General features: G+C 41.8%; 1 protein-coding gene across 1 annotated transcript; it reads right to left on the reverse strand.

Moving 5' to 3' along the window:
• Positions 1-668: 668 nt before the first annotated feature.
• DIPK1C (divergent protein kinase domain 1C) lies at positions 669-76,835 on the reverse strand. The gene is made up of 4 exons (XM_075828382.1): positions 76,580-76,835; positions 44,809-45,480; positions 8,972-9,136; positions 669-2,660 (listed from the first exon to the last, which is right to left on the reverse strand). The coding sequence occupies exons 1-4, from the start codon at positions 76,754-76,756 to the stop codon at positions 2,466-2,468; spliced, it is 1,209 nt and encodes a 402-aa protein (XP_075684497.1). The 5' UTR covers positions 76,757-76,835; the 3' UTR covers positions 669-2,465.
• Positions 76,836-126,292: the final 49,457 nt, after the last annotated feature.

The raw sequence follows: 126,292 nt of genomic DNA on the forward strand, positions 1-126,292 counted from the left end.
AGAGACAGTGGAGGGACACTCACTAGTGTTTTTTAGGAGAGCAGGAGAAATGTCCTGGGAGGAAATATATAATTGGGTCATCAGGATAAAGGTTCTACTGGAAATCTGTTGATCACACTGCCCAACTGAGATTGTGTAAAGGGAAAACAGGAGAGGGCCCAACACTGACCCTCGAGGAACCCCAACAGATAGAGGAAGTAAAGAGGAAGTAGAGCCAACCAAATGCACACTAAAAAGGCAGTCAAAAAGATAAGAGGAGAACCAGAACAGTATCCTTGTTCGCATGTGTGAATGGCCCCATTGAAATGAATGTGTCCGTGTCCGTGTGCTGTGAGTGATTTCCACGCACAGCACATGGGCAAGTTTTACGCTCGTCTGAATAAGCCCTTAGCCTAAGGAGCAATAAATGCCAATGTCTGTACAAAAGGGCAAGACAAGCTCTCTTGGTGCCTAAGGCAGTGGTTTCATAGTGCACCCGACATGGTGCATGATAGCTGTTAGATGGACATTTATACATTTAATTGCCCCTTGTCCCTACCAATCACTAATGTTCTTATGTATAATACATACCCCACATTTCCCTCCACCCCCCTCTCCAAACTTGTATAGTAGGGTCTGCCGACTCTTGTAGCTCCTCTATGGACTTTATTGCTTACCTACTTTATATATAATGGGTTGTAGAAATAAATGTAAGGGCAGATAATTGTTTTATTATTCTCTAATCCATAAATTCTTCTCCCCTCCTATGGTGCCCTAGATGGCAGCCTACTCCACTGCCCACACCTTGTCCAGGTCCTATCTGTACAAGATAATAATGGGGCTGATATCAAAAGGGTAAGCTGCAGTGGTTTCCAGCCAGGCTCCAAGGTCAACATGGGGATTCTAATTTTCCCCATAGCTAGTTTTCTATGGCATCAGATCGATATTGATTCTGCTTGGTAACGTATATTAGGGAATTGCAAATAAGGAAATTACCAACATAAATGTGCTTTATTTATCTGATAATGCAACACAGACAACTCATCATTGTAGAGGAAGATGAGCGTTAAATGATAAACATTCACAAATGTTTAATTAAGTTCATTTTTGTTAATTTTTAATTAAGTTAAATATTTATTTCCCAAGAACCAGTAACATTATCGATTTGATAAATTCATTATGCAGAATTTCCTATCAACTCCAAAATGGTAAATGACTGAATCAATGGAGCCTACTTAAATGCTTTGTGGATCACTTAATTTTTAATGCCAAAGCACATTGTGAACCATCATAAGGCACTCTTAATTACAGTGTAAGTGCAATCCATTCACTCAACTGAAGAAATCGATGACACTGATATGTTAAAAGCGCTAAATGGAATTGACTGACAATTTAACTTTTGGGGGCTGTTGGATTTCTTCTAGCTCTTGCCTTTTATGCGAGTTCAGTAAAGATTACAGACATGTTTTTTTTTATCATTCGGTATCTAGGAGCAGCAGCATGATACAGTATTTCTATTATAAATGACTTAGAAATCACAATAATGTATTGCATGGTATCTAGATGTAAAGGGATAATTATATACACACATGATGTGTATGTAAGAACATAGGGCCTTAGGGCTTATTCACACGACAGGGATAATCGGCCGTGTGATGGACGGTTTTTTAACAGTTGTCACATGGCGGCATTAAAATCAATGCATGGCTATGTGGCTATTCACACAGCCTAAATAGGACATGTCCTTTTTACCGGATCCCTCAATAGACTCAAGACTATGAGTGATCTGTGAAATCTTGTCCCACACAGGTTCAAATCAGCCGTGAAAAACGTCAGGTTTTCAGGGCCATTTTGACACCCGTTCGTGTGAATACGGCCTTAGGCTTAATGTGCATTGAGGTAAAGACTCAACATGGCTGGCTGCAGTCAAGCTTTGCTGTGTTCAATCAGCTAAATCTAGTTAATCGTTACATTTGGTGTTTGGTTTTGGCAGGGTATGTAAGTTTTCATATAGGTGCTACATAACTTTAGGGTACGGTTCCATCTATCGCCGGCCGAAGCATAGCTCACTTGCAGAGGCCAATGTCCGCATGATTTTGCAAAGTATTAGCATCATAATTGTGCGCCCATTGGCCACCAAATACCGGCGTAGTTTCTGCCACATGCACCTCTACGTGGGACTGTAGCCTAAATAGATTCAGTAAATAGATGCAATAATAAAATATGGGACTGTAAAGGACAAATCAACATATACTATAAATGGATAACAACTTATAATCTGAATGGGCGCTATAGGCCGTCTGATCATTATGTAATATTTCACATATTTTCCACTTATCTGATTTAAATATTTAATGGTCTTCTTAAATAAGTAATAACTGTAAATGCAGTATAAGACATAGTTTTCTCCTTTAAATGAAACAGTTTTATTTTAATGTCTTGTGCCCTTAACATCGTATGGCCATTCACTGGTCATTCAGAACTGTTCATATATTTCCTCTGTGAAGATGCTTTTGACTTGCTTGTAATAATGAATATAAGTCCGAAAAAAGTATTTCCATATTTGTAGACTCAGCACATTGCTGTACAGCTTTATGTAGTTCAGCTTGAAGAGGAAAGGGATGGATAGACCCCATAATACTGAGAGTAAACCAGCGTCGGAATATCTTGTCACAGATGACCTAGAAGAAGGAAAATATCATACATTATAGTCTGAAATAATGATGTCAAACATGAGCAATCGCTTATTTTCATAGTCCCCCCCCCCCCCCCCCCAGAACTGGGCAATCTCAAATACACCCTATTACAGAGATCACGCCGCATGGTAACCTTTGTTGTTGATTTTCTCATTGTACGAAATCCTTGTTATTTTGAACAGACAGTAGGTTTCTATCGGTATTCTCTTTGATCAAGACCAGATACACTTTGTAAGTTCCTAAATGAACTAAAAGGGGAAATTTACCAATAATATATCATGTGTGACTCGGTTAAGGAGAAACTCCATTGTGATATTTTTATTAAAACATTTTTCTGCCACCCTAAATAAAGTAGATACACATGAATAATGTATGTTCAGGCAGCTGCCTAGCAACAAAGGATGCGGCCCATGGGTGACAACGCCAGATCTGACACCCTTGTGGAGATCTGGCTTTACTCACATTAAATAGAAGTGTTTGGTGTCAGTGAATGGTAACATTCCTATTCTTATTCAGAGGCTGAAAACCTGTACAGATCTGCTCTCAGTTCAAATGTAGATTAAATAGTATCCAGCGTAGGCAATGCTCTGAGCTACATAGATTGGACTGTAGAATGATACAGATGTAGCCAAGTTTATCTCGATTCTGATAACTTGCTGCAGCGTGGTATCACACAACAAAAGCCATTGAAAAAGTCAAGTTATGCTTCTTGACACTGTATTTAATGTGTTAGAAGTCAAGATAAAGATGGCTACATCTGTACATTGTAGCAAACTATCAGAGCGATTTGTGCATCTGCTGACATATTTCGCTCACAGGACATTACCTGGACTGGACACATTTGTTTCCATATTTCAGCTGAGAGCAGGACTAAGTAAAGTTTAAAAAATTTTAACGGACACAATAGCGTAGTCGACTATGCTATTGTTTCCGTGAATAAAACTGGAAACTTTACGGAACGGAAACTAACGCACTGGAAGCATTACCATTGATATCAATGGTAATTCAAACGGAAGCAATAGTTTCCGTTTGGCTTTCCGTCCATCTGTTTCTCTGATGGAATGGATGAACGGAAACCTCAAGTAGGACCCGATGGTGATGTGAATAGGCCCTTACTCTTTCTCTTTTTGTAATTCATTGTTTTAAAAGCTTTTATTTTAAAATTTTTCAAAGTAAATAATTACCCTTCATGGGAACACACCTAAAACAAGTATTTTTGTAATTTTTAAACATGCAACTTTTTTTACTCTTATCCTTCACCTCTATCCCTCATTGATTAAAATACTATCAATTAAAACTACATGTTTAAGTAAAAACACTACCCGCCCTAATGGGACGTGTCGATCGATGATGAGCCTCTGCATAAAAGCAGAAATTAACCTCCAGCTGTTAATAAAATGTATAACAAAGTACTACTATCTGTAAAATATAAAAAAAAACATGACATGTTCCTTATGTGTCGGACACAAAAGCAAAAAAAAATCAGGGATATAAAATCAGGATTTTTGCTTTTTGCAATAAAAAAAGAATAATGGAACACTTTTTGGGGAGCTTGAAGGAAAACTTAAAAGGGGTTCTCTGATTTAAAAAAATATTTCTCAGGTAACCAATTAGGGCATTCTGAATTAATAGAGGGGAATCCCACATTTATAAGCACCATCAATTACCCTGAGTGAAAAGCAGCTACAAAGAGCGACTGTTTTTGGATGACCCAGAATGTTAACATGTTACACAGACAGCATGTAATCCGATTATTTCCCATAAAGTGGTGCTGCAGGGGAAATAAATACCTGATGCCAGGTTCCCCCACACTTATTTCTGTTGTACCCTTAGAACAAAAGCTGTTTGCACTTTCCCTTTGGTAGGACCAATCCATGGCTGAGATATCAATAACTACAGATGAAGAAGTCTTTATAACAGAATTAAGCAAACCTGCCAGTATTCGACAGCCAGGAAATAGTTTGATATTCTTTAATGGGTTTTATCTGAGACCTGTGTATTGTCATGTGCATGTATTAAGTATTAAGAGGCAAACATGCGCCCCTGTGATTTACGTTCTGCTGCTGTGTATTATTACATTAATATATACAAGCGCAGGACATTCTACTTATGTGATATACTGCAGGACATTGCCTGAACAAGAACCCATTAATATGAGATTTCTAAAGTAAGGTTTTTACCACTAACTTCCCCATGTGTTACCTTTAGATATATTATTAAACCACAAATAATTGAGATTGGATTGTTTTTGTTGCTTTACGTATCCATTTTCAAATTATAGCCCGCAGAGTAGTAATGACTAAGGATGTTTTATTTTCAGCTAAATATTAAGTGCCTTGTATGAAATATCACCGCAGGCAGCTAATGGTGGCTAATAGCGGAGCCATTTCTATACATCTGGGCTGATTTCCAAATAATTTCAGAAGTCTTTGGAGAAAAACTGATTTTAATATGATATTAAACAGAGCCTGGAGGCCAAAAGTGCAGTCACTGTGTGCTGAGGAAATCTTAAAATAATCTATAAACAGTGTGGATTGAATAGAAGTGTTGAGTGGGCAGCGTATCGACCTGTTCCCCAGTTTCTCCACAAGTGGCCAAGATGCAGTAATATGTAGCTTTGTGATACAGTTATATACAGTACAGTGTATATTGTATGTTGTGTTGTGCGTGTGTATGTGTATATATAGATATATACACACATACGCATACAGTATATAGTAAAAAAAATAAAAAATTTGAGTTATATATATGAAATCTAGGGCTAAATACCCTCTTTGTAGTCTATGGATATAGCTAAATCTTAAGGCGGCAGTTAAAATGAACCATACTGTTAATAATGATTTATTGACATAGCAACTACTCGCTATTTAATGCTCTCAGCAACAAAGTTGTATGCATTTTATATAATGTCATTCAGAGAACACAAGGGGTATTTGAGAAGACACTTGTAGAGCGCTGACATCATGGGCTTCATGTTATCTCGGCTTTAGTAGCTTGTGTAGAATGGAGAGTGCCTATCTTGAAGATTCTGGGGATGGATTTGTCGTAGCTTTTGACTATGAGAACATAGATCACATACAGTAGATACTTCAGGTCTTATGAATTTACATTTTCTGCTCACTTCTTTACTATCAGTCCTTGTACTATGTAAAGAGTATAGGCCCTGGTGTCGTAGGGGGACCAAATGCCCCTCTACCACCTAAGAAGACACCAGTATTATATTTGGTACCATGTAGGTGGGGGCCCAAAGTTACACCTCTGAAAACTATTATAACCTTTCTGGATTGTGCTATTACCTATCTCAATTAGAGTCCATCTATGGGCTTTAGGGTTGAGTTCACACAAGGACATTTAGCGCAGCTGAGTAATCAACCAACTAACCCAACCAAAAATAACCTCACTGACCCAACAATTATACTGTACAATCTACATATAGTTTTTAGTAGGATTGTGGTAGTATTTCTCTAAACACTGAAAATGTTTCCAGAACTCTCTTTCCTATTGAACAGTGCAAGCAGTACTTAACGTAAAAATACGTATCCACTCTTTAATGCTCTTCTGGTTGAGAGCAGAGGATGGGTGTTGCAGCCGTGAGATGATGCCAATGGTTCTTGTTATGAGCAAGGGCTAAGGCATCATTGTCTTTTAGAGATTTTATTGCAGCCACCTCATACTGTAACTCAGTGGTAGGCAAACTTGGTAAGTCAGAGATCTACTGTAATAATGTAATAATACAGAAGGTTCTGAAGATCTCTTGTGATATAAATGTATTTTTTCCCCATAGAAAAGAAGCGATCCTGTTTAGGTCATATACTGTACAAAGTGTGGTTTTCACATGATGATTCAGATTTTTTACAAACATACATGTTCCAATCACATTGTACGTCTGCATATGTTTACTAAAAAATGGAACAGAAACGCAGCATATTTTCGCAAAAGTACTAGTTTGTTTACATAGAGGAGGGAGAAATGTGTCAGTCATTATTGTAAGAACCAAAATATGAGGTTTCCTGTGGACTATAGTGATAAGTATTGATGCTTTAGTCTAAAACTTGTGGACTGAAGTGCCATCATTGTTGAACTTATACCGGCCAATTATCGGGCAAACGAGTGCTCACAGAAAACAGGGCAACGATCAGCCGAAAAAAGAGCAAATGCTTGTCCATTGGCTGATTGTATTGTTTTAAATGCAGAAAATATTATCGTTGTCGGCAGCACATCTCCCATGTATGGGGACGAGTGAACAGAGTAACGAGCGCTCATCCCCATACTAGCTCCTTGTGAAAGGAGAAAACGAACGCCGAGCAACGAGCTGTCTCCTTGATCGGCGCTCGTTTACACGGCCCCACGTCAGGCCGTGTAATACCACCTTAAGGCATCAGTGATCTTTCAGTACCTGTCAAAGATCTACCAGTAGATCTTGATCTACCGATTGCCTACCTAGGCTGTTTCTGAATGCAAATTTATTGGCAGCACAGTCTTCCCTTTATTTCAGAATATTATTATTTTTTTTTAAATATGCATGTAGCAAATGACAGTACACTGAACGTACACAGGCAACAATGTTATCTCCTATGGGGCAACATTTCAATATGACAATTGTTGCCCAGCGAACATAATAATAAGGGTATGTGCACACGATGAGAGGCTTTTACGTCTGAAAAGACAGACTGTTTTCAGGAGAAAACAGCTGCGTCGTTTCAGACGTAAATGCTGCTCCTCGTATTATGCGAGGCGTCTTTGATGCCTGTAATCTTGAGCTGCTCTTCATTGACTTCAATGAAGAACGGCTCAAATTACGTCTGAAAGAAGTGTCCTGCACTTCTTTGCCGAGGCAGTCAATTTACGCATCGTAGTTTGACAGCTGTCAAACGACGACGCCTAAATTACAGGTCGTCTGCACAGTACGTCGGCAAACCCATTCAAATGAATGGGCAGATGTTTGCCGACGTATTGTAGCCCTATTTTCAGATGTAAAACGAGGCATAATACGCCTCGTTTACGTCTGAAAATAGGTCGTGTGAACCCAGCCTTACAGTGGGGGCACTTCATAGGACAGTATCATAAGTGAACAAATTTACTCCAATACTGTATCAAAGTAAAAGTATGCTCGTCTTTAATGACACTGCTGATAGGCACAGTACTAACTCCAGTTTATAGGGTGTAGCATGACTAAGGGATTGTTAATAAGGGTATGTGCACATGCTAGCTGGCTTTTACGGCTGAAATGACAGACTGTTTTCAGGAGAAAACAGCTGCCTCGTTTCAGCCGTAAAAGCTCCTCCTCGTATTATGCGAGGCGTCTGAGACGCTCGTAAATCTTGAGCTGCTCTTCATTGAGTTCAATGAAGAACGGCTCAAATTACGTTGCAAAGAAGTGCCCTGCACTTTTTTGCCGAGGCAGTCAATTTACGCGTCGTCGTTTGACAGCTGTCAAACGACGACGCGTAAATTACAGGTCGTCTGCACAGTACGTCGGCAAACCCATTCAAATGAATGGGCAGATGTTTGACGACGTATTGTAGCCCTATTTTCAGGCATAAATCGAGGCATAATACGCCTAGTTTACGCCTGAAAATAGGTCGTGTGAACCCAGCCTAAATGCCATGGCTCACAATTACTGAACCAAAGTACCGTGTACAGTACATCAATGAGACATTTGTTTTTGAGCTGCAACAAATAAGCTATACTTGACTGGAGAACCTCTTCAAAAGAAAATTCAATGTGAAGAAAAATAAACCAGCAACACTGACAACGATATGCTCCTATTCCGTCCAATATTGCAATCAAAAGTGTGAAAAAAAACATGACTTCTGTATGTGTAAGAGGAGATATGCATTTTTCTCTCTTTGCTTCTCACATACCTCTTGTGGGAGACAGCTGGCTGTAGCAGGAACCTTCCCTCACTGTTCTATCTGCAATAGGAGAACAGGTAAACTATTCACCACCCCTTTAACTAAGTCCCATCCCCTCTGCTGATCCCCAAGTAATTTAAAGAGGGTAATAGGAGGTAGCCCTTTGTTTTCTATCTAAGAACTTTTGTTTCAAGAGCGTGCCAAAAGATTTGCTGACTGAGATATTTTAGTTGTAATTTTTTTTTATCATTCAATTGTACATTTAGAGTCCCTTTGAGTACTAAGAAATAAGCATTAGCCTCTTTTTAATGGGCTGCACATTTTAACCAAATGACAACTTCAATGAAAACTACGCTTAAATCTATAGTGAGTCATTATTGTGAAAGTGTGCAGTGTCAAATAACACAAAACACATCTGTACTTTGCTTGTGAGCCACTTACTTGTAGATTACTATTCTCTCTTTGTGCTCCACACATGAAAGTCTTTAAATCACAAGTTGAAAAACAGTCAAAGAAATTGCAGTCCTTATCAGATGTGCATTTTTGCTCCAGTATGTTCCGCATTTTGGGTTCAAAAAATGCCATATCCATATCAATAGCCACCACCTGCAACCAATAACATATAATATAAATGAAAGCCCTAGTCATTTTTATTCCTCATGACAACCTTTACACGTCACATTCCTTCCACAAGCTCTAGGCACATGTTTCTACAGGAATGCTTCTAGTTTATGATCTGAAAGAATTATTGATTTTGAGCTTACAAGATGAGGTGAATATAATGTCTATTTTTGTACATTTTCAAGTGCACTATGAGGTCAAAGTATAATTATTTACAATACAGGGAATGTTACAAAAAAGTCCCATTTATTAGATTCAATGTGACATGCAGTAAATTATAACCATTTCCAGATAGTAAGAACACTTTCATGTCTAGAGGGTCACTCTACATGAAGACCTCACTTCCAGATGACACAAGAATGTCCAAAATAATTGGACCCTCCCAATAGATCACATCATATGATGTTCACTGATCGTCTGTCCGCCACCGACATGACTGGATTCTGCTCAGTGGCTGTTTTTAAATAACAATATGGAACAATTTATAGCAGAATAAGTATTCATTATTATATCACAACCATTTGCAAGGGAGATGTCGCCCTGTATCTGACTGTCATGACACCATTCTCTGTTGTGCTCATAGCAAGCAGAAATCACAGTGTGATGAGTACCTGCTGAAGCCCCATTCCATATACAGTAAAACCGAATACAGATGACCACTCAAAATTGCAAAATGTTCTTCTAAAAGGCTGGTCCTCTAAAAGCAAATGGACCATTTGCGTAGTATATGATAGAGAAGAAAATCTGTTGCTGGAAATCTGGTCTGAAAAAAGGGGTGGTCTTCTCAAGGAGGAACTATTTTGGAGAGGTTACACTGTATAATAAATTTATCCTTACCTTATTAATACATTAAAAAAAAATTAATTTCTTGTATACTTGTATTCTTACATACACAGCACCTAATAAAGCCCATTAAAGGATTAGTTTTGTGTATTATAATCTTCATCAGTCTTTCAACATTTATATTTTTTTGTCTTTAATGGTTTTAGCTAGCAAGTCGCGTGGTGGTTTCTGGTTATCACCAGTAGCGGGCGGCACCTGGGTCCTGGGTTTATATCTAACCAGGACAACATCTACATGGGGCTAGTGATTTCTGCCTTTGGTTTCTACTTTGGTTTCCAATACCACACATATGCGTTAATTGGATGAAAATTGCCCGATGGTGTGTAAATTTAGGAGCTTGAGGTGGAGATTTGAGTATGAGTCCAGACAATAAAGGGACTGATTCAAGTGCATTTCTTGTAAATAGATAAATAAATAATGAGATCTAGAGTAGAACACTACCAAAAATATTGACTAAAAGATTATAACTAGACATACATCGTGAGTTTTCTCCTCTTTTTACTCTTCAAGTAGTCTTCGCACCTAAGTATGTGATGGCATATAACTAGGCTACGCCATCGGCAGGAGAACATTTGTGACAAATTAGACCATGCCCCCAAACTCAAAAAGCAGACAAAAAGAAAACATAAAAAAAAAAAATGGTAGAAAGTGGTCAGACGCTTTAGAAATATGGAGCATGTATATGATTGCACCATTTTTGACTCAATATCTACTCTAAGTAGCTATCTGCAATAGTTTTTCCCAAAGTATAAAAAATGTACAAAGCTCTAAGAGGAACAAAGGTCTTGGAAAAGAATGTGTCAAAGAAACAAAGAGAAAAGATTTGGAATTGAAGAGGAATTCAGTGATGTCACACAATTAAAAGAAGCCAAGCAGAATAAACCTGTTACTAGTGGCCAGTTAAATATCAAGGCCAAGTGGTGAGACCTTACTGAAATTCGGCCCAGGCCATTAGATGAATAGTTTGAAGGAAAATTGAGTTCATGTTATCAAGTGTTTTTTTTTTGTAACAACATTGTAACTACTGTAATGTAGTCTGTATGTAAACTGATGTTATGTGCAGCTTGGGGTCACAAACTCGGCCAAGTTACACTTTCCAAGATGAGCAGCTGAAATTCCAGAATGATGACAGAATCCCAAGTGAGAAGATTTTCCTCATTATGCAAGCTACATTCAGCTTTATCTACGGGGTATGTGTACACAATGATTCCAATATTTGTATGTGTCTCTGACATGACCCTGTATGTAACTTTTTCCACTATTCAGCAGATGAACGCTTTGTTTATAAAGCGCATGCAATGTTTTCTACTTCAACTGTTAAGCAACTAATGACAAATCAGACTTGGCACACATTATAGATAAAGGATGAAATGTCACACATTGACATTGTAAAAAGTGATGTTTCATTTATTTTGAGACATTCTGGTTATTATACACCAAATAAATATCTACTAGTTGTATTACGCTCCCAAGGTCCCAGGTATGATCAGCTTAAATGAGCTCTTCATCTGCCTTCTCCATGTTGGTAATCAGGTAGAGATCTCATATAAACTGAGAATCCTGCTCAATCATAGGGAGAACTGTGCAACTGTCATATGCAGTCTAGGCCACAATCTAAATTATTTATTAACCCCCTAGACCAGCAGGGTATTGCTTATTGGCCCAAATGGTTAAAGGAGATATTAAAAGTATTTTCCAGGATATAACATTGATATCCTATATTTGGGATAGGCCATAATTGTGTGATCTGTGTTGTTCCGACCCCTGGGATCCTCACCAATTAGCAAAACATTGAGGCCGGGACGCATGCTAGAGTGCCAAAACACATTCTTTTTGCGGATTGGTTGAGATTCCAAGACTCCTTTTAAAGAGGTTGTTCAGGGAAAAATAGCCATTGACACTGGGATTTAGACCCATCTACTGTTAGCTTCTGCTAATCTACTACTGTTACTGGCTTTATTACTGGCAAACTCATTAAACTTGCCAGGAAAATACACTGAAAGCCTTCCTCTTGCCTCTACCAACTTCCCATGCCAAGCTACATCCTTCTCCACATGGTTATGAAAGCTGCACTGTACCTTCATTGCCACGGCTACCCGCCACAGAGACAAAGGCTTAAGAGATGCATCTTTTCTGCCTATTGCGTCCTCCCAAGGTTGGATTGCTGACTCAACAGACAGAAATCTGCTATTTTCAAAACACCAGACCGGCTGGATGTGCACCACCTTAAGGGCACCTGCCTACCAACTGCCTTTAGAACCTCCTTTTAAGCCCAGAGATGTCCTGCCAGTGTGCTACTCTGCCTAATCTCTTTCCTCCACCCGATGACCTGGGGAGACCTACTGTACTGTGCTTCAACATCCCAGTGTGACCACACTGCTCATGGAGAGTGGCACCTATTCCTGAGATTTGGTCGCCTTCAATCTGGGGCTAAAATAACTGCTGGATTACCATCGCTCTGGACCGCTGACACCTAAACAATCCCTGTGATATAAGTGGTACATAGACATCTTGTGACAGAGTATCACAAAATCATGTTTTCTTTTAAAGCTGGTCATCTTGCGCCACACATCTCATGATATGTTGAGATAATGCAGTTAAGGCAGGACACATCTGTATATCACTCAGTTTATGTGCTGTGCTGAGGCCTGTCAGCTAACTCCCCTACAAAGCCAATCCCTTCTGCCTCCTCCAAGCGTAAGGTTAAATATAGTTGGCTTGCCATTGCAGACTTTAAAGTGCTACTTTCTAACTCAAGGATCTGTATATATATGTTATTATGCACTTAAGTAGACTTCAACACAAGTATCCATAGTCTGGTCCACTAGCACCTTCCTACCATCCCACCCAGTGGTGGATCATCATAGAGGCGTTTAGGATGGCCACGCATGTATATCACTGGCAGGCACTGCATATATTCTGCCACATAACCTACAAACCACTGTAACTTGAACCAGATCAGCATGTCCTGTATCTCAAACCATGACGGGAAAAGGGGATTGAAAGCCCCACGTGTATCGCCACAAAGTGTCTTCCTCATTGCAGTTTTGTCTAGTTTTTTGCCACGAATCGCAGCAAAAACAATGACATGACTGCATTGTGTATGTCCTGCAAAAGGACCTGTACTCATAAGGTCAGATGACCTTATGTTTGCATAACTGTTCTTGTTACTGTTAACCCCTTCGCGCTCAGGTCAGTACTATTACGTCGCGCTAAGTACATCGTTCGCGCTCAGGTCAGTAATAGTACTGACCTGAGTAAACACGGCGCCATTTAATCCTGGCGCGTGCTTGAGCTGTGATAACTGCTGTTTCTGACAGCACGCTATCACAGCTCAATACTCCGGGACCAATTGAAGTGGTCCCGCCCCGGCGATCGCTGCTATTGGTTAGTCAGTGACTACTAACCAATAGCGGCGATCGCATACATCATTTCCTGCCCCAGACTCCACATCCTGCCACACCCGCCCTGAACTTCTCTGTTGGCGTAGGAGAGTTGTTCAGAGCGGTTGCGTAGGAGAATTGTGCTGAGAAAATATCAAAAAAAGTTTCAAAAACTTACTTTTTTGTACTTCCCACTTGCTCCGTCCACTTCCCACACCTGTCCTCCTCCTCCTCCTTGTGTTCCCCTTGTCACCCCCGTTTTTTTGGTCAGTGATCAATAACTGACCATTGCTTAGTCTTCAGGGCCACATTTTTTGGTCCCTGTGGATTTTTTTTTTTTCTTCTTTATAAAATACAAAAAGCAAAAAAAAAAATATAAAAATTTATTACAATTTTAAATTTTTTTTTAGAAAGTTATCATCTAGCTAGTTTAGTATTAGGGTTAGTTAGTGTCAGGGAACAGTCAAAAAGTGTAGTGAGGTTTAGTGTCAGGGAATTTAGCGTCAGGAATCCGTCACCGTAGTTTTTTTTAGCGTTAGGGATCTATCACTGTAGTTAGCTTTAGTGTCAGGGAAGCTCAGAATACTCTAGTTTAGGTTTAGTGTCAGGAACCCGTCACCGTAGTTAGGCTTAGTGTCAGGGAATTTCGGAATTATCTAGTTAGCTTTAGTGTCAGGGAATCGTCGCCGTAGATAGGTTTAGCGTTAGGGAAGTTAAAAAAAATCTAGTTAGCTTTAGTGTTAGGAACCTTCGCCCTAGTTAGCTTTAGTGTTAGGGAAGGCCACTTGTTCTCTAAAAAAAACAAAAAATACAAAAAAAAAAGTAGCATCTTATTGCTTTGAGTTAAGGATTTATTTATTTTTTTCCTGTATACGTAATACACGTGTCTAATCACACAAATTACACGTGTCGCACAAATAATAAAAAAAGATGTCCCAAAGGTCATTTTCTGCCGAAGAGGCCTATGCATTCCTTGCCTCCGACACAGACTCGTCGGATGGTGAGACTCTTTTTTATTTGTCAACCTCCTCATCTAGTGATGAAGAGGAGGGACCACCTAGGAGACGTCCCAGGACCTCCACCACACTTGAAACCCCCGAGAGAAGTGACCCCGTCGCAGTTGAAGCCCCAGAGCGAAGTGACCCCATATGGACCCCCACACCAGAAAATTATGAGCCCCAAATCCCCGAGTATACGGGCAGTCCGGGGATCAAATTTAACACGGCAGGGCTCAGTGAGATGGACTTTTTCAAGAAGTTCTTCACTGATGAATTTATAGAACTAATGGTCTCCCAGACAAATTTATATGCCCAACAATATATTAGTAAGAACCCCACATCATTTTATGCCCAATCCAACAGGTGGACCCCTGTAGATGCAGCAGAGTTGGGCAAGTTCTGGGGACTTCACCTGAACATGGGGCTTCTGAAAAAGCCGTCCATTAGGACCTACTCGAGCACGGACATCTTGTACCACACCCCGATGTACCGTATGGCCATGTCCAGGATGCGTTATGAGGCAATACTTCGCTTCTTGCATTATGCTGATAATGAGCAGTGCCCACCCCGAGATGACCCCAGTTTTGACCGTTTATATAAACTGAGACCCCTATTAGACCATTTCAGTGCCCGGTTTGCCCAAGCATACACCCCCGAGAAGTGTATTTCCATTGATGAGTCCTTGGTACATTTTAAAGGGAGGCTTCAATTCCGCCAGTACCTGCCAAGTAAGAGGGCAAGGTATGGCGTGAAGATCTATAAGCTGTGCGAGAGTGCATCAGGGTATACCTACAAGTTTAGGATATATGAAGGGAAGGACAGCAGTATTCAGCCCCCAGGCTGCCCCCCCTTACTGGGAATTAATGCAAAAATTGTGTGGGATTTGGTGTACCCACTGCTGGACCAGGGTTACCACCTCTACCTGGATAATTTTTAAACTAGCATCCCACTCTTCAAGTGCCTTGCTTCCAGAAGTACTGCGGCATGTGGCACTGCTAGAAGAAATATAAGAGGCCTCCCTAAGACTCTGCTTGGGCAAACACTCAGAAGGGGTGAGAGCAGGGCACATTCTAGCACCAACATATTGTGTGTCAAGTACAAGGACAAGAGAGATGTCCTTGTATTGACAACAATACATGGCCACACCAGTACCCATGTACCTGTACGAGGTACCAGTACAGAGACCCTCAAACCAGACTGCATCCTGGACTACAATAGGTACATGGGAGGGGTGGACTTGGCAGATCAAGTCCTGAAACCCTACAGCGCCATGCGGAAATGGAGGGTGTGGTATAAGAAGCTGGCCGTGCACATCATACAGATGGCATTGTACAATGCGTATGTGCTACATCGATGTGCAGGCCAGAGGGGAACTTTCCTGGAATATCAAGAGGTGGTTATCAAAAACCTAATATTTAGGGACCAGGAAGGGGGGGCACCCAGTACTTCTGGAGGCGAGGCCACACGCATCGTACCAGGGCAACACTTTCCAGGAGAAGTTCCCCAAACTGCCAAGAAGGGAAAGAATCAAAAGAGGTGCAGAGTCTGCTCTAAGAGGGGGATAAGGAAGGACACAACATACCAATGTGACACGTGTCCTGAAAAACCAGGGCTCTGTATGAAAGATTGTTTTAGAATTTATCATACATCCCCTGATTTTTAATTTACACCAGTTTTATTACCCTGATGCACTCCGCACAGCTTATCCCCCTCATCTTTCCCTTCTGAGCCCTGCCATGTGCCCAGGCAGCTGATAACAGCCACATGTAGGGTATTGCCGTACCCAGGAGAACCCACATTACAATTTAAGGGGTGTATATCTCCGGTGGCGCATGCTGGGCACAATATATTGGACACTGAAATGGCATATATATGTATAAAATTGCAAATCTCACTCTGCACCATCTGCTGCACATTATCTTTTACACAGTACCTGTGGGGTCAAAATGCTCACTACACCTCTAGATGAATGTCTAAGGGGTGTAGTTTTTAAAATGGGGTCACTTCTCGGGGGTTTCAACTGTACTGGTACCTCAGGGGCTTCTGCATACATGACTTAGCACCAGAAAAGCTCCAGTAGGCCAAATGGTGGTCCTTCCCTTCTAAGCCCTGCCGTGTGCCCAGGAAGCTGATAACAGCCACATGTAGGGTATTGCCGTACCCAGGAGAACCCACATTACAATTTAAGGGGTGTATATCTCCGGTGGCGCATGCTGGGCACAATATATTGGACACTTAAATGGCATATATATATATAAAATTGCAAATCTCACTCTGCACCATCTGCTGCACATTATCTTTTACACAGTACCTGTGGGGTCAAAATGCTCACTACACCTCTAGATGAATGTCTAAGGGGTGTAGTTTTTAAAATGGCGTCCCTTCTCGGGGGTTTCAACTGTACTGGTACCTCAGGGGCTTCTGCATACATGACTTAGCACCAGAAAAGCTCCAGTAGGCCAAATGGTGGTCCTTCCCTTCTAAGCCCTGCCGTGTGCCCAGGCAGCTGATAACAGCCACATGTAGGGTATTGCCGTACCCAGGAGAACCCACATTACAATTTAAGGGGTGTATATCTCCGGTGGCGCATGCTGGGCACAATATATTGGACACTGAAATGGCATATATATATATAAAATTGCAAATCTCACTCTGCACCATCTGCTGCACATTATCTTTTACACAGTACCTGTGGGGTCAAAATGCTCACTACACCTCTAGATGAATGTCTAAGGGGTGTAGTTTTTAAAATGGGGTCACTTCTCGGGGGTTTCAACTGTACTGGTACCTCAGGGGCTTCTGCATACATGACTTAGCACCAGAAAAGCTCCAGTAGGCCAAATGGTGGTCCTTCCCTTCTAAGCCCTGCCGTGTGCCCAGGAAGCTGATAACAGCCACATGTAGGGTATTGCCGTACCCAGGAGAACCCACATTACAATTTAAGGGGTGTATATCTCCGGTGGCGCATGCTGGGCACAATATATTGGACACTGAAATGGCATATATATATATAAAATTGCAAATCTCACTCTGCACCATCTGCTGCACATTATCTTTTACACAGTACCTGTGGGGTCAAAATGCTCACTACACCTCTAGATGAATGTCTAAGGGGTGTCGTTTTTAAAATGGGGTCCCTTCTCGGGGGTTTCAACTGTACTGGTACCTCAGGGGCTTCTGCATACATGACTTAGCACCAGAAAAGCTCCAGTAGGCCAAATGGTGGTCCTTCCCTTCTAAGCCCTGCCGTGTGCCCAGGCAGCTGATAACAGCCACATGTAGGGTATTGCCGTACCCAGGAGAACCCACATTACAATTTAAGGGGTGTATATCTCCGGTGGCGCATGCTGGGCACAATATATTGGACACTGAAATGGCATATATATATATAAAATTGCAAATCTCACTCTGCACCATCTGCTGCACATTATCTTTTACACAGTACCTGTGGGGTCAAAATGCTCACTACACCTATAGATGAATGTCTAAGGGGTGTAGTTTTTAAAATGGGGTCCCTTCTCGGGGGTTTCAACTGTACTGGTACCTCAGGGGCTTCTGCATACATGACTTAGCACCAGAAAAGCTCCAGTAGGCCAAATGGTGGTCCTTCCCTTCTAAGCCCTGCCGTGTGCCCAGGCAGCTGATAACAGCCACATGTAGGGTATTGCCGTACCCAGGAGAACCCACATTACAATTTAAGGGGTGTATATCTCCGGTGGCGCATGCTGGGCACAATATATTGGACACTGAAATGGCATATATATATATAAAATTGCAAATCTCACTCTGCACCATCTGCTGCACATTATCTTTTACACAGTACCTGTGGGGTCAAAATGCTCACTACACCTCTAGATGAATGTCTAAGGGGTGTAGTTTTTAAAATGGGGTCACTTCTCGGGGGTTTCAACTGTACTGGTACCTCAGGGGCTTCTGCATACATGACTTAGCACCAGAAAAGCTCCAGTAGGCCAAATGGTGGTCCTTTCCTTCTGAGCCCTCCCATGGGCCCAAACGGCAGTTTATCACCACAAATGGGGTATTGCCTCACTCAGGACAAATTAGGCAACAAAATTGGGTATGTTGTTCCCTGTGAAAATAAGAAATTGTGATCAAAAATGACATCTTATTGGAAAAAATATCATTTTTTTCATTTCACAGCCCAATTCAAATAGGTGCTGTGAAAAAACTGTGCGGTCAAAATAACAAAAACCATAAATGAATTCCTTGAGGTGTGTAGTTTCCAAAATGGGGTCACTTCTGGTGGGTTTCCATTGTTTTGATACCTCTGGGGCTCTGCAAATGCGACATGGCAACCGAAAACCAATCCAGCAAAATCTGGACTCCAACAAACACATAGCACTCCTTTCCTTCTGAGCCCTCCCATGGGCCCAAACGGCAGTTTATCACCACAAATGGGGTATTGCCGCACTCAGGACAAATTGGGCAACAAAATGGGGTATGTTGTTCCCTGTGAAAATAAGAAATTGTGATCAAAAATGACATCTTATTGGAAAAAATATCATTTTTTTCATTTCACAGCCCAATTCAAATAGGTGCTGTGAAAAAACTGTGCGGTCAACATGATAACAAAAACCATAAATGAATTCCTTGAGGGGTGTAGTTTACAAAATGGGGTCAATTCTGGTGGGTTTGCATTGCTTTGATACCTCTGGAGCTCTGCAAATGCGACATGGCAACCGAAAACCAATCCAGCAAAATCTGGACTCCAACAAACACATAGCACTCCTTTCCTTCTGAGCCCTCCCATGGACCCAAACGGCAGTTTATCACCACAAATGGGGTATTGCCGCACTCAGGACAAATTGGGCAACAAAATGGGGTATGTTGTTCCCTGTGAAAATAAGAAATTGTGATAAAAAATGACATCTTATTGGAAAAAATATCATTTTTTTCATTTCACAGCCCAATTCAAATAGGTGCTGTGAAAAAACTGTGCGGTCAAAATGATAACAAAAACCATAAATGAATTCCTTGAGGGGTGTAGTTTCCAAAATGGGGTCACTTCTGGTGGGTTTCCATTGCTTTGATACCTCAACACCTCTTCAAACCTGGCATGCTGCCTAAAATATATTCTAATAAAAAAAGAGGCCTCAAAATGCACTAGGTGCTTCTTTGCTTCTGGGTCTTGTGTTTTAGTCCACGAGCGCACTAGAGACACATGTGGGACATTTCTAAAAACTGCAGAATCTGGACAATACATATTTAGTAGTGTTTCTCTGGTAAAACCTCGGTTACAGAAAAAAAATTCAGCAGAAAAAATGAAATTTGCAAATTTCACCTCCACGTTGCTTTAATTCCTGTGAAATGCCTGAAGGGTTAAAAAACTTTCTATATGCTGTTTTGAATACTTTGAGGGGTCTAGTTTTTAAAATGGGGTGTTTTATGGGGGTTTCTAATACATAGGCCCCTCAAATCCACTTCAGAACTGAAGAGGTACCTTAAAAAAAAGGCTTTTGAAATTTTCTTAAAAATATGAGAAATTGCTGTTTATGTTCTAAGCCTTGTAACGTCCAAGAAAAATAAAATAATGTTCAAAAAACTATGCCAATCTAAAGTAGACATATGGGAAATGTGAACTAGTAACTATTTTGGGTGGTATAACCGTCTGTTTTTCAAGCAGATGCATTTAAATTCTGAAAAATGCTATTTTTTGTAAATTTTCTCTAAATTTTGCAATTTTTCACAAATAAAGACTGAATATATCGACCAAATTTTACCACGAACATGAAGCCCAAAGTGTCACGAGAAAACAGTCTCAGAATCGCTTGGATAGGTTTAAGTATTCCGACGTTATTACCACATAAAGTGAAATATGTCAGATTTGAAAAATGGGCTCTGAGCCTTAAGGCCCAAACTAGGCTGCGTCCTTAAGGGGTTAAGAGACCTGCAGGTCACATAATCATGTAGGCAGGTCCTAGTACAGCAGCAAGACTCCATAGAGAAGACTGTCAGCTGCTATGTAAGTATAAGGGGGATGGATTCGTTTAAGGTGTCTGTATTTAGGGGGTCTGTATTAGATAAGAAGTTTTTTATTTACGGGGTCTGGGGTCTGTATTAGCTTAGTGGGTCTGGGGTCTATATTTAGGGGTCTGTATTAGTTTAGGGAGTCAGGTCTGGGGTCATAATTAGTTTAGGGTGTCAGGTCAGAGAGTCTATATTTAGGGGTCTGGTCCAGGGTATGTATTTTTGCGCGTTTCTATAGAGGCTGGAAATGGCTGAAAGTGCGAGGGGCAAAGATGTCTCTTCAGGAAACTCTGCAGTCATCAGGAGAAGTTGCCATAACAATCTGTATCAGATGGAGAAGAAAAGAAAAGAGAACGACTCCCATCACATAAGATATCACCTGTGAGTTACTGGATTTATAAAGGATCTGTCCCCTCTTCTGACATCTCTGTTATAGGAAATCATTGTATTCCACAGAAAGTCTCTGTGCAGTCCAGGACTAATAGACAAATGGGTGGTACCAATTTCCAATGTCAGGAGGATGTGTCCCTACAAAGTGTGATACTGTCAGCGATGGTTGGAGACTGACAATATGTAGGGACACAGCCTTTTGACAAGGGGAAACGTAACACCCATTTGTCAATGCTCGCACCGAAAGGTTGTATTCACTATAGACAGGGCACAATAGAGCAGTGGTGGAGAAGAGGGGCCCAAGTTTGGGGAATAGCCCAGGGCTTATGGTCTACGTAATCCGCCGCTGATCCCACCATCCCTCTTTATCAATGGCCTTGCTATTAGATCTCCTTAGATGCTGGCTCATTTTCAATTCTTTGTGTCCTCAGACTTATCTATATTGTATTGCTTTCTTTTGTTATACTCGTAATGCACTGCCACTTCTTACTGTATATTCTGTATTCGTATATCTGTTTTTCTACGATGGCTTATTCTAACCAGATATATCTTTTGACTTCTTGTATGTTCTCTTCTGTACCAGATAAAACTCAATTAAAATAGAATTTAAAAAAAGTTTAGTACTGTAGATCCTAGTCTATCATCACAGTAAGCAACTGTGTGTCTCTGGTATATAGCCGTCCTGTAATGACGGGGTAGGGAGACAGACAAGTGAGCCCTAATCTACCCGCCACTCAGTCCCTGCCTACTTGCACGGCCCGTCCTAGGCGACGGTGTACAACTGGGCGACGGTCCCTACGCTCAATAACTGCACGACAGACCAACAGACAAGGGTACACAGAAGCCAAGGGAAATGGGGCAGTTGCCCACGGCAACACCGTGAGCAACAAGAGTAGTGAACGAGCCGAGTAAAACCAGGAGTGTACGAGGTACCAAACGCAGAGCAGGAGAGTAGTCAGTAAAGTCAGGGTCAATTAGAAGCAGAGGTCCATAATATTAGCAGGAGCAGCACAGCCAGGAAACCAGACAGAATCACAGGCAAAGGAGTAGCAGAAAATGAAGGTATAAATAGACAGAGGGCGGGAGCTAGCTCCGTCTGGCCAGGCTGTGATAGGTTCTCCAACTCCTCAGCCTCCCAGCCTGAGTGGTAGCAGATCGAGTCACTCTAACAGACCTAGGCATAGATGCAGGCTGATTAACCACGGGCGTCGACAAAGAAGCTGTGTCAGGCAAATCCATTACACGTCCCATGCAGATGCATCTGGTCTACATCTGTAGTAATACAGAAGTGTCAGTGTGTTGCCTATACAGGACATACCTGCATAGGATGTATATCCAGTGGCAGATTAAGTAGACCAAAGGCCCTGGGCTGTTACCCAAACTTGGGCCCCCCTTCACCGCCCCCCTGCTACAAAGTAACTATTGTTAACACTACCTCTTTGTTGAAGCATTAACAAATGGTTGTTACGATTCCCCTTGACAAAGGGCTATGTTCCTACATACTGACAGTATCACACTGTGCAGGGAGACATCCTCCTCACAAGGAGAATGGTAACACTCATTTGTCTCTCAGTCCTGGACTGCACAAAGACTTTTTGTGAAATACAAGGATTTCCTATAATAAACATGTCAGGAGAGGTGACAGATTCTCATAAATCCAGTAACTCACAGGTGACTTCTCAGATTCTAGTAGTTTTTTTCCTCTTTTCTTCTCCATCCGGTCCAGAATTTTTGAAGATTTCTCCCGGCCATGACCCATTTTTGCAGAATTTGCCACTCAGATGTCTTCGGCTCCTCACTTTTCCAACATTTTCACACCTATAAACAAAGATAAAATAATGCCACACACTGTGCCCCTAAATATTATAGCACCATACACTGCGCCCCTAAATAAAATAGTACCTAACACTGTGCCCCTGAATATAATTGTGTCAAACACTGTAAAGTAAAGCACCACATACACAGTACCCCTGTAGTTAGTGCCACACACAGCCCCTGTAGATAGCATCGCACACACCCCCTATAGATAGCACCACACCCCTATGTAGATAGCGCCACACACACCAACCTGTAGATAGCATCACACACAGCCTCCACATGACAGCGCGATGACATCATCGCACCACTTGTATAAAAAAAATAGGCTGAATGGCGGGAAAGGGAACCGACGGTTCCCTTTGCCTTGCCAGCGATGTCAATTGTATCCGCATCCTTTGGACGCGGATACAATTAATTACAGGGGCCTTTGGTTTTGATGCAGTTTTTGTCACGAATCGCGGCAAAAAAGTAACAGAATTGCAATGTGGTCTTTGGGCGGCCATGCTCCCCCCAGGAGCCTCAGGCCCCGGGCAGTCGCCCATAACGGACCCATGAGGATTTGCCACTGGGAGTATCTAACACTGGGGCGTAGCTTAATAAAACATAGCTTTTAATCGTATGCAAATACATAGATAACAATACACAAAATTATACTGATAAATCAAAAACGGGTCAAAATGAGTCCTGGATACCCAATGTGATGCCCTTGGGTATCCAGGACTCATTTGGCCCTGTTTTTCATTTATCGCTATAATTTTGTGTATTGTTGGCTTTTTATTTGCATACTATTAAAAGCTATATATTATTAAGATACGCCCAGTGATCCACAGTTTTGTTTACGTAGCATGCCGTTTTTTCCAGACTTGAGACTAAGTTTGTAGCTCAGTGACTTATATGGAGTACAGGTATAATTTGAAACTTTATTTTTATAATGCAATATGTGAATATGTGAAACTGTTTTATAGCTCACAAGAGCTTAATGACCTTTACGCACCGATCTCTACACTCCGGGGGATTTGGCTCAATCATGTATTGGATCTCAATGGTTGCTATGTAATACAATATTTTCCCTAAGATCTCTGATCTCAATATTATTGTCCATGCTTAGATCGTAAAAAGAGAATGGACCCAATTAAAAAAAAGAATACAAAAATATCCTTGATGAATTTGATTGAAAAACTATAACCAAGTCTTGTGAAAAGAATGGAAGCTCTCTCAAAAGGAATTTATCCTGAGTTACAGCCACTATTACAGTTTAGAGATGCATTCACAATTCTGATAGTTGTTATTGGAAACCTGTCAAAAAAATTGTCGATAGACACATTCCTGACAGCTCAGGTGATTTCTTATAATGCAGTGTAAATGTTAATTTCTCCTACATCAGATTACAGTACATGCAAGTAATCAGAGCATGTTCTATTCAAGCTTTGAGCCAGCAAGCAATAGTAGGAGATGTATGCTCTGAAGCCAGCAGAATTGTGAATGCAGCTTTGATCTATAATGTCTGCTGTAACTCAGGATCAGTACAAGATAAGAAATACAATGTAGTTAGAAAGTTACTTACCCATTTATGTATTTGATAAAATAAATAATTGTGTTTAACTCTTTCCCGCCGCAGCCATTTTTCGGATTTTCACTTTCGTTTTTTTCTGTCCACCTTCCAAAAGTTATAACTTTTTTATTTTTACATCAATATTACCATATGAGGGCTTGTTTTTTGCGGGTCGAGTTGTAGATTGTCATGGCACCATTTATTGTACCATATAATGTAGTGGTCAACATGGTAAAAAAAAAATATTCTGGGATGGAATAGGGAAAAAAAACAGCAATTCCTCAATATTTGGGGGGGGTTTTGTTTTTACGGAATTCACAATGCGGTAAAAACGGCATGTTAACTTTATTCTATGGGTCAATACGATTATGGCAATACCAAATTTTTTTTATGTTTTACTACTTTTACAGTGAAAAAACCTTGTAACTTTTTATTTTTTCGTTGATTGAGCGGTATGAAGGCTTATTTTTTGCAGGCCAAGCTGTAGTTTCTATCGGTACCATCTTGGGGTACCTGAGGTTTTTGAATCACTTTTTATTCAATTTTTTGTGGTAGATGAAGTGACCAAAAAACAGTTTCTGGCATTTTTAACGTAAATTTTTTTACATCGTTCACCGTGCGGACTACATAATGATATATTGTAATAGTCCAGACTTGTACGGACAAGTCAATACCAGTTATGTTAATTTTTCTTTTTTTTTTTATATTGTGCTTGAGAGAAAATGGGAAAAGTTTTTTTTTAACTTTTAATATTTTTTTTTATTTTTTTTATTTATTAAAAAACTTTATTTTATTTGTCCCCCTAGGGGACTTGAACCAGCGATCGTTGGATTGCTTGCTTGATATACTGCAATACTAATGTATTGCAGTATATAATGATACAGACACTCTCTTACGAAGCCCTGCCTGAAGCAGGGCCTCATAGGAGTACAAAGATGGTAGACCTGGGGGCCCCCAGGCTGCCATGTCAACCAGCGGCACCCCCGCGATCGTGTCGCAGGGGGCCCTTGCAACGTTAGAGGGGGCCACCCCCCTATTTCTAGCCATTAAAATGCCACGGTTGCTATTGACCGCAGCATTTAACGGGTTAAACTAGCGGGATCGCGCTCGAGCTTGACCCCGCTCGTTACACTGAAGTGTCGGATGTAAGATACAGCCTACACGCTCGTTCTATGGAGCGGGCTCGGCCTGTGAGCTCGCTCCATACTCCCCCATCCGACGTGCGCCGTATGAACACACCCTTAAATACCTACACAGTTTGTCATTGTTTGTCTCCAGTGCATCTCGTATCTGAAACAATATACTGTTTTTCTGACAATGAGAATTAATTTTGGCATATGCCAGATGAGCAGGAATTCCAGAAGATTGCATTCATGATTAAAAGAGTTTTGGTACAACCCAGTTTCTTGACTTCTCAAAAAACAGAAGAAACGTAAGAAATTTATGTATTGGAGAAGCCTTTTTAATTTATGATCTCTGTATTTATTAGCTGTGATAGATGGAGAGTGAATAACATGTCCTTGTTTTCTTTCATACACTGAAATAATGGTTCTATAAAGTAGATGGGCTTAGGGAAGTACATACTTTTAGTCGCAAAGGAACCATTCTGCATATCAAGCTTTTTACAGCTGGTTATAAAAAACAAGTTAAAACTTGGACTAAACCCAAACCAAACATCTGATCTGCAGCTGGAATTGCTTAGTCTTATGGTAGTTTCATCACATAAAATTAAGTTCAGAGTGATCTACACATTTTACAGGTTTTAACAGGCTGTTATCAGGACTAAACATCTTTGTAAAGTCTTTACCCCACTTGCCATCTGAACTAAACTATAGTTTATTGTATTATAATGATTTTGAGGGATTAGAGCCTCTGTAAAAAGCACATAAAAACAATGAGGATAATAACCTTACACCAGAACAGTAAAAGAGTGAATATTACCTACTGAGCCTTGTCAGACAGCGAAAGAACAGAAATATATAGCGCATTCTAAAACCACCATTTTGTCAACCAATGGAGATTGTCCTGCCCCTGCTTTAAAGAGACACTTCAGTGTTTTTTTTTTTATTGTGGCCCCCATTTGTAAAGTACACCCAGTAAAAGGTAGGGCAGGTCATCTTCTTACCGGGCACTTTGTTGCCAAACTATCTTGGCTGCAATTATGTCACATTGCTGCACTGTGACCGGCTGCTTCCTACAGCGTCTGCTGTGTGGACCGGAAGTCACTTTCACTATGCATTGCGGCCGGAATAGTTCCGCATCAAAGTGCCCGGTAAGAAGATGACTTGCCCTACCTTTTACCGGGTGTACTTTGCAAACGGGGACCACAATAAAAAGAAAAATCACTGGAGTGTCTCTAAAGCCATATCAATTGTTTATATCTTTAGGGTATGTTCACAAGTGGCAGATTTGTTGCAGAAATCTCTGCAATTGTTTCATACATCTAAATGGGGTTTGTAAAAAAATCTATGCACATGCTGCAGAAAACAAAACAATTGTATGGAAAGATGAATGAATTTTCAGTTGCAAAACGTTTTGCAACAAATCTGCCACATGTGAACATACCCTTAAATGGAAACTAACTTTTCCAACAACTTATGCTAATCTAATAGTATACCTGATATACATCAGCTTTTTCATTTACTTACTGCTAAAATGTAGTTGTTTTATTCATGCAAATTCTGTGTAAAGTTGCTGCTACTAGGTGTCTCCCTTCCTGTAATCTGCTGTCCATCCCTTTTTGTCAAGCAAAATCCGTCCCTAGTTATAGAGCAGAGGAGATGGACTGCAGGAAGTGGGGATGTGTCTTTTCACAGTCTGCCAATAGAAGACTATGGCGAGGGGAGGGGGAGCAGGAGGATTGAGCAAGGAGAGATGGATACAGGCACGCTGCCAATAGAAGTCTATGGAGAGGAGAGGGGGGACCAGAGTGAGAAAGACACCCCAGAGACGCGCTGAAACTGCTGGTAAGAGTTATATGTCATCCCAGTGCTGGATTCTCAGTTACACTCCTCAGGACTAATGCATAATCTCCTCTATGTTGCTGCTCTTTCTCTCTCTCTCTCTCTCTCTCTCTCTCTCTCTCTCTCTCTCTCTCTCTCTAGGGTCTGCCCACTAGCTCAGAGAAAACTGGGAATTAGAAAGAGTGCCTGCAGAGTGGAAAAACTGCAAAAAAAATGCAGAATACAAGTCATGTAATGGACAGAAATAGTGTTATTCCTCATGCACACACATATGACAGCCTATTCTGAAAAGTCACCTGAAAAGTTAGGTACGCATTAAAGCGTACCTCCTGTGATCCAGTGAAAAAAAAAACATCAGGATATGAACCTCATTGTGTTCATTAAAGTTTCTAATATAGAATTATAAAATTAATGCTTTATTCATTTTCAGACTGCACAGTCCATTCATTTTGGTATTGGGCAGGGTAGGAGACTTGAATTATTGCAGCCCTTTATTTCCCCCTTGCAGAGAAAGAGATACCCAAACAGGGAATTACAAGCTGTCTGTGTGTCCTTATGTCCTGCGTTTACAGCAGCATCAGCCCTTTTGCAAGCTTGATGTTTCTATCTGCAGTATGAGAGGGAATGGTAGAGGAGTGGCAAGTGTAATATAAACCACCAGATCTGTAGAAAAAGTGACTGGTGACTGGACTGCAGCTTCACTGTAACTGAAACATGGCAGACAATGATAACAACTTCCTGTAAGTGAATTAGGAAAAAGGGGGAGGTCCTCAGCATAAACAGCAGAGCTTTGAAGGCAAAGGATCCACAAAAATTCTGTAAATGAGGATCTAAATGCACTGTGAAGTTTTATTTTTTACTGGAGGTATGCTTTAATTTACTTTTTCACTCAATGTGGTGGTTCAACACCATCTATTGTATTTGAAAGTGCCTTGCAACCTACAAAAGGCTGCCATCAGAAATATCTGGACCCCTTATGAGCAAATGGCCAGGACCCCTGAACTCTATATTATTATTTTTATATCCATCAGGTTCTGTCTTGTACCTTATAGAAAGGCTGTTTCTCAGTTACCCACTGATGTGGAAAGGAAAGGGAATAATATGATCATATGTAGTGGGTCCATGGGGGAAGAGAATAATAGTTGAGGCCTGTGCTTTTATGAAATGAACGTCACCATGTTGGGAACTGAAACTGCGGCGGCTGGACACAAGACGGGTGGACTAGGCTGCACTTATATCAATCCCAGAACTACAGAGGAACAAATTGTGCACCAACTGGACTGTTAAAAAGAAGGGATTTATTGAGCATATATCACAATACTGACATCCAACAGAGATACAGGGATGGAACAAGATCATGATGATGTCAGATGGGAAGAAACAGATGATGGGTGACGATATCAGTCATATGATGGAAACCAAATAAATCATGGTAGATGATAACAGGCTAACCCTAACTAGCTCTCACAATATGTATCCCTGGATCTGTTCCTAAGAACTGATCCTAACACCACATCACTAACCCTCATGGTCCCAAACACTCTACCCTAATGGAGTCCCTTATCTGTCTCTAACACAGCCTCAGAAAAACTCTAAGAACTAGAAGCAATAAATACAACACAATTTGATTAAAAACTCAGAAAAACCAGGCAAGCAGAAGAGAAAACAATAAAACAGGATGAAACTAACAGGACTAATCTAACTAATAAAACAGGTCTAACTAACTGGACTAAATACAGAAGCAAACACATAATCAGTGGCGTAGCTATAGGGGTCGCAGCGGTCGCAGTTGCGACCGGGCCCCTAAGCCTGGGGGCCCACGGGCCCCCGTTGCTATACAGCATGCTTGTTAAATAAATTTTCTGTGCCGTGAAGCTGGCACTTCCTGGTTACGGTCACATGGTGCACTTAGTGTACCAGGTGACCGTGTTGTCACGTGACACATCTTCCAGCCAGTGCAGTGGAAAAGTCGGTGCGGAGGACTCCAGGTGAGCTGCAGAGTATGTATTCAAATGTATTGTGTTGTGCTGTATTTTGTTGTCTTGTAATGTAATGTATTGTGTTGCCTTGTAATGTATTGTGTTGTATTGTCTTGTAATGTGTTGTATTGTGCTGTTTGCGGTGGAGGGGGGGGGCGTTAAATTACAGCCCCCCTCCTCTCTACACTGCAAACTGCACAATACAACACAATACATTACAAACTGTGGGTCGCGTCCCCCTGGGGGGTCGTGTCTAGACCACCGGGGGGGTCGCGAGTGCCTCACCAAGGTCCCGGATCCATTCAATCCTGGAGCAAGGAGCTGATGTCTCCTTGCTCCAGCATTCACTGTGCCCTGAGCAGCTCGATGCAGGCAGGTGGGATGTAGCAACATCATCGCGACTGTCTGCTCTGAGTCACTCATAGCACACACCGGAGGAGGTGAAGCAACGGGGATAGGTAATTATGCTATTTTTCTATTATGCACATAAGGGGGCATTATACTGTATGGGGGGCTGATATGGGGGGCATTATATTGCATGGGAAGCTCATATGGGGGCATTATACTGCATGGGAAGCTCATATGGGGGGCATTATATTGTATGAGAAGCTCATATGGGGCATTATACTTTATGGGGGGCATTTTATTGTATGGGGGCAGCTATGTGGAGCATTATACTGTGGGGGCTGATATGGGGAGCATTATACATTATGATGCTGTTATGGGGAGCATTGTACTGTATGGGGCATTATATTGTGTGGGGGCAGCTATGGGAGCATTATACTGTGTGGGGGCATTATACTATGGGGGCTGTTGGGCAAGGCATCTGGGCATAGGCGTGTGCAGGGCTCTGATGATGGTGGTGTTGGGGAGGGGTAGGGGGGCCCAAGCTGAATTCTTGCACCCTGGCCCATGAGCCTTTAGCTACGCCCCTGCACATACTGACTAAATACTAAAAACACAATACTAGAGAGGTACACACGATCAAACTAGCACATAGCAAACACACATAGCAAGTACTATAATCGACACTTACAATCTGAGGCCAGGGATTCTTAAGGAGATGGAGACCAATCAGGTCGCTCTAAATGAGACTCAGTGGCTCACATCAGTGTGGTCTTCTGACCTACACTGATGAGGCAACTGTGCAGCAGTTTCCCCAGCTACAGCTCAATTTCTGGGAGATGCTGAGTGTGCAGGAATAGATCAGGGTCCGTGATTACGGGCACGACCGGCCGCGGACAGCCACCAGCATTTGCGGGCTGTGCTCCTATTATATATTATGGGAGCACGGTCCGTAAAAAGCAAAAAATAGGACATGTCCTATCTTTTGCGGAGCCTTTCTATGGCACGGACACTGTCCTGTAAATATACGGGAAGGTGTCCGTCGGGCATAGAAATGAATGGGTCCGTAATTACGGACCGTAATTACGGACGAATTCTATGTTCGTGTGCATGGGGCCTTATGCCCCATGCACATGACCGTAGATTTTGTCCGTAATTACAGACCGTAATTATGGACCCATTCATTTCTATGCCCAACGTACACATCCCGTTTATATACGTGACGGTGTCAGTGCCGTATAAACCTTTTAAGGACTGTGCTCCCATACTTTATAATGGAGCACGGCCCGCAAATGCCGTGCCCGTAATTACAGACCGTGATTATGGGCACGGTCGTGTGAATGGAGCCTTAGACTATTGTAGCAAAGATTTTGGGTCACATGTCTGATTATGGAGAGAAACTTAATCCTTGTTTCCAGGACCATAAGACATAAAGACATCAAAGTCTTTGAAAGTTGAGACTACTTGATCTTGACAGAATGACACAACTCAAGGACTTATGTTTACAGGAAAAAATGGTCTGTAATTTGGATTGCTGCAGATAGAGTTCTTAAGAGCAGTTTCCTACACAGGATCATTTGGACTTTGGATTTAAAAAGTGAAGTAGGGTCAACCGCTTATATGACTTTAGACCACAACAGATGAGAGCAGCATCCAATTACAGACAGCAATCTAGATAATGCGCTACGCAACATTTTACTTCCAATCTGTTTATGAAGGAGGAAAGCTTCCACTAGAATTAATCTGTCGCGTTATAACTTATTCTAATATTTGCAGCAGTATTTCCCTGACACGTATAGAATCTAGTACAGCTGCCTGTGTGTAAGGTTGAAACCCAGCTGACTAAAGAAATAAAGCCATTTATCTCTGCCAAAAGTTACAGAGCAAGCTATTTAGTTTGGAGGTTGCATTGCAAAGAATGTATTTTTTTTCACCAGAGTACAGTATGATGTATGAATAATATGCATTCATCTCAAATAAGGATGAATAAGACAAAACACTTCCCCAGGCACAGAGGTCATTTAGTCTTCACTGCAGGAGAATTTCTGTCTACAGATGGTGGTTATTAAATACAATGTTTCATTGTGCCCACGACAGGGTAAATCTTTTACTCTGCAGTTGAGCACATATTTAAGGAGCCTAAAAAGTGGGTTGTTGCTGCCTTAACTTGGAGGAAATGTGCTCTATTGTTCCTCCAAGTTTCCATGTTTTTGAGTTGATCCAAAAATAAGGCAACTTTTAAACGTGTATTTGTAAATCTATATGAGGGTTTGTATTCCTACTGGAATGAGGAAGCACAAAACTTTCCTTTTCAAAACATGTTCCTTTTTTCTTCTACTGGAAATACAAGCTTTAGAAACATCTGTGTGAACAAGCTCTTAATCTACTGGTCTTCGAGTCAAATGTAAAATCTGACAAGACAAGTCAACGACTGGATCTTACAAATGACCAGATAAAAATAAACATTTAGGCCACTTAGGCTACATTGGAGAGAATGATGGTGATCCACCAGATGAATTCAGCAGATATCAATTAATGGCAGCACATACAATTATAGTTTTGACCACGTGAGCAATTTCTTTCCCGGCTTTGAACAATCTCTAGAGGGGTCCCCTGACAATAAGCTGATCAGAAAGCGTCCCCCTGAAAAAAAGGATAAAGAGGGCTTGGTTTACGGCGGAGCTGAACGCACGCGCTTGGCATGAACTCCGACTCACCAACTCCAGTCCGGAGCCATCCTTCCCTCCACACCGCCATCTGGGAGGTTTGAGGTCTATACCCAGCATCAGCACAACCCCCTGAGCATTTTGAGCCATATATTGGCTCTCTACGCCATTTTTTAATTTGCGGCCTACTACCCGGCCTGAAGCTCCCGGGAGCTCCTGAGACTGCAGGCCTGCTGGCTGGAGCCCGAGCCTGCCCTACTACTGCCCCCTGACACACCAATCTTCAGGCAGCCACCCATATATGCGCAAACATGGCACCCTCGGCAACGGCCACCATTTTGGACTCTGGAGCTAGGCTACCAACCTACTGTACATTCTGCAGGCCCTCCTTATTTGTCGGTGTGTGGAGCAGCGCTTGCTCACCTTGGCTGTGAGAAGAGGGAGGATTCCGGCGGACGCCTTCTTGCCTGCAAGTATAATCTCCCTGTTACGGCCACAGCACAGCAGGTGATCCTGCTGGGAGACGGAGGTTAGTTAAACAGGACTAAATCCCACATAATACCCCATAGGGAAGCTCCCTGTCCTCCTCACAACCTCCATCCTTATCCCAGTGGCCACTACCAGCAAAGATTGCACCTGGCATCTTCATGAACTCTCATTGAGCACACGATATTCCACACTCTTTACAATTTGCGCCTAGAATTGCTGGGATATGTCAAACCATATTTTGTAAGAACTGACAACTTGGGGGTTACGTGGACGCAAATTGACACGGCTCCTCCACACCCGGACACATCAGCAGCTACTAGCGATCTTTCACATGTGTAACTTCCCTCCCTTCCTTCCTCATTCCCTCCTGCAACCCCAGGGAACACAATGGTGAAGAAACCACCCCAGCCAAAACGGGATTCTTGACTTGTAACTGCGTCAAGCCAGGATGAGGTAGAGGCTGCGCAACCCGCAATGTCTCCTGATAGCAACAGCCTCTTCAACTCCCTTGAACAACTCGAGGAGTTACACGATAGCGGGCCCCCACACACTCTTAACAGGCAACTGATTTTGTTACCACGAGTGACACCACTCTCTTCCAGAAATTGAAAGCACTTCTCCAACAGGAATTGAATGCCACTGCTTAGCGACTCACCACAGACGTAACACGAGAGATCAGAGAACTTGGTAATCACACAAGCAACCTTGAAGAAAAGATGGATAATGCAGTGGAGGTCCTGACTTTGCATGACGACGAGATTGACCACCTCAGATTGGACCTTGACGCTGCCCTTCTGCACATTGAGGATTTGGAGAACAGAGCCAGACGGGTTAATCTCTGTATCAGTTGAGGACCTGAAATCCTCCATAATGGCATTGTTCCAGTAACTTGTCCCGGCCATTCCCATTGATCGCTTGGAAATGGGTAGAGTCCACCGCTCGCTGGGCCCTAAACGCTCTGATGGCAAACCCAGAGACAATTTTCTCAAGCTACCCTACTTTGCGACTATGGAAGTGATCATGCAGAAGGCTGGGATGAAATCCTCCTTATCCTTCCAGGGTCATTCATATCAAGTTTTTGCTGATCTCTCTCCTACCACTATACAAAAGAGGAGAGCCATGAAAACTTACCTAGAAACTTTACAGTCCCAGAACATAAAATATTGCTGGGGATATCCTTTCAAGCTACATTTCTCCCATGATGGCAAGGCTCATGCTGTTTCGACGCCTGATGACTTCACGTCCACCTTGTGCTCCTTTGGCCTGCTACAGTCTGCCTCTCAGCATGATTTACCGACATCGAAACCACGTCGGAAAAAAACCACCATGCAGCCGGGATGGACCTAAGTAAATAGACGGTCCTCACTTCCCAGTTTTTTATAAAGCCTGTGCACTTGACAAACGCAGGGGGGGTGGTCGTGGCATTCAGAAGAAACCTTCCATTTATATGCTCCAAAGAAATTGCAGACCATACTGGCAGATATATTTTGCTGTGTGGCACTCTTTTTGATGTGGAGGTCACTATTGTCCCATATTATGCACCTAATGTATATCAAAATCGCTTTTTCTCACATCTATTTAAGGAGGCTCTGTCACCAGATTATCAAATCCCTATCTCCTATTGAATGTGATCGGCGCTGCAATGTAGATAACAGCAAACTTTTTGTTTTTTTTTGCCCAAGTTATGAGCAATTTTATATTTATGCAAATGAGCTTTTCAATGGACAACTGGGCGTGATTTCCCGTTTTACCAACTGGGCGTGTATTGTTTTTTTTACCAACTGGGCATTGTGAATAGAAGTGTATGACGCTGACAGATCAGCATCATACACTTCTCATCGTTCCCACCCAGCTTCTTTCACTGCAGACACACAGCGTGACAGGTCCTTCAACCTTGTCGTCGGACAAAGAAGATACATCGGCTCCAGGCGTCCAAAAGGTTAATATGCTCGTCTCTAGGGAGTTTGCTATGCTTACCTGCACATGGTGATGATGCTGCAGATTCAACTGTACCCTCTGTCGCCTGGAGCTGATGTGTCTTCTCTCTTCCGATGCCAAGGTTGAAGGACCTGTGGGTGACGTCACGCTGTGTGTCTGCAGTGAAAGAAGCTGGGTGGGAACGATGAGAAGTGTATGATGCTGATTTGTCAGCGTCATACACTTCTATTCACAATGCCCAGTTGGTAAAAATACAATACACGCCCAGTTGGTAAAACGAGAAAACACGCCCAGTTGTCCATTGAAAAGCTAATTTGCATAAATATAAAATTGCTCACAACTTGGGCAAAAATTATCGTTTTAAAAAAAAATATAATAATTTGCTGTTATCTACATTGCAGCGCCGATCACATTCAATAGGAGATAGGGATTTGATAATCTGGTGACAGAGCCTCTTTAAGGTGATTGCTACTCATAAACAGGTCCTCCTCCTGATTATGGGAGACTCTAATCTTGTGACAGACCTGACCATGGACCGCTCTCCATCTCAAACCATACTCCAATCCCCCCTCTCCAAACCTTTTCTAGATTTGCTGAATTTCCATGGCTTAATTGACATATGGAGAGAATTCAATCCCACAGTAGATTATACCTTTTACTCAAACCCCCATTCTTCCTTCTGTCGTATTCACCATTTTTTTTGCAACCAATCCACGCTCCCTATGGTCTTCTCTGCCACCATACTTAGTGTTCCCCGGTCTGACCACTGCCTGCTTTCCATTTCACTGTCCTCCTTGGTCCCTCGTGGGGCCTCCTTTTCCTGGCGCCTAAATGACTCCCTACTCACGGTTAAAACCTAATTTGCAAAGATTAAAACCACGGTGGAGGACTACTTCCAGCGAAACACGGAGTCGGTCACAACTCCTGTTTCCCTTTGGGAGGCACGCAAGGCTACTCTGAGAGGTAGTCTCATCTCGCTTGCTTCCTTCATTAAGAGGGAACGATCTAAAAAGATTACCGAACTGACCAATCAGCTTGCTAATGCTGAAGCAGCCTGGAAGTCTTCCCCCTCTACCACCACTAAAGCCTCAACCTAGTGACTTTAATATTGCAAAGGCGAATCAGCTTTTCGATGGTCTATCGTTTCCATCCGTGACTGATACACATCTCTCTATCCTAGAGGAAGACATATCCCCAATAGAGGTCGGTCTAGCAATTAAGAAACTAAAATCTTCAAAAGCACCGGGCCCAGACAGTTTTACCCCCCTGTATTACAAGAAATTTTCTGATATCCTTAGTCCTCACCTAGCGAGTCTCTTTAACTCTCTGACCAAAGGGTTTTCCCTCCATCCCTCCTCCCTACAAGCTAAGATTGTCATGATCCCGAAACCTGATAAGGACTCCTTGCTGGCTACGAACTATCGCCCTATCTCACTCCTGAACATCGACACTAAACTCCTAGCGAACATATTGGCCTCCCGCATGAATAATTTCTTGTGAAAATTAATCCATAGAGACCAAACAGGCTTTTCTCCCAGAAGACAGACTAGCGATAATATCTGCAGAATAGTGCATTTAGCCCATCTTGCTCGCTCCAGGAATCTTAGCAGTATGTTCCTCTCTCTTGACATACAAAAAACATTTGACTATGTCTCCTGGGAATACATGTCTTACATACTGAATAAATGGTGCTTCAGACCTAACATCCTTTCCTGGATTTCGGCCCTCTACAACTCTCCCTCAGCCTCAGCCCGTAATGCGGGCTATGAATTTAACTCATTCCCCGTTAGATGTGGTACTCGGCAGGGCTGTCCTCTTTCCCTAATCCTCTTTATTCTATGTATAGAACCCTTAGCAATGCTTACTCGGTCTAACGGCAAGATTAAAGGAATTTAAGTGGCAGGCGCAAGTGAAGCTTTTGCGGATGACGTTTTACTTACTTTGACCCAGCCTCTCACTACCCTTCCCAATTTGCTCAAGACCTTGGTCGAATTTGCCGCTTTCTCAGGGTTGTCCATAAATAGATCCAAATCCCTTGCCCTCAACATCTCACTACCAGATTAATCTATTTCTCAATTACACTCACAATTTCCCTTTCTCTGGTCCAATTCCCATACACCATATCTTGGAGTTAAAATCACCACTACATGGTGTCACTCTTTACCGCTAATTACCCCCACTTATTAGGTCCCTATCTGAACTCCTGGAGAAGTGGCGCACCATATCACTCTCCTGGTTCAGTCGGATAAACACTATAAAGATGACCATTCTAGCTAAAATTTTGTACTTCTTTAGAACACTACCAGTATCCATTCCACCTCACATATTACGCAATTTTCAATACAAATTACATTAGTTTGTCTGGCTGGATAAGAGCCCTCGAGTTTCCCGTTTCACACTTCATGGCCTCAGATGTGATGGTGGTTTGGGTGCTCCCAACTTATTTAAATATTATTAGGCGGCCACCATTGCCCAATTGTCCCCACTACATAATGTTACAGTTCCACCAATGTGGCACTTTTTGGAGCTCCCACGCCTTTATCCCATACCTGCAGCCTCGTACCTCTAGATTCCCCCACACTTCCGACCCCCATCACCCAGTCCATTAATGAGAGATTCATTGGCAATATGGGATTCAGTGAAGTTCTCTAGTGGCCTCGCTTCCTCACACTTACCACTTATGAATCTTTGGCATAACCCCCTGTTTCCTCCTGGGGTCTCGCACTTGTCTACATTCAAGTGGTGGAGAGAGAGGCGCTTCCTCCAAGTCCATAACTTACTTTCACTCTCGGGGGTGTACACTTTCACGACCCTAGGAGATAAATATGACATCCCCCTCTGAGAAGTTCCATTCTTTACAACTCTCGCATTGGGTTTCTCCGCTAATCCAGTGGGACTCCTCGTTTATCAAATATACGCAATTTGAACAAATCTGTGTTAAATCACCCCATTATTCAGGTCTAGTCTCATTTTGATATAAAAAATTAGCAAAATGCTTAACCCCGTCTAGGCATTCATATGTTGCTAACTGAGAGAGAGACCTCCAACGAAAATGTGAATCAGCTGATTGGTCCTCTTCCTGGGGCGTGATCTCTCATTGCTCCACCAATATCACGACCTTGGAATTGGCCTTCAATGTCCTCTCTCGCTGGTACCGTGTCCCCGGTCGGATTGCACAGACTGTTCCGGGGTACCCTGCTTCTTGCTTTTGTGGTTGCCCAGATAGGGGTGACATGCTACATACCTGGTGAACCTGCCCCAGGACCGTCCGCTTTTGGGCCAGAATCTTCAACCTTGCCCGCTCCCTCTTGTATACATCGATAGATCGGGACCCCTGGACAACGTTGTTGCATTTCCGACCACCGGGTCTTACAGGTCTACAATTTAAACTCTTCACTTTTCTCCACTTAGTGGCGAAGCAGACCATAATTCAGGTATGGGAATCCCTTACTCTACCATTCTCCTCTGTCAAGTCAAGACTAGACAACTGCATTGTGAATGAATACCTTTCTAGTGTCCTGAATGACACGACCACCCGCTTTGAAAAAACATGGCTTCCCTGGATTTCCTATGCCCATCCAACAAAGACTCTGTTTTCCATGAGCCATCTCTAATATTTGGGTTCCCCATGCATGTTGCAGAGAGATGACATTCCGGGTTGTATCCTTCACCCCTACCCTCCCCTTTCCTCTGACTTCCCCTATCACTAGGGTGAAGAATTTTCCTACTTTTTCTTTCTTCCTTCTTCTCTCTTAATGCTTTGATCTTCGGTTATGTTACAACCATGTTCTGTAATTGTGACCTGTTGTTCTGCAATGTACATCGTACATTACCTCTGGGGCCCCTTGATGTCCTTCTGCACTGTTTGGGCATTGTTATCTTGATCTATTTTACTTGTACCTTATGGCAACACCTGTTATATTTGCTATTTCTATTTCTGTAAAACAATAACAATTTTGGAAAAGAAAGTATCCCCATGCTGGGTTCCCCAGCAATCAACTGTAATCTGTGGAGAAACCTGACAGTAAGTGTTCAGTTCTCCTGCAGCGCCACAACAGGGAAAATTAGGAATTACACAGTGCCCATTCAAATTAATGGGTTACCTGTGTAATGCAGAGCAGGACAGGTCCCCCAGAGGGAGAGATGCTCTTTGTAACTGCTCTCCACTCTGGTCAGGAGATTAGGATGCTGAGCAGAGGAACCCCCTCTATTAACACAGAATTCCTTAATATGGTATATACAAATGGGGTTTCTAAACTTTACAACCCCTTTCAACATTAAAAATATCAATGTGGAGTTTATTTTCTCCAAGCTAAGGCAAATGAGTGAGATGGGGAATGATTTATGGGGGCAGTATTCTACAAGGTTAGTTAACAGTATGAACACCTCTGCCTTCCAACTGTCCCCTACTTCTTGGTAACAGAAATTTGATACTGTAAGTTAGCATGAAGTATGGAAAGGAAGTATGACTGTAGGATCAGACTATACAGGGTTTGTTTGCAGTCTGCCACCATGAAGGCACATAAGTCTGCATAGGAACTGTAGACACCTCAAAGGAAATTTGCTATTTGAAAAGTTGCATGTTTTTTATTTATTTTAGATGCATTGAATAAAAAAAATTGCAAAGGTGTACATAGCTTTGAAAAGTTTTTCACTGGTTCATAAAGAATAAGATGGCTTTCCCAATACATGTTTTGAAAAATATGCCCACACTCCATTCCTATGGTGTCCACTGACCTGAGTGCTGCTGTATATAAACAGTGCAGCAAAACTTAAATACATAATTGGCCCCCCTTCTCTCATTACTCATTGCCTGTGCAATATACATGGCACCCGTACATTGCACAGAGAGTGTATACCCACTGTGGCAGTGTCAGGTACTGTCAGTATGTGACACAGCTGCAGTGGGGACACCCTTTCGGTAGAATGTACTGGTAACGTGCAGTTTACCATGGCTTTCTGTTCTCTGGGACTTGTATACACAAGTCACATTACCTAAACTGTGATGTATAATAGTTTTCTTGATACACGGGAGCATAAAGCGTACCTAGCAAGAAGGGAGCAGTGATAACAGCATTGTTCAGGGGATTATCATTTGTCAAGTCATTTCCGCCAATATGTACATAAACAATGTTCTGCAATAATTAAACTTTGCCGCTTCAATAAAAATATTAAGCTGAGCAAACAGATCCCATCTAAATACAAGAAAGATGTATAAACTTATACTTCTTGACTAGAGTTGAAGATTTTGCCAGTATTCACTGACAATCCTTTCTTCTCCTTTATGGCAATGGAACAAAAACATACTTTGAGGATGATTCTTAAGATTAGCAATGCAAACACAGTCACTTTTTCCAACAAAACACTGCAGAAATCCAATTGAAGGGTGTGGATCAAGAACCAAGAAATAGAGTGATAGATTTTTGAATCCTACATAGCCATGAGAGTAAAAGCCAACAAGAATATAGCATTGGCACATCTACTGCAGAGTTCATTTTGGCTATTAAATTGGTTCAACTACAGTAACAAGCATATATTTCATTCATTTTAGTACTGAGTGGAATGGTCTAACTTCAGTCAATAATCCAAAGTTTTATAAATCCTAAAAGGGATATACAAGGATGGTTCTCTAACTGCAAGGAACATTTTTCACTGGTAATACACAATACACCAATATTATTGTGTGTCATTTTGTAATGCCCATGGCCGCGGGCCGCCAGCTTTGCTTACCTTCTGACGGCCGCAGCCATGGATCAGTAAGCGCTGGTCCCCATCTCCTCCTCAGGAGATGCCAGCGCTCACTTCCGCTTCGCTCTGCTGTGTCCCATAGGGTGCGCGCGCGCGCTCGTGCCCGCTCTTAAAGGGCCAGCACGCACACTTGAATTAAAGACCAAATTAGCCCATGCGCACCCTGGACTATTAGAGGGGCCCAGCCTCTTCCTGGATTGCCTGAGCGTTGTTGTCGTTACCCTAGTTTGACTCTGCAAATGGTCTCCTAAGTGTCTTCCAATTCCCAGTGTTTCCCATTCCTGCTACCTGTATCCTGTGCTATCCTGGACCAAGTGCCGTATTGAGATGGAGTCGTGCTGTGCTGTGTACCATGCCTGTCCTGCTACACCATGCCTGGTGCCTGCCTGGTGCCTAGTCCCTTCCGAGCCTGTCTTGCTACTGTCTGAAGCTACCACAGGTACACCTATACGAACTATAGACTTTGCCCTTTGTCCTGTTGGCCTGCTGCCATACCATTAAGGCAGTACGGTCCATTAGGTCCACGCACCCTACGTGACACATTTATTTTTTGGGATTTGTCTGTACTTGTCTGATGCTATGATCAACTACATGTGACAACTGCTGAAATGTGTGTTGGACTTGCTTACTATTTATAGATAGTTTAAGAGACAAAGAAAAATGGAAACGACTTTGAAATGAGCATTCAAAATAGCTGTGAAAAATGTTCTGCTACAGGGCAGATCCACTTAAATTAGAGGGCCAATACACATACGTAGGATTTAAGGGAATTGAAAATTTGTTGTGGTCTTCTCAGAGAGACTATCTTTAGCAGGGGCAGGACAAGCTCTGTTGGTGCTGAAGGTAATTGTTTCAGACCATGCCCCACCACGCTTGGTCCCTCAAATTCAGCATGATAGTTGCCGGATGGACAATCATTTGTTAAATTTTCCTTATTGAACCATTTCCCCATCCCCGTAATGACATTCTAGATGACTGCCTACTCTGCCTATCCCTTGTCTTACCCTAGTCTTTTTGAGAGGTTTCACTGCATAGGAAAAAGCCTAAATATATGTCAAATTAGTAATCTCACCATATATTATCCCTTTAATGGTGAAGAGTTTAAAATTTACCATAATTATAATTTTTTGACCGAGCACATGCAGCCACATTAATACGAGAGATAAAATGTACTATACCTTGTCAAAGAAGTAGTTTTTAACTAAACACTAAATAAAGCTTTAGTTTGTAATATACTATATTCGGGGAGACCACATGAGGTTCTCAGACTCTTTTATACAGCTCCTGACTACCAAACCTCATAACAAATTAGTGTCTGGGATTCAGTAAGACAGTCCTGGATTCCTGGCACTGTTGTGAAATGCAAACATCTGCAACCCTTCTGCCTTCTCCATTGCTGATCTCTGACAGGTTGGAGCAGCCGGAGATTGCTATATTTAAGGCGACTCAAAATGAGAGAACCATGGTGGAAATTTATATGTTGGGTGGTGCTGACCTTATATTAACTCCGGAAACAGAACACAGATGTATAGAAGCAGCAACATGCTTTATCTAAACAGCACTGTGAGCCTGATTCTAGACTTATAAGTCAGGGCCTCAAACCTAATGGGAAGCTTGAGACTAGAGTGTGCCCATGTAGAACACTAGCCAACACTATCATTGGCGTAAATAGGGGATATAGGTGTAGGTCTTTATAAATGCTTAACCAAAACCTTGGGCAAAATAAAAATATATTCTTAGTGTTAGTATCTGAAAAAGGCCACTCCAGTAGGCATATCTAAAAATTAACTGTGGCACATGCTTTTATACTACCAGGAATTGTGGAAGATGAATGTAAATAACTATTCCTCCAGCCATAATCCCCAATATTCAAACCTTGGCACTTGGGCCCGAGTTGGCATTTAGAACCTTAGAGAACAATTAGACAAGATATTATTTAAAAAACTATAGAATTTTTTTTACGTGAAAAATAAACTAAAAAGCATCTTAGAAACTGCTTTGTTGCTGTATAAAGAAATCAACACTTGTTTGGTTACTCTGACTAATCTTTTCTTTCATTAATTCAGATTTTAAAGGGCAATGAATATTTGTCGTGTTAAATAATATTTGCCAATAGTTGCTCTTTTCTCCTTGTCAGACTCTTCAAACTGAAAGAAATACATCAATTCATCTTTCCATGTGAAATATTCAATAATTATATAATAGGCTTTTCTAAGCCAGAAAGTAAGTGTTTTCCCCTGTTAATTTGCTTGGCTATAACTGCAAATATATTACTCAATATTGCTGAGACCATAAGATCTGAACACTGTATACATTCTTAAAATACTGCAGTTAGGAGGGAATTATTTATTTTTCCAATCTTCAGTGGAACTTCCTTGTCTCTCTCTATTGTCTATATACAGTTGGAAAGCAGATTACTTTATGGCATCTATCTAAAGGAATAGCTACCTATTGTGAGTTGCATTTCAATTGCATACACTTTTACTGAGTGGAGACAGTAAAGGTGCCCTTAGACATTAGACAAAGCTTAGTCGAACCCAACAATTTCAACTGGATAGGATGACGATCTAATGCGTATGGAAGTCACCCGACACACCACGGACAATCCCTTCCCCCAAGTTTCAACATGCCCAGTCCTTTGTTCCCACAGGAGATAAGCGACTGCCAGATGTGTCTGGCAATGGCTAATGCCCCTCTCCCTATTGAAATAAACATGCTGGCCCAGCTGAGTCAGGGGAAACAGGAGAAATAACTAGCATGTAGGCACCTTAACACAGCAATGAAGATTTTAAAAGGCTGTCTAGCCGGGACCCACGACATCTTCTATGATTCTCAGAGGAACGGAAATAGTGGACCAAATTAGCAAAATCTATCTTCTCTTAAAATATGGATAAAACAGAAGGGACACTTCAATATACCAATATAGAACAATAATTCACACCACATTTGATGAATACATCCAGTGCCTGTAACAGGAAAATCTCCTGATGTATATACAGGGTGGGCCATTTATATGGATACACCTAAATAAAATGGGAATGGTTGGTGATATTAACTTCCTGTTTGTGGCACATTAGTATATGGGAGGGGGGAAACTTTTCAAGCTGTGTGTTGACCATGGCGGCCATTTTGAAGTCGGACATTTTGTATCCAACTTTAGTTTTTTCAATGGGAAGAGGGTCATGTGACACATCAAACGTATCGAGAATTTCACAAGAAAAACAATGGTGTGCTTGGTTTTAACGTTACTTTATTCTTTCATGAGTTAGTTACAAGTTTCTGACCACTTATAAAATGTGTTCAAAGCGCTGCCCATTGTGTTGGATTGTCAATGCAACCCTCTTCTCCCACTCTTCACACACTGATAGCAACACCGCAGAAGAAATGCTAGCACAGGCTTCCAGTATCCGTAGTTTCAGTTGCTGCACATCTCGTATCTTCACAGCATAGACAATTGCCTTCAGATGACCCCAAAGATAAAAGTCTAAGGGGGTCAGATCAGGAGGCATTTCTTCTGCGATGTTGCTATCAGTGTGTGAAGAGTGGGAGAAGAGGGTTGCATTGGCAATCCAACACAATGGGCAGCACTTTGAACACATTTTATAAGTGGTCAGAAACGTGTAAATAACTTATGAAAGACTAAAGTAACGTTAAAACCAAGCACACCATTGTTTTTCTTGTGAAAGTCTCAATAAGTTTGATGTGTCACATGACCCTCTTCCCATTGAAAAAACTAAAGTTGGATACAAAATGGCCGACTTCAAAATGGCCGCCATGGTCAACACCCAGCTTGAAAAGTTTCCCCCCTCCCATATACTAATGTGCCACAAACAGGAAGTTAATATCACCAACCATTCCCATTTTATTTAAGTGTATCCATATAAATGGCCCACCCTGTACAAGACTTATATTATAGCCTTGATGTATGCAACTATATACCATGGTAGTGAATAAGTCTGCCATTGCCGCTCATTGTAATAAAATGTATACCTTATATGCAGATAACCTCGTATTGTAAAGTGTAGCTGACTACGCTTTCCAAAGCAGTTGAAAAAAAAATTATGCCAACACATATTCGCCAAACGTATGCCAAAAGGAAACTCTATTTGCATACATCTGGTCCATAAAATTCGAAGGATATGTTCAGCGTATATTTCGGAAGATTTTCAGAGGATATACCCTGGCAGTACAAACCAATTGTAGTGTGAATATAGCCTTATTCTCAATAGGGTAACATTCTTCCTGTTCTTAATTTTGCTTTAACCTATTATGGCAGTATTGTATAGCATCTTTTATCACATTAACAGCCTTAAGATTTAATTATTTTTAAAATATAACTCTATTTAAAATAATATACGATATAAGATGTTTTGCTGAGCTACCAGCGGAGTGAGAAACCATGCCAAAAAATTGCCCATAATTCAGTTTCCTGGACCTATGTGAGTGTGACAAGAGCAAGATGACTGGGATTTGCAGGTTTGCAGAACAAGACTTTAACACAGCAAGCATTCTCTTATTCATTACTTTATAGTAGGGGGAGATCTGTTATAAACTTACAGTGAGGTCGCTTCTAATAGCAAAGTTCTCCGGTTTGACATCACAAAGGTGCAGCCGATGAGAGAACTCGTTGTCAAACTGATGGACCATATCTAAGAAACTGATGGCAATATCAAGGAGAGCGTTCATCCTTTCCTCACCTGTTTTGCACTGACCAACAACTTCTTCCAAGGAAAATATATTTTGTTTCCAAGAGTGTCCAGCACTGAGAAACTCTACTGCATAGAAGTGTCCACAGGTTCCGACTACACGTAAGACATGTCTACTAAAGTCTTGGAGTAAATTAAAGAGTAGATATTCTTCTTGTTGGTATAAAGACCACATACTTGCAAGCTCCACTTTCCAGTTCTGACCTTGTCTCCTTTCAGGCCACATAGGTAGTAAAGTAGTGTTCGGTAAGTCTAAACCCAGAGTATTTTTAATTTCCACAGCTACCATCACAAGAAGTTCTGTGTCTGATAGAGCATCAGACTCATCTAAGAAGATAGGTGCTTGAAATTTGGAAAATGCATCATTTTTTGACTTCAGGATGACTGACGTTCCTTGCCAGTCAGCTTGTAGAACTTTCTTACCCTGCTGGTAGTAAAGACAGTGCTTATACATCAGCTTTTCAGCGACACACAGATCTTCACATAGGTCTCCGGTCACAGCTCTGTTGTTGTAATCATAACACTACACATAGGAGATGGAATATTAAAATAATTAGAAAATATGATTATTAAACATATTTATTAATGTTAAAAATATGTACTGTCAATTTAGAGAAATAATTTGTTAGCAAACACAAAGCAACCCAAAAATTTTTGAAGTGCACCTCGCAAGCACAGGAAGAACACTTAAAGGGGTATTTCCATGCTAATCATTTATGGCATAGCCACAATATATGACATAAATGCCTGACAGGTGCGGGTCTCACCTATGGAATTCTCACCTACTGGGATGACCCTGTTTGTCGATTCCAGGCCACCACATGCTCCACTGAGTTCAATGGATTGCTGGCTGTGCTTACACATCCCTCTCCATTGAAGTCTATGGGAGTTACAGAAAGAGCTGAGCAAGTCGTTGGACCCCCATTCTGCTTATAGGTAAGGTGATAAACCATAAATTATTAACATGGGAATACACTTTGAAACTGCAAGTTTACTCATGAAACTCCACAATTACCAGAATGAAGGGGCTAAGGCAATTGGTAAAGCAGCAGACTCAAATGGGATATTGTCATAATGTCGACAAGTAATGTAGGCCACATTGATTCCAGTTGAACATTAAAAAAATTAAAAAAAAGCCGCAATGAGCGGGCTGAAACCCTGCTGCATAGGTGAATAAATGTTCATTTGCTTCACAAATTTGAAGTGCTGCCAATTTTACTTTTTATATACTGTGGATGGGATCTTTAATCATGGTTTATGTGGCTGGCATCTGCTTATGGACATACTGTACACAGTTCTGCTTTGTTACACTTTATTCTCTTTATGAAAAAGTGCTGTTTCAGCTTTCCTAAAGGGTATGTCCACCTTTGCGAACAATATTTTTTTTTTATTGCACCAATACACCTAAAATAAAAAAGAAAACAACTTTTTAAATATTCTTGATTAAAAATCTCCCACCTAGATATCCATGTCTCTATTGTTACAGACTACAAGCAAACCCTGGCTAGCAAGAAGTGGATAGATGTACGGATGTATCCATCGCTATCTTGACTCTGTAAGAGACTATGATTGTAGGCTCAGACTTTACAAAGGTTGTAGTCTTTAACAATGCAGACACATAAGTAAGCATAACAGCTGCAGCCCAAAAACGGTAGAATATTTTTAATCAAGACTATTGGCAAAGTTGCTTGATTTTTTTATTTATAAAATTGTTGATGCATTGGGACAATAAAGAAAATGAATGCAAATGTGGACATGGGCGTAAGCTATTTTGTGCTGATGTGTTGGCTGTTTAGTCTGCCATACAACAGTTTGACCAAATAATTCTTACGAGAAGTTGGCAGGACACAAGAAAAACTGATTTCCTTAAAGAGGATCTGTCACATACTTATGCTGGCCTGTCTGAGGACACAATGATTTCAGCGTGCTATCACTTATAAGTTAATGTTCCGTAGTTTAGGAATATTTACTACTGATACTTGTGGAGCGCGTCCGGTGCTGCAAGCTTGAGGACAAGTATACTCATATATTCATGCTGCCCCCGCCCTTGAGCCACTGGTTGACACTTTGCTCCCTATGTACAGTAATAGGAAGAAAAGTGTCAATCAGCAGCTAAAGGGTGGTGGAGAGCATGAATATTTGAATGCATTTGGACTCAGGGTTGCAGCACCGGACGCGCGCCGCAACTATAAGTATTACATACTCCTAAACTTTAGAACATTAAAAGGGGTTATCCGGGGACCAAAAATTGCATTCCAATAATATATGTGAAACAAAGTAACTTACTAATATACTATAATTTAAAATTCTGTACTAAATGGTGCAGTACAAAGCTCGTGAATTGTACCCGGAAGTGCTGGAGCTTTTCTAATAATGATGACGCTCCGACACAGCCCCACTTGACTGAGGGCTTGCTTTCTGTGCTGTTCGTGAACATGACCGCAAGGGGCTGTCACATTGCCTATTGCTTGAGTCCCGAGCAGAGCATTAGCTAGCGCTTTGCTCGGGACTCCAGCCCTGCCCCCGACGTCCGTATTTGGTCAATTCAGGCGTTTCCGAGCAGAGAATCAGCTGATGCTCTCCCTCGGGACTACAGCACTTCTGCCAACGTCACTGTCACTGTCCATATATGGACAGTGACGCCAGGAGCAGGGCTGGAGTCCCCGGGCAGAGTATCAGCTGATGAACTGCTCAGGGACTACAGTACTGCTGCCGACGTCACTGTCCATATATGGACCGTGACAGTGACGTGGAAAGTTGTCAGAGGTTCGGACAGCACTAGGTGGTAATGGGTGCACGAGTAGGGACCCAATCCAACATGTATAGCAAAAGAAGTACTCAGCACACCAGGTAGAAGTGAAATCCTTAAGTCTTATTTATTATATATATGCCAATGTGCATGTGTGACGTTTCGGTCAAGTTATGACCTTCATCAAGTACTAAAGAAAATTAAATAAGAGAAATAATACATATTGTACTTCCATACGTATTACGGACACGTGAGTTATATACAGAAAAAAAGGAAATATGTCGTGAAAAAAATGAAAGAAATAATAAGAGAAATGAAAATCATAAAATTTAAAACAAGAGCAAATAACATGCAGACACAAGAGCAACGTTGCGTCGGAGTGGGTATAGGTATATGATTCTGTCAGCAGACCAACAGGTCTATAGAGTATATAAAATATAGAGTATATAAAATAAATGTGCACAAGGCTCCGGGACCAGATGGGTTACACCCTAGAATTCTTAAAGAGCTTAGTTCAGTTATTTCTGTCCCCCTTTTCATAATATTCAGAGAATCTCTAGTGACTGGTATAGTGCCAAGGGACTGGCGCAGGGCAAATGTGGTGCCTATTTTCAAAAAGGGCTCTAGGTCTTCCCCGGGTAATTATAGACCAGTAAGCTTAACATCCATCGTGGGGAAAATGTTTGAGGGGCTATTGAGGGACTATATACAGGATTATGTGACAATAAATAGCATTATAAGTGACAGCCAGCACGGTTTTACTAAGGACAGAAGTTGTCAAACTAACCTAATCTGTTTTTATGAAGAGGTGAGCAGAAGTCTAGACAGAGGGGCCGCTGTGGATTTAGTGTTTTTGGACTTTGCAAAGGCATTTGACACTGTCCCCCATAGACGCCTAATGGGTAAATTAAGGACTATAGGTTTAGAAAATATAGTTTGTAATTGGATTGAGAATTGGCTCAAGGACCGTATCCAGAGAGTTGTGGTCAATGATTCCTTCTCTGAATGGTCACCGGTTATAAGTGGTGTACCCCAGGGTTCAGTGCTGGGACCACTATTATTCAACTTATTTATTAATGATATAGAGGAAGGGATTAATAGCACTATTTCTATTTTTGCAGATGACACCAAGCTATGTAATATAGTTCAGACTATGGAAGATGTTCATGAATTACAGGCAGATTTAAACAAACTAAGTGTTTGGGCGTCCACTTGGCAAATGAAGTTTAATGTAGATAAATGTAAAGTTATGCATCTTGGTACCAACAACCTGCATGCATCATATGTCCTAGGGGGCGCTACACTGGCGGATTCACTTGTTGAGAAGGATCTGGGTGTACTTGTAAATCATAAACTCAATAACAGCATGCAGTGTCAATCAGCTGCTTCAAAGGCCAGCAGGATATTGTCGTGTATTAAAAGAGGCATGGACTCGCGGGACAGGGATGTAATAATGCCACTTTACAAAGCATTAGTGAGGCCTCATCTAGAATATGCAGTTCAGTTCTGGGCTCCAGTTCATAGAAAGGATGCCCTGGAGTTGGAAAAAATACAAAGAAGAGCAACGAAGCTAATAAGGGGCATGGAGAATTTAAGTTATGAGGAAAGATTGAAAGAATTAAACCTATTTAGCCTTGAAAAAAGAAGACTAAGGGGGGACATGATTAACTTATATAAATATATTAATGGCACATACAAAAAATATGGTGAAATCCTGTTCCTTGTAAAACCCCCTCAAAAAACAAGGGGGCACTCCCTCCGTCTGGAGAAAAAAAGGTTCAAGCTGCAGAGGCGACAAGGCTTCTTTACAGTGAGAACTGTGAATTTATGGAATAGCCTACCGCAGGAGCTGGTCACAGCAGGGACAGTAGATGGCTTTAAAAAAGGGTTAGATAATTTCCTAGAACAAAAAAATATTAGCTCCTATGTGTAGAAATTTTTCCTTCCCTTTTCCCTTCCCTTGGTTGAACTTGATGGACATGTGTCTTTTTTCAGCCGTACTAACTATGTAACTATGTAACTATGTAACTAATATAATGACGTGGGTAGAAGTGCTGGAGTCCCCAGGCAGAGCATCAGGGGACTCCAGTACTGCTACCAACGTCACTGTCCATATATGGACAGTGACATGGCAGAAGTTCTGTAGTCCCCAGGCAGAGCATCAGCTGATGCTCTACTCAGGAACTCGAGCGATAGGAACCCCCTGAATTAACCAAATATGGATGTCGGGAGCAGGGCTGGAGTCCCGGGCAAAGCGCTAGCTGATGCTCTGCTCAGGACTCAAGCAATAGGCAATGTGACAGCCCCTTGCGGTCATGTTCATGAACAGCACATGAAGCAAGTACCGTGTCGGAGCATCATCATTATTAAAAAGTTACAGGACTTCCGGGAACAATTTACGAGGTTTGAACTGCACCATTTAGTACAGAATTTTAAATTAAAGTACATTAGTAAGTTACTTCGTTTCACATAAATATATTATTGCAATGCAATTTTAGCCCCCGGATAACCCCTTTAACTTATAAGTGACAGCACGCTGAAATCAGTGAGTCTGTCACTTCTTTATGCCGCCCTCAGACAAGGCAGCATAAGTATGTGACAGATCCGCTGTAGAAGAAATGCAGGTATTAAGTGTTATAAATCTTTGTCAGTCAGCATAATACAAAGACTGAACATTTAAAAAAGCAAAACATGGAAAAAAACGACCATCGCCATCCAGTAAAAGTTTGTAGTGCTTTCTATGGGTTGCTCAACTTAAGGGTACAGTCCCAATTTACGGTGGCTGCATGTGGACGACACAATGCCCACATGTGGTGGACAATGGCTGCATGATTTTGCAGGTAATATCACAGTGTTAGGGGGGATTCACACGAGCGTGTATTCGGTCCGTGCGGGCCGCGTGGTTTTCACGCGGCACGCATGGACCAATACAAGTCTATGGGGCAGTACAGACAGTCCGTGCTTTTTGCGCAGCGTTTGTCTGCTTCGCAAAAAGCGCGACAGGTTCAATAACTCTGCGAATTTCGCGCATCACGCACCCATTGAAGTCAATGGGTGCGTGAAAACCACGCAGGTTGCACGGAAGCACTTCCGTGCGAACCAACTGAAACAGCGCACCAGCTGTCAAAAGGATAAATGTAAACAGAAAAGCACCACGTGCTTTTCTGTTTCCGAACATCCAAACGGAGTGTCTTTGCGATGAGCGAAGCCGGACAAGCGAACCGAACTTCACCGGGTTCGGCCGAACTCGTTTTGGCCGAACCCGGCAAAAAATATTATCGGTACTCGACGTCAGGAGATAGTCACTGTCCATGGTGCTGAAAGAGTTAAACTGTTTCAGCACCATGGACAGTGACTACCGATCCCAATAAACATGAACCTGTAAAAAAAAACGAAGTTCTGACTTACCGATAACTCCCGGCGTCTTCCTCCAGTCTGACCTCCCGGGATGACAATTCAGTCCAATTGACAGCTCCAGCCAATCACAGGCCAAGCACAGGCTGCAGCGGTCACATGGACTGGCGCGTCATCCAGGGAGGTGGGGCCCGATATCGAGAGGCGCGTCACCAAGGACGCGTCACCAAGGACGCGTCACCAAGGCAACGGCCGGGAAGTTCTCGGTAAGTACGAACTTTTTCTTTTTTTTCAACAGGTTTTTCGATATTGTGTTCGGCATTCACTGTTGAGGGTGCTGAAAGAGTTAGCTCTTTCAGCATCTTGGACAGTGACGGGCGTCGACTAGCCTCATCTCTATGATGGCGGCTGCGCGAAAATCACGCAGCCGCGCATCATACACGGATGACACACGCAGCTGTCAAATGGTTTTTGCGCGCGCAAAACGCCGCGTTGTTTGCGCGCGCAAAAACGCAACGTTCGTCTGTATCTGCCCTTACTGTCAAAATTGCGTGATTTCAAACCGCATGTGGCCGACGCAACATGGGAACAATAGTGCAGAAATGCTCTACTTATTCCAGCAATAACATCAGCTGAGCATTCCTGGCAGTGCAATAGTCACTTAAGCAATCAAACTAAAAGCTAAGTGTAACTTTGTGATTCAGAATCTGCTTTCCAGTTGTCAATAAAGGTCATAGCTTTAACAATGTTTAATCCTAATAAATGCAATGAAAATATTATATACTCTGGTAATTAGTGGCAGCAATACTGAATGTAAAACTGAACACTTATGGGTGGGATCAATAATAAGATGCACTGGCTTTAGATATATTGTTTCACTAACTATCACATATTCTATGTTAATTTAAAGGGGAACTCTGATTTAAAATGTAATTATTCATTAAAAAGTCATTTAGACTCCCTAATGAGTAATATTTATAGGTCTGGGTTTGCTAGAAATTGCCTAAATATATTTGAGATCTTTTTTTGCAAACTATGGATGTGCCATTAGCAGCAGAAGTGCAGCGCTGCCTTAAAAACACTAAAACAGACAAATCACCGGGGTCCGGTTGGTATACACCCCTGCGTTCTGCAGGAATTAAGTACTGTGATAGACAGACCTTTATTTCTGCAGTTTAAGGATTCCATCATGACTGGGTCTGTTCCACAGGACTGGCGCATAGCAAATGTGGTGCTAATATTTAAAAAGGGGTAAAAAAGTGAGCCGGAAACTATAGACCTGTAAGTTTAACCTCCATTGTGGGTAAAATATTTGAAGGTTTTCCAATAGATGCTATTCTCGAGTATCTTAATACAAATAAACTGTTAACGCAGCATCAGCATGGGTTTATGAGGGATCGGTCATGTCAAAACAATCTGATTAGCTTCTATTTGGAGGTAAGTTCTAGACTGGACCTGGCTAAGGCTGTGGATGTGATGTATCTAGACTTTTCAAAGGCATTTGATACTGTGCCACATAAAAGGTTGGTATATAAAGTGAAAATACTGGGACTGGGGGAATATATGCGTAATTGGGTCAACAACTGGCTCAGTGATAGAAAATAGAGCGTGGTTATTAATGCTACATCCTCAGAGTGGGTCGCAGTTACCAATGGGGTTCCAAAGGGGTCAGGATTGGGCCTTCTTTATTTTTAATATCTTTATTAATGACCTTGTTGAGGGTTTACCCGATTATAATTTCAGTATTTGCAGATGATACTAAGCTCTGTAAAGTAATCAACACAGAGGAGGATAATATAATATTACAGAGGGATTTAGGGAAGCTGGAGGTTTCGGCAGAGAAATGGCAAATGAGGTTTAATGTGGATAAATGTAAGGTTATGCACTTGGGCCGAGGAAACAGATTTTACAATTATGCATTAAATGGTAAAACATTGGGTAAAACTACGACTGAAAAAGATTTGGGGATATTGGTGGACAGTATATTTACCTTTAGCAACCAGTGCCAGGCAGCTGCTGCCAAGACAAATAAAATCATGGGATGCATCAAAAGAGGCATAGATGCTCTTGACAAGAACATAGTTTTGCCTCTATACAAATCACTAGTCAGACCACACAAAGAATATTGTGTGCAAATTTTGGGCACCTGTGTATAAGAAGGGCATGGCTGAACTAGAACGGGTGCAAAGAAGGGCGACCAAGGTAATTAAGGGAATGGGTGAATTGCAGTACCAAGAAAGGTTATCAAACTTGGGGCTATTCAGTTTAAAAAACAGACGGCTTAGGGGCGATCTATGTACAAATATATAATTGGACAATACAGAGAGCTTTCTAATGATCTTTTTACACCTAAGCCTGTAACAAGGACAAGGGGGCATCATCTACGTCTAGAGGAGAAAAGGTTTCACCACTGTCACAGATGAGGATTCTTTACTGTGAGAGCAGTGAGATTATGGAACACTCTACCACAGGATACTGTGGTGGTTGATTCTTTGAACAAGTTCACAAAGGGCCTTGATGCCTTTCTTGAAACAGGTTATTAGTACTAGATCCTGGAGATGGGATGTTGATCCGGGGATTTATTCTGATTTCCATATTTGGAGACAGGGAGGAATTTTTACCCTAATGAGGCAATTGGCAACGACCTCATGGGTGTTTTGCCTTCCTCTGGATTAACACGGTAGGATTTTAGGTTGGACTTGATGGACCTTTGTCTTTTTTCAACTTCCAGTATCAACTATGTAACTATGTAATTTCCAGTCCAATTATATTAGCTGTAAGGTCCAAAGCCGCGGACCGTCGTTATGACTTACCCCTCAACGGCCGCGGCCTTGGACATGTGAGTGCTGGGCAGCACATCCCTCCTGCGAGATGCGGGCACTCACTTCCGCTTCGCTATGCTGGTACCCGTAGGGTGCGCGCGCGCGCTCGGCCTTAAAGGGCCAGTGTGCACACATTTAAAAAATCACTAATTAGCCCATGATCACCCTGGACTACAAAAAGGGCTCTACCCTTTCACTCATTGCCTGAGCGTTGTGTTTACCAATGTTAGTCTTAGCAAATGATCCTTTAGTGTTATCCTGTTTACGTTGTTCCCGTGCCCTGCTACCTGTATCCTGTGCTATATTTGTTCCTGTGCCTCTGAGGGTTGGAGTCGTTGTGCCACCTGTCACGCCTGCTGTTATACACGTCTGGTGTCATCTGTCTTCAAGTTCATCTGTGCCTAGCCTCTGCTACTGTCTGGACTATCAAAGGTACTCCTGTACTAAGACTGTTTGGCCAGCTGCTACTCCACTACGGCGATGCAGTATAATGGGTCCACATACCCACGGATCGTGATAATACGCTCAGGCCATGGAACCCGCTGGTCAACCCAAGACCATGACAACGTCACAAGCCATGCAGACAGACCTGCGAGACCTTCGGTCACGACAGAACCTACTCCTCCTGGCTGTGAACGCCATTGCACATCGGCTGGATGTGCAAGCTGCAGTAATCACAGAACATGTTCCTGTTGCTCCAGCTGTTACTTCTGCTACACCTCCTGTCAGTACTGATGCTGACTCTCGATTCTCGATGCTACTACCTCCTCGCTACGACGAAGATGCGAGTAACTGCAGGGGATTTCTAAACCAGTGCCAGATCCACTTCAGTCTAAATGCCAGAGCATTCCCTTCCGATGGCGCAAGGATAGCTTTCATAGTCTCTCTCCTTACCAGCAAGGCCCTAGCATGGGCGAATCCTATCTGGGAACGTCAGAGACCCGTGACTTCCAGTGTTTCCTACAGACTTTTCGCACGGTATTTGAGGAACCTGGACAAGTCTCGTCAGCAGCTGCATCTCTGCTGACCCTTCGCCAGGCAGACATCTCCGTGGGCGAGTATGCTATTCAGTTCCACACCCTGGCAGGAGGGCTGTCCTGGAACAACAAGGCCTTGGTGGCTACATTCTGGCAGGGACTGTCTTTTGAGATTAAAGACGAGCTTGCCGCTCGTGATCTGCCACCTACCCTGGATGATCTCATTCTTCTAGCCAACCAGATTGACATGAGGATCCGGGAGCGATCCCAAGAGGTTCATTGGGAGAGAAGATTCCCCAGACTGGCTCCTACTTTCCAGCAAACCCTGTTGCCCTCACCAGTTGTTCCACCAGAGGAGCCTATGCAGGTGGACTGGCTCAAATTGTCAGCCCAGTGCAGACGCACTTCGGGACTTTGTCTGTATTGCGGCCTGGAAGGGCATGTTCTGTGTTTGTGTACCCAGAAGCCAAAAAACTCCAATGCCTAGGATATGTTGGAGAGACAACCCTAGGAGGAATGGCGCTAAATAAAAAATTATCTTCTAAACTGTCCATCCCCGTGACTATAGTATCCCGCGAAAAGACGCACCTTGTCTCTACCTATCTGGACTCAGGGTCCGCAGCAAACTTCATCCAAAAAGACCTAATGGATCATCTCCAGTTGCCCACAGTCCCTCTGGAGACATTTTTGGCTGTTGCCTCGGTGAATGGACTGCCTCTGCCCGACCCGATTATATCTGAGACCAAGCCACTGAAGCTCCAAGTTTGAGCCCTCCATACTGAACTGATTTTGTTTCTTTTTCCCCTAATCTGTCAATCCTGTCCTACTGAGCCTGCCTTGGCTCCGGTTACATGCCCCAGTCCTGTACTGGAATTCCTGAGAAGTTCTCCAATGGGGCTTCAAATGTCTCAACCGCTGTCTGTTACAGATCAATCCTGTCCAGCCTCCTCTGCCTCAGTCATTAGCAGGATTACCTCCCAATTTCTCTCAGTTTGCAGACGTCTACAGCAAGAAGGAGGAAGAGATGATTCCTCCACACCGATCTTACAACTGTCCAATTGAACTGGTTCCAAATGTTTCCCCTTCCCATGGACGGTTATATCCTCTCTCCCTGCCAGAGACTCAGTTTATGTCGGCCTATATCAAGGCGAATCTGGAGAGGGGTTTCATATGAAAATCCTCCTCCCCGGCCGGAGCCGGGTTCTTCTTCGTTATGAAAAAAGATGGATCTCTTCGAACTTGCATTGACTGCCGTGGTTTCAACCAGATTACGGTCAAGAACAAATATCCGTTGCCACTAATTTCCAAACTATTTGACCACATACGAGGAGCCAGGATTTTCTCTAAGCTAGACTTGCGTGGTGCTTACAATTTGATTTGAATCCGTCAGGGTGACAAGTGGAAGACGGAATTCAATACTCGAGATGGGCACTACGAATACCTGGTGATGCCCCTCAGGCTGTGTAACACTCCCGCGGTCTTCTAGGAATTCATCAATTATATCTTCCAAGATCTCCTCTATGTTTGTGTTGTGGTCTATCTCGATGATATTTTGATCTCTCCAGATCCGACCACTCATCGGAGGCATGTCCGTCAAGTTCTGCTACGATTAAGGGAGATCATCTGTACGCCAAGCTGGAGGAGTGCACTTATGAAAAGAATTCCCTGCCCTTCCTTGGCTACTTCTCTTCCCTGACGGCTCCCATCCCTACCCTTACCAAGAAGGGTATGAACGCCAAGGTGTGGACTCCGGAGGCAGAATCAGCGTTTAATAGCCCTAAGAGTGCCTTCACTTCAGCCTCCATCATCCTGACTTGTCTCGACAGTTCACGTTAGAGGTGGATGCTTCCTCTGTTGGTGCAGGTACACTTCTGTTCCAGAGAAGCGTCAAAGGAAAGGCAGTAGTATTTGGCTATTACTCTAGACTTTTTTCTCCCGCAGAGCGCAATTACTCCATTGGGGATTGGGAGTTACTGGCCATCAAATTGGCTCTGGAGGAGTGAAAATATCTACTAGAGGGCGCAGCTCACCCCATCCTTATATATACCAACCGCAAGAACCTCACCTATCTTCAGTCGGCTCAGCGGCTGAACCCCTGTCAAGCCAGGTGGTCGCTGCTCTTCACCCATTTACAATTTGTGCTCCACTACCGACCCGCTGACAAAAATGTGAGGGCCAATGCCCTGTCCAGGTCATTTGAAACTGAGGACACCGTGGACTCCCCTCAATGCATCATAGACCCGTCCTACATTATTTCTGCTAATCCCTTGCAAGTTAGAGACATTCTTCCGGGGAGGACTTTTGTGTGGTTGGCAGACAGGAGAGTCCTTCGCTGGGGACACTGGCTGGGCACGTGGGTGTTCATAAGATTAGAGACCTGAATGCTCGTCAGTTCTGGTGGCCCACGCTGCCCAAAGATATTGTGAACTTTGTCTCTTCCTGCACTGTGTGTGCCTCCAACAAAGTTGCTCACTCCAAGCCTGCCGATCTGCTCCAACCACTGCCCGTGCCCAGTGCTCCCTGGCAGCATATAGCAATGGACTTTGTCACCGATCTTCCCTCCTCAGCAGGATGCAATACAGTCTGGGTGGTGGTGGATCGGTTCTCGAAGATGGCACATTTTGTTCCGCTGACCGGCCTGCCTTCTGCCTCTCAACTTGCCAATCTCTTCATCCACTTCCGCTTGCATGGCTTGCCCCTTCACATCGTGTCTGATCGGGTGGTTCAGTTCAACTCAAAATTCTGGAAAGCTCTCTGTAGATGTGAAATTGGACTTTTCCCTTGCCTACCATTCCCAGTCCAATGGCCAAGTCGAGAGGATTAACCAAATCATGGAGAACTATCTTCGCCACTTCATCTCCATGCAGCATGATGACTGGGTACAGCTTCTCCCATGGGCCGAGTTCTCATACAACCACAAAATTGAGTCCACTGCTTTCACACCATTCTTCATTATCTATGGGCAACATCCACGAATCCCTCTTCCTGTTTCGGCTACATCCCAGGTACCCTCTGACTCTGCTGGCAGTCAATCGCATGAAGCGAAAAGCGGATACTAGGAGAAGAGAGCCGCCCCAGTATCTTCCGGGTACCAAAGACTGGCTGTCCTCAAGGAATATCCGGCTGAAGGTGCCTTCATTTAAATTTTCTCCCAGGTTCCTCAGACCTTTTGAGATCCTGCAGCAAATTAACCCTGTCTCTTATAAGCTTCGGCTGCCTCCTACCGTCAAGATCCCCAACTCTTTTCATGTGTCCCTCCTAAAGCCTGTGGTCCTGAACCGCTACACTAAAACTCCTAGCATTGCAGTTGCTCCCAGAGGTTCTGCCGATGTGTTCGATGTTAAGGAGATCCTGGACTTCAAGAAAGTAGGAGGAGGAACTTTTTATTTGGTGGATTTGAAGGGGTTTGGTCCAGGGGAGTGGTCCTGGGAGCCAGAAGAGAACCTCAATGCCCCTACCCTCATTAAGAAGTTCCTCTCTGGCTCTGGACCCAAGAAGGGGGGCGTAAGTGAGGGAATACTGTAATGTTCGCAGCCGCACACCGTCGTTCTGACTTACCCCTCGATGGCCGCGGCCATGGATGTTTGAGTGCTGGGCAGTATCTCCCTCCAGAGAGACACCGGCACTCACCTCCGCTACGCTATGCTGGTTCCCGCAGGTTGCGCGCGTGCTCGCGCCCGGCCTTAAGGGGCCAGTGCACGCACATGTAAAAAAACACCCTGGACTATAAAAAGGGCTCTGCCCTTTCACTCCTTGCCTGTGTTGTTGTGTTTACCCATGTTCGTCTTAGCAAATGGTCCCTTAGTGTTATCCTGTTCCTGTTGTTCCCGTGCCCTGCTACCTGTATCCTGTATCCCGTGCTATATTTGTTCCTGTGCCTTAGAGTGTTGGGGTCGTGTTGTGCCACCTGTCACACCTGCTGTTATACACCACGTCTGGTGTCATCTGTCTTCAAGTTCATCTGTGCCTAGCCTCCGCTACTGTCTGGATTATCAAAGGTACTCTTGTACTAGGACTGTTGTTTGGCCAGCTGCTACTCCGCTACGGCGTTACTGCTTAGTGGGTCCACATACCCACGGATCGTGACATAAGCTATGCTATATTCTTTAAATTTTCGTTACCAGTGGCCATTTTTTAAAGGACTGTGTGAAGCCATTTGGTACAAAAATATAGAGATAGATAGATAGATAGATAGTTAGATAGATAGATAGATAGATAGATAGCTCCTGAGATTAAAGAAAGTCAAATATAAAATAGATGTTTTGTGAAGAATATGTCATAAGTATGCCTTGCACTGAGATGTTCTATTACTGCAGCGGAGGACGGAGGCCTCGAGCAGGAAAACACTTTTCCTGGAGTCTGCTTCTCAATGATTTGCTTCACTGATCAAGAGTATAGAATATTGTTTTCTGCACCTTTTATCCAAATGACCCAGAGGCAACATACTGCAGTATTCTGATAAAAAAAGAGTATAAGATTAAGGCATGTGAATATGACAGTGAACGGTCAGGCATGTGTGTCTGTGTATATCATCTTATGTTATTCTGTTATTAGTAATCACTTTAAAACTATGATTTAATCGAGGTCACAAATGTACAGAAGATTTATCATTCATATTATAGTAAATCTCCAGCTATTTTACAAGACATACATTACAGAATGATTCTTCTGAAAAGGTTGGAAAAATATTTTACTTACTACAGATGTTAAAAAATGTAAATAAATAGGCTCCAAGCGTATTATAATTGTGGGCTGGGTGAAGTGTGAGACACCATCTTCCCCCCATAGTTAGCATATAGACTGCTCCATAACAGTTAGAACCATACCGAGAAATTAGAGCTCACAGTCGAAGTACATATAAAAATACAATAATTTTATTATACAGATATAACATACATTAACAAACATTTTTAAGAAAAACCCATAAGGTTTTAGGACTCTAGTAAAAACCACTGCGATATTGTACCCCCTGAGGAAGCATCTAACGGCGAAACGCGCGTTGGGGTCCCTGCGACTGAGCCAACACGGACCTGTGAACTCTCTCTTTACATACCATGGGTAAGACTACATGCCTGACAGCTTATGATTGATACTTATCGTTCCCTTTGCCTTCCCCCTCCTTTACTTCCATTAGGTATTTACTTAGAGGGGCTATTTGAGGCTTTTAGGGTGTCTCGGTTTGAACCTAGTACGTCTGAGATATTTCTTACATTCGTCGTGGGTAGTCTGGGTGTCTGTAGTTTACCCATTACTTCTGTTTAGTCAGTACTCTCCTTGTTTGTGCTCTTCAATATCGCAGTGGTTTAAAGTCCTAAAACCTTATGGGTTTTTCTTTAAAATGTTTGTTAATGTATGTTATATCTGTATAATAAAATTATTGTATTTTTATATGTACTTCGACTGTGAGCTCTAATTTCTCGGTATGGTTCTAGATGTTAAAAAATGGTAGGAACAATGTCCAAAATGAAAGTTTATAAGATTACTAAAGACAAGCATAACAATTTTTCTAAGATTAAAAATACATTATGAGTCGTTCAACTTGTCTGATCTGAGTTCTCAGTTAAAGATGTGCCCAGCATTAAAAATAATGTCTGCTTTCTTCCAGAAACAGCGCCACACCTGTCCATAGGTTGTGTCTGGAATTGCAGCTCAGCTGCATTGAACTGAACGTGGTTCAGCTTCAGGGTTAATGCCAATCTATGGCTATAAATCATTTAGAAAAATTATTCATCTTGGTCAAGGAATTCCGTAAAAAAAAGTCTATCTAATGCAAAGGGTTTATTGAAAAGTGACATCCATTACTTATAGGCTATAATGGTATCCTTTTAACAGATATTTCAGCAACTGTCATGACCCTTTTCATGTATTGTCCATTAAATAGATACAATTTTAGCCTCTGAGTTAGGCATCATTCACACGAGCGTAATATACGCGCGTGCGACGCACGTGCTTTTCACACATGTCGTACGCACCTATATTAGGCTATGGGGCAGTGCAGACAGTGCGTGAGTTTTGCGCAGCGCGAGTGCGTTGCGTAAAACTGACGACATGTCCTTTCTTTGTGCGCTGTTCGCGCATCACGCACCCATTGAAGTCAATGGGTGCGTGAAAACTACGCAGGTTGCACGGAAGCACTTCCGTGCGAACTGCGTGGTTCGCGCAACAGATGTCAAACTCTGAATGTAAACAGAAAAGCACCACGTGCTTTTCTGTTTACAAACATTCAAACGGAGTGTCATAATGATGGCAGCTGCGCGAAAATCACGCAGCCGCGCATCATACACTGATGATGCGCGCAAAACGACGCATTTTTTGCGTGCGCAAAACGCACACGCTCGTGTAAATCAGGCCTAACAGATGGCACTGATAGACCTCCATTTAACGGATCTGTCACCCATAGACTTTAATGACGGAGGTCAAAAGGACACTCTTTTGGCCTCTGTCTGACAATAGAGCCCTAAGGACACATTTAGTATGTACATTGGGAGCTTTCTGACGTGTCCTTGCAGTCATAGGCTGATTTTCTTTCTGACGAAGCCGGTCTGTAGGGCAAAACACACATCAAGGCATTGTTCTTTTGCCAGTACCTGACGTTGCCTGTCCCACTCCCCACCATGTCTCAGGGTATGTGTTAATTGCTGCTGTGCTGTATCCTTGCATAAAATCTTTGTGATTTTCAGCTTGTCTCTTCAGCATGTTATCTTACTACTATCTTTTTAGCGTTGCTGTTTAAATAGCATATATATATATATATATATATATATATATATATATATTTGCCACATACTTATGCATAGCAGATATATATCTTTTATACCTTTAGAGGCATACTATCTTTATTTATATTTGATATCTGTGGGCATGTTATAACTGGTATTGCCTTCTGATAATGTTCTGCTTGCTGTGGGATATTGGAGTGGTTCATGGCTACTGATGGTCGGTTGTCTCTGTAGACCACTAGGTTTTTAACATCTCACCTAACCTATTAACTGTCCTTGTATGGTCCATCCTTTTACTCTGTATTATGTCATTGTGCATTGTATTTAATAAAGATTTTATATTTTATTCTGGGTGCTATGTTCCATTATTGTTCGCGTTTAGGTCGTCTACTTGTAGTTTAGGGACCCTTTCTTTATGCCTTTTTGGTTTTGTTAGAGGTTTTTGTAGGTTGTTGATTTTCTTTCTTTATCTATTTAATGGGGTATTCCCAGAATGGAAGATATTCACCTATTCACAGGGTAGGTGATAATTGTCTGATCGCTGGGAGGCCCCACTGTTTGGACTCCCACTGATCGCCCGTAGGGTATACCGAATCCCTGGTTCCTCCTCACTGCAAGAGGTGCAGCGAGGAGGATCTTAGGGTTCAGGACCCCTCTCTTGCAATAGGTGGAGGGCCCAGTGGTGGGGCCCCCAGCGATCAGATACATTTTATTTTCCATTCTGGAAAAAATACCTTAAGTCTTATCTGGGCACTGTCCCATTTATGTAATATTGTTGTTACTGTAAATGGACTATGTTAATGTCTAATACATGTTATAAAATAAGGTTGACCATACACATGAGGTTTTTGTTAGCTGATCCCACCAATTTTGTCAGAATCGACCGAAAATCAATTGTGATGTGGCCAGCAGACCACTAGGGAAAACATCAATCAGAAAGGTTGGATTCTAGTGTTTTGCCAGGATAAAGCAGCACCAGATGTGTCTTGCGATCATCTATTCCTGCTCACACCATAGAAATGACTCGCCCATTCTGCCAACCCGAGCAACCATGTTTACATGAGAGATAGTTGTAGACCAGAAGGGTGGTGACTAACCAGTCCACTAACAATCCAATATTATCACACCTAACTTATCTGATACAACACCATGTTCCTCATCTGGGTAAAAAACTTTGATTCCTCAACTAGTAACCATACCTGCAATTCTTTTAGAGAGTTGAATTGATTGAGTATATGGGTAAACACCAAAATAAAGGAATTCATTGAGTATATGGGTAGGATATATCTTAGTCTTGTTCACCAGGCGTTCGATGAGAAACACTTTAAAGTCACTTAAAAAGGTTGTCTTGTTTAGAAAACCAATTTTCATATAACGTATTAGGGAATTCTTAGTTAATGGGAAGGGGGGCAGCTCATTTAGGATCCTCATCTCATGGTCAAGAGACCGGAGGACCTGTCCAGTTCTGCATTACAGACAACCCACTGATTTAAATAGGCACTGTATAATGCTTAATTTCCCCTGTGGTGGCGCTGCAGAGAAATGTAACAATTACTGCCAGGTTTCCCCACAGATTACAGCTGATTGTTGGGGATCTACAGTGGACAGACCCTTTAAGCTGGCGATATATATATATATATATATATATATATATATATATATATATATATATTAACCAGATTTTGATGGGATACACCAATAACCTTATGTGCATGTATATGGGTACAGCCACCATTCCCCTGATGTCTCCTGAGATTGGACAGGTTGAAGTTTTCTCTACCCAACCCTTTATTGCACTCAAGATAAGTGGCACAAGAGACGTGTGGAAGTTCTTTGTATCCCTCTCTCCATCGAAATAACATGTCCATTCCAATAGCTGTTGGCTGAACTATTTTATTTTTTATTAAAGTGCCATTCTGCAAGAGAAAAAGAATGAGAAGAGCAAGGAGATAAATTAAGAATGAAGCAGTTCGGAAAGAGACATTGTTTCTACTGATGTGAATTGTTGTCTATAGAAGTACTGAACATTCCTGAATGTGTGCTGACAGATTGTAATCTGCATGATTAAATACAGTAAAAAGTATACTGAGGAACAATAATACAACAAAATGAATGTGCACCTCAAATTAGACATAGGGCACAATATCTTTATCGTGTGAGTTGTTTTTTTTATTTATTATCTTTAAAACTGTAGTATGACACATGTCTAAACTTATATATTATACCTTTGTAATACATGAATGACAAGGTGCAATTTCTGTTTCCCAGACCTGTAATTTAACGCGAAATTACAAAAACATGAAAACAAAAGGCTTACACCTGAAGTCTGCCGCCTCTCTGACCTTAGTAAGCCAGTATCCATTACTTAAGCATTAGCTCAATAGCTGTGGGCTATACCTTTTCCTGTTTATGGTACAACTCAAAAGTTGAAGAGAATGAACCTGTATTTGAGATCTAGAGCAGAAAAAACATGAGCACATTTAATTTCTATCAATTTTTAGATCATGTTATCAATTTGTGTTATTTTAGGAGTAGGCTAAAAATGTTAATAACTATTTGCCAAGTGTTTATTTAACCCCTTAGTGACTTCTGCCATTTATGGAGCTGACACTCTGTAGTTAGCACAAAGATCCATAAATGTATGGCACAGAGGCGGTGCAGGTAACTGGAGCTGTGCTGGCACCATTCAGAGCAGGCGTCAGCTGTAATAGCCAGAATCTGAGATAACTCGAATACCCGGCCGTTTATCCTCTCAGATGCCGTGATCAATAGCGACCGCGACATCTAAGTGGTTGACTGTTACCCCATTGTTGTCCATGTGGTGCCATGTGTGTATACCTATGGCCCAGAGGCAGTTAAAGTATTGCAGTGTATAATATGTAAGCGATCAAACGATTGCTCGTCCAAGACCCCTAGAGGAATAAAAAAATAATAAAAGAAAACAGTTTACATAATTGGTATCGCCGCAACTGCAACGACCCGTACTATAGAGCTAAGTCGTTATTTATCTGAAATAATAATTTTTTTGTTTATCCCACTCACTCCAAGAAAATAAGTAAAAGTTAAACAATCAGTACTATGTATCCCAAAATGGTATCTAGGAAAACTACAACTAGTCCCGCATTAAACAAGCCCTCATGAAATCTGTCGACAGAAAAATAAAACAGTTATGGCTCTCAGAATGCAGTAACACAAAAACAAAGGATTTTTTTCCAAAGGTGTTTTTACTGTGTAAAAGTAGTAAAACATTTAAAAAAAAACGCTATAAATATGGTATCGCCGTAAGGACTTGCAAAATAAAGTTAACATGTCATTTATGCAGCACGGTGAACGCTGTAAAAAAAACATCCCAAAAATAGATAGTAGAATTGCTGTATTTTTTCCACCCCACCCACCTAACATATAGCTAAGCTGCTGGAAAAATGTTGGCTCATGGTAAGCAGTGATGAAAAAACAAAAAAAATGATTGTGTCCTGAAAGCCCAAAATTGCTTCTTCCTCAAGGGGTTCAAGTTTAGGTTCACTGTAAATCTACTTTTCAAAATATAATAAAGGGGTTTTCCTTTTTGGACAACTTCTTTGCATAAGTTCTTCGAGCACAATGGAAATAATAGAGGGGGCCCCCAATTAAGCAGTGAGCAACTGCAAAGAAAGGCTCTTGCTCTGGAGGTACCATTGCTCAGACACCGATTGATTTCAATGGAAGATGTGCAATGCTTCATGTCCCCTACAACGTTCCTGCATGTAGGAGGGTTCTAATAGTAACATGCAGTCTCTTGACGAATTTGTTTATATTTAGCTGCGATATAAATCTTGATTGAAGAATGCAATTTTTTAAATATTCACATTATGTATTGTCTAATATAGTCCCTAATATAGTTCGATAAGTAGTTTCAAGGTGAACCTGCACTTTAAACTCTAGAAACTACTTTATATAATTCCCATCATGTTTGCTTGTAGTTCATACCAAAATTAATTCCTTTTGTAATAAAAATGGCATTGTTATTATGCATATATAAGAATTGTAATGATCTTTTTATGTGAAAGCCTTATTATGGTTTGGAATTCATTTACAAGTATAATTTTGCGGAATAAGGAGCAAAGTGCATGATATATTAAAATGAAAGCTTGCAAAACTAATTTCAACCCCGTGCCTTAACACAAATGGACATACAGTTACGCCATGAGGATGAAGCAGGCATAGGAGCTCTGCCCGCGCCATCCTCAACAGTTGCCAGCTTTAATATACAACTGACATCCCACTGCAATGGCGGAGATCTCAGTTATCTATTATCGCTGCCGCTTAACCCCTTAAATGCCACGGTTAATAGCGACTGTATCATAAGTGGTTGAGACAGAGGGAGGAGCTCCCTATGAAGCCCATCGGCCCCTCGCGCATAATAGCTGGCTGCCAATGGTTGCTATGGCAACCAGGAAGCCTAACAATGGCCTCCTTGTCGGCCATATATGGAAGCCTATTAGGTCCTACCAAAGGCGGGACCTAATAGACTGACTGTCAGTTGAAAAATGATAGCTACAATACACGGCACTACATAAGCAGTGCAGTGTATTGTACAGGGGATCCGAAGATCAGGCCTTGAAGTCCTTTAGTAAGTGTAAATAAAAAAAAGTAGAAAAAAACTTTTTAGAAAAATAAATAAAAAAAAGTTTTGAGTCATAAAAGCAAGAATCGCCCTGTTTTCCTGATCAAGTGCTTTATAATTAGAAAAAAAATTAAATAATAAAATAAATTATACATAATAGGTATCGCCGCGTTTGTATCGGCCTGAACTATAAAAATATTATATTATTTATATTATATTATTTAACACAGTGAACACCGTAAAAAAATTAAATAGAAAACAATGACAGAATTTCCTTTTTTGGTCACCCTGTCTCATAAAAAAATGGAATAAAAAGTGATCAAAATATATCTCAAAATGGTACTAATTAAAACTGTCATGCAAAAAACAAGCCCCCACACTGCTCCGTCGGCAAAAAAATAAAAAAAGTTATGGCTCTCAGAATATGGTGACACCAAAACATTATTTTATTTAGAAAAAAGTGTCTCTATTCTGTAAAAGTAGTAAAACATTAAAAAACTATATCAATTTGGTATCACCATAATCATATCTAACTGCAGAATAAAGTAAACATGTTGTTTATACTGCATGGTGAGCGCTGTAAAAAATGCATAAAAAAGTGCCAGAATGGCTGTTTTTCTGGTTTCCTCACCTCCCAAAAAATTGTACTCCAAAATGATACTAATAAAAACTACAGTTCGTCCCATGAAAATCAAGCACTCACACAGCTCGTCAACAGAAATATAAAAAGTTATGAAGCTCGGAAAAAACAATGATGCAAAACGACATCCCAGACTAATTTATATGTCCAGCAGTTCTTCGCCTAAAACCCCACGTCATCATTTGCTAGGCCCCAAAGGTGGACCCTGTAGATGCAGCAGGGACCATTACATTTTAGGGTCTTGTGCTGAACATGGGACTAGTGAAGAAGTCAAAGATTAGGCAATACTTGTACTATTTTGCACAATATTACGGACACCCTTAATAAATCTGACACCTGCTCAGAAAAAACTGTCCTGTGAATAAAGGTTTCGTTCAAAGCATACGTCAATATCCATGGATAACTAATTCCATTATTTATTTACCCAATTATTATACCAGCTTATTATGCGCTGATATACTCCACTAAGCCTACAATGCCCCCACATTATAAACTGAAATACCAGTAAAACCCTAAACAAAACTATTACCAAGTAAAATCCGCTCTCCAAAAGCCAAATTTCTGTCCTTCCGAGCCTGGCAGTGTGCCCAAACAGCAGTTTATGACCACATATGGGGTATTACTGTACTCTGGAGGACCCGCTTAACAATTTATTGTGTGTGTATCTCCAGTGGTACTAGCCGGGCACAACATATTGGGCACTGTAATAGCATATCTGTTAAAAAATAGAAAATTCCAATCTGTGTGGGGTCAAAATGCTCAGTATACCTCATGATAAATTCCTTAAAGGGGTTTAGTTTCCCAAATGGGGTCACTTTTCTGGGGGTTTCACTGTACTGGTACCTCAGCTCAATGGAGCATGGCCTCAAAAAACTATTTGTAAAATCTTCACTCCAAAAACTAAACTATGTTCTTTACCTTTAGAGCCTTGCCATGTGTCCAAACAGCAGTTTACAACCACATATGGGGTATTTCTTTACCCCAACAAATTTTGGGGTGTCTTTTCTCCTGTATTTCTTGTGAAAATGAAAAATTATAAGCTAATACTACATATTATTGGAAAAAATATACTTTTCATGCCCCAATTCTAGTAAAATCTATAAACCGCCTGAGGGTCAAAATGCTCACTACACCTTAATTAAATTTTTTGAGAGATATAGTCTCAAATTGGATGACATTTGGAGAATTTCTACTGTACTGCTACTTAATGGGCTCTGCAAATACGACATGGCCCACAGAAACCAATTCAGCAAAATCTGCGCTGCAAAAGCCAAATGGCACTCCTTCCCTTCTGAGCCATGCCGCGTGACCAAACACGGTTTATGACCAAACATCAGTTTATGACCACATATGGATAATTGCAGTACTCAGGAGAAAATTCTCTACCAACATTGCGGTACAAACATTTTCTCCTATAGTCCTTGTAAAAATGAAAAATTTTAACTAAAACTACTAAAACTACATATTTTTTCCATTTTTACAATCCAATCCTAATACATTCTCTGAAACACCAGAAAGGTCAAAATGCTAACTACACCCCAGATAAATTCCTTAAGGAGAGTGGTTTCCAAAATGGTGTTCCACTGTACTGGTACCTCAGGGGCTTTGCAAATGCGACATGGCATATTCCAGATATATCTGCGCTTCAAAAGCTAAAAGGCGCTACTTCTCTTCTGAGCACTGCCATGTTCCCAAAAAGTAATTTATGACCACATATGGGGTGCTTTTTCTCCTAAATGCCTTGTAAAAATGAAAACGTTTGAGCTAAAACTACATTTTATTGGGAAAAAACATATTTTTCACTTTAACGGCCTAATGCAAATAAATTCTACGAAAAACCTATGAAAAATTATATTTTGCAGAATATCCACAGGATATGTCATAATTGTCAGATAGATGCGGGGCTCACCTCTGAGTCCCACACCTATCTCCGTTCTAGCTTTTTGTGCTCACGCTGACTCCTGGACACTTCCTGGTTACATGGTCGGGAGTTACGGAAGCAGTGTAGCATGCAAGCTATGCTGTTTCTGTAACTACTATTCAGTTCTATGTGAGTTACGGAAACAGAGTAGCTCAGCGATTTACGCTGTTTCCGTAACTCCCGACAATGTAATCAGTAAGTGACCGGGTGGCAGCGTGAGCACAAAAAGCTAAAACAGAGATAGGTGCGGGTGCCAGAGGTGGGCCCAGCATCTATTTGACATTTATTACATATCCACAAGACATATCCTCATGGGAAAACCCCTTTAAAGTATACTTTTTTTTATCATGGAAATCAATGGCAAACAGATCCACAAATATTCTCAGGTATGTGGCGTAGGGCGAGAGGGTTTGTACTATTAGCACAAACTCAGTGTCTAAGTGGATTCCGACTTAGAATGAGTAACTGCGGTGAGCCCTTATATACAATAACTTCCAGACCTCAGAGGTTTCGATTTCTACCTGCTGGCAGTTCCTGCAGTGAAATCGGCCTGGTCACAGATAACAAGAAAAATGTGCAGATACTAAACTGACAGCGTGTGTTAAATTAGGAATATGTGCTTCTTCGAGTTATAACTGCCCCGGGCCATACACAGAACATTGATAATACAAATTATTTCTTTCCATTTAGTTAACACACTCTTAACTGTTTGATTGCTTTCTTAGCCTTCAGCAGTAACATCACATTATAAACTACTAATAAATCCAATGCTTGTAGTCTAACATCTATTGAAGTCATGTGTTGTGATAATAAGAGGTATAACATCGCTGTGATGTTCTGCATATTCCTCCCACTAAAAACTAATGTCACTGCTAGTCAGCTATGTTATAACCAGGGTTGGACTCTGATGACTTTACTTATTATGAGATGTTCAGCTGATCAACAATGAATATCAAAATTAGTCTGTGATGGGGGAATAATCCACTTTACTGACAGCTTTAGTTAGGTGAGGTACACTACTGGGCCCCATTGTTTGTATAAGGGGCAATGCGGCCCCTCAACTAAGCTTGGCTACTCAGTCCTCAATTATCAGTGATCATGGAAAAGTAACATCATAATTTATACTCCTAGTTCATAAAAGTTATCCTTTTTTGATAACCCTTTTGGCAGTTGAATAGCAATTACGTTGTCCATTGAAACACAAGGCATAGTAGTTCCATCTATGAAGTTAAGTTAACCATACACATTGCCGGCTAAACACTTCTTCGACTGCCAGTTATTTCTCCCGACTCCTATATATATATATATATATATATATATATATATATACACACTTGGTTGAGCGTGCATGTGTTTTCAATGGCGAGAAGAGAATAAGCCATTGCCAGACAGGCTTTTGCTTACATATCTCCTGTAGGAACAAAATATTGGGCAAGATGAAATCCAACATCCTAGTTTCTTCTTTCCCCGACATCTACGAGGAAATCCCCCATACACATTAGATTGTTGGCCGAGCTTTTGTCGAATGTGTATAGACCCCTTTATTGTTGCTGTGAACTCAGTCCACCAGTGCTAACATGCTTGTCTAGCTGTAATCACAGCTAGTATGGGATTCAATAGAGACACAGCCCTAATTCACTAAACAAATACTAAAAATAAAATATTCATATAAGATCTACTCATTGCATTACCAAATACTAATTAAGTCCACAAAGCACATAATGCAAAAGGGAACACTAAACCAGACTTTCATATATGAGAGCAAAACGCAGCTAATGCTCACAACTACTGTATAGAAGAAGTAGAAGTATTGCTAATGTTTTCAGTGGAAGATGAAAGATAATAGAGCACTGTTTTTTTGCTATAGGCAATAGAACAGTTATAAACCTGTCATGGTTCATTGGTAAAATGGAATATAAGAATATCTAGGTACTGTCCTGCCAGGACCTTTATCATTCTCTGTCTCTAGTGCTTAACCCCTTCCTGACCACCCCACGTAGATTAACGGGCTGCAGAGCTGGTCATTGTGCCTGCAGCCCGTTAATCTACGTGTGCTCCTAACAGAGCACACAGATGCTCCCCGCAGCCCGGCATCTCCAAGTACAGGCTGCTTCTAGCAGCCTTAGTACTGGGGGAAAACATCAGGTCGGATCACAGCGGTGATCCGAACCAATTAATCCCTTAATTGCGGCAGTCAATAGTGACCGCCACATTTAAGTTGTTATAGCAACATCTGCACCCCGCCACGCGATTGCGGGGGCCGATTGTTGCAGGGGGCGATTGCTATGGCAACCGGAAGCCTAACAAAGGCTTCGGGTCTGCCATCTATTGAAGGCGATTACGTCCTGCCAGAGGCAGGACCTAATATACCTCCTGTCAGTGTGAAACTGACAGGTATAATACCCTGCAATACATAAGAATTGCAGGGTATTATAACAACGATCCAACAATTGGATCTTCAAGTCCCTAGAAGGACTAAAAAAAAAAAAAAGTTAAAAAAGTTACAAAAAATGTACAAAAGTAAAATGTCAAAATAATAAAATTTTAAAATTGCCTTTTTTTCCCTTATAGAGTCCTTTATTATTAGAAAAAAATGAAAAAAATAAATAAACTATGCATAATTAGTATCGCTGCGTCCGTAACGGCCTGAACTATAAAGATATAATGTAATTTATCCCACACGGTGACTGCCATAAAAAAAAAACAACTATACCGGAATCGCTATTTTTAGTCACTTCAGCTCCCAAATAATTTTCATATATAGGGATCAAAAAGTCGCATGCACCCAAAAAGTGTACCGATAAAAACTACAGTTTGTTCCGCAAACAACAAGCCCTCACACAGCTTTCCTGATAATAATAATAAGAAGAATATGGCGACACAAAAACAAAATATTTTTTTTAAATCGTGATTTTATCGTGCAAACACCATAAAACATAAAAAAACCTATATACATATGGTATCGCCGTAATCACATCGACCCACAGAATAAATTAAATATGTCATTTATAGCGCACGGTGAACGGCATAAAAAAAAAACAAAAAAAACAATAGAAGTTTTGACGGCCTAATTCCACTAAATTCAGCAAAAAACCTATGGGATCAAAATGCTCAATATACCCCTAGACAAATTCTTTTTAGGGCTGTAGTTTCCCAAATGGGGTCACTTCTGGGGGTTGTCCACTGTTTTGGTCCCTCAGGGGCATTGCAAATGCGACATGACACCAGAAAACCAATTGAGTAAACTTGATCTCCAAAAGCCAAATAGCGCTCCTTCGCTTCTGAGCCCTGCTGTGCGTCCAAACTACTGCATATATGTGGTATTGCCGTAATCAGGAGAAATTGCTTTACAAATCTTGGGGTGCTTTTTCTTCTTTATTGCTTGTAAAAATGTATAATTTCTAAGTTTTATTGAAAAAAATTTAGATTTTCATTTTTACGGACTAATTTCATAAAATTCAGCAAAAAACCTGTGGGGTTAAAATGCTCACTACACCCCTTGATGAATTCCTTGAGGTGTGTAGTTTGCCAAATGGTGTCTTTTTGGAGGTGTTTCCACTGTTTTGGCACTACAAAACCTTCAAACCTGACATGGTGCCTAAAATATATTCTAATAAAAAGGAGGCCCCAAAATCCACTAGGTGCTCCTTTGGTTCTGAGGCCTGTGTTTCAGTCCATTAGCGCACTAGAGCCACATGTGGGATATTTCTAAAAACTGCACAATCCGGGTAATATATATTGAGTTGCGTTTCTCTGGTAAATCCTTTTGTGTTACAGAAAAAATTTATTAAAATAGATTTTCCGACAAAAAAAAGAAATTTGTAAATTTCCCCTCTACTTTTCTTTAATTCCTGTGAAATACTTAAAGGGTTAAGAAACTTTCTAAATGCTGTATTGAATACTTTGAGGGGTGTAGTTTTTAAAATTGGTTGACTTATGGGGGTTTCTATATATAAGGCCCTCAAAGCCACTTCAGAACTGAACTGCTACCTATAAAAATAGGTTTTGGAAATTTTCTTGAAAATGTGAGAAATTGCTGCTTTAAAGTTCTAAGCCTTGTAACGTCGTAGAAATATAAAATAATGTTCAAAAAACAATGCAAATATAAAGCAGACATATGGAATATGTGAAATAGTAACTATTTTGTGTGGTATTACTGTCTGTCTTACAAGTAGATAAATTAAAAATTTGAAAAATCATAATTTTTGCTAATTTTCTTTACATTTTGGTGTTTTTCACAAATAAGCAATGAATTTATTGACCACATTTTTCCACTAGCATAAAGTACAATATGTCATGAGAAAACAATCTCAGAATAACTTGGATAGGTTAAAAGCATTCCACATAAAGGGACACATGTCAAATTTGAAAAAATGGGGCTGGTCCTGAAGGCCAAAATGAGCAGCTCGGTCCTGAAAGGGTTAAAATGCTGAATCACTCAGCTGTGAGTCGTAGAGCTGAGTATTGATGTAAGCCAGAGTCTTATATTAGCAGGTTATGTCTATCTGTCCCTGCCTATGTCAATTGACCTTGTGTACAGGAGATATTAAAGGGGTATTACGGTTACAACAAGTTACCTCCTATCTGTAGGGTAAGGGGTAACTTGCTGATCGATGGATGTCCGACAGCTCAGACCCCCACCATTTACGAGAACGGGGAGCCCGAAGTTGCCGAACCCCAAGTTTCAACTGAGCGGCAAGTCGCTCATGCACACTGCAGCTCCATTTATTCTCTATGGCAGCAGCGGAAAAAGCCAAACACTGCACTCGGCTATCTCCGGCACTCCCATAGAGAATGAATGGAGTGACAGTGCGCATGAGCGACCTGCCGCTTGGTTCAAACTTGGGGTTCGGGCAAATTCGGGGTCCCTGTTCTAGTAAACGGTGGGGGTACGAGCTGTCGGACACCCACCGATCAGCAAGTTACCCCTTACCCTACAGATATGGGGTAACTTGTTGTAACCGGAATACCTCTTTAAAACAGAACACCTGACTCGGACATCGCCGGTATTCCCGGATTTTTCCAGTGAAATATTTATTTTATTGATTATATCTTTTCGATCCTGATGTCACACTGGAGCTTATACAGCTCTGTGTGTGACAACATAGGGGGAGATAACTTTTCTCAGTAGAACTTTTGGTGGTGTACACCTTGTGTGGTTTCTCTTATAATTTAGTCACAATTTTGGAGGGTTCTTACCACTTCCACTCTAACATTCATAACAACTGACAGGGACATGAGGGGAGAGTGGATGAGGGTGGAGAACCAGGGGACATCTGATGTCATCACACAGAGTTGTCATTTCAGAGGAAACATGGGAGACCAGACTGTAGCTTCATGAGATATTAAGTTTGATACACACTTCATGGTCTTGAATACAAAGACACTGAGAGGTCTGTGGAAACAAACACTTCACACACTTACTATACAATTGGATTCTGGAGCCATGTGAAAGTCTCATTTTTGGCAAAGTGTATGCTTAAAACAATGCAGCAAAACTGCAGTCACTGATCATTGCCATATAATGAAGCAGAAGTAAAAAGCAGCCAAGCAGCCAGCAGTGAAAAAATAAAAATAACACTGCCATAAAACTTTAGCTCATAACTGCACATCCATTTTAAACTTAAATGTAATCAGGCCGGGTTCCCACACAGTGTGAACACTGCGCAATTTCCACAACAGAATTTTGTGTGAAAAATCTGCAGCATTTACAGTAGCATCAAAGTGGAAGAGATTTTAACAAATTTAATCCACACACTGCGGAAAAAATCTGCTGTGAAAACATTCATAACTTGCGTTTGCGTTGCGGTGCGTTTTTAATCTGTAGCATGTCAATATATGCTGCGGAATCATTGCACTTTTTTTGTGAGTAAAACCCACAACATATAGCAAAAGTTGCACTTTTTGCAGTGGAAACACTGTAATTCCGCGGCAAAAATCGCAAATCTAAATTCATTTATGAAAAAACTATACTTGACCTCCTGGTGTTGTCATAGCGATGGCTCCTTTTCTTCCCAGCTGTTCTCCGTGCAGCCCAGCCTCCTGGGATGGTGTTTTATCCCACGTGACTGCCTCAGCCAATCACAGGCTGCAGCGGTCACATGGGCTGCAGCATCATGACAGGAGGCCAGGCTGCAAGGAGAACAGAGGGACGCATTGAAATGGCATGGGGAGAGGTAGTGGCTTTTTTTTTCTTGACTTGGTTTTCCGCAGCGGAGACACCACCTGAAAAACTGTACCGCAATTTGGTGGTACCCTGCGGGTTCTAAGTCGGCTACGCTACATACTTTTACGCAGCGTATCCGACCTAAGGGAACAAACATACCCTTAATCTACCGTTAAGCTGCATTCAAAGTACAGATTGTTCAAAATTCAGATATCCCGGCATGTAAATATCCCGGCATGTAGGAGAACCATCTGGTCCTAATTTCAGGTAATATTCATGATCTGCAATCATTTTCTAAAAAGGAGTTTAATAGAAAAGTGTAATAGAAAATGTATTTTCCCATGATTTTCCAATTTCCTCTAGATAGAGAAAATACAAAATACATATCTAAACAAGCCACCACTGTCTTTAATGAGGAGCGTAAAAAAGGGATTACAAGTGAAAAAATCCTGGCAAGCTTTCACTTTTACCTGTGACCCCAGCTTATTGAAATTGAAAAGGCATCATTATAATGGATGAATAAGCACAAGGCAAGTAATAAAGTGAGTTCTTACAAAAACAAAAAAAGTTTGTAAGAAAAACAATAAGAAAAAATACAGACACTGTTTGAAAAATAAAGGGAAAATTTATAATGATGTAAATGGTTTTTTTTTGTGTGTTTTTTTTGCCTTTTACGTTTATAAACAATTTTGTATCCCACTTTATATAAACATCTCAACTATGTCAGGGCTCTTGGGCACTGCAGTTCCATCTAGTGTATATTTGTTGCAATTACTTTGCTTTCATTGATCAAAACTTTCTTGTTCTCAGCATTGAGCGTCTGATAAAAGGCAAAAAATTGTGGTTTTCACAAAATAGCATCAAAAGATAATTAAAAGGCAATAATCAAACAAATGTAATAACACGTGCATACCCTTAGATATGTAATAACAACATATGCTTTGTGAACATTGCCCACTGATATACTATTTAGTAATTCCAACAATTACTCGTGATAACTCAAATGTAAAGATATGCTGTATATATATATATATATATATATATATATATATATATATATATATATATATATATATATAAAAATTCACTTGTTCAGGCTGTCACAAACTGTCGTCTCCATTAGAATCCATACTACAATAATAATAGCAGTAACTCCTATTAGGAAGCAACAGAGAGGCCACTGTACTTTGGTAAAATAATCCGTGGTTAATGTAGTATATGGAGTAAAAACAATAATAATAATAATAATAATTTAAAAAAAAAAAATTAAAAAAAATTAACAAAAAAAATGAAAAAAAAAATTTATATATATATATATATATATATATATATATATATATATATATATATACTATTTTTTTATTTTTTTTTAGTAACTAACCAACTGAATTTAAACCTACCTCATCATATATGTCATATATATCATGTAGATCACAATAAACCTTGTGCCCCAAGATACAATAATACAGGATTGGGGGATCCTGAGTTAATCCCAGAAACTCCAAAACGGTTTGCAGCAAGTTATTTATGTAGTTAAATTCAAGGGCAGATATTAAAGGAGTTGCTATTGAAAAAGCAGCACTGCACTATAATTCAGATGAATACAACATTAGTGCTACCCATATTTGATGGCCATCTACTGTGGTCAGTGGGCATCAGTGTATTACATACCAGTCCTGCCAGGATCTTCTTGCTCTCCTCATCAGTGCAGCGATCTGAAAACATGCTCCTGTGGACAAACAGAAAAGTGCTCACGAAAATCCAGCAAGAAGCCCAGAAGAGCAGGAGAAGGAAAGTGTTTTTCTTGCAGATCTTTATTCTCAGCCATTTGCCAGGGAATATTCTCATGGTAAGATCAGTGGGAGTGTGCCATCTTCTGAGGATAAGAATGCTGGCTGCTGCCAGGGAAGACTGTATAATATGGGGCTTAGTGAAGAGCACCTAGAAAGTAAAGCCTCCTCAGCTCCCCAAGCCCCTGCTCTGCTTCCTGCATGGACAACTGGACTCCTGTGACTACCTCACTGTGCTGGTGCTTTTTGCAGGAAAACTGAGATGTGCTATTGAACTGAAGCCACTGTAGTTCCGCCTTCTTTTGTATGCTGTCAAGTAGAAATCCAACTTAACAGGCAGCTTGTAAGGTTCACACAAGAGAAGAAAGGCACTTATGAGCTCCACTTGTTATACAGAGGAGCAGACTTGTATAGAGATGTCAGGGGAAATGATGGATCTGGCAGTGAATTCCTTTGAGTCAGTGCCCACAGATACCAGTCTGTACAGTGATCTGCTGTTAGTGTAGCTCATAGGCTCTGGTGTATCCCAACATACCGCTGCTTGCTGTGCACCCCCAGATTATCTGGTATGGATCCTAATAAACTGCTTTCATCATGTACTGAGCCTTAATAGTTCTAACTGCAGAGTAACTGATCTGCAGATGTTATAATGTCTAGATCGTTAAATGCGGCAATGAGATTTGTAAAGAGATTAAATTACACACATTTTTTTCCAGCAGAAGTAAGAATGCCTGGGAGTAATTCATAAATAAATAATATATATACCTCCCTTACTGCCACTAAGAGGTACACAGCAACTATCATAGCAAATATGGGGTATTGCTTTCTCCAAATGTATCTGAATGTACATGCTTTCCAAATTATATATTAAGGCTCTGTTCACACCAAATTTGGTGTGTACATCCACCATTTGTATATGCCAGATGAATAGCACGGATATTTGTAACTGCATGTCATAAAGTTACATATGCAACCTATATAACCTTAAATGTACATTAACTTTTCAAACAACCTATGCCATGCAAATTATGTGTGAAGTTCCTGCCATTGGGTGTCTCCCTTCTTGTAATCTGCTGTCCAACCCCTGTTGTCAAGCAAAATCCGTCCCAAGTTACAGAGCCGAGTAGACAGACTGCAGAAAGTGGGGTGGGTGTCTTTTTACTGCCTTCCCATAGAAGTGTATGGATAGGGGAGGGGGAGCAGGAGAAGGGAGCAGAGAGAGAGAGACACACACACACACACACACACACACACACAGACATAATAGTCTATGGAGAGGGGAGGGGAGCAGAAGGAGAGAACAGGAGAAGAGGGAGAGACGCACAGGTGCTGCCCATAGAAGTTTATGGAGAGGGGAGGGGGAAGCAGAGCAGACAGCAGGAACAGAGTGAGAGGTCCATGGGGAGGGGAGCAGGAGGAGAGTTAAAAAGACACAGTCATGCTGTCCATAGAAGTCTATGGGGAGGGGGGAGAAGAAGCAGAGTGAGAGATATATACACTGACGTGCTGCAGCTTCCTAGTAAGTGCTATGTCTCACCCCATTGCTGGATTCTTATCTACACTGCTCATTACTGCTGTACAATCTTCTTCATGCTGCTATTGCTTCTATATATGTGACAGATAGAGATAGATAGGAGAGCAGGATTCTCCTCTTCTCTATGTACAGTTTATAGAAGACATGATAGCAGTTCAGCTCCGCTCACTAGCTCAGAGACAACTGAGAATTAGAAAACTGCAGAGGGGAAACTTCTAAAAAAAATTGCCAATGGGGTAGTGTAACAGAATTTGGTGAACCACAGGAAGTAATTGAGCTGCTGCCTGCATAAATTGAGCTGCACTGCCGTCTATGGAGATTAAATACAGTTAATCTCCTATAGTGGCACACTATAGTAGGTGTGACAGCATGATAGTCAGTCTCGTGGGGCTGATGTGTATGATCACTAGGACCTATTGTACACTGCAGCGGTGCCCCAGCAAAATAACTGAGACAGCGGTGCAGGACAGCCATGCATTGATAAGCTGTGGTTCAACAGTACTGCTTTAATTAATACGCTCTGACTGATTTAGCAGAGCAAGGACGCGGCTAGCTCCACCCTGCTTTTGGTAGAAAGTGAGACAACCCTCGGAGGTTGTCGCCGATGAGACAACACCTTATACCATCCTATTTTAATAAAGAGATATAGTAGGAGTATAATATTATTTAATTTAGGACCACTTTCCTCCCAAGAGTCTGCATTCAATATATACTTATTCGCCTTCTGAGTAGAAGTTAAAAGTGGCTGTCTCAGAATTAATTAAATAAAAATAAAAATCAGACATAACAATAATATAGTCCATGGCAGTCTCTTTCCAACAAAGCCAAAACCAGCCCTGTATCTTACATGAATCCAGAGATCTCCCCATACATTGCTGATTTTCTTCAGGCTGGCAGCTCAGGGGCGTGTCCTTTCTGCTGCAGCTCCTCCCCCTCCTTGTCACAGCTTGTATAGGCAGATTGTTTTGTTTCACTGCCTCTGCCTCCTCTCTTGGGGAAGCTTTACAAATGCCCCCCCCCCCCATTACAATTATTATTAGAAGGAGGGCCAAGCCCTATATAATTCAAGAAGAGGGAGAACCTGCAGCATAGACACAGTGAGAGGATGAGCAGGAGAGGGAAGAGCTCAATGTTGTATGTAAGCGGTGGTGTATGTAGGCTCTTTCTTCATCTAAGCAAACTGCTGGCTCTCCTGTGTGCTTCTTACTGTGTAAGTCTCCATCCACAATACAAGCTATGTTTCTGAATAAAAGCTTTGTATCTACTTCTTTACTTACAAGCAGAGAAGTCATTTTCTATTGGCTGGTCGCAGTTGGAGAGTGAAACTGAGCATGTGCGTCCTCCCACATTCAGATTATCTCGCATACGGAGCATTTTTGTAACCTAAGGTAAATTTCAAAACAAATTTATTTTATATGCTGAAATATATTGCAATAACATTTAATACTGGGGAAACTTCTTTAATGAGTAGACATAGACTTTTTGGTGTGCGACAGCTCCATTTTCAACTGTCACCCCCCCCCCCCTCCCCTCTTAGGACTGCAGCTTCAATAACAGCTATTAATCAAATTCCATTTAACTTTTTTAACCACATTTTTTTATTGATATATTTGCCATGCTACAGTCGTGTGACAATCTTATGAAAATTGAATGTACCTGCAACTCAATGTATTGATATGGATTGCAACTGTCGCATAATTTCACTACACATGGTCGGTAATTGGCCCCAGCCTTAACTGCATACTTTGTTTTTAGTAAGGACCATACATATGGGAGAAGCTCTACAAGGAAGTAACTTGTAGCCTGGCCATCCATGGTTCAGTTCTGGGATGGGAACTAAACTGCAATGGAAGATCAGACTGTGTGTCGGGGAGGTAAGAAATCAGTGTGTTTCCCGTGAAAAAAATCTTGGCAATAAACAAAATTCTATTCTTTTATTAGAAAAGGTAAGTATGAGGTACACCATTCATACATTTTGAGTAAGATGTATGATCTAAAAGAATGTGAAGATAGGAAGAAATATCTTGTCAGACCATCATGGACATGTGCTTAAAGAAAATCTCTCCCTGCATGAAATAGTAGTATGCCAACTCACAGGATAGACGTCAGAACACAACCAGAAAACAAAAAATATCAATAATATAGATAACTGAATGTAACAAAAAAAATACACAAAAATTTATTATTGAAAACTAAGGCATTGCACTTTCCAGACATGTCAACAAGGCAGAAAATAAGGATAGCATCCCTTAACCTCAGCAGGACATTTTCAGTAAACAGATGTTTTCATAATTATCTTGGAATATGTTCACTTGGTTATTCGACAATGTTCTTTTCATTGAGTCCCTAAAGAAAACGAGAATGACAAGAAATGACAGCGTTCTAGCTTACATTAATTCATGACAAATCTATTATAGCTATAAAAAAAACAAACAGATAGATAGATAGATGATAGATAGATCGATCGATCGATCGATCGATCGATAGATAGATGATAGATAGATAGAATTAACAAGGGGCAAAGAACATGAGAAAACACATATAACGATTATCTAAAGAACAGCTGGATCTCAACAGTTTTGAAAGTTGGAAACTAACAAAATCTGGACGGATGATGTTGCTATAGCCTTTAATGGATGCCAATGTATTAGAGAACGTTGGAAGAATTTTGAGGAAGAAAGCTGTTTCCTTACTATTCCCTTAAGAAGGTTTGTGAGGTCAAAATCGTATTTAATATAATTTACTAACCAGTCTTCCAATTTTATTTTATTTGAATAACATGCATAAATACAACAATTTTTTGTAGTTGTCTTGAATTATAGCAGTGACTGTAATACTAAAGAAAATTTCCAGTCTGAATGAGAAAAGTTTATATTGCTGCTATACTGTAAAAAAATATAAAAAAAATCATAATTTTCTATCATCATAGGAACGATTGTATTAATTTTTGATCATTTGCTGTATTTTTTAATTTTTTACAGTGATTTAACTGTAATGCCTCCTAATTTTAAATAGTTTTTTTTAACACCTTAACGCATAATCACATACATGCACATCATGGAAAGGCTTCCCTTCCCACACTGTGACGTGCATGTACATGATGGTAATCATGCGGGCACAGAAGCTGGGGCCATACGATCACAGCAGGAGCCCGGCTGTGACTTACAGCCAGGCTCCCACTGCAATGGCTGGGATTGGAGAAACATTCAATCCTGGACATTTAACCCCTTAAATGCCACGGTCAATAGCGACCGTGGCATTTAAGTGGTTTGACAGAGGGAGTGGGCTCCCTCTGTCACCCATCTGCAGCCCGCAAACGCTGGCCGCCATAGGGTGGCCATGGCAGCCGGGGGCGTAACAAAAGCCCCCAGGCCTGTCATGACTACATACCTATTAGGCCGTGCTACAGACATGGCCTAATAGACTGCCTATCAGTTTTACACTGACGGACAGTAATGCTTTGGTATACTAAGTATACCAAAGTATTATATCAACGATCAGAACAACGCATTTTAAAGTCCCCTAATGGGCCAAAGAAAAATAAAAAAATTAAAAACAGTTAAGTAAGGTTTATTAAAAAATTACAGTAAAAATAAAATGAAACCACTTTTTTCCTTTAAGTGTTTTTATTTAGTAAAAGTGTAAAAAAAAAAAAAAAGACTGACCATATAAGATATCACCCCGTTCATAACGACCCAAAGAATAAAGTTAACACATTAATTAAACCACCAGATGAACGCAGTACATAAAAACCGCAAAAAACAACGGCAAAATTACTTTTTTCAATCCCCCCCCCCCCAAAAATAAAATAAAAGTGAATCAATGAGTTGCATGTACCCCAAAATAGTAGCAATGACAACAAGCCCTCATACAGCTATGTCAACAGAAAAATAAAAAATTTATGATTTTTGGCATGCGACAGTGAAAAAACTAAAAAGAATGCTTGGCCATTGAAGGGGTTTTCCCATGAGGGACATTTATGACATATCCACAGCATATGTCATAAATGTCAGATAGATGCGGGTCCCACCTCTGGGACCCACACTTATCTCTAGAACGAGGTCTGATAGATTTTTGTGCTCACGCTGCCTCCCGGCCACTTGCTGATTACATTGTCGGTAGTTACGGAAACAGCGTACCCCGCTGAGCTACGCTGTTTCCGTAACTCTCATAGAATGTAATAGTAGTTACGGAAACAGCGTAGATCACATGCTATGTTGCTTCCATAACTGCTATTCACTACTGTGGGAGTTACAGAATCAGTGTGTGGCCAGGAGGCAGCGTGAGCACAAAAAGCTAGAGCGGGATTTAGGGGACCCCCTTCTAGAGATAGGCGAGGGTCCCAGATGTGGGACTCGCATCTATCTTACATTTATGACATATCTTGTGGACAGAGGCGTAGCTAAATGCTCATGGGCCCCGATGCAAAAGTTCTTATTGGGCCCCCCTGCAAACTTCTCATGGCCGACGGCCCTCAGGTTTCAGCTGCATCGCTGGGTCTCCTAAGTGACCCAACAATGCAGCACTAGCAGCCAGGGGCGTCACTCAGGACTTAAAATGTCAGGGGAAATAGCCCCAATACATATACTCCCCAAAAAAATGTGTGTGTGTGTGTGTGTGTGTGTGTGTGTGTGTGTGTGTGTGTGTGTGTGTGTGTATAGGAGACAGCATATCTATAGCACTACGACCCTATAAACTATGGATAGGATTAGATAGAGTGGCTCAGCAGACAGTATAACACATGATTGGATTAGATACACAGCTCCGCAGAGAGTATCACACATGATTGGATTAGATATAGGGCCCAGTTCGCTGATATAGCGGCTCCAGCGCTGGACCCAGGAAAGCTAAGAATAATAATTGTTTTGCTTTTTTATGTGTTACTAATTATTGTCTTGTTTTTTTACAGGTTTTATCGTTGGACTACGTCGGATTCGAGGACTACTTCAATGACAGCGTTTTTTTAATCTCAATAAAATAGTTAATGAGGGTTGTGTGTGTTTTTTTATTTCAATAAAATATTTTATTTACAGACTTAAGAAGCCAAAGCGCACCAGGTAGGTACCAGCCCCTTCCTCCCATGCCTGAGTATAGTTTGTTGTGTCCTAGTTTGTCTATGCAAATGGTCTCCTAGTGTCTTCCAGTTCCCAGGGTTTCCTGTACCTGTATCCTGTATCCCGTGCTATCCTGGTCAAGTGCCATGCTGAGTTGTAGTCATGCTGTGCTGCAAACCACGCCTGTCCTGCTACACCACGCGCAGGGGAGGGATCCGGCCGGTTCACCCCGGTTCTCCCGAACCGGTTGTTAAAATGACAGCCGATTTGCAGAACCGGTTGAAGTAGGAAGCCGGAACCGCTCCGGTCCCCTGCACTCAATTGTATCCGCGTCCTTAGGACACGGATACAATTGAGTTGACTAGCGCTGCCCTGGCAAGGTACATGATGCCTCGCCATTCGGCGCTTTAGCGATGATGCAGTCGACGCGATGATGATGATGTCATCACGCCGCTGCATCGTTCTGATGGAGGAGGACTGATGTCGCTGGAGGATGGCGCGGCAATGGGACAGGTAAGAAAATTTGTTTGGTAGATATGGCATGAACAGATTTTCTTTGTGTTTATTTCCTCATTAACTACAAATTCCATATAAACAGACACCTTTGGAAATTCCTGTGCTTGATAGACCTGGAATGAACAGGATCTATGTGTAGTTTATAAGGGAATGAACACGTATTTCATAGAAAGAAATGTGTAATTATTTTCCTGTGCTATGGAATATGTGTTCATTCCACTATAAGCTACACTTATATCCTGTTCATTCCAGGTCTATCAAGCACTGGAAAATAATTATCCATCTGTTTCTATGGAATATGTTTTCATTCTACTATAAACTACACATATATCCTCTTCATTCCAGGTCTATCAAGCACAGGAAACATTTTTACACATCCGTTGCTATGGAATTTATTTTTATTTTCTCATTAACTACAAAGAAAATCTGTACATTCCATGTTTTCGAAACATAAAAAACTAATTATATATTTTTCCATATTTTCGCCCATTACTAATATTGAATATTGTTCATTCTTTTTCTTCATTCTTTTTAGTATGTCTCTATAGGGCACTACATAGGGGACTACACAGGGAACGAGAACTACAGAAGACTATGTAGGGAACTAACTACAGGGGACTATATAGGGGCCCTTATCTACAGGGAACGCCTCAGGGGGCCCTTATCTACAGGGAACGCCACAGGGGGCTCTATCTACAGGGAATGCCACAGGGGGCTCTATCCACAGGGAGCGCCACAGGGGGACCTAAATACAGAGGGCACTATAAAGGGAACGCTACAGGGGGCACTACACAGGGAACTCTACAGGGGCACTACACAGGGAACGCTACAGTGAATGCCACAGGGGGCCCTGTCTGTAGGGAACGCTACAGGGGGCACTATCTACAGGGAACGCTACTATCTACAAAGGGCTCTATGGGGAGAACTATCTATAGAGGGCTCTATGGGGAGAACTATCTATAGAGGGCTCTACTGGGAGCACTATCTACAGAGGGCTCTACTGGTAGCACTATCTACAGAGGGCTCTATGAGGGGCACTATCTACAGGGGGCACTGTGTGTGGTGAATTACTTTACAGTGTTTGACACAATTTTATTCAGGGGCACAGTGTATGTTACTATTATATTCAGGGGCACAGTGTGTAGCACTATTATATTCGGGGACACAGTGTATGATACTATTATATTTAGTGGCATAGAGTGTGGCACCATAAGAATTTGCTCTTCGTTTATAGGTGCAGAAATGTTGAAAAAGTGAGCTTCCGAAGACATCTGAGCAGCAAAATTACCCATTTCCGTAGAAATGGGTCATGGCCAGGAGGCATCATAGAGTTCTGGACCAGATGGAAAAGCAAAGAGAATGACTAGAATCTCAGAAGTCGGCACTGGTGAGTCACTAAATGTAAATGTTTATTCTCCCTGTGACTGCTCAGTACTGTAGTCACTGCATGATCTGCAGCGAGATGATGTGTGTATCGTTCTTTTTTGTGAAACAGCAACTCCCAGCATATCCTTACCATCGTTCTGGCTATACTGGGAGCTGTAGTTTTATGACGTACAAACTTATATGGCAGGGGTTAAACTAAATTTGCAAATAATCTCTGTACTGAGCTGTTTTTGTAATGGTGCTGTATATATGTACCGAGCTTGGTTCTGGTGCTGTATATATATGTACTGAGCTTGGTTCTGGAGTTATATGCATCATAAGAACCAAGCTCAATCTATATATACAGCACCAAACGAAGCTCAGAACATATATACAGCACCAGAACAAAGTTTAGTACATATATACAACATCAGAGCCAAGCTCAGTACATATATACAGCATCAAAACCAAGCTCATACACATATACAACACCAGAACCAAACTCAGTACATATATCCAGCAATAGAACCAAACTCATACACATATACAACACCAGAACAAAACTCAGTACATATATACAACACCAGAACAAAGCTCAGTACTTAAATACAGCATCATAACCAAGCTCAGTACATATATACCCACCAGAACCAAGCTCAGTACATAAATACAGCACCAGAACCAAGCTCAGAACATATATATCAGAACAAACAAGTTCAAAACATATATAATTCAATTCAATTAGTGGGTCCCATATATTCTATTGATTCATTACACACAGAGGGATCTATTTCCATCATTTTTTTCTTTTAATGTTTATGATTATAGGAACAGATAATGAAAATCCAGAAAATTGGAATATTATAAAAGCCCAATTTAAAGAATTATATGATTTTTAATACCGAAATGTCGTCCTACTGAAAAGTATGTGCAGTATATGCCCTCAATACTTGGTTGGGACTCCGACTCTGCATGAATTACTGCATTAATGGCGTGGCATGGAGGCGATCAGCGTGTGGCACTGCTGAGGTGTTATCAATGCGGCGTGACATGGAGGCGATCAGCCTGTGGCACTGCTGAGGTGTTATCAATGTAGCATGGCATGGAGGCGATCAGCCTGCGGCACTGCTGAGCCGTTATAGAAGCCCAGGTTGCTTCATCACTGAATGTGGAAACTTCACAAAGTAAATTTTGCATTTCATTTGGAAATCTCGGTCCCAGAGTCTGGAGGAAGAGTGGAGAGGCGTCAATCCAAATGTCTTGTGGTCCATTGTGACGTTTCCACAGTCAGTGATGGTTTGGGGGCCATGTCTTCTGCTGGTGTTGGTCCACTGTGTTATATCAAGTCCAGAGTCAGCGCAGCGTCTACCAGGACATTTTCCAGCACTTCATGCTTCCCTCTGCTGACAAGCTTTATGGAGATGATTTCATTTTCCAGCAGGACTTGGCACCTGCCCACACTGCCAAAAGTACCAATACCTGGTTTAATAACGACAGTATCACTGCGCTTGTTTGGCCAGCAAACTCACCTGACCTAAACCCCACAGAAAATCTATAGGGTATTGTCAAGAGGAAGATGGGAGACACCAGACCCAACAATGCAGATGAGCTGAAGGTCGCTATCATACAACCTGGGCTTCCATAGCACCTCAGCAGTGCCACAGGCTGATTGCCCCCATGCCACACCATTGATGCAGTAATTCATGCAAAAGGAGCACCGACCAAGTATTGAGTGCATATACTGGACACACTTTTTAGTAGGACACCATTTCGGTATTAAAAATCATTTTTGTGAAATTGGGCTTATATAATATTCAAATTGACTTAAATTTTGTGTTTTCATTAACTGTTCCCATAATCATCAACATTACAAGAAAAAAAATGCTGGAAATAGATCCGTCTGTCTGTAATGAATCTATATAATATATGTGAGACACTTTTTTAATTGAATTACTGAACTCAATTAACTTTCAATGATATACTAATTCATTGAGAAAGACTAGTATATGTACTGAGCTTTGTTCTGGTGTTGTATATATGTACTGAGCTTTGTTCTGGTGCTCCCACAAATGTAATAAATAACTCCAATGCAAAATAAGATCCCATATGCATATGATTATGTATATGCACCTTATTATCTCTTGGAGGCAATGCTTTAAGAGAGAATACCAGCTTAATATGTCATGTGTTGGAGCATACCAAAAGCATTTTTATTCCTTATAAATCTGTGTGGAAACCTATGTGTGCCTCTATGTACAGTATGGGCCCATATATAGGCTCCATATACAGGATTTGTGTGATATAGGTCTCCAACACAGCTGGGTGCATGGGGCCGTTATCTAACTAGGTTAAACAAGCTGCGTGGGGCCTGTCCACAATAAGCAGAACCCCATCACATAGCTTTAGGTCTCAAACACAGTTTGGCCCATGTACTAGTGGTGCCGTTCTGAACTGAACCCCCATAGTACCAAAAAGAGTGACAATGCTGTGTTCACATAAAAGATATTTGATTGATGGGGGCACTTCTGCCGTGTCGTTTGAGCGATTAGTGGGGGGTTTCAGTGCTCGGACCCCCACCACTCAAAACTTCTGACATGTCATTGTGACATGTCAGAAGTTTGTCAAACGTTTAGTTACCCTTTAAAGGGCGGGGAGATATAAAGGAAATCAATTCCTACTCTATATGGATTGAATCGAAATCCTACTTTTGTATTAAAAAAAAAATTAACAAACGTGCATTGCTGGTTGGTTGGCTGCTGAAACATTTGTAATTGCTTACCACACACAAGGGAAACTGCACAGACGTTATCAAGATGATTAACTAAAGATTCATTGATATCAAGTTAATGAAATAGGACCAAGCAAAATGACCTCTTAGTCCAAGTACGAAATGCTGTTTGCAAACGTCCCCCTAATTTATTATGGCAGGTGCCCGCGCTGCATTCATTAATTGATTACAACGATGTCGTTAAAACATAAGCTAATTAATTCAGCACAGGTAACTGCAAAACCCGGGTGAAGAGGCCTCTTCTAACGAAATGAAAATCACAAAACAGGATTATACCATACTAAAATGTTATATTGTATGCATTGGATCGACGAAACAACTAAGCAAATAATGATTTTCTGAAACTTTAGGCCCACTTAAATAAAAACTGTGGTAAAGAGTAGTACTCTGCCCCCTGGCCCCAAGAATGCTATATTAATAAAGAAAAGAATACTTACCTAGGAATCCATGATCCAAGTCTCAGACGTCATCTTCCTATCCCTGACAGAAAAAGTAGAATTGTTTATGAATGTGAGTGACAATACTAGCCTAAGGAGTTTTGGCTTCCACTGTCACTAAACAACGATCTAAACATATTTAGGTTGCTCCTTAGTAAAAGGGATATCCCCATCTCACGCTGGAGCTGTCCACAGAGCTCTATACAGCTGCAGAGAGGTGGCCGGGCAGGGAGCTAACGTGATTGTGTCAGAAGGCGCGACCTCAGCCAGCCTCTACGTGAAAATAATGTATCTAAACGGTGTGACCCTAGACTACGAGCTGCTAACAAAGAAGGTAACACAGGGTGAAGAGGCATTAATATCTGGAGAATGCTGAAGATTAAAAACAATCCAGGTATTTAGTAACATAAATATATGTTTCCTGTAATACTAAACAGGAATAATGTGATGGGAATACCCGTTTAATGAAGGTATCTCTTAGGCCTGGTCACACACACAGTTTTGATGCAGTTTTTGTGGCAGTTTTTGCCTCAGTTCTGGCTTCCATAAGGAATGAAAGGTATAAAGAAAAGACTGATGCATCTCCTTTCTTTTGTATCCACTTCTGTGTTTGACTTAAAAACCAGAGCCAAAAACTGCCACAAAAACTGCATTAAAACTGTGTGTGTGATCCTGGCCTGGCCTTCTGACTGCACCTTAACAGACACTGCTATGTGGTTGTCATAGGTCCATGTGAAAGTGATTAGAATATGTTTAAAAGATAACATTTTGCATGGACTCCATCTTGTATGGTAGGCGTCCATTTTGGATTGTTGGAATCCATCTTTTGGCCTGAAGGAGCCATCTTGAGATTAATAAGTAAAAAGTAATATGTCAGCAGATGTCTTGAAGCAATTCTATGTTATGTGTTCTTGAATTGAATGTTTTATTACTCTTGTGAGGAGCAGATCAAATAGCCTTGGCCGAATGAACAATGACATTGTTTACCATGAGGGAAGGGGATTCAGCCCTCTGTTTAAATGATTTAAACTTATCTGCAGTCTCCATTCTCTGGTGAGATAAGAAGGAGACAAATTAACTTGTGTCTCTGAAATGTGTGTCTTCTCCATGGGACAAGGTTCAGGCCACCTGGGGCTTGGAGGGTGAAGAATTATTATAATGCATTGAAATATTCTCATTGGCTGAATCAGAGTCATTATCATATTGTAGATGATTGGCTGAAACCAAAGCCTACACCTTTCCTGTCATTATACTTATATACTGGTTTGGATCAATAAACCGCAGAGAAGGATTTTGAGCATACAAGCATGGTCTCTTGTGTCGTCTTTTCTCTCAGATATATATATCTATCACCTATGATTTGGAAGCTGGATAAATCACTGGAGGGCGGGTATCGGTTGACATACCCATTACAAATTTCAGTCTAATATATTTTGGCCCATGATTGCGTTAACAGTCCATTTCTGAAAGCCATAAAATTAGGGTCTGTCCATAGATGTAGCGTATATGAATTTGCAAAACCTCCCCCCATCACACACACTCTGGTTCCACTCAACCAAGCTTAGACCACCATAACTAAACCTTAGTAATTTGTATGGAAAGTTTATTACTACACTAGCACCACTAATTGGCCTACATTTCTTTAAAGGGTAACTAAACATTCAACAAACTCCTCACATGTCATAGTGACGTCAGAAGTTTTGATCGGTGGGGGTCCAAGCACTGAGACCCCCACCAATCGCTAAAACGATGCGGCAGAAGCGCTTCTGTGAGCGCTGGGCTGCTTCGTTTATGTTCAGCTTTTCTCGGAAAGCCGATGTAGCGGTGTACGGGCCTATGTTACTAAATAACCGCCACCGATTAAAACTTCTGACATGTCACTATGACATGTCAGAAGTTTGTTGAACGTTTGGTTACCCTTTAAATTGACACATAAGGGAATAGCTAGAAGGCTTCACCACTGTGTAGCTGTGTGAGCATAAGGTGTGAACAGTTTTTGGGTGAGCACTATAATTTTGCATTACTAGCTCTGGGCACACATGCCAAGAACAGGAGATTGTTTTAAGATTACAGCTGCTAGGATACAGGAAGCTTGTTTTGGTAAACTAATCTAAGTCATTAAAAATGCTAGGGCTTTAACCCCTTAATGACCAGCCTATTTTAGACCTTAATGACGAGGCAATTTTTTACGTTCTTCCATCGTCGCATTCCAAGAGCTATAACCTTTTTATTTTTGCGTTGACATAGCTGTATAAGGTCTTGTTTTTTTGCGGGACAAGTTGTATTTTTTAATAGCACCATTTTGAGGTACATATTATTTATTGATTAACTTTTCGCCACTCTTTTTTGCATCCAAAATCTACGCCGTTTACCGTGTGGTATAAATAACACAATAAGTTTATTCAGCGGGTGGTTATAATTGCAACGATACCAAATTTTTATAGTTTTTGTATGTTTTACTACTTTTACACAGTAAAAATGCTTTTTTTCAAAATTATTTGTTTTTGTGTCTCCATATTTGAAGAGCCGTAACGTTTTTATTTTTTCGCCGATGCAGGTTTATGAGGGCTTTTTTTTGCGGGAAGACTTGTAGTTTTTATTGGTACCATTTTGGAGTAGATGCAACTTTTTGATCACTTTTCAATCACATTTTTTTAAAGTCAGGATTCACAGAAAACAGCAATTTTTCCGTAATTTTTTACGGCGTTCACCATGCGCATTAAGTAATGTAATAGCTTTATAGTCGGGGTCGTTACGGACGCAGCGATACCAAATATGTGTAACTTTTTAACTTTATTTTGGATTTTTAATAGTAAAGCAGTTTGTAAGGGGAAAAAGTGGGTTTTTCTGTAATGACGGGGGTGGGGAGAAAGACAAGTGAGCCCTAATTTACCCACCACTCAGTCCCTGCCTACTTGCAACGACCTGCCCTAGGCGACGGGGTACAACTGGGCGACGGTCCCTACGCTCAATAAGTGCACGACAGACAAACAGACAAGGGTACACAGAGCTAGGGGGAGAAAGGGCAGTTGCCCACGGCAACACCGTGAGCAACAAGAGAAGTGAACAAGCCGAGTCAAACCAGGAGAGTACAAGGTGCCAAACGCAGAGCAGGAGAGTAGTCAGCAGGCCGGGGTCAATAAGAAGCAAGGACAATGGTACAAGAAGCTGCAGCAGGGCCAGGAAACCAAACGAGAAGAATCACAAGCAAAGGAGGAACAGGAAAGGCAGGTATAAATAGACAGAGGGCGGGAGCTAGCTCCGTCTGGCCAGGCTGTGATAGGTTCTCCCACTCCTAAGCCTGCCACCCTGAGTGGTGGAAGATGGAGTCAGTCTCACAGACATAGAAGCAGGTGCAGACTGATTATCTATGGGCGTTAACCCCGAAGCTGTGCCTGGCAGATCCTTTACATTTTCATTTTCTTTTCACATCTTTTTCTATTAACTTTATTAAACTTTTTTTTTAACTTTTTTACTAGTCCCACTAGGGGACTTCACTATGCGATCCTCCGATCGCTATTATAATACACTGCAATACTTTTGTATTGCAGTGTATTACTGCTTGTCCGTTTAAAACGGACAGGCATCTGCTAGGACATGCCTGCGGCATCATCTAGCAGGCATTCATTACAGGCAGACCTGGGGGCCTTTATTAGGCCCCCGGCTGCCATGGGAGACACAGGCACTCGCCGATCTTATCGCCGGGTGTCGGTGGGATGAGAGGGAGCTCCCTCCCTCTCTCCAAAACCACTCAGATGCGGTGCACGCTATTGAGCACCACATCTGAGGGGTTAAACGGGTGAGATCGATACTAATGTCGATCTCACCCGGCAGAGAAGGGATGCCCCCAGCTCTCAGGTACGTCTGGCAGCTGAGAGCAGGGAGATTTGACAGCTTCCTGCTCTGTTTACTCATTCCGATGCCGCAACGTAAAAAGTCTATGGCATCGGAATAAGGCCCGTTAGTGACCGACCTTAAACAGACTATGGGCCGGTCACTAACGGGTTAAATGCGAAGCCGAGAGTACTGGTATTGATAATAGAAAATAATTTTTTAAAAAAGCTCTATGTGTCATGAGGAAAGACGCAAAATTAATTAAAATAGCCCAGTGTATAAATAAGATGTATAGCCATTAATTCGATAATGACCAAGCAGAGGTTAAGACCAAATATAGTGTTAAAGGGTAAACTACAGTCAAGTATTAGAAAAACAAGTTGCAGTGCTCCACCTTGAGGAATATTGTGGAACAATATAAGACTCTATTCACACTGCATTTGAACATCGGCATGACCTCTGAACGAAGGCTTCAATGTATGCCACTGTCTAGTTATACAGTGGCATTCATCGCTCATATGGGCCCTTTGCAAAAAAAATAAAATAAACCTAAGAGTGTGTTTTACGTTTTTTACTGGATGCCTCTGTATAAAATAGTGTAGTTAACTATGTCATAACATACAGCAAAAAAAAAAAAATAAGAAAAGAGGTATGCCAGCATGTACCTACCTAAACTATGGCAAAAATACACTTTTTTGGCATATGCTAACTTGGAAGAAAAAGATGCTCCTCTAAACGGGCACTCAGGTGTGAAATAGAACTGATTTCACACCTGAGCGCCCGTTTAGAGGAGCATCTTTTTCTTCCAAGTTAACATTACTTCAAAACCAAGAGGAAATGAATTCCTGACATGAATTCACCCCATGCGGTTATGGCTCCAGAGGCCAGCACAGTGTGACCAAGTGTCTATAAGCTACAAAGTTAAGTTGTGCTGGCGATATTGCACAACTTACTAAGGTGAGCACTATTCATATCTACAACAATTTCCAATATAGATCAGAACGATATCACCTTAGAGAAGCGCCGTTTTCTCTTTTTTTTTGTCTTTTTCTTAATACTCTTTTGGCATATGTAAGGTCAATGGTGTCCTATGGATACTTTCGGGAATAATTGTTTAGCTATATTTGACTACCTATAACAGGATGCATGCCACTTACTGTGGCCACCATCCATATCTGCTCACTGCCAGTCTCATCTCCCTGTAGTGGCATGCGGTTAAACCGTACGTCCAATTGTATATAAAAATTATTATAGAGCAGGACTTTGCTTAATAATAATTTTTATTTATAACGTGTTTAGTGGATTCTGCTTCTAACTAGAAGCATGGACAGACTGCAGTACGTGCTGCTCGCTGCTCATAACTGTGCAGTAGGATACAGAGCATCTGTGATGTCCTGTTTTATGCTTGGTTCTGATTCGGATTATTCCTAACTACGCTATTTGATCGCTGCCTGCCCTGACCCATGCCTGTTTACCCGTATTGTAAGTTCTACACCAGCCCTAACCTCAGTTTCGTACGACTGCGCCTCTGCCTATTGTTTTTGGTACCACGCAGCAAAAAAGCCAAAAGCAGTACCACACAAAAAAACGGGGAGGATAGGGTGCAAGCCTACGGATAAAGGCTATATCCTATGTAATACTATGCAACAAAGTCCTGGATATCAAGGTGGAAAAAAACAAAGTGGTGAACTTTAATCCATAATGTCACGAACAGCGGGATAGCAGCTGGACAAACAGTGTACCAAGTAAAGTCTATAGTCCGAGCAAGGGTACCTGTGGTAGTACAGACAGTAGCGGTGGCTAGGCTCAGATGGGACCTTGGCAGCAGACACCAGGCGTGGTGTAACACAACACGACTCCAACTCTTTTAAGGCACAGGAACAAGGTAGCATGGGATACAGGATACAAGTAGCAGGAACGGGAACACTGGAACAGGAAAACACTAAGGGTATGTTCACACGCAAACTCAAAAACATCTGAAAATACGGAGCTGTTTTCAAGGGAAAACAGCTTCTAATTATCAGACTTTCTTGAGCAACTCACGTTTTTCGCTGTGTTTTTTTACGGCCGTTTTTGGAGCTGTTTTTCAATAGAGTCAATGAAAAACGGCTCCAAAAACGTCCCAAGAAGTACATGCACTTCTTTTTCGCGGCGTCTTCTTACGTGCTGTTTTCGGAAAATGAGGCGTAAAAAATGCCCCGTCGAAACAGAACCCCATATTTCCCATTGAAATCAATGAGCAGATGTTTGTAGGCGTTCTGCTTCTGATTTTGCAGCCGTTTTTCAGGATGTTTACGGCCCGAAAAACGGCTGAAAACACTACGTGTGAACATACCCTAAGGGGCCATTTGCTAGACTGACACAGGAAAACACAACAATGCTCAGGCAATGAGTGAAGGGGCAGGGCCCTTCTAATAGTCCAGGGTGATTAGACAATTCTAAACATGTGTGCACGCTGGCCTTTTAAGGCCATCGAAGAAAGGAACTGCAGCACTCAAGATAATCCAAAGAAGTGTATTTGATTTATTCACCAAGCATAAAAACACTTGTAATGTTTCAACCCATAGATGGGTCTTTATCAAGCATTTAAGGCCGGGACATGTTAAACGGAATGTGCCGCAAATTAAAAACATTTTTTTTAGTAAGTTACTTATTTTTATTATATTTTTTTTCTTTTTTTTGCCGTATTTTTTTTTTCTTCCACAAGGTGGGAAGTATTAAAAATGGAATCATAATATGATATGTTTTCCTATGTTGGCCACTAGAGGGAGCACTTCCCAGAATTACAGTAAGGTGAATCAGACAAAGCAGCCTCACTTACAGCTGCTGTAAATGTGGGAGGGAGAATCATCCCCTCCCTATTTTTGGCTACAAACCAGGAAAAGGTGTCTACAAATTGTCAAGCAGTGTCCAGCTCCCATTTTGGGAATGATTTTACAAATTTTAGCTGGCAGAGCTCTAGGACACACCAAAAGTCTAAGAATGATGAAAGTCACGAGGGAAGACTCTGTGGTGAAAGACTTTTCAGTTGACAGGTTCACACGGTGTGTGACTAGTTTTTTTGCACATTTTACATACCAAAAAATGCGTCAAAAGCTTAATTAAGCTTCATTTACATCAATAGGAAAGTGCGCTGTTAGTACATACAACGCGCTTTTTTACGGGAGCGTTTTTAAAAAATTTAAAAAATCTTTAAAAAAAGTGTCTGGTCAATCCTTTGGCATGTAAAACTCACCAAATGTTCCCATAGTCAATGAGAGTCATAATTACGCGAAAAAAATCGTGCACAAAATGTGTAAAAAACCCACGAAAGAGGTGTCAAAAAACGCTTGAATAAGCTTCCCGATTACATCAATGGAAAAGCACGCCGTTAGTACATACAATGCACTTTTTTTACGCAAGCGTTTTAACAAAAACACGTTGCGGAAAAAAATAAGTGTCGGGTCAATTCTTTGGCACGTAAAATGCGCTAAATGTTGCCATAGTGAATGAGAGTCCTAATTATGCGCCAAAAATTGTGCAAAAAGCACGCACAAAATGCGTCAATAAACACGTGAGAAACATGGAAGAAAAGTGCACATGTGAAAATATATATAGAGACTCATCAATCAGAGTTACTAGGAGGGTTTCCATATGCCTGTATTTTAAAAGGGCGCTTCAGAAGAAACGCTAGTGTTATTTGACACGTCTACACGTCATCTTTTTTTTTTAGCGCCGTGTGAACATGCCCTAAGGGAATTATTTTTCATTGGCCTCTAGTTTATATTGCGGCGCAGGTGGAAGACAGACGTTTACTGGAGATGGGGAATTCCTGCAGGAATTTTGAAGCAGATTTTAAACAGCTTGCACTTTTTTTCTGCTGTTTTCGCGTCAGTTTTCGCCCGCGGCCATTGAAGCTAATGCAAAAACCATGGGCAAAAACACAATGAAAAATGCTCGGAAAAAAAATCAATTGGAGGCCAGAGGCGGAATCCGCAAGACAGGAAAAGCTGCTTTTTTTTTTCCCCTGCGAGCGTTCAAAAGCCACCCGGGAAAAAAACGCCTCTACCTCCCATTGAAATCAATGCGGGATGATTCCAATGGTTTTATGGCGCTGATTCATATGCGGTTTCTGCATCAAAATCAGTGCCAGAAAGCTCTGTGTGAACAGGGGGTTATGTCTCTGTTTTGTAATACTTTATTAGCGCCTTAGTATTGGCAGTTGTCTGTTTGACGACGTCCATTACTAAGGCGGGGCTTACTTTTAGCCAGTAAAAATGCGAGCACTAACCCCCCATTTTTACCCCAGTACCCACCGCCACCAGGGTTATCAGGAAGAGCCAGGTATAATCCAGTACTGCCCATATTCTACACTTACATTCTTAGTTGGCTTACCCGATGATCCAACAAAGTTCCTACTACGTCAGATGGGCTCATAATCGCGGGCGAAGCCAAAAGCGTTCCCTAGAGTCAGTGTATATGTTGGCCATCTTACCTTTTGCTAGGTGACACGATTGCCTCCAGCTCCGCTTCTTGAGCAGAACAAGAAGGTCGGAGTGGTCTCTGGATGATTTCCTCGTTCATCGTCTTCTACAAAAAACTCAAAATCTGGGTTACTTATGGATGTCTAATACACATTTTGTAGACCTCCTAGCTCTGTTACTGTAACTGATCAGTCTCATCACTACTCCCCTCTTTTGGACCCTGTGGAAGTATTGTAGCAGTGTTCAAAACAAACTACACAAGGCAACCTCATAACTTGGTGAGGTGGGCTACAGACAGGTATTTGGTCTGGACCTGGTGTTAGGGATGGCATCCACTCCCTAAAGCATCCCACCAGTCCCAGAAAAACACAGAGTTGTCTGGAAATGGCTGGGACAAGAGTGTCTCGCAGTGCTACCACTTTATCTGGGGACAAATGTTTGGTCCCCTGGAATATGCAAGGCCTAAAAAAGTGACTTTCTCCTGACAAAATTTGCATCTTATCTTTAGATACCTTTCAGCCGTTTGCTGCCATAAACAACATACATTTTCAAGATGACATTTAGGCGGTCTTATTTTGACTCACATGCCAGAAGAAGGTCATCAACATACTGCAACAACTGGGTTCAAGTAGTGGCCGAGGTAAAGCTTTGGAATACTGCACCATACTGTATTGCTTGTCTGCATGTGTAAATGCAAAAATAAAGTGTAATTCTTCATCTAGTGAAACAGCGGGCAAAGCCGACACAACAAGCCATGTGTGGGAGTACATAAATTTTTCAAGACCCTGTGTCTCACTCTTTATTGATCTCTAAACAATCATGGGATGGGTCAGATTTTCAATACCTGTATTTTAATTCATTTGAATTCTCTTCCTCCAATACTTTTGGACCCATTGGAAGCAATATAGCAGGGTTTAAGCTAGTCCAGCGCCACCACTGGTGAAAACACCTCATTACTGGCGCTACATTCCAACAGTCCACATTTTGTAATTTATCTTTTGTGCATACAGACTGAGCTTGCTGTAATATTTTACTCTCTCTGCACTCTAAGAGAAAGCAGCGCGTGAAGATAAGACAGTCAGGCTGGGTTCACACAACCTATTTTCAGACGTAAACGAGGCGTATTATGCCTCGTTTTATGTCTGAAAATAGGGCTACAATACGTCGGCAAACATCTGCCCATTCATTTGAATGGGTTTGCCGACGTATTGTGCAGACGACCTGTAATTTATGCGTCGTCGTTTGACAGCTGTCAAATGACGACGCGTAAATGGACTGCCTCGGCAAAGAAGTGCAGGACACTTCTTTGCCACGTAATTTGAGCTGTTCTTCATTGAACTCAATGAAGCACAGCTCAAGATTTACGAGCGTCTCAGATGCCTTGCAAAATGCGGGGAGGAGCATTTACGTGTGAAACGAGGCAGCTGTTTTCTCTTGAAAACAGTCTGTCTTTTCACACGTAAATGACAGCTAGCGTGTGCACATACCCTCAGTGTTCACATTCCCACACACACTGTAATCAGCTGCTGCCCCCTGTCTGCCGCCTTTCACACAAACCCCCTACTTCAGACCCATGCGTTGCTGAAATTAACTAAAATGCTGAAGCATTTATAAATCTAAAACCTAACTTTACACAGCTGGCTTTAATTATTTAGCCCCACACACAAGGCACGCCACAAAGCCAGAAGCATTTACACAACCTTGTACTTAAATTGTGTTCTCCACTTCAGACAGTCTGGCACCCACAGACACCTGTGTTGCCCCACGGACACCTGCAGTACCTCGCCGAGTCAGGCATCATTGACATTCGACCGGTGAGCCGGCCTGGCACTCAAGTCTTTCAGAACGAGTGGGGAAACAGAGTAATCTTTCCTTTGATCTTTAATGATTTTACACAACGGCCAAATAATAAATGAAATCACCAACAACAGACCTATAACAATACAACACAAATCCAACAGCCACCAATTCATTGCAGGTTTATTCTACAAAGCCTTCATCTTCTTCACCTTCCCAAACAGATAGCTGGACCACACTCAATGGACACACTACCGGACCATTGAAATTAGTTTTCCTTATCAGGACAATATTTTCCGACTGTCCAAGCTGCAATCCTAAACATCCAAAAACTTTCAGATGTAAGTTAAAACACCAATCAACTGTCCTCTCAGTATAATAAAACTGCAGCCAAGGGGGGGGGGGGGGGGGCAGATACTCCCTGACACAGATTTAGACTTCTCACCACCCGTACTTCTAACTTGAACAGATCATTTTCACTGCTTGCAATATCCTCTCATGTCATTAATACCAATAACTCAAGATAGATTTACACATCTTCAACAGTAACTTAATATAGACATACAAATCTGCAATCATTTTTCACACAAAAAGTTTTCAACATACCTCTGAATAAGTGACTGTGACCGTGGAGATTGTCTCGTCAAAAAAACAGCTAATTCAAGATCACAGCAATACATGAGCAATACGTGAAACAGTTTTTGTAAGAATGAGCTTCTTACCGCGGTTTTATTGTTTCGCTGATGCATCGTTGCTGGACCTCCCAGCGACAGCTATCAGACGATTAATCTCCCGGGTTTTGGCACCAAAAACTGTTGATGCAATCCTGGCCAAAATATATCAGACTGAAGTTTTAGATGGGTGTGTGAACTGACACCCTCCAGTTAACTTATCCATATCCATAAGTTATATTGATATATCGGAAAGAAGTAAGACACAAAGACACACGCTTTGTATATACAGATATGCTTCTCTTCTTTATTGATATCATGCAATTACAATAATATCTTTCAAAATGGGAGTAGTCTTGAACTTAGCCAATCGTGTACAATGACCAATTAGCACTTATAATACCCCTTAGACAGCATTATAATCACAAGACATAGTCTGTAATTAAAAAAACCTATATAAGTCTCATATAATTATATCCAGAAAAAAAGTATTTTAGACATATGTAAGTCCAAAAAATAAAATTTTTATGTTTCCATAAATTGGAAACCCTCCCAAAGATACCTATACATACAAAATTAAAACATACTTAACAGCACAGAGAAAGAGCATGTAGTCTTTAACTCATAAGAGGTCCTAATAGTATCTGCCTCCACTCTACCTAGATAACGTCTGTTAAAGATGTTAAACTGGCTACCATACATAATGTTTGGGCATAGTTACATCTCTATTACCTGAGGCTGACATGATGGCTGTTGATGGTCTCAGGAGAGGAACACCTCGACGCGCGTTTTGCATCCTTCGTCAGGAAATGATGATAGTGTAATGGAGTATGGTTTAAATACTCCACCTGTATACTGGTGACCAATGGTGCATAGCGGTTCATTAAGCCCTCCCCATCCCTGCACTTCCGCCCTATCTCTGATAACTTCCGACACAACATGTGGATGGCCAATCAAGCGCATGCGCACATCACCCTATGTGTCAAGCGTTCTAGCGTTACAATATGAATCTGCCATTCAGACTATATAAAAATTATTATTGTTAATACGGAGAGGAGTAGAAAATGTTTATATTGTCCATCAACAGCCATCAGCTCACATTACAGTCAGTTATAGCAACTATGTTTATATGTGAACACATATATGCTGTATCCCTATACCTGCACCATAGGTATAGCCCATATGCGCATGCGCTTGATTGGCTGTCGACATGTTGTGTCGGAAGTTGTCAGAGATAGGGCGGAAGTGCAGGGATGGGGAAACCGGCTATGCGTCATTGGTCATTGGAGTATTTAAACCATTTAAACCTTACTCCATTACATAATCATCACCTCCTGACGAAGGGTGCGAAACGCGCGTCGAGGTGTTCTTCTCCTGAGACCATCAACAGCCATCATGTCAGCCACAGGTAATAGAGATGTAACTATGCCCATTACTTATGTATGGTAGCCAGTTTAACATCTTTAGCAGACGTTGTAAAGGTTCTGCCAGACACAGCTTCTGTGTCGACGCCCGTGGGTAATCAGTCTGCACCTGCTCCTATGTCTGTGAGACTGACTCCATCTTCCACCACTCAGGATGGCAGGCTTAGGAGTGGGAGAGCCTATCACAGCCTGGAGAGACGGAGCTAGCTCCCGCCCACTGTTTATTTATACCTGCCTTTGCTGTTCCTCCTTTGCCTGTGATTCTGCTCTGCTTGTTTCCTGGCTCTGCTGCTGCTGCTAGAACTACTGATTCCCTGCTTGTTATTGACCTTGGCTTACTGACCACTCTCCTGCTCAGCGTTTTGTACCTCGTGCACTCCTGGTTTGACTCGGCTCGTTCACTACTCTCTTTGCTCACGGTCTCTCCATGGGCAGCTGCCCCGTTTCCCTAGCTTCTGTGTACCCTTGTCTGTTTGTCTGTCATGCACTTACTGAGCGTAGGGACCGTCGCCCAGTTGTACCCCGTCGCCTAGGACGGGTCGTTGCAAGTAGGCAGGGACTGAGTGGCGGGTAGATTAGGGCTCACCTGTCTGTCTCCCTACCCCGTCATTACAGACATTATCTAGGTAGAGTGAAGGCAGATACTATTAGGACCTCTTATGAGTTAAAGACTACATGCTCTTTCTCTGTGCTGTTACTGTAATGAGAGGGTAGGGAGACAGACAGGTGAGCCCTAATCTATCCGCCACTCAGTCCCTGCCTACTTGCAATGACCCGTCCTAAGCGACGGGGTACAACTGGGCAACGGTCCCTACGCTCAGTAAGTGCAAGACAGACAAACAGACAAGGGTACACAGAAGCAAGGGAAACGGGGCAGCTGCCCACGGAGACACCGTGAGCAACAAGAGTAGTGAACGAGCCGAGTCAAACCAGGAGAGAACGAAGTACAAAACGCTGAGCAGGAGAGTGGTCAGAAAGCCAAGGTCAATAACTAGCAGAGGATGAGTAGTACAAGCAGCAGCAGCAAGCCAGGAAACAAGCATAGAAGAATCACAGGCAAGGAGGAACAGGAAAGGCAGGTATAAATAGACAGTGGGCGGGAGCTAGCTCAGTCCGGCCAGGCTGTGATAGGCTCTCCCACTATAGGGTAATTATAGACCAGTAAGCTTAACATCAATTGTGGAGAAAATGTTTGAGGGGCTATTGAGGGACTATATACAGAATTATGTGACAATAAATAGTATTATAAGTGACAGCCAGCACGGTTTTACAAAGGACAGAAGCTGTCAAATCAACCTGATTTGTTTTTATGAAGAGGTAAGCAGAAGCCTAGACAGAGGAGCCGCTGTGGATATAGTGTTTTTGGACTTTGCAAAGGCATTTGACACTGTCCCCCATAGACGTCTAATGGGTAAATTAAGGACTATAGGTTTAGAAAGTATAGTTTGAGAATTGGCTCAAGGACCGTATCCAGAGAGTTGTGGTCAATGATTCCTACTCTGAATGGTCCCCAGTTATAAGTGGTGTACCCCAGGGTTCAGTGCTGGGACCACTATTATTCAACTTATTTATTAATGATATAGAGGATGGGATTAATAGCACTATTTCTATTTTTGCAGATGACACCAAGCTATGCAATATAGTTCAGACTATGGAAGATGTTTGTGAATTGCAGGCAGATTTAAACAAACTAAGTGTTTGGGCGTCCACTTGGCAAATGAAGTTTAATGTAGATAAATGTAAAGTTATGCACCTGGGTACGAACAACCTGCATGCATCATATGTCCTAGGGGGAGCTACACTGGGGGAGTCACTTGATGAGAAGGATCTGGGTGTAATTGTAAATCATAAACTAAATAACAGCATGCAGTGTCAATCAGCTGCTTCAAAGGCCAGCAAAATATTGTCGTGTATCAAAAGAGGCATGGACTCGCGGGACAGGGATGTAATATTGCCACTTTACAAAGCATTAGTGAGGCCTCATCTAGAATATGCAGTCCAGTTCTGGGCTCCAGTTCATAGAAAGGATGCCCTGGAGTTGGAAAAAATACAAAGAAGAGCAACAAAGCTAATAAGGGGCATGGAGAATCTCAGTTATGAGGAAAGATTAAAAGAACTAAACCTATTTAGCCTTGAGAAAAGACGACTAAGGGGGGACATGATTAACTTATATAAATATATTAATGGCACATACAAAAAATATGGTGAAATCCTGTTCCATGTAAAACCCCCTCAAAAAACAAGGGGGCACTCCCTCCGTCTGGAAAAAGAAAGGTTCAACCTGCAGAGGCGACAAGCCTTCTTTACTGTGAGAACAATGAATTTATGGAATAGCCTACCGCAGGAGCTGGTCACAGCAGGGACAGTAGATGGCTTTAAAAAAGGCTTAGATAATTTCCTAGAACAAAAAAATATTAGCTCCTATGTGTAGAAATTTTTTACTTCCCCTTTCCCATCCCACTTCCCCTTTCCCATCCCTTGGTTGAACTTGATGGACATGTGTCTTTTTTCAACCGTACAAACTATGTAACTCCTAAGCCTGCCATCCTGAGTGGTGGAAGATGGAGTCAGTCTCACAGACATAGGAGCAGGTGCAGACTGATTGCCCACGGGCGTCGACACAGAAGCTGTGTCTGGCAAATCCTTTACAGTACCCCCCTTTTATGAGGGGCCACCGGACCCTTTCTAGGTGGACCTGGTTTATTGGGGAAACGAAGGTGGAACCTCCTGAGCAATACCCAAGCGTGAACATCCCGGGTGGGTACCCAAGTCCTCTCCTCAGGCCCGTATCCTCTCCAATAGACCAGGTACTGGAGGGAGCCTTGGACCATCCTGCTGTCCACAATCTTGGCCACCTCAAATTCTACCCCCTCAGGGGTGAGAACAGGGACCGGGGGTTTCCTCGAGGGAGCCAAGGACGGGGAGCAGCGTTTAAGGAGGGAGGCATGAAAGACGTTGTGCACTCGAAAAGACGGGGGCAACTCCAGTCGGAAGGAGACAGGGTTAAGGACTTCAATTACCTTGTACGGCCCTATAAACCGGGGAGCAAACTTCTTGGACGGGACTTTAAAGCGCAAATTTTTAGAAGATAGCCACACCAGATCCCCGACCACAAACAAGGGGTTAGCAGAACGTCTTCTATCTGCCTGAGTCTTTTGTATGCTCTGGAACGCCTCTAGGTTCTTCTGTACCTGGGCCCAGACTGTGCACAGTTCCTGATGAACGACATTTACCTCGGGATTGTTGGAACTACCAGGTGAAACGGAGGAGAACCGTGGATTAAACCCAAAATTACAGAAAAAGGGGGAGACCCCTGACGAGTTACTGACCCGGTTATTAAGGAAAAATTCGGCGAGGGGAATGAATGAGACCCAATCATGTTGACAGTCAGAGATAAAACACCTTAAATATTGTTCTAGAGACTGATTAGTCCTCTCCGTTTGGCCATTAGTTTCAGGATGGAAAGCCGAGGAGAAGGACAGATCAATCTCCAACTTTTACAGAAGGCTCTCCAAAACAATGAAACAAATTGTACCCCTCTGTCAGAAACAATATTGACAGGAACCCCATGGAGACGCAGGATGTGTTTGACAAACAAGGTAGCTAACGTCTTAGCATTGGGTAGTTTCTTGAGGGGCACAAAGTGGCACATTTTACTGAAGCGGTCTACTACAACCCACACCACCGACTTGCCTTGAGATGGAGGCAAATCGGGGATAAAATCCATGGAGATATGGGTCCAAGGTCTCTGGGGAATGGGCAAAGAACGCAGTAAGCCCGCTGGTCGGGACCTGGGAGTCTTGGACCTAGCACAAACCTCACAAGCGGCGACGTAGGCTTTAACGTCCTTAAGCAACCCAGGCCACCAGTAGTTTCTGGCAATGAGGTGCTTGGTACCCAGGATGCCTGGATGGCCAGATAGTGCAGAGTCATGATTTTCCCTAAGTACCCTTAGCCGGAGTTGCAGGGGAACAAACAGCTTGTTCTCGGGAAGTTTCCTGGGAGCTGAACCTTGATCAGCCGCAATTTCGGAGACTAAATAAGAATCAATAGAGGAAATGATTATACCTGGAGCCAAAATACAAGCAGGATCTTCCTCCGAAGGAGGGCTGGCCCTGAAGCTACGCGACAGTGCGTCAGCCTTAATATTTTTAGACCCAGCCCTATAGGTGACCAAAAAGTTGAATCTGGTAAAAAATAACGCCCATCGAGCTTGTCTCGGGTTTAGCCTCCGGGCAGATTCTAGGAGAACCAGATTCTTGTGGTCGGTAAGGACCGTTACCTGGTGCCTAGCCCCCTCCAGGAAGTGGCGCCACTCTTCAAATGCCCATTTAATGGCTAAGAGTTCGCGGTTGCCAATATGATAGTTACTCTCAGTGGGCGAAAACTTCCTGGAGAAGTAGGCACAGGGATGGAGATGGGTGAGGGACCTGGTACCCTGGGACAAAACAGCACCCATTCCCACCTCGGAGGCGTCAACCTCCACGATGAATGGCTCCATTTGGTTGGGCTGAACCAGCACTGGGGCCGAGATAAAGCACTTCTTAAGGACCTCAAAAGCCTGGACAGCCTCAGGAGGCCAGTGGAGGAGATCAGCACCTTTGCGAGTGAGATCCATAAGAGGCTTAGCGATAACCGAGAAGTTAGAAATAAATCTCCTGTAATAATTATCGAATCCCAGGAAGCACTGTAACGCCTTCAGGGAGGCAGGTTGGACCCATTACGCCACAGCCTGGACCTTGGCGGGGCCCATGCGGAATTCATGAGGAGTGAGGATTTGACCCAAAAATTTTATCTCTTGCACCCCAAACACACATTTTTCGGTCTTAGCAAACAGTTTGTTTTCCCGAAGGACCTGGAGCACCTTCCTGACATGCTCAATGTGGGAGGACCAGTCCTTGGAAAACACAAGTATGTCATCAAGGTACACTACAAGAAATACCCCCAGGTAGTCTCTTAAAATCTCATTTATGAAATTCTGGAAGACCGCGGGCGCATTACACAACCCAAAGGGCATGACGAGGTATTCGAAATGACCTTCGGGCGTGTTAAACGCAGTTTCCACTCATCCCTTTCTTTGATGCGGATAAGGTTATAAGCCCCCCGTAGATCAAACTTAGAGAACCATTGGGCCCCCTGAACCTGATTGAAGAGATCAGGAATCAAAGGAAGGGGGTACTGGTTCCTTACAGTGACCTTATTCAAGTTCTGGTAGTCGATGCACGGCCTAAGACCACCATCCTTCTTCCCTACGAAGAAGAAGCCAGCACCTACCGGAGAAGTAGAGGGGCGAATGTAACCCTTGGCCAGGAATTCCTGGATATACTCTCTCATCGCTTCACGTTCGGGACAAGAGAGATTGAATACCCTACCCTTAGGGAGCTTAGCTCCTGGTACCAAATCGATTGCGCAATCTTATTCTCTATGAGGATGTAACACTTCGGAGGCCTCTTTAGAGAAAACATCAGCGAAGTCCTGAACAAACTCAGGTAGAGTGTTCACCTCCTCAGGGAGAGAAATAGAATTAACAGAAAAACATGACGTCATGCATTCATTACCCCATTTGGTAAGATCCCCAGTATTCCAGTTAAACGTGGGATTATGCAACTGCAACCAGGGAAGGCCTAAAACCAAATCAGACGATAATCCCTGCATCACCAGTACAGAGCACTGCTCCAAATGCATGGAGCCAACAAGGAGTTCAAAAACAGGGGTATGCTGTGTAAAATAACCCTTAGCAAGAGGAGTGGAGTCGATACCCACTACCGGGACAGGTTTAGGCAAATCAATCAATGGCATAGCTAGAGACATAGCAAATTCCACAGACATAATATTAGCAGAAGACCCTGAATCCACGAAGGCACTGCCGGTAGCAGACCTACCACCAAAAGAGACCTGAAAGGGAAGCAAGATTTTATTAGGTTTCATCTTTACGGGAAATACCTGTGCGCCCAAGTGACCTCCCCGATGATCACTTAGGCGCGGAAGTTTTCCGGCTGCTTATTCTTACGCCTGGAACAGTTGTTCACTTGATGCTTGTCATAACCCCACAGTAGAAGCAGAGACCATTCTTCCTGCGGAACTCTCTACGTTGTTGGGGGGATACAGAGGCCCCGAGTTGCATAGGTACATCCGAGTCTTCCGTGCAAGAACGAAGCAACGGAACCTCGGGAGGCATCATGGGGGAGTCAGAGGAGAAGGCACAAAAACGTTCAAGTCGTCGTTCCCTGAGACGTCGGTCAAGTCGTACCGCTAAAGCCATAACCTGATCTAGGGAGTCAGCAGAGGGATAGCTAACTAGCAGGTCTTTCAGGGCGTTCGACAGACCCAATCTAAACTGGCACCTCAAGGCAGGGTCATTCCACCGAGAAGCTACACACCACTTCCTAAAGTCAGAACAATACTCCTCTACAGGTCTCTTACCCTGACGTAAGGTCACCAGCTGACTCTCGGCAAAGGCAGTCTTGTCAGTCTCGTCATAAATGAGCCCGAGAGCAGAAAAGAAAAGATCAAAGGAGGAAAGTTCAGGGGCGTCAGGAGCCAAGGAGAAGGCCCATTCTTGGGGCCCGTCCTGGAGCAGGGACATAATTATACCCACCCGCTGGCTCTCAGAACCTGAGGAGTGGGGCTTTAAGCGAAAATAAAGCCTACAACTCTCCCGAAAGGAGAAAGAAGTCTTCCGGTCCCCTGAGAACCGGTCAGGCAACTTGAGGTGGGGTTCAAGAGGTGAGGTGGGGGGCACTACCAGGGAAGCATCACGCAGGTTGTCCCTCTGAGCCAGGGCCTGGACCTGTAGGGAGAGGCCCTGCATCTGCTGAGCCAGGGTCTCAAGGGGGTCCATAGATGTGTCAGGGACCAGGGTAGACTAGGTATATGGGCCTGTGATTATGTAATGACAGGGTAGGGAGACAGACAGGTGAGCCCTAATCTACCCGCCACTCAGCCCCTGCCTACTTGCAACGACCCGTCCTAAGCGATGGGGTACAACTGGGCGATGGAGATGGAGTCAGTCTCACAGACATAGGAGCAGGTGCAGACTGATTGCCCACGGGCGTCGACACAGAAGCTGTGTCTGGCAAATCCTTTACAGTTACCTAATGTATACCATGCAGTATTATAATAATTAGGCTATGGTGGTCATTTGATGACTTCGGAGATTGTTCAATTTTAAGTATGTTTTAATTTTGTATGTATATGTATAGGTATCTTTGGGAGGGTTTCCAATTTGTGGAATAATACAATTTATATTTTTTGAACTGACATATGTTTAAAATACTTGTTTTCTGGATATAAATATATGAGGCGTATATAGGTTCTCTTATCGTGTACAATGACCGTTGGCTCTATCTCAGCCAATTACATACAATGGGGAGTTGCTCATGCTGAGCCAATCAGAAGCATGAAAGGCATTTTACATGTAAGACTACAAATTCCCATAATATGCATCGTCACCACAACCGATGGGTCAGATAAGGATGGCTCCATAATAAGGATTCATAAAATTAGCTAAGGAACAAAATAACATATAATTGTTTAGACAATCCAAGCATGAATTAACTTCCTTTAAACCCTTCCTCACATTTGACGTATCCATATGTCATAGCCGGGTAGGGGAAGTATGGAACGGGCTCACGGAGTGGACCCGCTCCAAACGATGCGGGTGTCGGCTGTATGCTACAGCCGACACTTCACAGTAACGAGTGGGATCACGCTCGAGCGCAATCTCGCTAGTTTAACTAGTTAAATGCCGCAGCATTTTAATCGTTAGAAAGAGGGGGGCGACCCCTCTAGCAGCTCATCTTGCCCCCCCCCCGCAATGAAGGCCCCCATTCCACCATCTTTGTGCTCCTACTAAGCCCTGCCTCTGGCAGGGCTTAACCCCTTAACGCTCCAGGACATACTATTATGTCATGGTAAGTGCATCGTTCGCGCTCCATGACATAATAGTATGTCATGGAGTAAACACGGCGCCGTTCGCGCGGGGCGCGTGCATGAGCTGTGATAGCTGCTGTTTCCGACAGCAGACTATCACTGCTCAATGTGCCGGGACCGATCGCGGTGGTCCCCGCAGATTTAACCCCTCAGAAGCCGCGTTCAATAGCGATCGCGGCTTCTTAGGGGTTAATCCGCCATCGCCGGCCTGCTACACGATAGCGGCCGGCGATGGTGACTATAGCAACCGGACACCAAAAAATGGCGCCCGGCTATGCCATAGACGGAAGCCTAGTGGGTCCTGACAGAGTCAGGACCCACTATGCTTGCTGTCAGTGAGTAGCTGACAGTTCTAATACACTGCACTACGCATGTAGTGCAGTGTATTAGAATAGCGATCAGGACCTCCTGCCCTCAAGTCCCCTAATGGGACAAAGTAAAAAAGTAAAAAAAAAGTTAAAAAAAGTTGTGTAAAAATAAGAAAATAAAAGTTTTAAAAGTAATAAAAGTAAAAATCCCCCTTTTTCCCTTGTCAGTCTTTATTATTAAAATAAATAAATAAATAAACAAATAAACTATACATAATTGGTATCGCCGCGTCCGTAACGGCCTGAACTACAAAATTATTTCGTTATTTATCCCGCGCGGTGAACGCCGTAAAAAAAAAAAATAATAAACCGCACCACAATCACAATTGTTTGGTCACTTCACCTCCCAAAAAATGGAATAAAAAGAGATCAAAAAGTCGCATGTACCGAAAAATGGTACTGATCGAAACTACAGTTCGTTACGCAAAAAATAAGTCCTCGCACGGCTTTTTTGAAGGAAAAAATAAAAACGTTCTGGCTCTTAGAATAAGGTAACACAAAAAGTGAATGATTGTTTACAAAACGTATTTTATTGTGCAAACGCCATAAGACATAAAAAAACTATGAACATCTGGTATCGCCGTAATCGTATCGCCCCGCAGAATGAAGTGAATGTGTCATTTATAGCGCACGGTGAACGCTGTGAAAAAAATAGAACAAAAAAACAATAGTAGAATTGCGGTTTTTTAGTCACCGCGCCACATAAAAATAGAATAAAGACTGATCAAAAAGTCGCATGCACCCCAAGAAAACTGCAATGGATTCCTCAAGGTCTCTAGTTTCCAAATTGGGGTCACATTTGGGGGTTTTCCACTGTTTTGGCACCACAAGACCTCTTCAAACAGGACATGGTGCCTAATAAAAAAGAGGGCTCAAAATCCACTAGGTGTTCTTTTGCTTCGGAGGCCGGTGCTTCAGTCCATTAACGGCCCGAGGGCCACGTGTGGGATATTTCTCTAAACTGCAGAATCCGGGCAATACGTATTAAGTTGCGTTTCTCTGGTAAATCCTTTTGTGTTATAAAAAAAATGGTATAAAGAGGATTTTCTGACAAAAAAAAAAAAGTAAATGTCACCTCTACTTTGCTCTAAATTTCTGTGAAACACCTAAAGGGTTCATAAACTTTCTATATGCTGTTGTGAATACTTTGAGGGGTCTAGTTTCTAAAATGGGGTGTTTGATAGGGGTTTCTAATATATGGGCCCCTCAAAGCAACTTCAGAACTGAACTGGAACCTAAAAAAATAAATAAATGAGGCAATACTTCGCTTCTCACATTATACTGATAATGAGTCGTGCCCACCCCGAGATGACCCCATTTTGACCGTTTGTATAAACGGAGACCCCTATTAGACCGTTTCAGTGCCCGGTTTTCCCAAGCATACACCACCGAGAAGTGTATTTCTATTGATGAGTCCCTGGTACATTTTAAAGCGAGGGTTCAATTCCGCCAGTACCTGCCGGGTAAGAGGGCAAGGTATGGCGTGAAGATGTATAAGCTGTGCGAGAGTGCATCAGGGTATACCTACAGGTTTAGGATATATGAAGGAAAGGCCACACCCAAACCAGACTGCATCCTGGACTACAATAGGTACATGGGAGGGAAGGACTTGTCAAATCAAGTCCTGAAGCCCTACAGCGCCATGCGGTGTGGTATAAGAAGTTGGCCGTGCACATCATACAGATGGCTTTGTACAATGCGTACGTGCTACGTCGATGTGCAGGCCAGAGGGGAACTTTCCTGGAATTTCAAGATCTAATCTTTAGGGACCAGGAAGGGGGGGCACCCAGTACTTCTGGAAGCGAGGCCACACGCATCGTACCAGGGCAACACTTTCCAAGAGAAGTTCCCCAAACCGGTGGAAAGGGAAAGAGTCAAAAGAGGTGCAGAGTCTGCTATAAGAGGGGGATAAGGAAGAACACAATATACCAATGTGACACGTGTCCCGAAAAACCAGGGCTCTGTATAAAAGATTGTTTTAAAATGTATCATACATCCCTTGATTTTTAATTTACCCTGATGCACTCCGCACAGCTTACCCCCCTCATCTTTCCATTCTGAGCCCTGCTGTGTGCCCAGGCAGCTGATAACAGCCACATGTAGGGTATTGCCGTACCCAGGAGAACACACACTACAATTTAAGGGGTGTATTTCTCCGGTGGCGCATGCTGGGCACACTATATCGGACACTGACATGCCATATATATATATATAAAATTGCAAATCTCACTCTGCACCATCTGCTGCGCATTATCTTTTACACAGTACCTGTGGGGTCAAAATGCTCACTACACCTCTAGATGAATGTCTTAAGAGGTGTAGTTTTTAAAATGGGGTCACTTCTCGGGGGTTTCAACTCTACTGGTACCTCAGGGGCTTCTGCATACATGACTTAGCACCAGAAAAGCTCCAGTAGGCCAAATGGTGGTCCTTTCCTTCTGAGCCCTCCCATGGGCCCAAACGGCAGTTTATCACCACAAATGGGGTATTGCCGCACTAAGGACAAATTGGGCAACAAAATGGGGTATGTTGTTCCTTGTGAAAATAAGAAATTTTGATCAAAAATGACATCTTATTGGAAAAAATATCATTTTTTTCATTTCACAGCCCAATTCAAATAGGTGCTGTAAAAAAACTGTGCGGTCAAAATGATAACAAAAACCATAAATGAATTCCTTGAGGGGTGTAGTTTCCAAAATGGGGTCACTTCTGGTGGGTTTCCATTGCTTTGATACCTCTGGGGCTCTGTAAATGCGACATGGCACCCGAAAACCAATCCAGCAAAATCTGGACTCCAACAAACACATAGCGCTCCTTTCCTTCTGAGCCCTCCCATGGGCCCAAACGGCAGTTTATCACCACAAATGGGGTATTGCCGCACTAAGGACAAATTGGGCAACAAAATGGGGTATGTTGTTCCCTGTGAAAATAAGAAATTTTGATCAAAAATTACATCTTATTGGAAAAAATATCTTTTTTTTCATTTCACAGCCCAATTCAAATAGGTGCTGTGAAAAAACTGTGCGGTCAAAATGATAACAAAAACCATAAATGAATTCCTTGAGGGGTGTAGTTTCCAAAATGGGGTCACTTCTGGTGGGTTTCCATTGCTTTGATACCTCTGGGGCTCTGCAAATGCGACATGGCACCCGAAAACCAATCCAGCAAAATCTGGACTCCAACAAACACATAGCGCTCCTTTCCTTCTGAGCCCTCCCATGGGCCCAAACGGCAGTTTATCACCACAAATGGGGTATTGCCGCACTAAGGACAAATTGGGCAACAAAATGGGGTATGTTGTTCCCTGTGAAAATAAGAAATTTTGATCAAAAATTACATCTTATTGGAAAAAATATCATTTTTTTCATTTCACAGCCCAATTCAAATAGGTGCTGTGAAAAAACTGTGCGGTCAAAATGATAACAAAAACCATAAATGAATTCCTTGAGGGGTGTAATTTCCAAAATGGGGTCACTTCTGGTGGGTTTCCATTGTTTTGATACCTCAACACCTCTTCAAACCTGGCATGCTGCCTAAAATATATTCTAATAAAAAAGAGGCCTTAAAATGCACTAGGTGCTTCTTTGCTTCTAGGGCTTGTGTTTTAGTCCACGAGCGCAGTAGAGCCACATGTGGGACATTTATAAAAACTGCAGAATTTGGACAATACATATTTAGTAGTATTTCTCTGGTAAAACCTTCTGTGTTACAGAAAAAAAATTAATAAATTTGAAATTCAGCAGAAAAAATGAAATTTGCAAATTTCATTTCCACTTTGCTTTAATTCCTGTGAAATGCCTGAAGGGTTAAAAAACTTTCTATATGCTGTTTTGAATACTTTGAGGGGTCTAGTTTTTAAAATGGGGTGTTTTATGGGGGTTTCTAATACATAGGCCCCTCAAATCCACTTCAGAACTGAACCGGTACCTTCAAAAAAAGGCTTTTGAAATTTTCTTAAGAATATGAGAAATTGCTGTTTATGTTCTAAGCCTTGCAACGTCCAAGAAAAATAAAATAATGTTCAAAAAACGATGCCAATCTTAAGTAGACATATGGGAAATGTGAACTAGTAACTATTTTGGGTGGTATAACCGTCTGTTTTTCAAGCAGATGCATTTAAATTCTGAAAAATGCTATTTTTTGTAAATTTTCTCTAAATTTTGCAATTTTTCACAAATAAAGACTGAATATATCGACCAAATTTTACCACATGAAGCCCAAAGTGTCACGAGAAAACAATCTCAGAATCGCTTGGATAGGTTTAAGCATTCCGACGTTATTACCACATAAAGTGAAATATGTCAGATTTGAAAAATGGGCTCTGAGCCTTAAGGCCCAAACTAGGCTGCGTCCTTAAGGGGTTAATAGAAGTCTGTCAGAAAGACGATATACTGCAATACATTAGTACAATAATGGGAGTACAAATTAGTAAAATAAAGGGTTTTTTTATATAATAAAAAACTAAAAGTTAAAAAAAAAAACCTTTTCCCATTTTCCCCCTAGAGCATAGTAAATTGGTATCGTCACATCCGTAAAAGTCTAAACTATTACAATACATCATTATTATATAAAAAGTGATCAAAACTTTGCATATACCCCAAAATCTTATCATTAAAAACTACAGCTTATCCCACAAAAAAATAAGACCTCATATCACTTAATCGACGGAAAAATAAAAAGTTATGGCTCTCAGAATTTGGTGACACAAAATAAATGTAATTTTTTACACTTAGTTTTTTACTTGTAAAAGTAGTAAAACATAGAAAAAACTATATATATATATATATATATATATATATATATATATATATATATTTATTTGGTATCGCCGTAATTGTTTTGACCCACAAAATAAAGTTAACATGTTGTTTTAATTGCACAGCGAATTCTGTAAAAACGAAGCGCAAAAAACAATGGAGGAATCGCTGTTTTTTCATTTTCTACCCCACAAATATGTTTTTTCCCGTTTCCTAGTACAATATATGGCACAATAAATGACGCTACGAAAAAAATCAAGCCATTTTCGGACTATATCGATGGAAAAATAAAAAAGGTTATGGCTTTTGGAAGGTGGAGAGGAAAAAATTCAACTTAACGCCTACGCACACGAGTCAGTAACTATACGTCGTCGCGGGAGGTTACTTCCTGCACGAGGACGTATGGTTACTTAGTTGTTTCCGGTGCACACTGTCGGCGACAGTTTGCACCGGGAACCAGGAGATCAGCTGTCGCTGACAGCTGAAACTCCACTCTTGCCGTCCAGCGGTCCTTTGCCGCTGATTTTGGCTAATTAACCCCTTAAATTCGGCGATCGGTTGTGATCGGCATATTTAGGGGGTTTGTAGCACATCAGCAGCCCCCATGCAATTGTGGGGGTTGCTGATGCTTGTGATGGCATCCGGAGGCCAGATAACGGCCTCCGGGTCTGCCATGTACGGAAGCCTATGACGTCACACTGACAGTTGCAATATATTACACTACTAGGTATTGTAATGTATTCTAGCAGCGATCAGAGCTGCAGGTAAAAAAAAGAAAGTGTCAAAAGTAAAAAAAAAGTTAATAAAAATGTTTTATAAAAGTGTAAAAATAAAAGTTTGGGTTTTTTCCTATAATAAGTAATTTATTATAGGAAAAAAATGAAAGAGTTAAAAAAAAGTACACATATTTGGTATCACCGCGTTCGTAACCACCCAAACTATGAAACTATAATGTTATTTTTCCCGCTTGGTAAACGCCGCAAACAAAATAAACAAAATCTATGCCAGAATCAGTAATTTTTGGTCACCACCGCTCCCAAAATATAAAATAAAAAGTGACCAAAAAGTCACATTTACCCCAAAATAGTACCAATAAAAACTACAATCCGTCCCGCAAAAATCAAGACCTCCCACAGCTTTTTTTGACTAAAAAATAAAAAAGTTACGGCTCTCAGAATATGGTGTCTCAGAAAATAAATTATTTTATAGAAACGTAATTTTACTGTGCAATCGCTCTAAAACATAAAAAAAACTTTATGCATATGGTATCGCCGTAATCGTACCGACCCGCAGTTCAAAGTAAAATTTAATTTATTGCGCACGGTGAACGCTGTAAGAAATAAAGAATTTAAAACGCCAAAATTGCAGTTTTTTGGTCACCATAGCGCTAACAAAGATGTAATAAAAAGTGATCAAGAAGATGTATGTCCCATAAAATGGTACCAATAAAAGCTACAGCTCGTCCCATCAAAAATAAGCCCTCAGAGCGCTCAATCGACCAAAAAATAAAAAAGCTCTGGCTGTCAGAATGTGATAATCCAAACCAATAAAAATTTTTTAACAAATAGTCTTTTCTTTGTAAAAGTAGTAAAATATAAAAAAAATATATATAAATTTGGTATCACCGTAATCGTATTGAGACGCAGAATAAAACTAAAGTTGTCATTTTTACCGCAAGGTGAAAGACGTAAAATCAAAACCCCAAAAACAATGGTGGAATCACAGTTTTTTCCAATTTCAGCCCGCAAATTGTTTTTTTTTTCAGTTTCCCAGTAAATTTTATGGTACTTTAAGTGTTGTTTGTAGAAACTACAGCTCGTCCCACCAAAAATAAGCCCTCACACAGATCTATTGACGGAAAAAGAAAGACTTTATGGCCCTTGGAAGGCGGGAAGTTAAAAACGAAAAAGAAAAAGCAAAAAAGGGTCAGTCCTGAAAGGGTTAATTAATTTCTAATAAAAAAACATTTATGACCCCATGTGGGGTATTGCCGTACTCGGGAGAAATTGCTTTACAAATGTTTGGGTGCTTTTTCTCTTTTATCCCTTGTAAAAATTAAAAAATGCAACATTTTAGTGGACAAAAATGTTGATATTCATTTGCATGGCTTTATTCCACTAAATTCTACAAAAAAACCTGTGGGGTCAAAATGCTAAATATACCCCTAGAAAAATTCCTTGAGGGGTGTAGTTTCCAAAATGGGGGTCACTATTTGGGGGTTTTCGCTGTTTTGGTCCCTCCAGGGCGTTGCAAACCCGACATGGCACTGAAAACCAATCCAGCAAAATCTGCGCTCCTTCCCATCTGAGCACTGTTGTGAGTCCAAGCACCAGTTTATAACCACATATGGGGTATTGCCGTAATTGGGAGAAATTGCTTTACAAATGTTGGGGTGCTTTTTCTCCTTTATTCCTCGTAAAAATTAAAAAATTAGATGTTTTCGCAGATAAAAAGGTGATTTTCATCTTCACAGACTAATCCCACTAAATTCTGCAAAAAAAACGTGGGGTCAAAATGCTAACTATACCTCTATAAAAATACCTTGAGGGGTTAGTTTCCAAAATGGGGTTACTTTTAGGGGTTTCGACTGTTTAGGCACCACAAAACCTCTTCAAACCTGATATGGTGCCTAAAATATATTCCTAAAAAAAGGAGGCCCCAAAATCCACTAGGTTCTCCTTTGCTTCTTAGGCTGGTGCTTCAGTCCATTAGGACACCAAGGCCACATGTTGGATGTTTCTAAAAACTGCAGAATCTGGGCAATAAATATTGAGTGCGTTTCTCTGATAAAATCTTCTGTGCTACAGAAAAAAATGTATTACAAATGAATTTCAGCAAAAAAAAATAATTTGTCAATTTCACCTCTACTTTGCCTTAATTCCTGTGAAACGCCTAAAGGGTTAAAATAGATTTGAATGCTGTTTTGAATACTTTGAGGGGTGCAGTTTTCAAAATGGGGTGATTTATGGGGACTTTCTAATATATAAGCCACTTCAGAGCTGAACTGGTCCCTGAAAAAATAGCCATTTGAAACTTTCTTGAAAATATGAGAAATTGCTGCTAAAGTTCTATGCCTTGTAACGTCCTAGAAAAATAAAAGGACGCGAAAAAAACAATGCAAACATAAAGTAGACATATGGGAAATGTTAACTAGTAACTATTTTATGTGGTATTACTATCTGTTTTACAAATAGATACATTTAAATTTAGAAAAATGCTAATTTTTGTAAATTTTCCCTAAAATGTTACGTTTTCACAAATAAATATTGAATTTATCAACCAACTTTTTTCACTAACATTACGTACAATATGTTACGAGAAAACAATCTCAGAATCGCTTGGATAGGTAAAAGCATTCCAAAGTTATTACCACATAAAGTGACACATGTCAGATTTGAAAAAATCATCTGTGTCCACGAGGCCAAAACAGGCTGTGTCCTTAAAGGGTTAAAATGTGAAAGTTGTATACTACGGGAAGGGGTTAACGAAACAGATGATTCTTTAAAACACAAAATGGATTCTTTAAGACAAGATGGAGTGACATAACTGTTTTTTCAGAATGGAATCACATAAATACAATTTACTCACTTTGACAATCTTCAACCAAGCTTTTGTGTATCTTTGGTGGTGTGTATATGACAGGTGTGGTGGGATATTCTACCCTGAGAAACTTATAAGTGTCTTCATCAATGAGTCTATGTGTTTTGGCATTGAGCAATATCGCTTCCATGCGTTTCATGAGTCTAAACTTAGGGTCCCCTGTTACACACCTGTATACCTCAGTGTCATGAAGCTGGCGTCTGATCTCAGCCACATATGCGGTCATGTCCATGGTGCGGTCAACATCATGGGCAAGAGCACGCAAAGCAGACATTTCCTCGCTAGTCATATAAGGATGTGCAAATTGTTTGTTTGTGGTACTTACGCGTACCTTGTCAATGTCCCATTTAACTATCTCCAATAAGGCTTCAATGGCTGGTGCCATCTCTGGTGGAAAAAAAAATACTTTTGTTAAACAGCCCTAGTTGAATTAGACTAGTTTCAGTATCACTAGACATGGTAGACATCTTGTGTTTATCAAACCAACATTTGAGCTTAATTGAACAAAACAGGTTATGTAGATCAATTTTAGTCTCGAACCCATCGGTTAATGGTGAGGGACACATTGTCAAGCTCTTATTCAAAAGCTCTTATTCAGTTTGGGTTATTTCGGCTTTGCGCCTTCTGTGATGTTTCTTGCCTCCTCATCTTGTGCGTCTCCGTTGGTTGATGTTAACGGAGACTCCTGTCCTAAAAAAGTATCGAGAGGTGTTTTTTTTCTGTTGCTGTGCATTCTTTCTGCGTCTCCTATTGTTATCCTTAGGGGGGATTCACACGAGCGTGTATTCGGTCCGTGCGGGCCGCGTGGTTTTCACGCGGCACGCATGGACCAATACAAGTCTATGGGGCAGTACAGACAGTCCGTGCTTTTTGCGCAGCGTTTGTCTGCTGCGCAAAAAGCGCGACAGGTTCAATAACTCTGCGTATTTCGCGCATCACGCACCCATTGAAGTCAATGGGTGCGTGAAAACCACGCAGGTTGCACGGAAGCACTTCCGTGCGAACTGCGTGTTTGCGCAACAGCTGTCAAAAGGATGAATGTAAACAGAAAAGCACCACGTGCTTTTCTGTTTCCGAACATCCAAACGGAGTGTCTTTGCGATTAGCGAAGCCGGACAAGCGAACCGAACTTCACCGGGTTCGGCCGAAGTCATTTTGGCCGAACCCGGCAAAAAAATTATCGGTACGCGATGTCAGGAGATAGTCACTGTCCATGGTGCTGAAAGAGTTAAACTGTTTCAGCACCATGGACAGTGACTTCCGATCCCAATAAACATGAACCTGTAAAAAAAAAACGAAGTTCTGACTTACCGATAACTCCCGGCGTCTTCCTCCAGTCTGACCTCCCGGGATGACAATTCAGGCCAAGTGACAGCTCCAGCCAATCACAGGCCAAGCACAGGCTGCAGCGGTCACATGGACTGGCACGTCATCCAGGGAGGTGGGGCCCGATGTCGAGAGGCGCGTCACCAAGGATGCGTCACCAAGGACGCGTCACCAAGGCAACGGCCGGGAAGTTCTCGGTAAGTACGAACTTTTTCTTTTTTTCAACAGGTTTTTCGATATTGTGTTCGGCATTCACTGTCGAGGGTGCTGAAAGAGTTAGCTCTTTCAGCACCTTGGACAGTGACGGGCGTCGACTAGCCTCATCTCTATGATGGCGGCTGCGCGAAAATCACGCAGCCGCGCATCAGACACGGATGACACACGCAGCTGTCAAATGGTTTTTGCGCGCGCAAAACGCAGCGTTGTTTGCGCGCGCAAAAACGCAACGTTCGTGTGTCTCTGCCCTTATGCTGATAAGTTGTTGGTGATGATTGGAGGTTTTGGCAGTTATATATCGCACCTGTGTGGTAGTCATCTGCATCTCTGTTCCATTTCTTCCATTTCGTTGTTCCATGCGTATGGGGCTGAGATCAGACGCCAGCTCGATGACACTGAGGTATATAGGTGTACTAGCTTTTATACCCAGCGTTGCTCGGGAGGTTGACTTACGGTATGGATAGAGTAAAAGCTCGAAATTTAAATACCTCTAAGTATGAATTGAATTGCTACCTCTCGATATGCTAGAGAGTGTAAATAATGTTATTGGAAGCATAAAAGAAATGAAATGAAACAATATATTCATTACAGATATAGGCCTCATGCACACAAACGTAAAACCGCCCGTAATCACGGGCCGTAATTACGGGCCCATAGACTTCTATTGGCCACGGGTACCTTCCCGTTTGCTTACGGGAAGGTGCCCGGCCCGTTGAAAAATATAGAACATGTCCTATTTCAGGCCGTAATTACGGCACGGGCAGGCCAATATAAGGCTTCATGCCCGCTTCAGTCATTTTCTTCAGGGTGCTAGCTGTTTTTCAGACGGCTAGCACCCTGGCCCATTAATTTCAATGGGGCCATGCACAATTCATTATTTTTAACGGTCCGTTGCTCCGTTCCGACAAAAGTAGAGCATGTCCTACTTTGGCCCGAGATTCCGTGACCATGAGGCCCATGCAAGTCAATGGGGCCGTCAGCAAAACTGAAGGCAGACGGAAGGCATCCGTGTGCCGTCCGTGTGTGACTGAGCCGTTGCCTAGCAGAGGGCAGAGGTACACATACAGACAGATACTGCACTGCACTAATCGGCAGCCCCTTCTCTCTGTCAGCACTGATAGAGAGAAGAGGCTGCTGATCAGTGCTGGAACGCAGCGATATTAAGAAAAATACGTTCATACATATCCCCGGGCGTTGTCTTGGTGACGCGTCCCTCCTCTGACATCCAGTCCGACCTCCCTGGATGACGCGGCAGTCCATTTGACCGCTGCAGCCTCTGATTGGCTGCAGCGGTCACATGGTCTGAAACGTCATCTCAGGAGGCCGGACTTGAGGAAGAAGCAGGCAAGCAGGGAGTTCTGGGTAAGTAGTAACTATTTTTTTGTTGCAGGTTTTTTTTAATGAACCATTAATCTATATTGTGAGTGCCGCACATGGTATTCCCTGTCCAGCGGCAGTCTCTGTCCAGGGTGCTGAAAGAGTTATGGGGCTGCACTGATCGGCAGTAACACTTTCAGCACCCTGCCCAGTGAGTACCGCTGGACAGGGAATAGCATGTGCAGCGCTCACAATATCGTGTACATAGTGTGAACAGGTTTCAGTTTCCTCTCGGAAACTGAAACACGGAAGTGTACACGGAGTACACACGGGAAGCACACGGTTCCAATCACGGACACACGGATCCGTGAAAAATGGCTGTGAAAACGGTGATGGAAGTGTGCATGAGGCCTAAAGGCTATGGGGCTCCCGTAATTACAGATGGCTACGTGTGTGCACCCGTAATTACGGGAGCGTTGCTAGGCGACGTCAGGGGATAGTCACTGTCCAGGGTGCTGAAAGAGTTAATTGATCGGCAGTAACTCTTTCAGCACCTGGGACAGTGACTACCGCTGGAGTTAAAACTATTAAAAGTTAACTTACCCAGAACTCCTGCTTCTTCCTGCCGTCCGGCCTCCCAGGATGACATTGCATCCCATGTGACCGCTGCAGGACTGCTTTAAACCATTGAAAAATCGGGCTTCAAACAAACTTTCCAAAATATATATTAGATAACAAGGGACCCTAAGTTTAGTCACATGAAACGGATTAAAGCGATATTGCTCAATGTCAAAACACATAGACTCATTGATGAAGAGACTTATACGTTTCTCAGGGTAGAATATCCCACCACGCCTGTCATATACACACTACCAAAGATACACAAAAGCTTGGTTGACCTTCCTGGTTGACCCATAGTCTCAGGGTCTGGCCTTAGGAAATTTGCTATTAAGAATAGGTCCTATATAAAAGAAAGAGCAGATTTTTTGACACGTCTACAGGGTATCACTCTGACAGCTAATGAAGCAATCCTCCTGGTATCCTTTGATGTAGTGGCCCTATATACATTGATTAACCATACGACTAGCGGACTAGCCGCAGTTTGTAAAAAATTACGTACATCTGATTTCTTTTCCACAGTTTTGTGATTTTGCACTAGAACTACTTGAGCTTGTACTTACTAACAATTACTTTTTGTTCGGTGACAGTTCTATCTACAGTTGTGGGGGCACCAACATGGTGGCCAATTACGCCAACATCTATATGTCTGTACTTGAGGAAGACTTTGTCTATGTGTCCCATCACTTCAGTAAGGTTATGGAGTGGTGGAGATACATAGACGATGTCTTCCTCATTTGAAAGGGTTCTGTGGTGGAACTCAATGACTTTCATGACTACATTAACCCCTAATGACCAAGCTTATTTGGACCTTAATGACCAAGCCAGATTTGTCAAATCTGGTATGCCTGACTTTATCAGAGAATAACTCTGCAATAGTTTTGCAAATCCAAGTAATTCTGACATTGTTTTTTTCGTCACATGTTGTACTTTATTTTAGTGGTAAAAGTAGACTGATACGATTTGCGTAAATTAATTAAAAAATACAAAAATATATGACATTTTGTAAAATTTTAAATTTTTCCCTATTTTGAACTGCAATATGTCACATATGTACATACATACTGTAATTTTTTTAGTATTAAATATATATATTTCCATCTCTTTACTCTATTTTGGCAGCACTTTTGAAAAAATCAAATAAATTTTGAGCAATATAAAAGACTTATAAATTGAATAATTAATTTATAAATTTTGAAGTACATTTTGTTTTCTTGCACCAAACCATGTTTTCAGAGGCTCATAGGTGTCAGAATGATGGAAATCCCCACAAATGACCCAATTTTGAGAACTACACCCCTTGAGGTATTTATCTTTATGTAGTGTTTTGACCTTTTTTGTAAGAATTCATACAAAGCAGGTGAAAAACAATACAATTCCACTTTTTTCACAAATGTATCATTTTAAAGACAAATTTCTTTGTAAAGCGAACATCAGAATGAAGAAACACCCCCAAAAATCTATCACCTTGTTTCTACTGTTTTCAAAAATACCCCCATTGTGGCCCTCATACGCTGGCTGGACACACGACGGGGCCCAAAAGGAAGGGAGCGTCTGGAGGTTTTCAGGACAAATATTTTGCTTGAAAATGTTTTAGGCCCCACTGCACATTTGGAGAGGCTTTGAGCTGCCAGAACGATAGAAACTCCCCATAAATGATCCCATTTAGAAAACTAGAACACTTAAGGTATTTATCTAGGAGTGTAGTGAGTATTTTGATCCCACAGTTTTTTGCTAAATTTAATGCAAAGCAGGTAAAAAGAAATAAAATTACACTTTTTTCACAAATGTGTCATCATAAAGACAGATTTCTTTGTAAAGCGAATATGAGAATGGCGAACACACCCCAAAATCTATCACCCTGTTTCTCCTATTTTCAAAAATACCCCCATTGTGGCCGTAATACGCTGCCTGGACACACGACAGGGTCCAAAAGGAAGGGAGCATCTGGAGGCTTTCAGGACACATATTTTGCTTGAAAATGTTTTAGACCCCAGTGCTCGGTTGGAGAGGCTTTGAGCTGCCAGAACGATAGGAACTCCCCATAAATGATCCCATTTAGAAAACTAGACCCCTTAATGTATTTATCTAGGAGTGTAGTGAGGATTCTGACCCCACAGTTTTTTGCTAAATTTAATGCAAAGCAGGTGAAAAGACATAAAATTACACTTTTCTTCATAAATGTATCATTTTAAAGACAGATTTCTTTGTAAAGCGAACATGAGAATGAAGAAACGCACCCCAAAATCTATCACCCTGTTTCTCCTGTGTTCAAAAGTACCCCCCTTGCGGCCTTGATCTTCTTACTAGATGTGTGGCTAGGACAAAAAGAGAGGGAGCACCCTTTGGCCCTGTTCATATGGAGTTTTTTGCAGGCAGAAAATTCTGCCTGTAAAGATCAGCTCTGGGTTTTTTTAAGTGGTTTTGCACCACAGGCGTTTTTTGACGCATTTTTTGCAGTGAATTTTGACGCATTTTAACCAAAAAACAAGTAAAAAAATGCTGCGGCTATTCGCACCGTTTTTTCCATCTCCCATTCATAAAAATGTTGGTTTTTGAGGTAGAAAAAGGCCTCAAGATAGTACGTCGCTTCTTTTTCCCGCGAACGTTTTTTTTCGGCTTGCAGGAAAAAAACACCTCTACCTCCCATTGAAATCAATAGAAAGCAAATACGGACGTGTTTTGCCTCAGTTTTTGCCGCGGTTTCGGCGGCAAAAAACGCGTAAAAAAACTCTGTGTGAACAGGGCCTTTGGCTTTCAGGGCACAATTGAATAAATTCTAGTACCCATATCATGCATTTAGAGGCTTGAGCTGCCTGAACAAAAACACCCAGAAATTACCCGATTTTAAAAACTAGACCCTAAAGGTATTTCTCTAGAGGTGTAGTAAGCATGCTGACCAAAAAAATTTTTGAAGGAGGAAATAATGGGTATTATTTCAGACACTATGTGTATATAATGCTTTTTTCAAATTCTTATTACATTTCCACATGAAATAGGGGAGGCATGTGGTAAAAGGTTATTTTGTTAGAAATATGCCACATTAATAAATTTGTACGGCATACAAAAGAGAAGTGAAGCCGTGTATTCATAACGGATGCACGTCACTATATACGTTATATTTGCCTGTACTTATGAGTATGTCTTGCTAAAGAAGCACTTGTCCCTCATGTGTGCCATTATGATGTCATTGTAGACAGAATTCTATCCTAATATAAAATCAGTCAGAGAGGAAAAAATAAACTGTACTGGAGTGATGAGCAATATTGTAAATTAAATGGACAAAAATGTATCCAACTATGTGGCAAACCCGAGTCTGTTCACTAGATAGAAAAACACCTGCAGGGCTGTCATGACAAGCTTTTTTTTTTTTCAGTGACTGGTTGTACAACGTCTCTTTATCTCCATCAATCCCTATATGAGGGACGAAAGTGCCCGGCAATGTAGGAGCCGCTATGTGCACAAAACAACCAATCTGTTATATATAAAGGGGCAGTGTCCAAAACCATCTTTAGGAACAGTAAATGATCACTAATCCCTAAAATGTAAAATGATGTCAGTATTTCCAGAAGCATTGTCAGATGTACTACGTCTAGTAAAAACCCGAACTAAACTGTAACAAAGCCCAAGGTGTATATTGATAAGGAAAAGCTAGATTATTAGAGATCGTCCAAAAAAAAACGAAATTAACTGTGTTAATAAAAAAAAAATTGTGAGTGATCAAGTCCAGGATTTAATTGTCCAAGAATTATATAATAGACATTAATTTGTGAGTGATCAAGTCCTGGATTTAATTGTCCAAGAATTGCATAAAAAAATCATAAGGGGTAAAATTAGATTTAAAGTCTGAAATAAATAAACTTTACTACCTCATCATGAGAATCCCTCGCTCCCTTGGAAAGCCCAGATACTAAACAAAAATATGAATAAATGAAATTGACTCCCTAAAATTATTCCCCCCACCCCACCCTTTTTGGGGTTCCCTAAATGATATATAAAATTAATAATTAGAAACGGTGTGATATGTCTCAAAACAGGGAAGCTGCACAAGCCTGGATTTGGAGGGCACATGGGGCAGTAAAACCGGGTATCCCTCCTCCTTCCATGTTTACTGCACACCCGGCATCTCTTTTGGGGGTATTGTTTATTCTCAGAGTCAGGGACAGGGTGAAGGAAGTGGCGCTCAGTGAGCCTTTTGACATCCTCTGACTCAAAGGATTCTCCAGGTGCGGGGGAGTCAAACAAGAGGTGCTCTATCATTTTTTCCTGATACTGCAGGAAACTGAGCATTCCTTGTGTCTTGTACAACACATAGCTGTTATAAGTAGCAATTTGGATAAGGTAGACCACTACCTTTTTTATACCAGGTCCTAGTCTTACGTTTGACTAGGTAAGGTTATAGGACATGGTCAGATAGATCAACCCCTCCCATGAACTTATTGTAGTCCACTACGCAGTCCGGTTTCCTCTTATCCGAGGTAGCGCCCCTCTCTCTCATTGCCACTGTGGTGTCCTCATGCACGGTGGTCAGCACGTACACCTCCTTTTTGTCACTCCACTTGACAACAAGCAACTGGTCACTGGCAAATGAGAGTGACGCACCCCTTTCTAATCGCCTGGACACCAGTTGTTGAGGGAAGCCGGCTGTATTTTTGCACACTGTCCCACAGACCCCTGTATTAGCAGCATGGAGAGACTTATACAGGGGGGCACTGGTGTAGTAGTTGTCCGTGTACACATGGTACCCTTTCGGCAGGAATGGCACCATGAGTTCTCAGACAATTTTCCCACTAATGCCAATATCCTCTGAGCATCCTGGGGGATTAAGGTGGCGGTCCCTGCCTTCATAACTAAAAAAGCCACAGGTGTAGCTCTCGCACTCTTTATTCAGTTTCACACCGTATCGGGCTCTTTTGGAGGGGATGTATTGGCGAAAGGATAGACGGCACATAAGAGACTCATCTACTGATAGATTTTGGCTTGGGGTATATCAATTTAAAAATGACTCTCTTAGGAAGGAGATAAGGGGTCTCAATTTGTTGAGGCCATCACAGACTCGGTCACTTTTTAGGGGAATTTGAGAATTGTTTCATAGCGCGTGTAGGCCATGACGGCTGCAAAAACAGGGGTTCTGTGCATAGCGTTGGTAGCCCAGTAGGAACGGATGAAAGACTTTTTTACTAACCCCATATTTAGGGTAATTCCCAATTTTTTTATTTATTTCAGAGACGGTTGTGGGGATCCATAGTCTGGCATAGCAAGACCTGGGATTTTGTGTCACAAATTGCCTGCCATATAAATTTGTCTGCTGGACAATTAGTTTCAGGACCTGATCGCCTATGAACAAATTAAAAAAATCATAGGGAGTAACATTTGCGACATCCGTGTTGATGCCTGGAGTCTCTATAAATGGCGAAATTTGGAGGGAGAAAGAATCTGCAGGATCCCACATTGCGGGAGAGACTGCAGTACTAGGCCCTGCTCCTGATGCTTCAACGGTTACAGATGCGTCCACCACCATAGGGCTGGAGGGGGGGGTGCGTCCAGTGGCAGAAGCAGAACTTGTGTCGCTTTCTG

The sequence above is a fragment of the Rhinoderma darwinii genome, chromosome 5 (genome assembly GCF_050947455.1).
Source record: "Rhinoderma darwinii isolate aRhiDar2 chromosome 5, aRhiDar2.hap1, whole genome shotgun sequence".
Classification (NCBI taxonomy): domain Eukaryota; kingdom Metazoa; phylum Chordata; class Amphibia; order Anura; family Rhinodermatidae; genus Rhinoderma; species Rhinoderma darwinii.

Bases quoted from the DNA above. Each gene is read 5' to 3' on its own strand.
- DIPK1C (XM_075828382.1), bottom strand. From the start codon at position 76,756: ATGAGAATATTCCCTGGCAAATGGCTGAGAATAAAGATCTGCAAGAAA. The intron at 9,137-44,808 runs GTAAGTTTATAA...TATTGGTTGCAG, and splicing joins CTATTAGAAGCGACCTCACT to GTGGTGGCTATTGATATGGA. The intron at 2,661-8,971 runs GTAAGTGGCTCA...TCCTTCTTCTAG, and splicing joins GAGAGAATAGTAATCTACAA to GTCATCTGTGACAAGATATT.